The following is a 121,896-nucleotide window of genomic DNA, read 5'->3' on the forward strand; positions in this document are numbered from 1 at the left end:
TTACCAGTACCACTTATTTTCAATCAAACGTCATTTCAACATTCCTTAATTTTACAGTGCTTCTGCAGGTAGTCTTTAAATTTCTCCTCTTCGGATGTTCTTTGAACGTGTGCAGAAATAAAATGCAGAGATGGAGCAGGACTGCGTCTGTTTCCATCAGTGTCTCCATCCTTACTGTTTCCAACTCTGAGTGTGGCATATTGAGCAGAAGATCTGAAGAGGGATCCTTTGCACATTTGGCGTACACACTTAGAATCCTTCCTGGGGTTAAGTGCCTCGTGTAACCAGGGTTCCTGATTGTGGGGGTGATAATGATGATGATGATAATAATAATAATAATAATAATAATAATAATAATAATAATAATAATAATAATAATAATAATGTATTATTTATACCCCGCCCATCTGGCTGGGCTTCCCCAGCCACTCTGGGCGGCTTCCAAAAGAATATTAAAATACTATAATACATCAAACATTAAAAGCTTCCCGAAACAGGGCTGCCTTCAGATGTCTTCTAAAAGCCTGGTAGTTGTTCTCTTTGACATCTGGTGGGAGGGTGTTCCACAGGGAAGGCGCCACTACCGAGAAGGCCCTCTGCCTGGTTCCCTGTAACTTGGCTTCTTGCAGTGAGGGAACTGCCAGAAGGCCCTCGGTGCTGGACCTCAGTGTCCGGGTAGAACGATGGGGGTGGAGACGCTCCTTCAGGTCTACTGGGCTGAGGCCGTTTAGGGCTTTAAAGGTCAGCACCAACACTTTGAATTGTGCTCAGAAACGTACTTATAAGCATGTTTAGCCAAACATGCGAAAACTCTCCTTTCAGCCCTTCCTTCTGCATGAGCAAAGGTGGGATGTGGAGTCTGTGGAGATGGACTTGGTGAATATGTCTGGTGAATATGCTTCTGCTCGCTCTCCATGCATTATTCTCCCACACTTCTGAAGAATGCCTGGAGGCAGGGGTGACCTGAGGGGTTTCAGCACCTTAGGGGAAGCACCTCGTTGCCACCCCCATGATGGGGGGCGGGCAAACGCCACAATAACTTCTGCCCCTGCTGGGCAGAAGGGGAGATTCCCCCCTCCCTGGCTTGGCTGCAAAACTGGGTGGTGGAACAACCCCCTTTTGCCAACTCAGCAGGAGGGGAGGTGTTCCACAGAGCTTTGCCACCAGTCCCTCTCTGCCCCTAGATTCGGGGAAACCAGCTGGGCAACAGAAAGTGGATGATGTCTTGGAGGGGTGCCATCAGACACAGCTGCCTCACCCTGCCTTATGGGTGGGCTGGCTCTGCCTGAATGAGACCAACATGCTCAATTTCCCTGCAGAACTAGGTAAAGGTAAAGGGACCCCTGACCATTAGGTCCAGTCGTGGCCGACTCTGGGGTTGCGCGCTCATCTCACTTTATTGTCCGAGGGAGCCAGCACACGGCTTCTGGGTCATGTGGGCAGCATGACTAAGCCGCTTCTGACGAACCAGAGCAGCGCACGGAAACACCGTTTACCTTCCCGCCAGAGCAGTACCTATTTATCTACTTGCACTTTGACGTGCTTTCGAACTGCTAGGTTGGCAGGAGCAGGGACCGAGCAACGGGAGCTCACCCTGTCGCGGGGATTCGAACCACTGACCTTCTGATCGGCAAGTCCTAGGCTCTGTGGTTTAACCCACAGCGCCACCTGCGTCCCGCAGAACTAGGTAGACATAAGCAATATGGTTGATGATCTTCCTTTCTTAAAATATCCGTTTTTCTTTTTCAAAAAATCATCATCATTTTTAGTGACAACCTGATATTTACCTTATTGTTGAAAATGTTAGGATTTCATTGGTATCTACAGATGAGGAAATCATGTTCCAGTTGTTTAAAATATTTTTGCCAGTTCTCACGGAACTGTTGCATTTTAAAATGTGTAGCTTTTTTATCTATATAATTTTTTTGGTTAGGGGTGTAGTAGTTAAACCCCAGTAGTAAATTACTCTCTGATTCTGGTAGTGCCACCCATATTGATTCTCTGAAGGAATCTGTCCCTTTTTGATTTCTAGTTACCGTAATTTTTGCTCCAAAACACACACTTTTTTGCTCCTAGAAAGTAAGGGGAAATGCTTGTGCGTGTTATGGAGTGAATACCTTTAAAGCAACAGTGCTCTTCCCCTCCCTCCTCCCTGCTCAGCTCCCCAAAAAGCTCCTTCTCCACACCCCCCACGCTGCTCCTTGTCCCTTGAGTGCTTTTCCTTCCCTCCCCACTTAAAACGTGGTTACAAAGCATGGATCCACATGGATCCTCAGGATTTTTGCACTGGGTCACCCCAAATTCACCATCAGATCACATGTCTGTGGCCACAGCATGAACCACAAAAATCATACATCCACTGTTTCATTTAGAATATTTTTTTCTTGTTTTCCTCCTCTAAAAACTACGTGCGTGTTATGGTTGGGAGCGTGTTATAGAGCGAAAAATACGGTAGTTGGACTCTGTGTCCTCTGATGCCACAACTGATGAAGCACTGGTAGTGTGAATCAGTGTGTAATTTTGGGTAGTCTTGGACACCAGGGATAGGATTAAGGAGGCCGTTCAGTGCTTCCAAGGTGAAAGATCTACATGGAGAAACTGTCTGAGAACAATTTTGGTAAACGGCAGTAAATAAAGTTGTCAGCTAAGCACGTTAAACAACAAAAATCATGTCTAAATAAACCTAAATAGGTTTAGCCCTTTTTAAGGGGGTGAAGATAGAGAATTTGGGGGGCAGCAGAGCGGATTTGGTAAGCTAATCTGCTGCTCCCTACATATGACTCCTGCAGTTGCAATTTGAGACAGCAGTAGTGGTAAGGCCAGCCCTGCATTGAAGGCCAGAAAAAATATATAGATCTAGGCAGCCCATTTCTTCAAGAAGCACCACAGTTTGCTTGCACAACATGGCTAAGAATGGCGGATTTGAAATAGACCTCTAGGTTACCAGATCTTGGGGGAAACAAAGGATGGAGTCCATCTGAGAGGAGAAATAGGAGAAGTGCCCGTGCAGGGGTGGAAAGGAGACACAAACTATTAGGTGCACAGGAAATTGATTTATTGTCCAATTTGATAAAGCTATGGGTAATATTCCATGAAGCTGAAACTTCTTTGCTATTATTTTTTTCTTCCATAGATTATGACTCTACTTCTGAATGGCCCTTCCTGTCTGAGTTGCAATGGCTAAGACGGAAAAGAAGGAGGAGAGCTGTGAGTGTTATCAGTAATGCTGTGTCAATCACACAATTTTCAAATAAGTGTATTCACTTCTTCTGTGTTCCTGGCATAAGAGAAAAGAGGCAGAAGCTAAAATTATCTTACATTGGATATATAGCTGCACTCAAATTGATGATTTGCTGTTTCCTACCAGTAAAGATTGAAGAGACCCAGTGTACAGTCTGTATAATTGCATATTTTTGTGGGTTCAGAAAAACCCAGAAACAAGTAAACAAGTTTGAAAGATGCAAAAGAAAAGGAGGTGTGTGTACAGAGATGAAATTGAATTGTTATGCAAATCACTAAAGATATCATGAAATGGTGCACAAAAAGCTGGTGTAAAGAATGTAGAAAATTATAATTTCATCCTGAAATACTGCAAGCACTCCTCTTTAAATAGTAGTTTGCTCAGGATTTGGGATAAATTCAAGGACTGAGTTAGCTAAATCACCATTTGCTGCTGGAATGTATGATTTAGATTTTAATCTTAATATAGAATTAGAGCCTTTTACACCAGGGGTTGCCAATTTTGTGGGGACCAACAGGCACATAGAAGTTTTAAGATTGTGCCACCAGTCTCAAAATAGCCAGAGTGGGGAGCATGGCATAGCACAAAATGGGTGCTATGTCTGTAAGAGCAGAAAAAAGATAGGACCACAAAATGGTGTGGGTGTGCACCCCCCATTGGCCTCTCCCATCAGTGGGTGAAAAGGCACCCACATCAGCCTCTACTGCACATGTTCACAGAAGGAAGCTTTCTGCGCCTCCCACATGATCAGAGCAGAAGGTGGGTGTCTATCCTGACATCCAGTGTAGTGTTGGTATGTTGAAGGGAGGGGTGTTCAGTGTAGGAGAGGCGAGCCAGAGCAAACAGAAACTGAGCAGGAAGAGCAGCCTCTTGTGTAATGTGTATTTTTGAGAAGATACCTTCCACTGGGTGCCACTGAATGTACTGGTGGGCACACTGGCATGTGCGGATGCCACGTTGAAGACCCCTGTTTTGCACTGCCAGGCAGTAATGACTAAACACATGAAACTGCCTTATGCCTTATGAATGTCAGATCAACAGTACTACCCTGACTGGTATCTGATTCCAGGCAGAGCTCTTTCCCAGTTCTTAACAGTGGAAGCTGCTCTGTTAGGGCAATGCCCCATTAACCTGCCCTTCAGCTACCACTTGCCTGCCCTTTTACCTGCAACCAGCCCAGGGCAGGGGGTAGCCCTGGCTATCAGCTTCCTCCCCGATAGCCTTGGTGTTGCTCTTGTAGCAGGGGGAAGGATAGGGACAAAGCTAGAATCGGTTGGCTCTGCCAGTCATTTGCTCTGCCTCCACTAACTGTTGGCCCCTCTGCCTTTCCCCCTTACTAGTCCCAATGAGCACCAGCAACCACTGCCCACTGCCTTAGGTATTATTGACTGAAGATGCCAGGGACTAAGCTTGGGACTTCTTAATAAAGTTTAAGCTCCACTCCAATGGATATAATTTGTAAAATGGCCATGGAACCGATCAGAAGAACAAACATGCCAATGAAACGAATATATTATAGTTATATAGTTATAGTATATACAGTGGTACCTTGGGTTAAGTACTTAATTCATTCCAGACGTCTGTTCTTAACCTGAAACTGTTCTTAACCTGAAGCACCACTTTAGCTAATGGGGCCTCCTGCTGCTGCCGTCCCACCGGAGCATGATTTCTGTTCTTATCCTGAAGCAAAGTTCTTAACCTGAAGCACTATTTCTGGGTTAGTGGAGTGTGTAACCTGAAGCGAATGTAACCTGAAGCATATGTAACCCGAGGTACCACTGTACTGTCATTAAAATATATAATCCTAAACCCTTGAGAGGTTTCAGTTGAGTCAGGTTTAGGTACACAGAACAGCATTGCATGGCAATTGATAAAGCAACCCTAAATTCATTTTTAAAAATCCAACTATAGCTTTTAAAATCCTTCAGGTTTCCCGTGGCATATTTGAAGAAATGAAATACTTGGAGCTCATGATTGTTAATGACTATAAAATGGTAAGCTGGCTGTATTAATTAATTCTATTGTTATCTAATTTAGTTACAATATGCCCTCTTTTTTACACTTATTGTCTGCTGCAAATGTTATTTACTGATACAACTTCCTGTATTTATTACAGTTACTGAAATCCTACCTTTCAGGAGGAGGGGTAGGAAAGAAATGATAAATGATGATAAATCCAATGTTTTGCTGTTGTTATCTTCATTTATTACCCATCCTTCGCCTTAAGGCTCTAGGTGGCTCAGAACAATTTAAAATGCAGCATTAAAAATAGTTTAAAACAAATTACAATCACAAGAATATTGTTGGTTCTAAAAATATACATCTTAGGCCGAGGAAAAGAAGATAAATTGTCACCTTCCTGATTTATGTTCAGATTGCCCTGGCCCTGACCACCCATCAAATTTGGCACCTGAGACTGATCCTGATAAGGATCTGGCCTGTGAAGCCAAAAATGTTCCCTACCCCTTAAGGCCTACATAATTTAGTTATCATGTTCCGTTTTAAACACTTTACTGATTTTATCTGTGTTTTAGTATGTATACTTGTTTTTTCACCGTACTGTGAATAATAGCTGCTTTTATCAATAATTTTATTATGTACACAGGTTATATAGTTTTGTGATTAAGTGGTATATAATTTTTTCCAAGTAATATGTAAATCTGTTTTGATAGTCTGACCCACAGCCTTGCAATAGTATTGTTTCACTTAAAGGCAGAATTGAGAGCAATGCAAAGGAGACATGGGACCACTAGCTCCAGGAATCAAATATATTTTCAACGTGAAACTGATGGGGGAAAGTTGTTGCAGTTAACTATTTTATAGTAGTTCTCCCCCTTTTCTTCATGACACAAATGCTTGTGAATTCCATAAACGTTAGCAGTTCAAGAGGAAAACACTGATTAGCAGAGCCGCTGTTTGTTCTTTGCATTGCCAGGAGGCAAACCTCTTGATCGAATCATGATTTGACATTTTTCTTCTAGTTTAAAAAGCACCGATCATCCCATGCTTACACGAACAACTTCGCGAAATCTGTGGTAAATCTTGTGGACGCTGTAAGTATTGCAATAATTAGTACAATTAATGCCTCATGATTCAACATTTGACTTTGCAGACGTTGGGATGAAAATAGTGGTGATAGAGGATGTAAACTTGCATAACCTTGGGAGCACGAACCAGTATATACCAATGGCAATCCTACTAATCTTATGTAGCCAAAAGGGAGGTATCAGGAGCCCTGGAGGAACCTCTGTAGATCAATATAAAAAATTGGGCTGGGTGGGGCTATTAAATACCCCAAAACAGTGAGGACCAGGTGTGATTAGTGTTCACAGAACACTGACTGACTGGGGGTGTGGTGGTAGGAAAGGAGAATGTAATAAAGTATCCTGGAAAAGGTTTCTGCAGGCCAAACGGAATAATGAGCGGGAGCGCTCCGTCCTGCAGCATTTTGCTGCAGGTTCCACTTGCGACTTTTTAGTTCTCATTTTATTTACATCCTGCTGTATCATTAAACCAAAAAACATCGGTTTACAACAATATACGGTAAAACCAGAACCGAGCAATAAAATTACAAAAAGTTAAAAGCAGAAACAAATTAAAAATGAAGCATCAAAAGACCATTGTGGGGGATGTACCATATTTTTTCGTGTATAACACAACCTCATGTATAAGACGACCCTATTTTTGGAAACCCTCAACAGTTGTTGAACTTCTTTTGTAAGTTCGCTGAGCTGTTGAGCAGCTTTTCGACGATCCCCCGCTCTGGCTGACGGAACTGGTGCTGTAATACACTGCATAATAATAATAATAATAATAATAATAATAATAATAATAATAATAATAATAATAATAATTTTTATTTATACCCAGCCCTCCCCAGCCAAGGCCGGGCTCAGGGCAGCTAACAAGCAATAATAAAAACAAGTTGAATGAATACAACTTAAAAACAAGATTAAAATACAACATTAAAATATTGAAACATTAAAATATTAAAATGCAGCCTCATCACTGGAGGAGAAAGGAAAAAGAAAAAAGAAAAAAGAAAGAGGGGGAGGGAATCAAATTGGCTCCAAGCCAAAGGCCAGGCGGAACAACTCTGTCTTACAGGCTCTGCGGAAAGAAATCAGATCCTGCAGGGACCTCGTCTCCTGAGGCAGAGCGTTCCACCAGGCTGGAGCCAGTGCTGAAAAGGCCCTGGCTCTGGTTGAGGCTTCCTTAGGGCCTGGGACCTCTAGGGTGTTGCTATTTATGGACCTTGAGACTCTACCGGGAGAGGCGGTCCCGTAGGTACGAGGGTCCTAGGCCATGAAGGGCTTTAAAGGTCAAAACCAACACCTTAAATCTGACCCTGTACTCCACCGGGAGCCAGTGCATACTGGCACTCACCAAACACTCTTCCTAAGCTCGGAAGAGCGGGTAAGCAGTCTCCTCTCCATTTCCCTGCTACCTCCGCAGCACCAGCCCTCGCTTACTTAGCATATAAGACAACCCTCAATTTATCACAAAAAAAAATCAGAAAAAAGGTTGTCTTATACGTGGAAAAATACAGTACTCTTAATGGCAGAATAGAAAATTTTTCAGCGGGCATTTAGAAGTTGCCACCCAAGACCAATTCAGTTCAATAAGTAGGTCACCAAAAGTTATATGAGACATCAACACATCATGCCCAGTTAAATCACCCGGGCCAAGACACAATACCTTGATTAACATAATTTTCTAAATATTGTTATGGTCTTCTGTTAAACTTAAGGTTAAATGCTGTGAGACCCCATGACATTAATAACTAGGTAGGCTGGGCCTGCTCCAAAATTCCACCCCGACTAACTGGATAAGTTTATGAAACTAAATGGCACACTAAAGTAAAATCTTATTTTTAAATGTACCCACACACAAAGATAGGATTCCAGGACAAATACTTTACGTCTGCACCCTCAAACATACACAGAACAGTTTCCTCCTTGCCCCTCATCTCTTAACCAGGGGCAGATTTGCAATAGAGTTGGGAAAAGGTGGTGCACAGACTACTATATTGCATTCTACATTATTCCTCTGTAATACACCTCAGGGTTAGGGCAGCTTCCAGATTTGTAAGGCAGGCAATAGTGTTGGACTTGTAGGAAGGAATATTGCTGTGCTCCTGCTCCACTGAACTTTCCAAGCTCTGAACGTCCAATCTCACTGAACTTTCCCTTGTTGTTTGTATCAGAGCTTAGCGAGCATTCTGCTGAGCCAAGGAAGGATTCCGGCTTGAGCAGCATATAGTTGCACTCCTCTTCCTCCGCCTCTTCCCAAAGTGAGCTGTGGGGCTTTACACAGCATTTCCCACATCATACTGTAGGAACTAAATCAGTTAGGGAACCTCCAGCCTGCAGACCTATTTGGGCCAGCCAGCACCCACTCATTGGGCTCACAAGAATGCTTGCGCCAACCCGTGTCTACCTTCCCTGCATCTGATGTCATCTGAGGGGCAAGTAAGGGGTTGTGCCCAAAGGATACTACCAATTGGCAGTGCCTTCAAAGCCTCTTCCCAAGTGCCTTGCAACCAGTGCTTCAGAAGCGCTGCAGAAAGCGCTTTGCAATCCCCACGCTCAGGGATCAGCTAGTTGTCAGGCATTTGAGAAGTGCTGCACAAAGTACCGTATTTTTAAATGAAGGGGAAATGTGTGTGCATCCTGTGGAGCAAATGCAGGCTCCTTGGCTTCAGCGATAGCAACGCAAAGCCTCCGAAGCGCAGAGGGAGAGCTCCCCCCGCACTCCGGAGGCTTCGCGTTGCTTTCTCTGAAGCCCCCGGAGGGCAGGGAACACCCGCTGTGCTCCGGGAGCTTCAGGCAGCTATCTGCAAGCTCTCAGAGCGCAGCAGGAGTTCCCACCGTGCTCCAAAGGCTTGCGGATAGCCGCCTGAAGCCTGGAGAGCGAGAGGGGTCGGTGCACACCGATCACTCTTGCTCTCCAGGCTTCGCTGGAGAGGCGCTGCACAGTTTTCCCTCTCTGCGCAGCGCCCCTTCAGTGAAGCGGGAGGAGAAATGGAAGGGGCTCTGTTTCTCCTGCTGCTTCGCTAAAGGGGCGCTGAGCAGAGAGGGAGAGAATTTTTTCCCCCTTGTTCTCCCCCTCCTATGGTCCGGTGCGTCCTATGGCCCGGTGCATCCTATAGAGTGAAAAATACGGTACTTTGCAAGTCTTATGCTCAGTACTTCCCAAGCTTAGGACAGGTAGGGTTGGTGAAAGATGAAGAACTAGTGCAGTAAATAAGATGACTCTACGTAATCATTTGCAGTGTTGAATTTAGTGCAATGTTGATTCTTTTAAAGGAGACTGGAGGTGTATTGGCTAATTGTATTCCAATATTTCCCTCCTGCTTTACCCCTTTTGTCCTTCCACTGGCTCTGACTGGCTAACTGTGCACGTTTTGACCCAGTGTTCTACTCCTGTCCCTGTCCTGTATCTGCCCACAGATTTACAAGGAGCAGCTGAATACCAGGGTTGTTCTGGTTGCTGTTGAAACCTGGTCGGACAGAGATCGTATAAATGTCCACCCTGACCCAAGACAGATGCTTCATGATTTTTCCAAATATCGACAGAATTTCATCAAGCAGCGTGCTGATGCTGTACACCTACTCTCGTATGTAGCGCAAGCTCTGTTTGGTACATGGTCTCACTTTCCTGAAGGCCTCTTTTTCTAGTTGTTATTCTGTCTGCTTATTTATATCTCATAGGTATATCTTAAATGCTGCTTCTTTTAGGTATTTTATTATATTTTTTTAAAAAATACAGAATGCAGTGGAATCATTTTTATCCTCTCCTTACTGTTGTCTGAAAGAAGAGAAGCCGCTGTAGTTCAACAGTAAAACACATGCTTTGCATGGGGGGGGGGGATCCAGGTTTGGACCTTGACGTTTCTTGCTAGGGCTGTAATGGAAATGAAATTCCTATTAATTTACATGTGACAAATAAGAAGATATTTGTAGGGCATCGTATATATGGGAGATAACGCTTTTTAATATTGCTTCGTTTATCTTGTTCTTCAGGAATGTGACATTTCATTACAAAAGAAGCAGCCTGAGCTATTTTGGAGGAATTTGTTCTGTGTCTAGAGGTGTTGGAGTAAATGAGGTAACATTTCTCTTTTGGAGGTCTTGTGAGGAAGGGAAAATTTATGAAATAGTTCCCGCATCATATACCTTCTTTTTAAACGGTGCTTCTTGTCATATGTTCAAAAATTTCAGATTTTTTCGTAGATATTCCTAAAACTCTGAAGCCTGAAATGCAGTCGACTGAAAATAATTTGACCTTTTATTCTAGAGTCAGTTTAGCATAGAACACTTGAATACAGGCTGAAGGCAGCCATATCTGACTGTAAGGAACACGTGACAAACCCTCTATGAGAGGTGAATTAGTTCTCTTTATAATGCTATTAATTAGAAAAAAAGAAAGGAAATCTTCAAACATTTAAGGGTCCAGTACACTACTGATAAAGTGGCATGCTTTGGGTAAAGTCTGTGTTGTGGATATTTGCAAAACTGTAAGCCTTGATTTCTTGTCAATTAGTTCAATATCAGTTGTTGTGCTTGGAACTTAGGTTTTAAGAAAGATTCCGGAAATAGAATTTCTCTAATGCGTTAGGCCTTTTGGACCATGCTGTCTCCTAGATTCCTCATATTGGAATCAAAATGGCCATTGAGGCATTAGGTAAATACTTCTTCTCATGCAAGGCGTCGTACAGTGGTGCCTCGCAAGATGAAATTAATCCGTTCCGCGAGTCTCTTCGTCTAGCTGTTTTTTCGTCTTGCGAAGCAACCCTATTAGCGGATTAGCGCTATTAGCGGTTTAGCGGCTATGAAAGGCTTAGCGGCTTAGCGGCTAAAAGGCTATTAGCGGCTTAGAAAAAGGGGGGGGGAGCGAAAAAAATCGCAAGACTCGCAAGACGTTTTCGTCTTGCGAAGCAAGCCCATAGGGAAATTCGTCTTGCGAAGCGCATCAAAAAACGGAAAACCCTTTCATCTAGTGGGTTTTTGGTCTTGCGAGGCATTCGTCTTGCGGGGCACCACTGTACCTGTTTTAGCTGTTTCTGCCCTACGTGCTGGAGCCCTCTGTGTCATATCCCATATTGTTCTGGGGGGGGGGGTCCCCCAAACCTAAGAAGCATCTTTTCAGGTAGCTTGGGGGAAGGCCTGCAGTGAATAGGGTGAATCCGTGAAAATGAGGTGTCCATCTTTCCACTTCCTTATTACCTCCATTGAACGGAACCGCACGTTTCTGTTTTGATTTCTTCAAGTCAGGGCACCCAAATGGTTGCATCGAACTGTCGTTTGACTGCAGTTGGAAATCGAAAGATACTTTGGTTGGCCTGCAACTAAGTGTGAAATAACCTTAAAATAGTCCTCTGCACATACAATTTTTTTTGCTGTTTTTTGAAAGCTCTACGCCAAAGGTGGGGGACGTGTAGCACCAGAGATGTTGTTGAGCTACAACTCCCAACACCCCGTCATTGTGCATTCTGGCTAGGGCTGAAGTTGAGAGTTGCCAACTTGTAACCCTTCAGATATTGTAGATGTCAGGAAAATTGTCTAGAGCAAAGCTTTCCAAACTTGTCATGTTGGTGGCATGCATCATTTAGACATGCATCATTTCACAATACAGTACAATGGTGCCCCGCAAGACGAATGCCTCGCAAGACGGAAAACTCGCTAGACGAAAGAGTTTTCCGTTTTGGAGGTGCTTCGGAAAAAAGGAATCTCCTATGGGCTTGCTTCGCAAGACGACAATGTCTTGCGAGTTCCTGCTGGTTTTTCCCCCCCTTCCCCCCCTTTTTCTAAGCCGCTAAGCCGCTTATCAGCTGATCCGATCAGCAGATAAGCCGCTAAAAGCAGCTAAAAGCCGCTAATAGCGCTAAGCCGCTTATCAGCTGATCCAATCAGCAGATAAGCCGCTAAAAGCCTCTAAAAGCCGCTAATAGCGCTAATCCGCTAATCCTTCAATGGGCTTGCTTCGCAAAACGAAAAAAAACGCTAGACGAAGAGAATCACAGAACGGATTCTTTTCGTCTTGCGAGGCACCACTGTAAAGGGTAAAGGGACCCCTGAGCATTAGGTCCAGTCGTGACCGACTCTGGGGTTGCGGTGCTCATCTCGCTTTATTGGCCGAGGGAGCCGGCGTACAGCTTCCGGGTCATATGGCCAGCATGACTAAGCCGCTTCCGGCGAACCAGAGCAGCACACGGAAACGCCGTTTACCTTCCCGCCGGAGCGGTACCTATTTATCTACTTGCACTTTGACGTGCTTTCGAACTGCTAGGTTGGCAGGAGCTGGGACCGAGCAACGGGAGATCACCCCGTTGTGGGGATTCGAACCACGACCTTCTGATCGGCAAGTCCTAGGCTCTGTGGTTTAACCCATAGCGCCACCCGCGTCCTTCACAATACAGTTTCAGTTTTACTAGCAAACCTGAGGAGCATAGGGAACACCTACACACTGCAGCTGACACACTAATGCGTTGCGACACACGGTTTGGAAAGCTGTGGTCTGGAGTTTTATTTATGCATGAATTTGGGGTATTCTCGCACACAATAATGAATCTCCCTATCCTATATGATGTCAGTTTTTGTGGTGAGTTATTGAGGGCTGCATAAATAAAAGTTATTCACAAGATAACTATGTAGCATATGTTATACTGACATTACTGCTTCCAAGTGAAATCTCTGGCCATTAGCTGCCATGGCAACAAATCACCTGCACAGTACTTGACCAACCCTTTAGTTATGCAAAGGGCCATTCTCGGAAAAAAAGAGAATGTACCAGGATATCTATTTTAACAAGTAGAGCGTTATCTACTTCATAAAAGACTGTCTACTTGTAAAAAAAGGAAAAAAAATGTAGAGTGCGATTCTTTAAAGTGTAATGAAGACTCTAAGTGTTAGGAACAGTGCAAAAACAGTTAAATGTATAAATTCACTACATGAGCAAAAGATGGGGAAAATCATATTTTTGCATGCAGAATGGGACAAAAGGGTGCAGAGAGTTGAGGCTTTATGCAAGACAGTGAAGTGGGGATTTACAATGCCTAAACATATGTTTCCACATCCCTTCTCTGCACTATAGCTTTAAGCTATTTTTACTTATATGAATGGACCAGCTCCAAAATATCTTATCATACTGTGTGTCAACATTGCTGTTATTTTTTAGACTCTTGTATTCATTTTGTGAAAATAATTATTTGCTATCTTTTGGAGGTGTCACTAATAAAACTGGACCCAAACATACATTTTTCATTTCCAGAAGTAGGTGTTCCTATTGTTTAAGTGTACATGTAGTGAAGAGTTTGAGGATACAATCCTAAACACACCTGGAAATAATTCGGATTAGTGAGATGTTTCCACTGTTTTAGGGTCTGAATTCCATACAGAATAACTAGTTAAGCAAACACTTTCTCCTAGAAATTGCAATAATTGATAGTACTTTGGTGTGCTCTCTACCTGAATCTCCTTTTCCAACAGTATGGCCTACCCTGGGCAATGGCACAAGAACTATCCCAAAGTCTGGCTCAGAATTTAGGAATACAGTGGGAGCCAGGGGCCAGAAAACCAAGTAGGTATTTGGCATACAATCTCTTTTGTTTTTATGTACAAATTGAATTCGTAAAACTTCTACATATTTTGGACTTTTTATTATGTATAAACAGGGGTCAGCAAACTTTTTCAGGAGGGGGCCGGTCCACTGTCCCTCAGACCTTGTGGGGGGCCGGACCCACCCCCTCCCGAAAGGGCCCCCCTGCTGATGCCACTCACGCTGCAGACGCCGACGCCACCTCGTCTTCGGCAGCATCAGCATCCTCTGTCTCGGCGGGGCGCAGAGCCTCTGCACCGCTGCCTCTTCCTTCCACTTGGCCACCTCAGCAGGAAGGAAGGGGTGGTGCCCAGAGGCGTCCACGGCTTCTGATTGGCTGCAGGAGCTTCCTGCAGCCAATCAGAAGCCATGCTGTGCCGCGGAAGTCAGTCTCCGTGTGGCGAGGCCTCCGCGCCTGTTTAGCGCGGAGACTGACCGAGCGGGCGGCAGGGTTTGCAAGGTTCATGGGCCACATTAACGAGCGTGGTGGGCCATATCCGGCCCACGGGCCTTAGTTTGCCAACCTCTGTGTATAAATAAAGGATTGGGCTGCAACAGCTGTTCTGTCCTTTCCTTGCCATTCCAGTACCAATCCTCTTCTGGGGTTTGTTGGACTCTATGCAAACGCCTGGGATGTAGTGTGCTGAGGTGTGGTGCAGTGGGGAGGGAGATCAACCAAAATCAGATGGAGGCACCTTGCGCAAGCAGACTTTTTACTTGTGCAACTCTGTTCAACACATAAAGTTCATATTAAAGGTTCTGGAATGACCATTCGTGTAGCAAATGAGGCTTCCACCCATTGCGGTGTTGTAAAACAATGCATTTTATAACCAGCTGCTAATTAATTTTTTGTTGTTATGGAGTAAGGAGATGCTATGACTTTATTGACTTTATTATTTTGATGAACTTGTTTGTTTCATATGCTGTTGTGTTTGATGTTGCAGTGATTGCAGGGTTGGTTGTTTTTTAATGGTATCATGATTATTGCAAGCCGCTTTGAGCTAAGCCTTTGTTGTTTGAAAAGTGGAATACAAATATTAAATGAATGTAAATCAACTAACATATGTCCTTGGTTGAGGCTTGCCGTGGCTTACTCTTGCTCATTCATGTTGTGATAAACTACCATTTACTGTGACATGCAAATGTGGGCACTGGCCTTCAACTGACACATAATAACTTGAGCGTACACTCAGAGGATAGAGAGCTCAAACTGCATTCAAGCTGGCAAAGGAACGATAGAGACTAGAAAAGAAATGATCTCTGCTGGATTTTGTTAATGAACCTCTAATGGAAAACAGCAGCTATTTTCTACTAGGGGCACTTTATCCTAAAACATATCTTTATTTGGTCATGCAGTGCTTGCTGTATTCAACACTTCAGACAGATACGGGAGCGGAAATGCTTCTTAACCACCCTCCTCTCTTTTATGCGAAGGGTTTATTTTTTATTACTCATATATATTTTTAACTACTTTCATTCTTGGTTTTGCATTTTTCATTTTGTTTCAGAAGGATGTGAGTGCACAGAATCCTGGGGTGGATGCATCATGGAGGAAACAGGGTGAGTTGTAATAATTGGTACCTGTTACAGATTTTGGTTTTTTCCGGTTCTTCAGAACTAAAATAAGCAGTCTATGTTTAGACTCGTTTCTGGGCTGCATGCAGCATAGCAAGAATTATTTACAGGGCTTGGTAAGACATAAACGGGACCGCCTCTCCCGGTATGCCCCACGGAGAGCCTTGAGGTCCATAAATCGCAACACCCTAGAGGTCCCAGGCCCTAAGGAAGTTAGATTAGCCTCAACCAGAGCCAGGGCCTTTTCAACGCTGGCTCCGGCCTGGTGGAACGCTCTGTCTCATGAGACCAGGGCCCTGCAGGATCTGATTTCTTTCCGCAGGGCCTGTAAGACAGAGTTGTTCCGCCTGGCCTTTGGCTTGGAGCCAATTTGATTCCCTCCCCCTCTTTCTTTTTTCTTTTCCTTTCTCCTTCTGCAACGAGGTTTCAATATTTTAATGTTGTATTTAGTTTTGTTTTTAAGTTGTATTCATTCAATTTGTTTTTATTATTGCTTGTTAGCCGCCCTGAGCCCGGCCTTGGCTGGGGAGGGCGGGGTATAAATAACAATTATTATTATTATTATTATTATTATTATTATTATTATTATTAACCATGACTTAACATCAGTGAACAGCAAATTAGTGCATCCTGCTCAATCATTCCCACTTTGCTGATATCCTAGCATGAGCAGCAGACTAAGAACCTTGGAGTACCATGTCATCCCAACTGAGATTGTGGTTTGTTTCTCCCTAAACACACAACAGTCAGCAAGCAAGCAAAGAATGTGGTTTATCTAGTGTTTGTCCAGTAAATTATTCACTGTGAAGCATTTTCCTCATTGATTTCTCTCTCTCTTTTTTTGGCCTTTCAGTGTCTACCACCCCAGAAAATTCTCAAGGTGCAGCATTGCAGAATACAAAGATTTTTTGCTTCGAGGGGGAGGTTCCTGTCTTTTCAACAAGCCAACAAAGGTACATTGATTTGGGGTGGACTGGATCCCAGCATAATTTATCCCTTGGGGAGAAAAGTGGCTTAGGGATGGGAGCAATTTTACATGGTTAGGAAAGGGTTAAGGAGTGAAAGCTGGCCCATAAAGAAGGCTGATGCTGAAGAATTGATGCTTTTGAATTACTGTGCTGAAGGAGACTCTTGAGAGTCCCATGGACTGCAAGAAGATCAAACCTCTCCATTCTGAAGGAAATCAGCCCTGAGTGCTCACTGGAAGGACAGATCCTGAAGCTGAGGCTCCAATACTTTGGCCACCTCATGAGAAGAGAAGACTCCCTGGAAAAGACCCTGATGTTGGGAAAGATGGAGGGCACAAGGAGAAGGGGACGACAGAGGACAAGATGGTTGGACAGTGTTCTCAAAGCTACCAGCACGAGTTTGACCAAACTGCGGGAGGCAGTGGAAGACAGAAGTGCCTGGCGTGCTCTGCTCCATGGGGTCACGAAGAGTCGGACACGACTAAGCGACTGAACAACAACAAGGAGCTCGCCCTCCACTGGCGTCTTATTTAATTTGAAGACATTTGTCACTGAAATGCTGGAGCTGGGGGGGGTCTGCATCTCCACCAGAGGTCTGGTGGAGCTTTTTCACCATGCTGGTTCATAGTCGGCGTGTGCAGTCATGCAGGTGCAAAAAAAAATATGTTATTATATTGATGGATTGAATTTAGATACTGCCCTATACCCTGAGGTCTCAGAGCAGTTCACAGAATAATTCAGTATGCGCCTGAATCATTTAATGATAAACAGTTGTGATCTTTTAAATAATAGTGCTTTGTGTATTTGTGTTTTTCAGTTGTTTGACACCACTGAATGTGGAAATGGGTATGTGGAACCAGGAGAAGATTGTGATTGTGGTTTCCAAACGGTACCATTTTTTATACACATATACCCAGTTATTTTATCCTTCCTATCCATAAGATGAAGTGTCCCTTAAAATGAAAGCTCAGATAATGCTTGCTTAACCATGAGGCTCATGGTGTATATTTTAACTACAGTAGCAAAGTAATTGAGTCAGTGGACCCTTATAAAAAGGAAATCATTCTTTCAGTGAGAAATTCATAAAATAATTTTTAAGCTCCATATTGTTTAAAGCCTTGAATTGTTCACCTTAATCGGACCATGTGAATCCAGAATCCTAAATAAAACGTATGTGTTAAAGTTAATTATTATAGATATTTTCTTCTTTATTCTTACTTTAGTATATAAGATTCCTTGCACTGGATCGTGGCCTAGTTTTATGGTGCAACCATATATGAACACTGTCAATTTATCATTTTAGTCAATACATGATTGAATTGTTTGTATGATTGTTCGAGGTAGTTAACTTTGATTTTTAGTATTGATTGATCAGAATGTGTTTTCCACAGGATTGCAAAGCAGATCTGTGCTGTAAGAAATGCTCACTTTCTAATGGAGCTCATTGCAGTAACGGTCCATGTTGTAATGAAACCTCCTGTCTTGTGAGTTTGTTTGTTTTTTAACTTTTTTACCTTTGCTAGAAATATGGGCTAAACTTGCAAAACTGTCCTCTCTATGTGCTGCAAATGGCCAAAGCTAATTTAAGAGACTTTCAATGGGGCTCAGTAGCTGATACTATGATAAAACATCAGTATACAGTGAATTGATAACTACATGTCATAAGCAATGATAGTTCGGCATCTGATGAATTATGTTTACAATGTTCTCTCAAAGCTCTTTACATTGGACACCTCTGTTGTATATAATTATACACTCTGATAGAATACTACAAATGCTCTTATTCTGCTTTCCTGTTCTTTGTTATTAGTAACACAAAAAACATTAATTGCTCTTCTCCTGGTTTCATGATACAGAGGGAAGAGAAAGCTGAGTGTGGTCAGATGTGCACTCTGGACTTTAAGAAGTCCAATTTCAAAAAGCTTAAAAGTGAGATTCCATGGTCAGAAATAATCAAAGAGAAGGGAGTCCAAGATGGATGGGAGTTTCTTAAAGGTGGAATTTCAAAGGCCCAAATGCAGACAGTTCCAACAAGAAAGAAAAGTGGGAGGCATCTAAAGAAACCAGTGTGGAGCTTAGAGATACGAACTGAGATTTAAGAAGGGCATTATTAGAAATGGAAGAAAGGGGAAATCACAAAGGAGGAGTATACACAAATAGTCAACAGTTGCAGGCTGTCAGGTGGGCCAAAGCTCATAATGAGCTCAGCCTTGCAAGAGAGGTTAAAAATAATAATAAAGGTTGATTCGGCTATGTTCGGAGCAAGAGGAAGAACAAGTGGTAGGTAGTCTGCGTGGAGAAGGCGAAGAAATGCCATTGGGTGACAGAGAGAAGGCAGAATGAAAAATGACTTCTCTGAGTCCACCCCCTGTCTCTTCCTCCTCTGGGGGATGGCAGAAATCACTCTGGGCACTGTACCCTTCACAGCCACTCAGGCCCAGGATCGGTGTCTGAGATGAGAGCATAGAATCAATTTTTGCAGCTCCAATGACACAGCGCTGCTTCCTGACAGTCCTGTTTCTGTGATTCACAGGGAATGTCTCTTGCAATGGGGCCTCTGTGTGTCTCTTGCGATGGGCGATCCTGTGTTGCTGTTCCAGCACAGTCCACTCAGCTCTATTGAGAAACTCTGCATCTTGTCCAGTGGTTTGAAGTGTGGCTAAGCAGCCCTCAAGCTACTGTACCTTCTCTTCCATCAAGACAGCCAGTTTGCACTTGCTACAAGTGTACTTTTGCACGTTCTCCAGCAGGAAGACAAACATGGCAGCTCTCTCAGCCTCCATGTCTTTTGGTCTTGTGCACACTATGAGACCGCCCGCCCGCCCCCGAAACTCTCTGCTAAATGCCCTCGCAAACACCCCCGTTCACGAGCTCCTGGTCATGAACCCCCAGCAGCTGCAATGAGCTAAGTCTAACTTGCTGGCTGCTAAACTGCCCCTGACTTCTTTACACAGAAACAGCCACGGAGGCTGTCATTGAGAGCAGAGGAGTGATGCCGAGAGGGGCTGCTTAATCCCTTCCTTCCTTGTCACTTTTCCAGTCAAAATCAACACCTCTCTCCCACCCCACCCTGAATCAATTTGCCTTCTCACCAGTGGGGTAAAAAACGCATTCCTGTATTTAATCATTATTCCTACCCATTAAAGAAAAGCTATGCATGCTTGGAGTGATTTTTATTTAAGCCATCTTAGTTATCAATAAAAAAATCTTTTGACTTCCAGTTCTTTCCCCGAGGCTTCGTATGTCGCTCTCCAGTGAATGAGTGTGATATTACAGAGATCTGTCCTGGGGACTCTGGCCAGGTAATTAAGTTAGGTGCTTTCCATACTACCTTGTAAAACAATGAAACCATTATTATTATTACTTTTATGATGACTGTAAGATTCTTTCAGCGAGAGGGAGATGTGGAGAAGATTAATTTATTTTGATCTAATTTATTATTGTGCATTCCTAAAACCTAGCCTGAATTGTGTTTTCCTAAAAGGAAACTCAGGCATCTTTGTACATCTTTGCTCGTGTGTGCGCGCGCGCAGTGGATTATCAAGTGAAGAAATGTCAGGGCAATTAATTGTAAGAGAATTAATCAATTAAAGATGCACAGACATGCTTACCCCATTTTTCTCTGATGTAACAGGTATTATTTTAAAAGAGGCATTCATTTTTGTGCGAAAGAGAGGGCAGATGCTCCAAAAATGATATGTGCAGTTTTATAGTTTGTACTCATTCTAAAGATAATTAAGCATTTTAAAAATCTGCTGCCCAGTTAATCATGGGTGTCTTTTCAATCCATTTAATCTAACCAATTAAGCAACCAAATGTTGCAGCCAACCTCAGTATTCATAACATTTTGTTTAATTGCTCTCTCTTGGTATTCTTTTGTCTGCCTGTATACCAAATGTGTTGTCCTATAATTCAAACCTTTTTAATTAAATGATCCCTTTCATCCTTCAGTGCCCACCAAATCTTCATAAGCAAGATGGGTTTGCTTGTGATGCAAATCAGGTAAGTAAGTCTTTAAAACATATAGTACAGAATATTTATTTTTTGCCAGGCTATATTTTTTATCTCTTGGTCTTTTTATTTGCTATTTGCTTCATTTATTGTTTTTATGTTGTCTTAGTTGTTGTGAGGCTTCTAGCCACTTTATGTTTTTTTTAAAAAAGGGAAGTTTTTAATGTTTTATGTTTTGCTGTGTTTGATGTTTTAATTTATTGCAAGCCAGCCAGAGTGGCAGGGGCAACCCAGTCAGATGGGTGGTATATAAATAAATTATTATTTTCATTATTAAAGAAGAAAACTCAAACTACAAAGTCTTTAGATAAAGAGTACATGTAAAATTCATGCTATTCATTAACTCGACCTGTTCATTTTCTTAATGGTTGCCCCGATGGCTAAGTTGTGAGTTGGAGCTGACTCCCTAAAAATTATTTTGACCCCTCAGTACCCCTAACAGTTGGGCAATTTAAAATAATTGGGTGTTGCTGTTGTGGTGTTGTGACATCTCTGCTGTAGAGCTATTATGAAGGGCCTTCTAAAACTCAGCCACCTCTGCCACCTTGCACCTTTCCCACCTTGTGAAGTCCTCCACTAACCGTCTCCCGCAGTTGTGGTGCCACTGCAAGGTTCTGTGGCTCAGAAAACAGGAAGGAGCACTCCTCTCTGTTTCCTGATCTCCAGCACCATTTTGCCAGGCTCCAAGGCACAGGGAGAAGAGGCTGCTTTGCAAGGTGAGTGGGAGGGCTTTTCTCTGGGATAGAAAGCAGAACGGTAGGGGGGCAGACTGCCTTGAGTGTGTGCATTGCCAATCTCTCTGTGTGTGTCTGCCCCCCTGCCTGTGCGTATGTTTCTGAATGTGTGTGTTCTGTATGAGTGTACAAGGCAGTGTGTGTTGGCCAGTTTTGCAATGCCCACAGCTGACCTATGGGCCTTAAAGAGTTGGACAATTCTGAGCACGTGGCTCTTGGGCTGAAACAGTTTGGCCACCCTTGCAATAGTATTATCCAGCGCTCAGCCTGCATATATACAGTGGTGCCCCGCAAGACGAATGCCTCGCAAGACGGAAAACTTGCTAGACGAAAGAGTTTTCCGTTTTGGAGGTGCTTCGCAAAACGAATCTCCTATGGGCTAGCTTCGCAAGACGACAATGTCTTGCGAGTTCCTGCGGGTTTTTTCCCCTCCCCCCTTTTTTCTAAGCCGCTAATCCGCTTATCAGCTGATCCGATAAGCTGATAAGCCGCTAAAAGCCGCTAATAGCGCTAATCCTCTAATCCGTCAATGGGCTTGCTTCGCAACACAAAAAAACCGCTAGACGAAGAGAATCACAGAACGGATTCTTTTCGTCTTGCGAGGCACCACTGTACTGTATTTTTCGCTCTATAGGACGCACATTTTCCCCTCCAAAAATTGAGGGGGAATGTGTGTGCATCTTATGGAGTGAATGCAGGCTCTTTGACTTCAGCGATAGCAACGCGAAGCCTCCGAAGTGCAGTGGGAGCGCTCCCGCCGCGCTCCAGAGGCTTTGCGTTGCTTTCGCTGAAGCCTGGAGAGCGAGAGGGGTCGGTGCGCACCGACCCCTCTCACTCTCCAGGCCTGAAACCTCCAGAGGCTTCGGGATCCTTTTGCTGAAGGGTAGGTGCCCCTTCAGCTAAGGCGCAGCACCCCTTCAGCTAAGCGGGAGGAGAAATGGAAAGGGCTCTGTTTCTCCTGCTGCTTCGCTGAAGGGGCGCTGCGCAGAGAGGGGGAGAATTTTTTTTCTTGTTCTCCCCCTCTAAAACAAGGTGGGTCCTATGGTCAGGTGCATCCTATAGAGCGAAAAATACGGTAACCCACCCTCAGCATTTAAGGAATCAGATTCTAACCTGCACTCAGTGTCTTCTAGGTGTGCTTCATTACGCCTGGAATGATCTCTCTCGCAACATTCTCTCCCTGCCCTTCGAATCCCTCATAACTTATAAACGTTAGACAATAGCAACATGACCATTCTGAGGTTGTTGGATACTGGTATCTGCGCAGCATCTGTCAATGGGGAAACAATCCAATTTTTCGCATGTTAAGATTTTATAGTGCTGTGGGTTAAACCACAGAGCCTAGGACTTGCCGATCAGAAGGTTGGCGGTTCGAATCCCTGTGACGGGGTGAGCTCCCATTGCTCGGTCCCTGCTCCTGCCAGCCTAGCAGTTCGAAAGCATATGAAAGTTCAAGTAGATAAATAGGTACCGCTCCAGCGGGAAGGTAAAGGGCATTTCTGTGCGCTGCTCTGGTTTGCCAGAAAGCGGCTTAGTCATGCTGGCCACATGACCCGGAAGCTGTCTGCAGACAAACGCCAGCTCCCTCGGCCAATAAAGCAAGATGAGTGCCACAACCCCAGAGTTGGTCACGACTGGACCTAATGGTCAGGGATCCCTTTACCTTTACCTTTACTCTGAAGAAGCGGCTCTCCCACTGGGAACCATCAAATTGTAGGGTTTGGAAGGGGCCCTGGGGGGCATCCCGTCTCAGCCCACTGCAATGCAGGAATCTCCTACATGGAATACAGAGCAGTATTAATTTATGTTTCCTAAAGAGACTGACCCAGGAAACTGCTCCGAGCGTTCCCTTTGGTAACAGAGCAGCGTTGAAAAAGGGGGAGGGGGGAAATATGTCTGTTGCTGATAAAATAGGTCAGCTTTTTCTTGTCCCTGTCTGAAAGACAAAATGTATATTAATTGCGGTTTGTTTCTATTTAGGGTCGTTGCTACAATGGAGAATGCAAGACGAGAGATAATCAGTGCAAATACATCTGGGGAGCGAGTAGGTTGATTTAAGTATGCTGTATTCAGATGCAATTCTTTCTTGTTTGTGCTGCCTGCTTTTCCCTTTGGTATAATTTTTCAATTAAAATTGTGCTTTTCAGTAATAAAAGGTAATGTTCAGAAAAGTAATTTTTGTAGTTTTTAATACACATGCACACACACACACACACTTCTTGTTGTTTAGTCGTGTCCGACTCTTCGTGACCCCGTGCGTGGACCAGAGCACGCCAGGCACTCCTGTCTTCCACTGCCTCCCGCAGTTTCGTCAAACCCATGCTGGTAGCTTCGAGAACACTGTCCCACCATCTCGTCCTCTGTCGTCCTTGTGTCCTCAATCTTTCCCAACACCAGGGCCTTTTCCAGGGAGTCTTCTCTTCTTATGAGGTGGCCAAAGTATTGGAGCCTCAGCTTCAGAATCTGTCCTTCCTTTCCTCTATTTAAGTTTTCTTAGGACAGGAAAGGCCTGTCTCCATCTGCATTCTAGAGCCATCATGGTACTTATGGCCACATTCCATATATATGAGAGACAGGCCTTTCCTGTCCTAAGAAAGGTTAAATAGAGGGAAGTCTGCTGCCTCCTCCTTTCTCTGGAGTCCTCTCAAAAGCCACTCTGTTTGGAGCCAAGAGACCCACCTGAATAATGTTGGGTGCAGTACCCGGGCTGTTAGCAGGAGAAGACAGTAGGAAAAAGTTTCCCTTCATAAACTTCCTCAAATAATCTTAGGCTCTAAACCCAATTTTTTGTGATTCTCCACTTCTGCAGCAGCCCAGTGTCCCATTCTACATTTTTCAGGACGCTCCCTTGACCTTCCTCCGCCCAAGAAGCTTATCTTGGAGTAAGGTAGAGGGGAAGTTTTATTTCTGTAACTTTCTTAACTTAACCTTAGGATCTTTCTTCTTACTCATTTTTCACAATGTAATTTAATAAACTTTCAATGTACCGTCACTATGCATCACATGCTTTCCACTATGTGGTGGTAAAAAAATAACCTCCAAGTTCCTGGTGCATGTATTTATTTATTTTTATCAAGTACGTGATTCAGAAAGCGCTTTTCAGACACACACATTACGTTTGTAACATGCAAAGCATTTAGGACATTCACCTTTAAAAAGTAATGCTAGCAACCTCAGCAGTTCCTATTCTCTTGGCTACTTTTTAACAGAAGAAAATTTTGCTTGCCTGGGTATGTTAGTAGAAATTACTTTCACTTTTTCTTCCATAGAGGCTTCAGGATCTCATAAACACTGTTACGAGAAGCTAAACACAGAAGGCACGAAAAAGGGAAACTGTGGAAAGGATGGAGAGAAATGGATTCCATGCAACAAGCAGTAAGTTTAACCTTTTAGAATGAATATAAACGTCGTGGTTAGAAATTCCAATTAATGTTTTGTTTTTCTGAAATAAGAAACCTGCCTGAGTTCCTTTAGGAGGAAGGGTGAGATATAAGTTCAATAAATATGCAATAAAAGTTTCTGTAGAGAATTTAAACACATTTAGGATACAAGGCACTGTCTGTTGTGCTCAGCAGGGTCCTAAATATCACAGCCCATTTCTCCATCTGATGCAGAGCTCATATTGTCTTTTAGTTATTTTCATTGCTTAGAAACACTTTGACCTGCTGATTTGTAGTGCTTTGTGTCACTACTCTCTACTATGCTGTGATCTCCTTTTAAAATTCTTTTACATTATGTAATCTGAATAGATGCATATTCCATAAAGGGTGGAGAATAGGATCTGGCTGGTGAGTCAGGTACTCAGCTAACCCACTATCTACAGGCCACTTTGGCAGGTAGGCAGGGTAACCCACCTGTCAGTGGTCCAACAACACCATAACATCAGGTGGCCCAGCTTCAAATGAAATATTTTTTTCATTTCTTTGCAGCTTGGCTTAGGCTCAAGGGGTTACTGCAAAGGTATGTTCCTTCAGCCTGTATCAGTGGGGATTACAGTCAGTGTCCATCAGCCGATTTCCCCCTTGCTTTTGGCAGGGATCTGTTGCTCTCAAGTTCCTGACCAAGAACTCTAAATGTGTAGTCTGTCCCACTGACCATTGGCTGATCAGTCCTGATTGCAATCTCAGCTTCAGCAGGATTCAACTGCACTTGGGAACAATTTCCATTTTACAAAATAGGTCGTTAATGTAGTATATTTTTATTTTATTTTACAGTGATGTGTTCTGTGGGTTATTGCTTTGTGCAAATCTTGATGGAGTTCCACGAATTGGTCACCTTCAGGGAGAAATCATCCCAACTTCTTTTTTCCACCAAGGTGTAGTAGTGAATTGCAGGTGAGTAGTGTCATATACAAGGTGTATTAATGCATTTTTAGCACTTTCAGCTGAATAATTAAGGTATATTTTGGAAGTTAACTTCTCAAGAACTAAAACCAAAGTTTTGTTTCATAAGACTTAAGTTTAGTTTACATTTCTGTAGTACATGTCCCAAACATTCTATTTTAAGTATATGTATCATTGCCTTCTAGACACCAATATTTAATATCAATGTTTCTAAAACTTACCTGCTTTTGTTCTTGCTGCCTCATTGAAATAATTCAAAGTTTTACTATTGACTTCAGTGTAGTCAGTATAGTACTTGCTTCTCAGAGTATTTTGAGATCTGTGAGCTATTTACATTTGCTTACTTTATAAACTTTTCAGTCATGCTAAGAGCTTAAAAAAACTTCTTTTTCCAGTTGTGCCCACGTACTTCTAGATGATGATACAGATTTAGGATATGTTGAAGATGGAGCTCCGTGTGGTCCTCAGATGATGTGTATGGACAGAAGGTGTCTGTCTATCCAGTCTCTGAATATAAGCAGCTGCCCTATTGGTGCTAATGGAAAAGTTTGTTCTGGACATGGGGTAAGTCCCAACTAAGTTTTGCCCACTTTCCTAGTCCAGCTAAGATTAGTCCATATTCCTAGTTCAATAAAAAAACCATTTTGTAGTGTTTCTCACCGTTAACCTATATGTGTCTTCACACTGGACACTGAGAAAGAGATATTGCTCTTTCCTCTCAGTACTTACCGTATTTTTTGCACCATAACACTCACTTTTTTCCTCCTAAAAAGTAAGGGGAAATGTCTGTGCGTGTTATGGAGGGAATGCCTACGGGTGGCATGCCTACGGATTTTCCTCCTCTAAAAACTACGTGCGTGTTATGGTCGGGTGCGTGTTATAGAGCGAAAAATACGGTAGTTCTGTTTACCTGGCTGATATTCCAGCAGGTGCGTTCTGTGAACTGGGTTGTTTTTTCCAGTTGTGCCTAGAGCAGAACAACTTGCTGGAGATCTGGAAAATAAAGGCCACAATTTCAATTTCATTTAAGAAATGAGTTCTGCTGGATTAGGCCTTTCTCATTCAGCTGTCTCTTGTCAGTAACTAACCAGCTGCCTACAGGAAGCTTTCAGTCTGCAAATGAGCACAATAGCACACTCTCACTCACGTTCCCCAGCATACGGTATTCAGAAGCAAACAGCCTTTGATACTGGAGGTACAACATAGCCATGATGACTAATAGACAATGATTGGCGTATCATCTATGAATTTGTCTAATCCTCTTTTAAAAGGCTCTCACCACTCTTCCTCATCCAGCCAGTTCCTGACAGGCATTTTGGACTGCTTCAACTGGATCTGTTTGCAACTCCTTCCAACACTCAATTTCTCCAGCTCTTCTCTCATTTCCAGATGAGAGTGGTGAATGCGAGTCCTTGGCCAAGAGTCTCCTTTATGCCTTGATGGGCCATGTTGGCCCTGGTTTTTAGACCTACTCAGGCTCCGAATGGAGCCACCATGACCACTTCCTCTTTGCTTGGATTTGCTGATCCAGCGTCCCATGTGATATCTGGGTCTGAAGTGGGTGAATGTAGAAGAATGGTGTTTGAACAGCAGTGCCTGAAGCACAGGTTATTGATACCTTCATGGCATCCTGCATTCTTCCACAAAACAGATCATTCAAAGTACCTGGAAGGCTTTCATTGCCTTGTGTGCCTCAAAGATGATTTTAGCTTCTTCTGTGTCCATTCAGCAGGTACATTATAGCTTTCAGGACATCATGCTACCATCCTTTCGTCCCAATCCAGTCCACCCTCTTGAGAAAGTTTGGCCTTGGATGTTTGATAGGCACTTGAGAAATGCTTGAATCAGGGGTGTAGCTAGCTGCTCCAGCACCCGCAGCAGCGGGGACAGGGCAATCTGCCCACAGAGGCAGGGTGGCAATCTGCCCAGGGGGGCACCATGGCAAGCTGCCCACTGAGTCTAACTGGCGGACACAAGCCCCACGCTGCTGTTTTGGGCAGCGCGGGTCCCGAGGCACTGCGTCACTCCCAGGAGAGACGCATGGCTCAGGCACGCTGTAGTGCTCCTCCTCATGGTGTGCCATTTTGTCACCCCATTAGGGATGACACCCAGGGCGGTCCACACCCTCCGCACCCCCCTTCCTACACCCCTGGCTTGAGTTGTACAAAGGACTTCCAGCAGTCAGAGAGAGTGTTTGCACCTCTCTATCCATGAACTCCAAGAAATAAGTTTTCATTCTCCACTCTGGCCAGTTGACTGTGGGCCTGCTTTGCCTGCTTTAAGTGACTCACTTAAACTGCTGGTGCAGTCTAATATCACAGCAGTCTCAGGCCACTCTGCTTTCACTGTGGATGCCTTTGCATCTAATGCTTCTGTTTTGGACATTTGCAGAGATGCAGATTGATTTTCTACAAGCTTGACATAGAATCATAGAATCATAGAGTTGGAAGAGACCACAAGGGCCATCGAGTCCAACCCCCTGCCAAGCAGGAAACACCATCAGAGCACTCCTGACATATGGTTGTCAAGGCTCTGCTTAAAGACCTCCAAAGAAGGAGACTCCACCACACTCCTTGGCAGCAAATTCCACTGCCGAACAGCTCTTACTGTCAGGAAGTTCTTCCTAATGTTTAGGTGGAATCTTCTTTCTTGTAGTTTGGATCCATTGCTCCGTGTCCGCTTCTCTGGAGCAGCAGAAAACAACCTTTCTCCCTCCTCTATGTGACATCCTTTTATATATTTGAACATGGCTATCATATCACCCCTTAACCTCCTCTTCTCCAGGCTAAACATGCCCAGCTCCCTTAGCCGTTCCTCATAAGGCATCATTTCCAGGCCTTTGACCATTTTGGTTGCCCTCCTCTGGACACGTTCCAGTTTGTCAGTGTCCTTCTTGAATTGTGGTGCCCAGAACTGGGCACAGTACTCCAGGTGAGGTCTGGCCAGAGCAGAATACAGTGGCACTATTACTTCCCTTGATCTAGATGCTATACTCCTATTGAGGCAGCCCATGTCTGCATCTGCTGGTGCTTCTTTTAGGAGATGTGTGTTGCAACAGGTGGTTCCACAGAGCTGCACGTGCTTTTCTTCACCTATGCTTATCTTGGGACTGCTTGAGTGTATTCCATCTGATGGACAGACACCATAGAAAATGGTCCATTGTATTCACCTGAAAGGTGTCTGCCCCCATGTTGTTCATTCTTTCTTCTCTGTCCTCAACTTTGTTGCATTTCCTGCCTTTGGGCATGAGGTGGCAGCATAGCCGATCTCATGGGCATATGTCAGTGAAAACCACCTTTCAGGTGACTGTTGTATACTGTTCTCTAACAGAGGAAATCCTATACCCAGTAGAGTGTTCCAGAGGTTAAGCACATGGGAGATTGCAAAGATCCCCAAGGTTGGCAAACTTCTGATCCCCTTCTGACCCCCTCTAGCCAAATGGTGAAGCTTTACTTAAGAGTAGAAGGAAGGGAAGTCCCGCGGTAGTCTGGATGTCTTCTGCATCCCACCCAGGGAATGGAACATGGGTCCCTTTCTGTAAAGGCTCCTTCGGCTGGGTGTGCCAGAGGCATCCAGCCTCACCCATTTCCTTTGGGCATCTGAAACACATTTATGTAGAAGTCTGTACGGTCGTTTTCTGCTCATTTTGACGTGACAGGTTTGTGTCATGTGCGCCTTTGTTTCTTTGCCTCCGCTAATGCTCTCTTGCTTGCTCATGAGACTGGAAGTAGGGAGGAGCTGGCTGGTTTGTCAGAGTTTGATCATGTGTCTCTATTTGTTCTGGACAGTGGGGGTTGGGGGGGGAGTTAACCCAATGTAGCCTCCAGCCAAAGGAGCCTTCACAGCAAGTGACCAATGTTTCAGTTTCCGTTTATGCTGAAAGGCAGCAATAGCATGTGAGTGTGAGTGCTTCAAAACACACTGCACACTGCACAAAACTCTTTTTACATTAGTGAGCATTCTTAAAGGAATGTGTATGCAGATCAAGTTCTCCTGCGGTCAGTAGAGCAGCATGCAGATCTGAGAGCATCTTTTTTTTCTAGTTCTAAAGTATAAATGGTAAAGGTAAAGGGACCCCTGACTATTAGGTCCCGTCGTGACCGACTCTGGGGTTGTGGCGCTTATCTCGCTTCTGGGTCATGTGGCCAGCATGACTAAGCCGCTTCTGGTGAACCAGAGCAGCGCATGGAAACGCCATTTACCTTCCTGCCGGAGCGGTACCTATTTATCTACTTGCACTTTGACGTGCTTTTGAACTGCTAGGTGGGCAGGAGCAGGGACCGAGCAACGGGAGCTTACGCCATCACGGGGATTCAAACCGCCAATCTTCTGATTGGCAAGTCCTAGGCTCTGTGATTTAACCCACGTCCCACAAAAATATAAATCTATAAATGGATATATAAATAGATAGTATAAATGGATTTCCCCTTAAATAGGACTACTTACTCTACCTAGGAACTTTAACAGATGAACCAAGCATATGATTATTTTTTATTATGTGGTAACACAATTTTTCTTTCAGGTATGCAGCAATGAAGCCACCTGCATTTGTAACTATACCTGGGCAGGGACAGATTGTAGCATGCATGACCCCAAAAGGAAAGAAGAAGCAGAGAAACCAAATGGACCAAAGGGTTTGTGTAATTTCAGTTTTTCTTCCCTCCCCCAACTCTTCTATAATTACATTTTTGAGCAGGAAAATTTGGAGCAAAGTGCCCATGTACAATGCAGGTGTGTGTGTGTGTGTGTGTGTGTGTGTTTCTAGGTAAATAGCATTTATGCTAGGTATGCTAGGTGAAAAGCCTTTATGCTTTTACCTGTAGCGTTCCAGAGGTGCTCACAGAAAATCATTACCTACTGTGAAAACTTTTTAGCTGTTGCCTTTTCTGTTTAATGACGTAGATCTAGGTAATATATTCTATTTGAAACCCACTGATAATCTTATATCCCAGTATGGCAAGGGGTTTGTTTGTTTGTTTGTTATTTCTATTTTTGATATATTATAACCATGACAAGAATGCTTCAATCCTTTACAAATCTCTATTAGAGTTAAGTTTGGTATGGAGGAGGCTTACATTCTTAGGGGACATCAAATGCCATTTACCACACAATCCTGTGCATGTCTATTGAGAATTAAGTCCTGTTTAGTACTGTGGGGACTTAGCAGGAGTAGCAAACAAAGTTCCAGTTCTGTTTCACGACAGCTTCCACCATCCCTTGCCATTGGTCAAAGTGTCTGGGCTGATGGGAGCTGGGAGGACACCACGTTGGCCACCCCTCTGCCGCCTTAAATGTTTTGCCCAGTTATGCTATGGAGTCCCTTCTTTCATATGACTTCCTGAAAGTTTTTTGTAGACTGTATCGCTGAAGAAAAGTAACAAAAGCATCAAGAAATATTCCAAATGTTAATTATTCTTAAATTTTTTGCATGCTGAAATAGATGTTTGTTTTATTGTTGCGTGCTTAGCAGGCTTTAAAGTTTGGGGTTTTTTTAAAGCCCTTTGAATCTATTAACCATAGCATCCCTAAAACCCAGTACTAAAAAGTGAACCAGCCGTAGCTTGACATTTTTTTGGGGAAATTGGTTTTAAATTTTCTCATTTTCAGTGCACCCTGTTAAATTTCCCATATTTTAACCTCCAGAATTTGGTGGACCGTTTTTTATTTACAATATAGCCCAGAATAGAGAAGATACCGTTTTTCAATGTATGGATATTTTTACTGGGTTGTGTTTGTTCGTTGTTGTGAGTACTTTGAAAATCTGTATAAGTACTTGAAGTTGATTAAAGTATGGTAGATATACCACTGCATGCAGAATTTACAGTGCATGCACTTTATTATAACATTATCAGTTTCTCTTAACAAAAGAAATAAACATTGGATCCTAGTGGTAATTCAGCATATTAAACTTTTAAAAGTTTTGTAAAATACTAAAGCAAAGTTTCCAGAGGAAGAAATTTGGAAATAGTGCTTGGTACCTCATTCAGTTTGGGAAGTTGGCACCCCATGCTTACTGTAAATCTCTACACTGATCTTTTTCAAGGGCTTCCTAATAGTGAGCCACAACATAGGAAGAAGGATAAGTTAAAGCTATCTCTTTGTCCAGTCTTACCACCTTCCTAAATGGATGGTCCAACAATGTAGAATGTGCAATCCCTAGGGATTCTGTTCTCTAGTGGGAGGGGCAGTTGCCATCTTCCAGTTTTATTCCTCCTTAGGATACCGTTGGCAGACTTTCAGTGAGCCATTCCTGCTATGAGGTGAGTCTTTATTTCCTGATTCCTGTTTCTAAACCCTTTTAGAAATAATAATAATAATAAAAGAAATGGCTTGGAAAATGCTTTGGGAATGTGGAAGAAAGAAGGGCATTTGTAACTCGGAACACAAAATGAATCAAGATCCTAGATTCAGGTTAATCGAGACCTGGTGGAGAGAGAGGAGGAGCCAGTCAGATTGAATGGGACCAATATGAGGGAGTGTGCTGTGTTGCGTTAGGAAGAGAATTAAAACCAGGGTCCAAAGAAGAGACATGTGCTGTGTACATGGCAGAGAATTGTGCATACAAGCCAAGACTTTGATTCTCAATTTCACCGTAGCAGTTCTCAATGCTGAAGAGCAGTTTGTTTCCTGCTTGGCAGGGGGTTGGACTCGATGGCCCTTGTGGTCTCTTCCAACTCTATGATTCTATGAAAGGCAGCTTTTATCTTTGGCAGTGTGGTGTGCTAATGCATAATTGGGCAGCAAAACTCTGTTTGCATATCCATACTTGCTTGCATACTTTTCTTGTATCCCAGTGAAAAAAATTCCCAGTGATGGTCCATTATCTAAGGATCAAAATGCCCTAGATCTGAAAAGATAATCTGCTTTTGATTTATATTCTGCAGCATTCCAACATATGCCACTAATTTTTATTTTACTTCTTCATAGGCAACCAGTCACTTATTTAAAAGCATTCATTTTCTGAAAAAAAAATTCTGAAAGAAGTAGGTTAGAAATCATGCTTAAGATTAAGGTGACAGGGATTCTGTTATGAGAACCTTAAACCTGTTTAGCTGAATTTGGGACATATGAATAGGTGAACATATAAAATTATCTTCTGAAATCAGAGTGCATTCGACATTCAGACAAAAATATCAAACTCTTTCATTACATAACATTTTTCTCTGCTCTCCCTATCTTTAAAATTGTGAGCATTCAGCAAAACCTAAACAAGATCTTCAAAGAAGTACTGTATCTGTTAAGTGTTTAACCATGTAAATCAGGAAAAAACCAGATTTGTAGGGTTTTTTTTTAGATTTTTCTTATAGATAGATTGTCTTATCAATTCTAATACCATATATTTATGCATTTTGAATTATTACAGATGTTATATAAACCAGTAAGTTATGTTAAGATAATTGATTAACTTCTGTTCCTGATGCATAATTGCATTTCTGTCAGAACTTAACATCCATCAGTTGCTTTTTCATTTTTCTGTATTTCAGGATCTAAAATCAGTGTCAGTTTCAGATATAGATAAATACACTGAACTCTGAAATATATAATTAGCCAGAATGTCTCTAATGGATTATAATAAAAGTTAAACTATTTTTCCTGAAAAGCTAATTTTCAGTGGGCTATGGTAACAAATTTAACTGTGAAATCAGGATAATTTGCCAACATTTTGTAATCAGATATCCATATTTCCCAAATTCATCTAAGAATAGAGCTTCTATCTAAAACACAATTTAAATTCAAAAAATCTTTACCCTTCTAGTTGTTTCTGTAGTTGTCTGTAACCAAAACTACAAAATTAGGCATTAGTATGGAGGTTCCATGGTTTTTGTTCTAAATTGTAGTTCAAACACACCAAGCCACCCCAATTTGAACTTCAAAATATCAGAGACAATGTTTTATTCTTTCATGGAATGGCTTCCTATCTCTGTGAAGGAAATAATCAGTACAAGTAATGAGTCACAGAGATAAAAACCAAAGCCTGAATAATGATTGCATTTGTTTGTTTTTTTTAAAAGTCATGGTAGGTTTTTTAAAAAACAAAATGTTATGTGTAAACACAATGCATAAATTGAAATATACCTTCTTTCATTTCTAAGCATGATAAAGATAGAAGGAATTTATTCAAAAAAAGAAATAAACTACATTCAATATAATAGTTGGGGCTCTTGAAGAAGAATAAATGTCAAGAAAAATTATAGGGTGGTGTCCAAATAACATCCTTAAGGACTTGTGCGTGGTCAGTGGGAGTTTTGACCTGCACTACATAATAAATGGTTTTTGAGCCTTTGGTCACTACCAAAAGATGATTGCATGCAACACAGGGAATGCTGCTAGAGTTCAAAGCATCGCTGACCCTAAAAACTAGTAATACAGTTCTTTAATCCTGGCCCTACTTTTTCAAGAGTTGTTATCCCCAAACAATTACATATTTAGGTGTTACGTAATAGACCAAGTCATGTCACTAATCTTGGTGTGCTAAAGAAGAATGTTTTCTGGGTAGCTTGTAGGAAAGATAAGAAATGATTTCATTTGTGCTGGATTCTGGAGACAGTAGAGGAAGGTAGAAAGCAGAGCTGAGACCTCCCTTCTCTTTAAGAATGAGCTAAATAGGTAATTAAGTGTCTTCAGATAAGTGCAACATCTATTAATTCCATTGTTTCCACTTGGAAATATATTAAAAGTTAAAAATAAACTAGTGGTCTTTTTATTTGTCTCTAACATTTCCTTGCTGTTCCCTGCAATCATAAGTAGGCCTTATAATGAACTATGACAACATAGAAACATAGCTGTCAACTTACAGATTTGAAAATAAGGGACCAGCAGCCTTGAAAATAAGGGACCAGCAGCCAAAATAAGGGACTTGCAGCCTCACCTGTTCCAGGCACTCCAGTCTTCCTGTCCTCCTGCAGTCTGGTCAAACATGCTGGTAGCTTCGAGAACACTGTCCAACCAACTTTGTAACCAGAGGTTCAACTGAATAGAATCTGAATCACATGCACCACAAGGCCTATGCAGCCTCAACTTAAGATGGCTCCCCGGCCTGGCTTTGCACTGCAAAGTTTGCAGCAGCACGTGCAACAAAATGGCGTCCAGCATTCAAAAAACCCTTCAGCTTGCATTAACTAGCCACACACAAGGCATGCAAGCTCCACCCACCAGTCGTTCTTAGACTTCTTATTGGGTGAGCAACACAGCCAAGCAACACAGTTGGAGCCTCCCTCCTCCCTGGCCGGCAGGGAGGGACGGAGAGGAGCTGCTTCCTTTGAAATTTAAGGGACATCATTTAAGGGACATCCATCAATAAGGGACAGCAGCGGGGCATGGCGCTGGAATAAGGGACTGTCCCTTCAAATAAGGGACACTTGACAGCTGTGCATAGAAACCTTTAGAGAAAGTGGTAGCCGTGAAGTTTATATGATGCACAAGTTTGGTACATCTTCCAGTAACATTGCTACTTGGAATGCTGACTTCCCATAAAATTGGTCAAGATGCTTCGCCTTGCATAACAAAACGTAAGGTGCAGTGAAGAATATACCTGGAATCAAAGGACAAATTCGGCCCATAGTAAGAGAGCGCAAGGAATTTTCAGCCGTGTTTCTAAAACACTCATAAATGTAAACAACGCATTTCTTGTGTGCTTGGCTTTATTGGTCGGTATGCAGTATACCTGTGATGTTACAAAATAGTTTCGTTATTTGTGAAGGTTTAAAAACCGTGCCCCCTCTTAAAATGGAAATGGGTACTGTATTGTGTAGGCTGAGAAAATATTTATAAATTCTGGGAGGCCCAAGCCATGGAGGGCATTGCCATAGAGCTTTAATGGCCTTTGGCGATATGCATATCCGCCGTTCATTCTTTACAACAGGAGACCCATGCACACACCTCCCATTTACAGTCTATCCCCCTCTTCCCCAGAATCCTGACCGCTTGTTCTCAGAGCAAGTAACCCTACATGCCAGACTGTGTTAAGGAAAGGGATAGCTCCTTAAATATATATATAGAAGATGGATGGTTTTCTTTCTTTCTTTTAATGACCAGTGTGTTGCAGTGTATGGAGCTGAACGCCAGCTTGGGTGGGGGGAAGTAAGGAGAATACAGAACTCCAATGAGCCCTATGCCTATTCCAGTCCCCCACATGTGGCTGCACCCATGGGGGTACGGATCACACCTATGACTTACAAAGCACCGCTCAGTTACAAAATAGAGGCAGCTTTTAAATAGGTGACGTGCATCACATTCAGGCAAATATAATCTCTGATAATTCTGATAATGGCTGTAAAAATCAAATGAAAGAAAGTATTTTTTATCATTTTGGGGTGCCATTTAAAATTCTTCTTTTCAGACATCTTCTGTGTACATGATGACTTGCTTTTTAAAAAGTGTTCCCTTTTCCCTCTATACAGTGAGCATGGCCACTAACAGACTTATAGGTGCAGTGGCAGGGACCATTCTGGCCCTGGGGGTGATTTTTGGAGGCACAGGGTGGGGAATAGAGTAAGCATATTTCTTAGTCTAAGAGTTTCATGTTTGGTGCCTAGTGTGTGAGGTAACTGTACGCATCTGAGCCCTCTGTGTACTATCCCATTAGCTTTGTGTTCTGTGGTGACCGTATTTGTCATGTGATTTGGATGTCTGTGTCATGTGATATGCTCATGCAGTGTTTAACCCTCTCCTGTCTGGGACAATGTGGGGCATAAAACAATGTATGTGAATCTTATATAATGCAGTTTGATGTTTACATGTTTTCTACGCTCTAAATTATATAAAAAGATTTTTTAAAAAAATTAGTCATTGCCAAATGCTTTCTAATAGACAGACTATTTGATAAAATTTGGTTTATTGCCATTGGAATTAAGGGTAACAGTACGTAAACAATCCAAGTTGAATAATAAGAAAGTAGAATTGCTTGGGAACAATAGCCAGCTTTTAATAACTGTTGACTCTTCTTTCTCTAGGGCTTTTAGTAGGCCTAGACCAATAGTGTTCCATGTTCCATGTTATGCTCTGATTCAGTAGGGAAGATCTGTACATGACAACAGGCTTCTGCACATAAAGCCAACAGATAAACAGATATTATTGCTGGATGTGCAGCCTCATCTTTACCACAACGCTCATCTGGCCTGGCTAGAGGTGTCTTTTGATGTTTATCCAAAGTCATCTGTTACACGTGTCTAAAGATGGATTGGGGCTTTATATGGATATTTGCTATATTATAGTGAGATAGATCAGTTTCTGTTATGAACACATTGATTGACATTTATGCCATCTATCCATGGGATTAGAAATAGATACGGGATAAAACCATTTGGTATTCTTTGTGGAAATATATCACAGACCAGGTTTAACCTTTCACTGCAGTTATTTCTTTGTGTTTCTTTTCATTTTTAACAGTGAGCAACTCACCTGTATTTTGCTGACTGTTCCCTTAAACACAATCTCTTTTTTTAATAGGGTCAACAAGTTATTTTGCTCCTATAATTTCTATAATAATTTTTAAATGTATTTGCACACTCTGTGTATCAGCCTCAGGTTATATAATGGCAGGAAGTTTCAAGGACACTGGTTTCGTATATCCACGATTTTCTATCATTTGTCTTACATTAATGACAGTAGAGTTTGTATTATTATTATTATTATTATTATTATTATTATTATTATTATTAAAAAATGAGTTAAGGAAGTTCATCGAAGGTAGGTTTCCCATCTGCTCTGCGCTTCCCCCAAGAGGAAGGAGGCTGGTTTGAGGAGAAGGGGAGAGGAAACTCAACATTGCATGAATTTCCTTAACTGTGAATCCTACACATTGTCTACTCATAAGCGAGCCCTGTTAATTTGAGCTGGACTCCGAGGTAGGCGCCTATAAGATTTGCAGCCACTGATTTATCAAAGCCCAGTTTGGGGCGTTTTCCCCATCCTAGAAGTTCCCTCTGCCCTTCGTTCTGGAGAATATTCCGCCCCCCCCAGCCTTGCTGAGTAATGCAGGGAAGGGAGGCAACAGGAACCATTCCTCCTGTGTATGTATTTAAATTAACTTACTTCAATATGCACATAGTTATTTCTGGTAATAATTATTATAACAATCTGAATTTTTCAATTTTTCTTCTTTGATCTGGAAATTAAGCAAAAAGGCAGAGAAAGCAGGTAGAAAGAAACAAATTTTGCATGCTAAAGTAACCCAAGCTCACCTCATTTCCACTGGCAACTCCTAGGAAGGGTGTGGAATTGCCTTTGGAGTGATAATCCAGGCTTAATCCAGACAAGACTGAGGGGCTAGAGGTGGGGAAGCTGGCTGATCTAGGAGGAGTGACGTGACTGGGACTGCACTCCTCCAAAGGACCAGCTTTGGGGGTTGGCTATGGAATTGCCTGTGGAAGTGTAGGTGAGGTCTATGGCTAGGACTGCCCTTTAGCAGCATTACATTAGTTTGTGTGGGCAAAAGGTCCTTCGGATAACTCAGTCCCAAACACATTGAAGGCTTTAAAGATTCAAGACAGCATTTTGAGTCGGGTCTGAAAATGCACGGGTGACCAGTGCAGCTGATACAGATGCTCCATTCATCTTCCTCTCATCAGCAACCAAACAGCAGCATTCAGTACCAGTTGAAGTTCAGACTGTCCTCAAGGCAGTACCATGCACATCACATTTCAGCCTTAACTGGTGACTGCTGCATAGATTACCAAGGCAAGGTCCAATCTCTCCAGAACAGTGTTGCTATGTGATCAGCATTGATTTCCTTATAGGCAAACTCCCATTCTTGGGTGGCAGAAGGCAATCTTCAGTTCTAGAGTCCACCACATGTTTTATGCCTGCAATTTTTGTCTGCTTAATAATTTCTGGAATGTGTGCACAGAGGTGCCCAGTGTATTTGTTTTATACAGTGTTTGCTTTCTTCTCTGTTTATAGCCACATTTGGCAAAGATTTGTTTTTTGGCAACAAACGAGGTCTGCTTTTGTGTCAATAATCCTTGTATAGTTGCAGAATATCTGAAACAACAAACATAACAAAATAAGGATTATAAAAACATAACCTTTGCTCTACTATCTTATTTTATTTATTTATAATGAAGGTTACAAATCCTTCCAAGACGAATTTACAATTAGCATTAAAATAAATTCTTTCAAACCACAATAAGCAACTTATAAAGTCAGCAGCATCCTTTCCCACAGGGCAGTTGGTGACAGGTGGCCTTTTGGGTGATGGAACAGAAGAATCCAGATGGAGTAGGCTTATTGGCCCATTTGTTTGGTTGGGTCCTTCCCACAGGGCAGTTGGTGGGGTGGGAGAGAGTCCATCTAGAGCAGACTCTGAGGCCTCCAGGAATCCTTCCCACGGGGCAACTGATGGTGGACGAGCCTGTGGGAAGGTGAGGAAGATGTTTCACCTGGAGCGTTCTTTGATTCCCCCCCCCCCACCTGCCTTTCTGGAACTCACTCCAATGCAGCAAGGGTGAGTCTGGTGAAGTGACGGGGTTCTACGCAGAGATTGCCTTCGGGCATGGTCTATTTAGCAGGGGGAGGTAACACAGGTAGAAAGTCTCACACTATATTTGCACAGATGGACAACTGGACAGTGTCATTCTTACAGCATTGGTTATATTTTGTGGGGAAACTGGTATCAAGCAGCTCACGCCCACCCACTCCCTGTCCCTCAACAGGTAATAAAATCAGATGTTCCTGTGCTAACCATCTGTATCCAGGAGGGGAAGGGATCTAGGGATAAATTTCCTGCTCCTGGGCATTAGGACCAGGACTAAAGTGAACAGTTGCTTGCTCCACAAAATGATTTCGAGCAGGTGACATTATTCGGCCTACATTTTCTTTCAAATACTGGTGCTTCTGTTTAAATGTGAATTTTTAGCAGCAGCATGCAAACAAAAATATTTTTAGATCACACAGCAATATAAACAGAAAGTCTTAAACCCTATGTAGATGTGCTTTTTCTCCCTTGTTCCCTGGGTGGTGCTCTTTTGTTATTAGGACCAGGTGTATTGAAACTAATCTCACAGCATAATGTTCTTTACAAAATTCATGTACTCCGATAAACAGTGACATTCTCTCATTAATGCAGCTGGAGAGTCAAGAGGTTGAAAAGAATGGGCTCTTGGACCCATTAGTTGCCCCTGCTTGCTCCACTTCTGTGGTTGCTTCTTCTCCGAAAGTAATTCAAACACCGTTAGAGATTGGATATACTGTAAGCTTTTTAAAACAGCTGACTGTCTTCTCAAAGCAAAAAACAGCAAAAACACCCTATGACTTCTAATATTTGAATGTTGCAGCATGGTTAGGTATATGTAATAGTAATAAGTTTGGATACATTTGAACTAGAGTTGGGAGTTTCAGTAACAGCAGATATTCTGGTAAGGAATTAATTTTGAAATGCAAAAGGGTGGTATCCAACTAAAACATACTTGGAATTGGCCCATTAAAATCAGTGGAATGGGTCCATTGATTTCAGTGGGTTTATTCTGTGTATTCATGTTTGAGCAAGAGAGAGATTAAATAAATTTGGCCCTTTTGACAATGTTTGTTTAAAGTAATTGAATAGCACACTTATTTAAAATTGCTTGATTACATTTCCCTTGATGTGAATTAATTAAGTGGTTGGTTCTTATGTCTTTCTTCCCATAATCCTTTGTCACAGGTCCTAGCGCCACCAATCTTATAATAGGCTCCATCGCTGGTGCCATCCTGGTAGCAGCTATTGTCCTTGGGGGGACAGGATGGGGCTTTAAGTAAGCAATGCCGCATGTCTTCTCTTCAGTGGCTATGGCATATCTCTCTTCTGCTTACATCACTAAATTTTGAGTTCCTGCTACAAGATCTCCGGTAATATTTTACTGTAATAAATCTGTGTTTAGTGAAGGGGCTAAAATATGCGTTACAAAATCTCAAAGTTGTCACCAGGATGCAAAGTTGTCAAAATGGCAAAACCAGTAGATTAAGATTAATGGCCTCAATGAATGTGAGCCAGAATGCTGGTTTAAAATGGGGAAAGTACAGTGGTACCTTGGTTTACGAACCTAATCCGTTCTGGAAGTCCGTTCTTAAACCAAAGCGTTCTTAAACCAAGGCGTGCTTCCCCAAAGCAGGGGGGACTCAATTTACAAATGGAACACACTCAACAGGAAGCGGAACATGTTCTGCTTCCAAGGCAAAGTTCACAAACCAAAACACCTACTTCCGGGTTTGCAGCATTCTTAATCCAAGTTGTTCATAAACCAAGCTGTTCTTAAACCAAGGTACCACTGTACTGTTTATCTGCTTGTGCTGTTATAAACACCTTATAGGAAGTTTCCCATTGTGGTAGGAATTCTAGAGTCTAGATGTACCTGCGCCTGAACATGCTCAGATATCCAGGAACTAGAATATAAAAATATACACCAGATTGACAAATTGTATGAATTTGTACCTTCTCAGGGGATCTCTTCCAGTGGTAAAGCAGTGAGCTGCTTTAATCATGCAAAGTACAGCCCTGAAGGTTGGTGCCTCATTACAAGTCTGCTGGCAGCCTGCCCTCTGCGTTCACAGCAGGCATGGAATGATCAGCCTAGCTGTCTGAACTGATTTTTAGAGCAAAATTAGAAAATATGGAGAATGCATGGCTGTTGTCCTGTAAGCAACAGTTGGTATCAGTGCAGCACCTTGACATGACCTTGTCTTTTGAAAGTTTCTTTGTCCTCAGTGCTTCTGCTTAGCTGCTGCTTGCTAGCACAAGGGAATTTTCAGTGAAGCCATGTCGTGCATGTTACCTTGCTAGAAGTAACACAGAGCATTTGAGGGGAGGGAGGGAGATGGTGCTGATGGGTTCTCAATAGGCGTGCATTCTCCATCATGCTAGTTCTGCTGTTGAAGACTGTTGTTATGTACAGATGCATTTAAAAGATGAAAAACCACTTTGGGTAAGGGAAAGGTTGAGACCTAACTCCTTCCCTGCCAGTCTCTACTCAAACTATATATTCCCTTCTCCTCCCCACCCCCAACAGCTTTCCCCACTGTAAGGTTTTGAAATTTGCTAAGGCATTGAGATGACAAAAATTTAAGACATACTAGTCAGTGCCTGGTGAGTAAGTTCGTTTATGGAAACTTGTTTGCAATCTCTGTTACTCTTTTGAGAAATCCTTTTTCTCAGAGAGTTTACTTGGGAACTATCCCTTTCATTTATAAGATAACTGCTAACATTAAGGTGCTGTGAGATGTGAACCGCCCTATGGATGAAGGGCAGTATAATAAGTAAATAAATAAGTATGTTTCACCAGTTGTAATTAGAAGTGAAGATTACTGTGACGCAATAGTCCAACAGCATGATTAATAATAATAATAATAATAATAATAATAATAATAATAATAATTTATTTATATCCCGCCCTCCCCAGCTGAAGCCAGGTTCAGGGCAGCTAACAACAATAAAATAATACAACATTCTGAAATCATTTCATTATAAAATTAATTCAAATCAAATTGATGGCAACCATTGGGCTAGAGTTCTGTGAAGATTGCCAAAGGAGGGAGTCAGGCTGTGCCTCAGCCAAAGGCCTGGTGGAACAGCTCTGTCTTGCAGGCCCTGCGGAAAGATGTCAAGTCCCGCATGGCCCTAGTCTCTTGTGACAGAGCATTCCACCAGATCGGAGCCACAGCCGAAAAAGCCCTGGCTCTGGTTGAGGCCAGCCTAACCTCTCTGTGGCCTGGGACCTCCAAGATGTTTTTATTTGAAGACCATAAGTTCCTCTGTGGGACAAACCAGGAGAGGCAGTCCTGTAGGTACGAGGGTCCTAGGCCGTATAGGGCTTTCTTAAGGACACCAAGATGGCTTCCTCTATTGTAGTATCAGAAGCATCTTCTCTTATCTCTTTGCACTCCCTTCCTACCAGATGGCTCTTGCTGTCAGTATTTGACAGCACAGATCATCTGGGGAGAGAAGGAACACTTGGATTTGTCTAAGTTCTTCCAACTCTTCAATTCTATGATTCCACCTCCTCCTTCCCTCCCTATTCAGTAGGTGATCTGCACTATCTTTCCCTATATATAGCATTGTAGTTTGGGGAAGGTTCTGTGAATGCAGCAGCTACAATTACAGTGGTGCCTCGCAAGACGAAATTAATCCGTTCTGCGAGTTTCTTCGTCTTGCGGTTTTTTCGTCTTGCGAAGCACGGCTATTAGCGGCTTAGCGGCTTTAAGAAAAAGGAAACAAACTCGCAAGAACTCGCAAGACGTTTCATCTTGCGAAGCAAGCCCATAGGGAAATTCGTCTTGCGGAACGACTCAAAAAACGCAAAACCCTTTCGTCTTGCGAGGCATTTGTCTTGCGGGGCACCACAGTACTGTTGCTAGGATTGCCCAAGAGCCACATTCATTGTTGGCCCAACAGATTCCACACATACTCTTGCCTATGCACACACACATGCACACACACCCTGTTGCTGATCTGCACAAAGCAGGTGTTATCACACTCTCCGCTCATCAAATGATCAGCCTGATATTTGTGGAGTGGATGATTTGCATGTCTTTCAAGGTACTGGCTCTGCCCACCCCAGTGCAGTGTCTACATAAAAATAATTATTTTGCCTCTGCCACCAAAATTGTGGAGTCTTGGTGGCAGAGCAGAAATAAATTGTTGAGAGGTTGGATTAGGTCCCCAAACTTTATGCCATTCTTCATGCCGTTCAAAACATTCACTTGAAGGTGTTAGTTTTATTGAGATGAACCCCATTAAATTAATAACACAGCCAAGCAACACAGTTGGAGCCTCCCTCCTCCCTGGCCGGCAGGGAGGGACGGAGAGGAGCTGCTTCCTTTGAAATTTAAGGGACATTTAAGGGACATCCATCAATAAGGGACAGCAGCGGGACATGGCGCTGGAATAAGGGACTGTCCCTTCAAATAAGGGACACTTGACAGCTATGCATAGAAACCTTTAGAGAAAGTGGTAGCCGTAAAGTTTATATGATGCACAAGTTTGGTACATCTTCCAGTAACATTGCTACTTGGAATGCTGACTTCCCATAAAATTGGTCAAGATGCTTCGCCTTGCATAACGAAACGTAAGGTGCAGTGAAGAATATACCTGGAATCAAAGGACAAATTCGGCCCATAGTAAGAGAGCGCAAGAAATTTTCACTTGAAGGTGTTAGTTTTATTGAGATGAACCCCATTAAATTAATAAACCACCCATCATCCGTTCTTAACCACCTGTGATTTATTATCGTTCACAAATGCTCTCAATCTTTCAATGTAAATAGTCATAAATAGCTACGCTAAGATGGTATTGCTTGAGCATTTATTTATCACGTCGTTTTTTTACATACAGAATTATGACATAAATTCAGATGTGATCAATATTGCAGTTTACATACGATCAGGATATATAATGCTTACCTAAAACCAACATTCAGTTTGTGTAACTGATCAGTTATTGGAGCTCAGATCCATGAGGCAAATTACTCGCCTCTTAATGGAGTTCTAAGCTTTCCATGGAAGTTTGTGCATGTTGAGACTCTGTATCACGGGATCACCACAGTAAAATCATAAATCTTTGTTGCATGTGTTAAATATAGAAAATTGACACAAAACCCCTATCAATGAAGTACATATAAAAGATTCAAATTTTGACTTCAGGCACATATATTTCTATTTTAATAAAGAATGTGGAGGGTGTGTGTCAATGTACTTACTGGGTTATTAAACTTCATGACCTTTAATTTTACCACTGATATTCTAAAAGTGAATAAAGCAAAGTATGTGTTTAAATGAAGGCTTGAGCCATACCAGCCCTCCCTCCCAATTTCCTTATAAACTACATAATACTATATTGATCCTTTTGACTTTTGCCCATGCACACTTTAGTCATTCATCTGTAGCATATATTTCTCACTTAGATAATACTTTGCATCCTGTGTGTCATTTTAGTGTACAATATATATACAACGAAATAATTTGGTTCCCCGGTATGGACAGCGGTTCTCTATAAGTATCACAATAGTTCTCTTATTAATTTAAAATGAAAGTATTTTATTCTGTAGCAGAACCTCAAATATGATGGCCTCGCCTAGCTCACAGCTTGAAGTGCATGTTTCTTTGGGGTAAAACTGAAAGAAGTATTCACTGTGTGGAAGAGGCCTAGCCCAGGTAGGCCTTCTTATATTTTGCTGCTTCATTGAGTATGTGTGAGGGTTATTGTGGAGCCTAGAATGCTTATGATAATGTGGTAGGAATGGAAGAAAGAAAATTCACTGCAATGCAGCAGGACACAGCTCTGGTTTCAAAGGTTTTGATGGTGTCGTTCACTGTGTTTCAGAGCTGTATCCAGCACAGCAGGCACAGAACCATACATTTAGTTTATGAATACAAAACTCATTTTTCTGAACTTCATTTGGGTTTGGATCCCGATATGTGCAAGCAGAAGGCCACTCACTCCAGCAGAGCTTTCCTTGCCCCCTTGTCTACATTGCAGCCCAGCATCTTCCGAAAAGCCACTTTTGATTATCTGAACAGGATGGGAGAGGGGGCATGGGGGCATGCAGAGGGAGGAGGAAGGTGAAATTCAAGAGGAGGCAAGGAGTGGCTTTTCAGGCAGCCCAGAGGACCCCATTGAGGACAAAACGGGTAGGAAATGTCTGTTTAAGCAGTCGTCTGCTCATGCAGGTCCAGATACAAACCATTTTGTATCCAGTATTTGGATTTTAAAATAATACTGTTCAGTTGAACAGTACAAATTTAGGTGTTCATATAAGAACTTTTTGATCTGTTTTCTCAACTGTGAAAGGTTTCAATTAAATGACCTTTCTGTTTAACTTTCCTAGACACAACCGATTTTCCTGATAATTTCATTCATGATTTTCCCAAATGTTTTGCCCTAAGCAGCCTTATAATAGAGAAGAACATAATGTTGGTGATATTGTATGGGTCCCCGGAGAACATAAGAAGAGCTTGCAGCCCCAGCCCCAGTTTCTATGTGTGCCCCCAGAAACGACTGAAATAACGTGTGCATGGTTTTTACAATCCTTTTAATTAAAACAAGCAAACGAACTTGAATTCTTTGTAGCATAGATAGTTGGAGAGAATTGTACTGACACTGTACATGACGGAATACGTACATTATTCTTTTTTAGCAGTATCTTCTCTCTTGCGGTGTGATGTGGCAGGTACATGTCAAAGAGCTTTTAGTGTCCGTGTTAAGGCAGGAAAGGAATCAGTCTTGACCTCATGCAGGGTGAAAAAGCAGCACTGTGTTTTTGTAAGACCGGCAGTGTTGCTCGATTTCTGTCTCTGTAATACGTTGTGCAGAAGCTTGCCCTCTCCTTTCCTCTCTTTGTACCAGAGATGGTACAACTTCTTTGTTTGTGGGAGACTATATTCTGTTTTCCTGACTGTTGCCCAGGGGCTGGAAGCATTGACCTCAATAGTGAGGCTAACTCCATCAGTAAGAATATAAGTGTGCAGGGCATGTAGGCAGGCACAGGTGTGGCAACACATTGAAAATCTAAATGAGAGGTGTATCATTGAAGTTGTGTCCCTCAGGAACCACATGAATTTGCTTGAGTAACAAGATCTGCCCTGTGGACTGCTGGCAACCAGCTCTATCATCTCTTTAAATCATGAATGAGCAACCTCTGGCCCATAGGTATAGTTAAGGCCCACCCCAGGTCCCAGTTTGGCCCGTGAGGTTGTTTCCCCAAAGCCACACCCATCCACTCTGAACCTGGCATCACACAGGCAGCTACGATGGAACAGTTGCGAACCTTAACATCTGATCAGCTGACGGATCATGACAGCAAGCTGCTGGCGTCAATGCTGTAGTGCAGCCAATGGAAAGTATAATAAACATTTGAGGGCTGACTGTATACCAGTAGAATAATCCTAGGCGGTTTTAAAAGCTGCTGAATGTGTGAAAACTCAGGTCACTCTAGTTTGCTTGCCATGATCGCACATCATGCAATTAAGCCATACATTTTGCAAATAAGGGGAAGACCACAAGCCGTGTTTCATTGTTGGGCTGATATGCTACGGATACGGCACATCTCTTTTCTTCCAACAGACACAGCAAGTACTGTTTTCTAATGTTAGCCTTGTCAATATACAATAATTAAAGGATTCATTATGAGGGAAGGCAGAGGAGATGCATTCTTTATATTCTTCTCACTCGTTTCATTTTGTATGAAGATCTGCAGATTTTTTTTTTATAACGGAGGGTGAAATGCTTAGTATTACCAATGTACTATTTTACAAACAAAGATAAAGTGATGATGTGCATCCTAGGGGTTTGTTTTTTTAAAAAAAAGAAGAAGAAAGACATTTTTAATATTTTGAAAAGAGGAAAATATTTCCCGGTCGAAAAGACAGTTTCTGAGTCTGCAGGTACATTTATTTCTTGCTTTGCAGTGCAGTAAATAGCTATATCCTTTCCCCACCCTCCTTTGCTTTCAGTTTTTAGAGGGAGATGAGATAAGATGGATTCTACTTAGCATTTTCTCTGGGGGAGGCAAGAATAGTAACTTGGAAAGTATGGAAACCAACCTGAGGCCTGAAGATGTGATCACATGTCTACAGCGTCACAACTTTTTATGATTTCTTAGAGGAAAAATAACATGCCAACTTTTATTACCAAGACGGTAGTTAGCTTATGATGTAGTCTTGCGCACGCTTACTTGGAAGAAAGTCCCATTGGAGTAAATGAGACTTGCTCTTGAGTAGACATGCAAAGGATTGTACTGTAAGTATTAGTACTGAGAGACGGAATCTGTCCTGACAGAGCATTTCTAGCTATGTAGTTTTCACGTCTATTGAGATCTGAGTTTTATAAACTGTCAGTTACATTTTGTATGTTGTAAACCAAAGCAAAAAGCCTTGCCCATAATTGCACTGTTCTGTTGCTCTTGAACCGCATTGTTTTAGTACCTCTAGCAATGCAAGGTTAATTGTGTTATTGTGAAAAACTGACTTTGAATTCATATAATTTAAAATACAGGTTTTGGCATTGCTTTCAAACTCTCTCCATCATGAAAAGCATTGTGAGGTATAAAAACATTGTTAGCAAAGACAGTGTCTTTATTATTCACACTAAATTTCAGAGTTATCCATTACTCTGTTGCGGCTAGAACAGCGAGAGTCCTATGGTACCTTTAAACACAAACAGTGCAAACCCGTACATGTCTGCATGTCTACTCATTGTAAGTCCCATTGAGTGCAATGGAGCTTACTCCAAGGTAAGTGAAAATAGGATTGTAAACTAACTGATTCATTATGGTTTAAGCTTTTGTGGATTAGATGCACAAAATGTTATTCTCAGTTATATATGCACGTAAGTACAGTAAAAGAACATTCAGTGAAGCCAGTAGGCTGTGTGATACGAAATGCAACAGGTCTGCAGAGAATCATGGTCTATCCACAACAGCTGCCATTGGTGATACTTATCTTTTGGGCAATTTATGCTGGTATTCCAAGGTAGAAAGTAAAACGAAAGCAAAAACCTGATCTCACTGTGTTAGAAATGTCAGACCCACCATTGCTGAATGAGCAGTAGCGAGATTACTCCATTCTATGGGAATAGTGCAATCACTGTGGTTAATAGCACATATTTGGGGACATATTTCTGCGTACAAAAGGCAATGAAAACGGGTTCTTATGCAATAATGTACTGATCTGAAAAGTGCATGTTTGAGTTAGTTACGTGGCACAAAAGCGAAGCCTGGAAATAACTGTCTTTTTGCCGTTATCCACAACTTACCACAATAAGCGCAACAACTGATGTTTAAATTCTATTCACTGCAGCCACCGTTGCAGGAGCATGCAGTGGAGGAGACCCAAGGCTTTATGTTCCTTGCCGTTAGGGAATCTGTGAAATCCTGCTCTATGTTTTACTGCATGACAATTTGGTGGCGGTAGCGGCACACATGCCCAGTGTTAAGACTAAATGCATGAGCCCCTTGCTTGATGCCCCACATAAAGCCAGATTATGGGGAGGTTGCATCCAGTTTTTGTGTTGCCTTGTAATGTCTTGCTGTTTATTTATATACAGTACTGGTATAACAGGAGAATGGACGTTTCTACAAAAAGTTTTGTTTGCTAACAACAGCAGCAAAATTGCAGCGGCACAACTAACACGTTCTGGTGTCCATTCTTCTTCACAAGCAGTTTCTTGGCATCTGTTGCTGGAGACTGGAAGTATTTTGTGCCCTACTGTAGTAAAGGCTTGCGCAGGGGATCCACAAATTGTTTTATATTTTGGCTTCGTTGAAGCCTTTCAGAACAGCAACCTTTGGCAGCAATAAATAAATAAATCTATGGCATATCAGTGATATTACAGAAAAGGGGGTGAATACAGCTTCATATTCTGTAGAATCCTTAAGAATTGGTATCAGAATTGAGCTTTAAAGCCCATCCTAATATGAAACGGGTTTATTTCCAGTTTACATCTCTAGCGTCTTAGTGTGAGCCTTTACTACATAGTGTGATGATGAAAACATGACCTTGTTTTCAGTTATGCCTAACTGACATATTTCTTGTTTCCCTGTCTTACTATTTGCCTCCTCTTTAACTGGAAGAAATGTCAAAAAGAGAAGATACGATCCAAGTCAGCAGGGTATCTAAGGAACTCATTGGAAGAGCTTTTCTGTGCATTACTGGATTCCAGATATGGTGGCTTTTTGTAGTAGCTGCACAGAAAGTACGTCACTGCAGAAGAAAATTAAGACGAGCGATTTACTACAAATGGCAAGTGGAGATACTTATGAAAGGGCTGAAGGAAAACTTGTCCTTTTCGGAGATTCAAATTTAAGGACTCCCTCCACTCATTTCTCCTTTTTTTAAGGTGATAAGAAATGGGACAGACGTTATAAATGAACTATTTTGGCCGAACTTTTTTAAATACAAAGAACAGAGCAAACAAATCAAGTGCAATAAGAGAACTGTTTCAAAATAGTCAAATAGGTAAAAAGTTTCATAACTGATAACTTGAGTTCGCATGACCTTTTAATGTTAACGACAGACTCCAGTGGCATGATAAGCTAACTTTTGAAATGGTAAACTGCATGGCATATATACAGCAAATGAGCTAACAAGCTGACCCCAAGCCAAGTCTGCATACCAGGAAAACAAACCAAAACATAGAAATGCTGATTCTGGGTACTTAGGAAATCACGTTCCACCAAGATACACTATTCTCCAAGTTGTACAACCCCTTCCTAATATATATTCCTCATTCATCTCAATTTTATTTTGGGGGCAACCTTATTTATGGTCCTGCAGGTCTTGTATAGTTTTCAATATAAAAATGAGCAATTTTTGCCATGCCATTCTCAGATAATGACACATTTTCCTAAGGGTTTCGTTCTTTGTGTGAGTCTATCTTCTCGGGTTGTAACGCTTTCTTAAAACATTGCTCCCCTTTTAAGTTTTTGTAGCATGTTGTATAGCAGGGGTTCTGGGCTTGCTCTAAAAGGCGTATCGCATGCAGACACAGGGAGTTCTAGCAGAAAACAGGCGTGCTTTTTAAATTTGTATGCTTGAAACCAAAAAACAAAAACACCCACCCATCCAAAACCTATTAATATGTATAAAGTGCATATGTATGCAATGAATCTTTTCAAATGCATTATTTGCTGTCATGCAGATATTTTGTATATAGTGTAAGAAGTCAACACCCTCTCAAATCAATCACAGAAGTGCCAAGCTTATAACTCTTTAATTTTACCATCTGTTTTCCTTTCTCGATCTCACATTATACGAAAGGAAAAGAAGCCTAAAGAAGCCTTAAATACCCATAAAAATACTGAGAGCTTTTAACAGGTTAAGGCTTTCCCATGTATTGTTTTATAGTCCCCAGCACCACCCCACCTCCCAGGTCCACATAAAAGTGATCCCAATAGCCATGTCTCTTTGAGTTTACCTGCGTAGTATGTATCTTTCAAGTCACAGCTTCGAATGTTACTTCCTAGACTATTTGTGGTTACTGTCATAGCTCAGCTCCCTTTGGCCAAATAAGAAAGGTATCATTCTATATGTTCAGGTAGCGCTTTCTCCACGCTTAAGCACAGCGGGGGGCTTAGGTGTGCATAATTCTCCCCCCCCCCCCGGCCCACAAGCCTCTGACCACTGCTATCAGGTGTAATCACAGATGCGAAGAGCAGCAATGGTGGCAACTGCCATTAGCATGCCACAGTGAGTTGCATTGTGGATAAAGCTGGCTGGGGTACAATTCTGCACGGTGCTTGTGAAAAGGCTTTATGCCGAAGTCCAGATCAACGTCCTTCTGCACTGCTGCTGCAAAAACGCTTGCCAATTTCCCACGCCTTTAGTGGCAAGTCATTCTGCATTCAGCCAGCTATGATTTTCAAGATGGCAAGTATCTCGTAACCCGATTTCTACTGCATCAGATGGATATGAATAGAGACTGTTGTACATGCTTAGTCTGGTTCTCATTTATGTCATTGGTGGGCTACTTTCTGATTACAATTGGCCTTTGGTGTAGTGGTTAAGAGTGGTGGACTCGTAATCTGGTGAACCGGGTTCGATTCCCCGCTCCTCCACATGCAGCTGCTGGGTGACCTTGGGCTAGTCATACTTCTGAAGTCTCTCAGCCTCACTCACCTCACAGAGTGTTTTTTTGTGGGGGAGGAAGGGAAAGGAGAATGTTAGCCACTTTGAGACTCCTTAAGGGGAGTGAAAGGCGGGATATCAAATCCAAACTCCTCTTCTTCTCTTCTTTGGTTTGTACTCCAAAAGCTTTCGTTCTGGTTACAATTATTCAGGTATCCTAGTATCATTCAGCTGCTCCGGTAAAAATGACCTCCAGTGTATATTGATGTAAACATTTTACCCTTTTAAAATTATTTCCCCCATTGCATAATTTGGAACGGTCTTTAAAATGAAGCAGGCTGTGATACTTTTAAATTTACATTAAGTTAGATTTTGAATTTAACTGTAGGCATTAAGTTAATGAAGTAATGGGAGGGGAGAGATACTTTTCATTCCTCAAGCTGCAGTAGCCGTTGTAGATTATCACAGTGGCCCTCACCCTATAATCCTATAACGTTTTATGGGCAAGTCACAGCGGTTTAGTGGGTGACAGTTTTCACAGAGTTATATACCTGATTAAAATGTGCTAAAGACGCAGTGGGAAGGCGGTGTTACTGGAATGAATCTTGATATATAGCTTTCACAATGCTCTGATAAAGGCAGTCTTGCAGGCTGTGTATCTTACTTCCCTTCTTAGATCTGAGTCTCTAAAAGCAAACTATTACCTGGGTCACACTTAGTGGTAAGGCAAACCATAGCTTAGTGCAAGTGCGCTCGTTTCTAGAGAGGAGCTGAAGTCTGCATTGCAGTCTTGCTACTGATCTGTTTTGAGCTGTGGTTTGGCTCAGATGACTTGCTAAACCAAACCATGGCTTAACTCACTGCAACAAGGAGGAGCGAGTGGCTGCAGTCTCCGGAAGCCTTCCTGCTTGGGTTCAACCATAGTTTGGATTAGCGTTACACGCAAACTGAGCCAGTGTGTTCCCTTTCAGGTCTTCCCACTTGCTTCACAATATCAATCAGCAGAGCTATTTCACGTCATGTCACTTTGCTTTTGACCATCTCTGGGATAAGGGTATCTAAATTGGTGCTGGGGGTCTCCTTTTGGGTTCTGTTCTGGGAGCGACGTGGTAACCACAGTAGACAACGCCATTCAATATGGTTCTAAAAATCAGATTGTTGTATTTTTAAAAAAATCTTGAAGTGATTCAAAAAAAAAAACATTGTAAATGTGCGATGTGATGTTTTTAATCAGACCACACTGGTCCCCAATTATGTATATATGGTAAGAGTTGGTGTAACTTTTTGTTACACTGGCAGTTTCATAAGAAATATTATTTCTTGTCTAAATTTCTCCTCTGCTGTTCTGTTCTGTGTATGTGTGTTTAAAATACACAAATTTTATGTATAGAATGTAAATGACCACGCAACCACATAGCTCACAGAAGTGGATTGTAATGTTTTCTGTGGTACTAGAGTTATATAATCAAACCTGTTAAGGTAGGTACTTAATTTTTTAGAATTCATTTACCACATTTTTAAGAGAACATATGTTGCCTATGTTGATTGCCTTTTTTTTTACCACAACCAGTGTCATTTTAATGGTGTTTTGACAGAATAAATGTTAAGTTACCATTTCATCCACTATTCTTCTGTTCCATAAAAAGGGTTCATCATGACAGGAAAATGTATGGAAATTTTATATAGCTTATGTTGATATGCTGCATGATCCCACTGAACTGAGCAAATTCTCTACAAGGGGAAAGCTCCACTACGCAAATTGAATATATATATATACATATATAAATATTCTAGGTGCATGTTATAATAAATTACATAGAACTGGAGTTTTACAAAGTTTTCTTTACTATGCAATGATAGGTATTGCACAAACTTAAAATTCAAAGACAAATGTCTGAGGAACTTTACAAAAGAATACTTGAATTTATTTTTGATCTAAGAAGCTTTCAGTCATATTTTATATTCATTGTTGCTTCCACTATTAATCTTCCTTTAAAATTGTTTGTAATTCTTTTTAAAATGCACAATATGACGAACCAGTTTTTGTTTGAAGTTAATACTCATTCATACCTTGTTGGCTGCTGATGAATGGAAATTCAGTTGTCATTGTTCTGCATATTAGTTAAATGAGTATTAAAGACTTCATGAACATGGAAAGTTACAACTTCTATATCTTTCTTCCTCAAATTAAATTTCTATGTTCCACATCCAAAACGTGCCGCAGTTAAAAGATCGGATAGTACTTAACACTGGAGGCAACCGTTAATCAAAACAGTTTATATATTCACTCATGGGAATGCTGTCATAAGTCTCCCCCATTGGTAAAACTGTAATGCTGAGTTGCTTTCTATCAGACATCAAAACTAAGAGTACGACTGCAGCTTCGCATTACTCGTACCTCTGCAGGGTCGTTTCACACATTGCAAAAAAGATGGTCACTGCGTTTCTTGTTCCATATTTCTTGTGACATTTGGAGCACATTCACATGTCTGGAAACACATAGTGCCCATGGAACTGCAAACAGCCAAGGCTCCCAGGAAAAAGTTCGATGTGTGGTTTTTTTGAGAGACAGAAATTCTATTCAAAAATAATAGTGATGATATGCTTGAGCTGCACTGGTAAGAAGCAGCCTTAATGGTCTGACCCTGTTATTCGGTGGATTAGGAGTACAGTGGTGCCCCGCAAGACGAATGCCTCGCAAGATGGAAAACTCGCTAGACGAAAGAGTTTTCCGTTTTGGAGGTGCTTCGCAAAACGAATCTCCTATGGGCTTGCTTCGCAAGACGACAATGTCTTGCGAGTTCCTGCTGGTTTTTTTTTACCTTCCCCCCCTTTTTCTAAGCCGCTAAGCCGCTTATCAGCTGATCCGATCAGCAGATAAGCCGCTAAAAGCCGCTAATAGCGCTAATCCGCTAATCCTTCAATGGCCTTGCTTCGCAAGACGAAAAAAACCGCTAGACGAAGAGAATCACAGAACAGATTCTTTTCGTCTTGCGAGGCACCACTGTATAATGTACACCAAGGAGGGAGGAGGGAAAACCAGAAGCCTGCTGGAGTCCACAAACATCCCAATCACTCCAATCTGATCTGGTGTTTCCTGAGCACTTGGTGATCACCATTAGTACTCTGGAAACAATAGAAAGCTGGAGTCCATGTTGTTTGCAATGATTACCAAGTGCTCAGGAATCATCAGAGTAGAAAACAGGAAAGATCTTGGTGAATGGCATTCCCAGTGGCTTCACTGACTCCATTGGGGAAGGGAAGGGGTCAAGGGAAGCCCGTCATGTTGTATCAGCTGCGGGGGATAGTACACCAGGAGAGGATGCCCCCCCCATAATCCCTTCTGAAGAGTGGGTTCTCTGTGGGTGATGCGGGTGGCACTGTGATCTAAACCACTGAGCCTCTTGGGCTTGCCGATCAGAAGATCGGCGGTGCAAATCCCCGCGACAGGGTGAGCTCCCGTTGCTCTGTCTCAGCTCCTGATAACCTAGCAGTTTGAAAGCACACCAGTGCAAGTAGATAAATAGGTACTGCTCCGGCAGGAAGGTAAATGGCATTTCTGTGCTCTCTGGCTTCCGTCACAGTGTCCTATTGTGCCAGAAGCGGTTTAGTCCTGATGGCCACATGACCCAGAAAGCTGTCTGGGGACAAATGTCAGCTCCCTTGGCCTGAAAGTGAGATGAGTGCTGCAACCCCATAGTTGCCTTTGACTAGACTTAACCGTCTAGGGGTCCTTTGCCTTTACCTTTTACCTTTCACCCGTACAAGAATAAGGGGCATCTACAATCACAACAACTCTGTTGGGATACACAAGAGAGCCTTTAAGCAGAAATGGCTATGCTAGACACAAGCTAGTCCATTACAGTATTACTACTACAGTGGTACCTCGGGTTAAGTACTTAATTCGTTCCAGAGGTCCATACTTAACCTGAAACTGTTCTTAACCTGAAGCACCACTTTAGCTAATGGGGCCTCCTGCTGCTGCCGCGCCGCCAGAGCACGATTTTTGTTCTCATCCTGAAGCAAAGTTCTTAACCTGAAGCACTATTTCTGAGTTAGCGGAGTCTGTAACCTGAAGCGTCTGTAACCTGAAGCGTCTGTAACCCGAGATACCACTGTACTTGGCCACCTATTCAACCAGGGGTAGTCAACCTTTCTATACCTACCGTCCACTAATACATCTTTCTTGATGGTAAAATTTCCTTACTGCCCACCTAGAATCCTGAAATGCCCACTAGTGGGCAGTAGGGACGAAGTTGACAACCCCTGTATTCAACCAAAATAAAACCATTACAGTGGTACCTCTGGTTACATACTTAATTTGTTCCAGAGGTCCGTTCTTAACCTGAAACTGTTCTTAACCTGAAGCACCACTCTAGCTAATGGGGCCTCCTGCTGCTGCCGCCCCACCGGAGCCCGATTTCTGTTCTCATCCTGAAGCAAAGTTCTTAACCCGAGGTACTATTTCTGGGTTAGCGGAGTTTGTAGCCTGAAGCGTATGTAACCTGAAGTGTATGTAAACCGAGGTAGCACTGTACTGTTTTGTAATACACACTGTTAACACAAGGAGAACTATGCCCTATATCCAGGCATCCCGAGCCTGCGGCCTTCCAGATGTTTTGGCCTACAACTCCCGTGATCCCTAGCTAACAGGACCAGTGGTCAGGGGTGATGGGAATTGTAGTCCAAAACATCTGGAGGGCCGAAGGCTGGGGATGTCTGCCCTATCTCTCTCTCACAGACACACACACATCCGTTTTGCTGAACCATTAGAAGAGGTCTATAAAGCTGCAGGTGGCTGTCGAAGTTTAAAAATATGTAAAGTAACTACTATAGATAAAGGAGTCGTGGAGATGAGCATATTGGTATGAGTTAATAGGATACACACAAGGAGACTTCCTGAAAGAAGTAGCCATGAAATGTTGCAGATAATACCAACAGAGAGACTTCTGCTTTGGAGAATAAAAAGGAAGATATGCTGGGAACTGGCTCCCTTTCCTGGAAATCTCCGTGGCCACGTAGAACACAAGATTCTAAAACGTTATCAAGACCACATGCAACAGGCATGTCTTGTATTATCTGATTGCCCCACCCCCATTTGCATACAAAGCCTCCACGCCAAGTTCATCAAATATTTGTTCCCCCAACTCAACATGATTCCTTTCAAGTGGAATTTATATGTCTGCACATATGTCGCCACTTCTCGACCTGATCAGTGATTAAACATGAATAACATGCATATGGCAGAAGTTCAGAAGTGGGCAGGGAGAGCAACTCGGGGGGGGAGCTCCTTATTTTGGGAGGGGGTACTTCCCCCCAAAAAAGGGATGCGGGTGGTGCTGTGGGTTAAACCACAGAGCCTAGGACTTGCTGATCAGATGGTCGGCGGTTCGAATCCCTGCGACAGGGTGAGCTCCCGTTGTTCGGTCCCTGCTCCTGCCCACCTAGCAGTTTGAAAGCACGAAGTGCAAGTAGATAAATAGGTACTGCTCCGGTGGGAAGTTAAATGGTGTTTCCGTGCGCTGCTCTGGCTCGCCAGAAGCGGCTTAGTCAGGCTGGCCACATGACCCGGAAGCTGTACTCCGGCTCCCTCGGCCAATAAAGCGAGATGAGCGCCGCAACCCCAGAGTCGGACACGACTGGACCATAGCTGTCAACTTACAGATTTGAAAATAAAGGACCAGCAGCCTCAAAAATAAGGGATCAGCAGCCAAAATAAGGGATTTTCCGGGCACAGGTATGTTCAACTTCTGAGCCCCTGCAAGCCAAAGACAGAAAGCCCAGCCAAACGAAGCCTCATCAATAAGGGACAGCAGCAGGACATGGTGCTGGGATAAGGGACTGTCCCACCAAATAAGGGACGCTTGACAGCTATGGACTGGACCTAATGGCCAGGGGTCCCTTTCCCTTTCCCTTATCTCCTCCTTTGGCACCGTCCATGGTCCTGGGACCTGCTGTGTGTGTGGGGGGGGGGGAGTTAATACATTTAATACTACTACTGATTATTATTATAATACGAGCCTGCAGGCTCAAGGTTCCCAACCCCTATATCAGACTAAGCCCCATTGCTCACCTCTCTCCCCTGTCCTGTGCTAGGCTTTCATCTTTCCCCCCAGCCTGTGCTAGCTTTTCAAAACTATGCAACATCTTCTGGAAAAGAAACTCCAAATGTGATGCAGAAAGTGGAGGTTGTGGTTCGAGGACCCGAACCCCGCGCAGTGGAATGAAACACAAGGACACGCGATATAAGGTTAATGGGCAGGAAAAGGCCACAACTTTATTGATTACAGCAAGTGAAAAGGTATTAGCTTAGGCATTGGATTACGTCCGCTGACCCCACCCACTCGGAGAGGGGTGAGTCTAAAAAACAAACAAACAAACAAAGGGGGTTTTTCACCAGTAGGTGGAGCCTGTTGATGCTAATCCAACTATAAGCTCTCCCCTGATGTCACCAAGGGTCGTGCCATGGCCTCCCGCCAAACAGGCATCGAACAGAATACACGAAGGCATAGGCAATGGCCACACCTAGCCCTTCGACACACCACAACACATTATTCCAATGCCTAACCTACCCACCAATACCACAAAAGTTGTGACGATTGCTACGAGGTAGGCGAAAAAACCCAAAAGCCTAATGCCAAATGGAAAAATTCCTACCAGGCCCTCCGGACAACCAGGGCGACCAACCTAAGGTCCATAGCAAGGCCAAAAGAAATCTGGAAACCCTGCTCTAAGGGAGTGGAGGGTGGGTGACTCGCGACAGGACGACAAAAGTGAGGGCTGGAGGCTGGCGCCGCAGCAGTTCAGGCTGCTGTACACGCCCCCTTGAAAGCACCTGGTTGGGTGCATGACCGAGGGCATGGGCGCCAGCCAGGTGGGTGGGAGGCAGGGGCCCCCTGCTTGAGGCGGAGTCCGGCTCCCGGCCACAACCACTCCCCTCTCTTGCAGGGAGGAGAGTCTTTGCTGCAGATTCTTCCAGGTGCCATTCTTGGAGTTGTGGAATCTTTTGGGGGAAAAGATCTAAAGTCTACTTGGAGCTAGCAGATGACAAGGAGGCTCTTCGAACACTTCCTAATAGAAGCCACCAACCTTTGAGGAGAAAGGAGGAAACACGAAAAAAATGGTGGTATTGCTGGAGGACCCCAAAAAACTGGCCCAAGGAAGCAACAACCCCAAGGGAAGAGTTGTAGCTGAGGGTGAGCCATCTCCAAAAGCTTCTTGCAGGTGAAGAGATTCCCAGGGCTTTGGTAAATTTGTTAAGGGAGGGGCTGGGGAGTAGTCATGCTTTCTTGTTTAGTTGTGTCCGACTCTTCGTGACCCTGTGGACCAGAGCACGCCAAGCACTCCTGTCCTCCACCGCCTCCCACAGTTTGGTCAAACTCATGCTGGTAGCTTCGAGAACACTATCCAACCATCTCGTCCTCTGTCGTCCCCTTCTTCTTGTGCCCTCCATCTTTCCCAACATCAGGGTCTTTTCCAGGGAGTCTTCTCTTCTCATGAGGTGGCCAAAGTATTGGAGCCTCAGCTTCACGATCTGTCCTTCCAGTGAGCACTCAGGGCTGATTTCCTTAAGAATGGAGAGGTTTGATCTTCTTGCAGTCCATGGGACTCTCAAGAGTCTCCTCCAACATCATAATTCAAAAGCATCAATTCTTCGGCGATCAGCCTTCTTTATGGTCCCGCTCTCAGTTCCATACATCACCACTGGGAAAACCATAGCTTTAACTATACGGACCTTTGTTGACAAGGTGATGAGTCATGCTTATAGATACTAATTCCAGTCTTGTTTAAGTATCCAAAACAGTACCACTCAGGAACCAGAGAAAGAGAGTAGCAGGCCTGGGGACCTGAAAGTTTGCAGGATAGTGAACATCTTCTCCATGTTGATAAGATAAAAAGGCTCTGAGCTGAAATATTGAATCATTGTCTAGAAGGACTAACTAAAAGCTAATTGATGAATGGGCTGAGCATGGCTCTTTGCTAGCACCTTGCTCATTGGAAAAGAGTCTTCAGCTCTTTGATCTACACTGACAATCAGCTGATCAGGACACTGCAGGGGTCTTGAAAGCACCCCATCAGCTGGCATCGTTGTGATTGACACACCCACCAAATTTGGCCCAGGAGAGGTAGGGGAGATCTGGCCCAGCAGCCAGAATAATTTCTCCAGCCCTGATGTATAGGATTCCAGCCTACCAAGTTGGAATATGCACAAAATGAAGCAGAGGGGAGGATTTATGCTTCCTTTACAAAATGTGGATTGCTACCCCCTCCCTTTCAAGTGATAAGAGTGGCTGGTATGGGGGTAAAAAAACCAATTTATCTTCCTCACTTCCTGTGATGGATTTCAACTTGGTTCCACTTACTTTCTCCCACCCGCCCCCAACCAGGGATTTTCTTGAGAATCCATTGAAACAGGGTGACTCACCTCCTTCATGGAGTTGTAATGCGAAATTGGCTCTTTTTATTACCTACGAAGAAAGCTAATGGAGAAAGCAGGAACGGAACAAAGGACCTCTTGCCTTTATTGCCTTGCCAGGAATTCTCAACAAGTGCCCCAGCCATAAGGGCTGACTTCTTCATTTGCAAAGTGGTGCTTTTTGCAAAATGCAAATGATACACTTAAACGCTCCGGATGTCATTACAATTAACTGTAAAGTACCTTGTAGAATTCCTCTGACCAAAATGAGGAAACTGGCCTTCAGGTCACATCCAGTTAATTGCTGGCACCTTCATTACAATGTTATTTTTAGGGTCCTTCGAAAGTTGTGGCGTTGCTACATGCAAACAGAGGAGCCTGTATCCAGAAATGACATGATGGGCTGTGCACCCTGGTTTCATGAATGAGGGCCACAGGCTCCCCATACCTGCTTCAGTACAGTGGTGCCTCGCAAGACGAAATTAATTCGTTCCGCAAGTTTTTTCTTCTTGCGAGTTTTTCGTCTTGCGATGCACGGTTTCCCATAGGAATGCATTGAAAATCAATTAATGCGTTCCTAGGGAAACCGACTTCAGACCAGGTCCGGGGACAGTCTGTCCCCCGACCTCTTCTGAAGGCTGGGGGGGGGACAAGGGCTTTTCTTCCCACCCCCAGCATTTTAAAATCGCTCCGGGACAGCGGAGGACTTCTCCGCTGTTGGGGCGATTTAAAAGCCCCTGGGAAGGCAGGCAGGGGGGACAAAGACTTTTGCCCCCCGCCAGCCTTCAGAAGAGGTCCTGGACCTCTTCTGAAGGCTGGCGGGGGCGAAAGTCTTTGCTCCCCCCGCCTGCCTTCAAAAGCTGTCCGGCCAAGGCTTCGCGGACCTCTCCGCCAGCAGCGGCAGCGCTGCCGCTGCTGGCGGAGACTTGCCGGCATGCCGAAGCCTGCACGCGCTGACATCAGCGCGCCCAGGCTTCGCGGATTTGTCCTGCCTTCAAAAGCCGTCCGGGATAGCGGGAAGCGCTTCCCTGCTATCCCGGACTGCTTTTAAAATGCTGGCGCTGGGGAGCAAAGCCTTTCGGCCCCCGCCAGCCTTCCTGGACCTCTTCTGAAGGCCGGAGGGGGGGGGGAAAGGCTTTGCTCCCCACCGCTAGCATTTAAAAGAGGTCCCCGGAGATTTCCCTATGGGCTTTCGTCTTGCGAAGCAAGCCCATAGGGAAATTCGTTTTGCGAAGCGCCTCCAAAACGGAAAACCCTTTCGTCTAGCGGGTTTTCCGTCCTGCGAGGCGTTCGTCTTGCGGGGTACCACTGTACCACAAATTTGCAGGTATGGCTGCTATGTAATCTATATCTTTACTGTACTGTTGGTAAGATATGAGAGCCTCACCCAGTTTCTTTGAACCACTGTACAGTGGTACCTCGGGTTAATTTGTTCCAGAGGTCCGTACTTAACCTGAAACTGTTCTTAACCTGAAGCACCACTTTAGCTAATGGGGCCTCCTGCTGCTGCCGTGCCGCCGGAGCACGATTTCTGTTCTCATCCTGAAGCAAAGTTCTTAACCTGAAGCACTATTTCTGGGTTAGCGGAGTCTGTAACCTGAAGCGTATGTAACCTGAAGCGTATGTAACCTGAGGTACCACTGTACACTAGAGAAATACACTGCTTGGGTACACAAGGTCAATGCAACTATTATACAAAGTCTATAAACATTGGGATGGCTCTCAAAATTTATGGACGTATTATATATATTATTATATAAGCACAGTATGATTACAACATTTACACTGGCCCCTAGCTCCTCTGTTGCCTTCCACTCCTCTTGTAGGCCAGTAATAATCAAAATCTGGGAATAGGGAGAACAGACTGTTTTGACTCTTCTGGACCTTTCGGTCCTCTTTCTTCATTGCCAGTACTCTCTCTCTCAGAAGATTTCTCCTCCCCAAGCTACAACTCTTCTTCTATAATTTCCTTGTGTTGTTTCCATGTTGGGTTTTCCAGAAATGGTTTTTCCTCTTTCGGGTGACGATATAAAAAAGAATTTCCCTAAGCCCTTTTTTAGAGGTAGATAGTAGACTTCTTGGCTATTTCCATTCCACTTGTTGCCCATGTTTTGCAGGATTTGGGTAGGGGGGTTTTAAATGCAGGAAACCTTCTGCATTATGTCAGCCCTGCTTTTCCTTGAGATGACGTTAAAAGAAAATGACAACAGGTCCCTTTCTGTGTTGTCAGTGACAGCACAGCAGACATCCACATGTGGTTGTTGCAGGAGAGCACAAATGCTGTTCTTGCTGAGATAGTGCAAAGAAAGAAAGAGAAAGAAAGAAAAGAAAGAAAACACGATCCAGTGAAAACTAAGCATTTTTTAGTTCAATTGGTTAAAAGGGAAGAGTTATGTGCCTGTTTAAATCCCCCTCCTTGAAACCAACAGGAGAGAGGGATGCTTAATTTTGGTTTAGTGTTCTGAGTGAATAGTAATTTTTGTTAAAAATTAAAGTCCCCATTAAAATTGACCAAAGAATTCTGAATTTGGTGGTTTACTGCCCCACTCTACTGCTGTCCACTAGCAACAGCTTCTGAGAGTGGAGAAATACCAGGTGGTTGCACGGTTTCAGCCGAGTCTTTGCATTATCTCTTGAGTGAAATCGATGACAAGTTTTCTTTTAAGTGCTTGCAAAATTAACCGTCAACCGTAGGAGGGCCAGGAAAAAGTCTGCTTCAGGGACTGAACCTGAAAGGGGAGGGGGGTTTCTGCACAGAGCTTTGACGCAAGACAAATAAAAGCTATCCACTCCCACTTCTTTATAAAGGGGGGGGGGCATAAGTCTAATACTGCCTTACAATTCTCAGGAGAGACAAAGTTGGAACAGAGGCTTCCCCTGGGTGCAATTTCAGTCTCCAGAAGAGACCCCCCCCACACACACACCATATTCAGGAAGGTAAGTGGATCTTTTGTAAGTCTTTTTTCCCCCTCCAGAGCAGAGATTGAAAGAAAAACACAAGAGCTTGTCTTGGCTTCAGCAGCAAGGAGAGCTCCTAGAAGTCAGGCGTGCAGGTGGCGTTTACACAGTCAGAATCTGATGTTCTTTTTAGCAGCTGTAGAGTCTGCATGCTGCTTCCAAGGTGTGCAAGAGAGCTTAGGAGCGGAGGGCCAGTGGAAATTTAACCCACCTTCAAGCGAAAATCAAAACTAGTTCATGAAAGCCTATGGCATAATACATTTGTTGATCAGTAAAGTACTGGAGGACTGTTTGTTTCCAGAGGGGTAGTGTGTTGCGGCACAATCCACTACATTAGACAGTGATGGAGTCTGGGCTACTCGTGTCTCAAGCAGCCTTCACAGGGTATAAGAACTACTGCTAAGAAGGAACTGCGAGAGAGAGAGAGGAGTGGGGAATGCAGGAAACAGGCAGCAAGAAATGCAAAACATACTTCACTCCTGAGCTTTAAAAGCTAAACGTCCTCTCTTAAGGTAGAGATGTTACGAGTAAGACCAGCAACAACATTTTGTAGTGTCTTCTGCTTCATCAAAGGAGTGTTCCTCTTCATGGTTCCAGACAGCTCTTCCCTCCACGTAGGGCATGCCCCATCTGTTTTTCTTTTCCATAGTTCACCCTATATTCTATGCCTGCTCAGTCAACATTGGGTTGTTTGGGGGCAGGGGGTGGAGGTTGCCCCATTAGCTATTTTTTAAAGATTCTTTACACTTCTATAAACCCTTCGTTTCTCACAGTCCTGTTGATACCTCTTTGTTGTTTCCTCAGTTTTCACTATGATCCTGGTGGCACTCACCCTGAGTTTGATATTAGGAGGAGAGAAAGAGGGAATTCTGTCTCTTTAACTTCCAATTTAGCAAGGACCAAATATATTTGTAAATCTGATTAGCTGAGATAGCAAAGGCAGGGGAAGCAATGGGAAAGAAAGGGATGGCAATGAAGGGTTTCCCTATACCTAAAGTACAGCTCATAAGTCATAAAATATTTGTTCATCATATAGAGATTATGCGTAAAGTTCCTTAAAGACTGGTATGTATATACAAGGAGCATGGGTCAAAGCTGAAGCGTCTCTCTTGCATTTAGAAGCAGGAATATTGTTGTCTTTATAAAAATGAATTGAGGCTTCTTATTGTTCCAGAAGAGGAATTCAAATACACCGTTCTCCCCGGTCAGACTCATGTTAAAATTTAGAAATACAGCAAGCTGTAAACTCATGAATGCATCTATTCTGCATTATAAACATGTCATGATACAGCGTTTGCCAACTATAGATTCCATATTTCTTATTATAAGAGAGAGAGAAAACAAGTTTTGTAAAAAATATTTGAGAAATGCACAGAAATAGCTGCTGTTTATATACTTGAGTTTCAAAAGCAGTTATTACATATATTTTGATTTTATTCTAATAATCAAGGTGCAAAAAACTAATACTAAATTTATTCTGAAGGACTTAGAAGGCATAGATTTGCAAAAAATGAAAGCAAATCAAAAGTGTTAAAATAAAATCATAGGGTGTTATGCCTTATGCTCAGAGATCCCATAGTGAATTACTATACTGATAGGACTGCACTGTGTTAGCAAAACCATTGCAGTTGGCGCTGTGCAGAACACAGAAATTGAAGAGAGGAAAGTGTCTTGAGACAGGAAGAAAGAGTATTCCAGCCACAGAGAGCAGCACGGCTATATAGGAACAGACACGGTGCTGAATAGAGGAGCTAAGAACAGGGGAGTTTGTGCAGGAGACAGATGTTTGGAAGGGACCCAGTGTCTCATCTGATGTGGCTGCTTGCAGGAATACAAGGTAGCTCTAAACCAGGGATGGAGAAAATGGAGCTGTTGCTGAACATCTTCCCTGACAGTTGCCCATCCTGTCTGAAGCTCCATGAGAATTGAAGTCCAACATCTGGGTGTTAGGATATTTCCGTTCCACCTTAAAAGGGAGCAGGATGTTTGAGTCACAGCCTGCGTATTTCCTGTTCACAGGATGTTTATGTTGCTATTGCTTTCGTTTCTCTCTCTGTCGAAGACACTGACGCAGAACGGTCATGTCTTTCTTTGTTCTGATCAACAAGGTAGCTGAATAAAAGCTTGTAAATAATGCTCTCCTGAGTGCAACTTTTGGCTGTGCATTATCTGCTGATAGAGCGTGCATGAGCTCTAGAAGAAACTCATGTCGCTAATTGCTGAATCTGCGTGACTACGGGAGATCGATGGACGTCCGGCACACGGCTTGGGGCCATGATGGACTTTATCTCCCTGGCAGTATCCCAACAGGTCACAGGCTCCCCATCACTCATAGAAATTATTCCTGACAGAATAGCCCCAACAGCAAAACCAGAGGGACGTGTCCCAACTTTTCATGGCAGAGGGGCTTGTCACAACTTCTCATGGCTATGCAACTCTCACCTTGTTTCACGGCTGAACTGCTCTTAGGCGCCACATCCCAACACAGAATTGGGTATACTTAGTTCTGTGTCAGATTGCAGCCCGAAGATTTAACTGAAATGTACTTTGTAATTCAAAACTATTGCTTCTAGAACTGGATAGGTGGAATCACGGTTGCCCTGCTGCACTCTCCAGTCATTTGGATTCACAAGATGAAGTCTTTAGCAGGTAAAGGGACCCCTGCCCATTAGGTCCAGTCGTGACCGACTCTGGGGTTGCGGCGCTCATCTCGCATTATTGGCCAAGGGAGCCAGTGTACAGCTTCCGGGTCATGTGGCCAACATGACTAAGCTGCTTCTGGCGAACCAGAGCAGCCCACGGAAACACCGTTTACCTTCCTGCCGGAGCGGTACCTATTTATCTACTTGCACTTTGATGAGCTTTCGAACTGCTAGGTTGGCAGGAGCAGGGGCCGAGCAACAGGAGCTCACCCCATCACGGGGATTCGAACCGCCGACCTTCTGATCGGCAAGTCCTAGGCTCTGTGGTTTAACCCACAACGCCACCCACGTCCCTAAGTCTTTAGCAACTAGGTGACAAATAGATGTGTTCAGGTGGTACATTTCCTGACTGAGGAATGAGGGACCGAAATCCTAACAGGAACAGGGTGAAGCAAAGCACAGTTGCAAGACTGGTCCCACCACAGCACAGACAAAATCATGGATAAAAATGCAGCTGGGTGAAGAAATAGTATCAGTGCTATTGGCAACAGGAAAAACTTTACTCACAATTTTATGCCATAAGACGGGAAGGGGAAACCTGTGGCCCCCCAAATGTTTTTGGACTCCAACCTCCAGCAGCCCTAAGGAGCATGGCTCTCTAGTCAGGAATCATGGGCAGGGGCGTAGGAGGGGGGTGGGGGGTGCGTCCCAGGTGCGACCATGGAGCGGTGTGTGTGTGACAAATTATCAAGAGACAATTACTGCCCTACTAGGGCGGTTCATAATTTTTTATTTTTTTTTAAGTGCCTGCTCCAAAGGTCTTATCTTACTACACTAGCGATTATATAGCTATACAGTGGTACCTCGGGTTAAGTACTTTATTCGTTCTGGAGGTCCGTTCTTTATCTGAAAGTGTTCTTAACCGAAGCATCACTTTAGCTAATGGGGCCTCCTGCTGCTGCCGCCCCACCGGAGCCCGATTTCTGTTCTCATCCTGAAGCAAAGTTCTTAACCTGAAGCACTATTTCTGGGTTAGCGTAGTATGTAACCTGAAGCGTATGTAACCTGAAGCGTATGTAACCTGAGGTACCACTGTATATGAAATTTCATGCATATCAGTTAATATCTTGACCCTCCTCCATGAAAATAGCTGTTTACTTGGCCGTTTTCCTGTGTCGTGAAGGCTGAAATTTCAATTCAGTGGAGAAGGGTCAAGATATTAACTGATATGTTTTTTGTTTTGGTAAACCACTTTGCAGGTTTTTAAAAATATTTTTTATTAAATAAATAAACAATAAATATAAATAAAATAAGACAAGCCAAAACACAACCCGTCCTGTAGATTTAAGTTTCTGTCCACAGTCGCCTACTTGTTATCAGAGGCCCAGAATCCCCGGTCCTAAGCACACAGGTGTATTAATCAGTCAGGATCAAATAATCAGCCAGGATTAAACAGTCAAGATAAAGGACTGAATAAGGCAATGACCAGGATTCGAAAAGCTTCCTCAGGCATGCTCATGAGGTTTTGGCCTTCTCTCTGCTTTGCTGAACAGCAGCCCCCTGTGCCACACTATCAATTGCTTTTGCAGCTTTCCCCAGCTCCAAAAACCCTTTTGCCATGTGGAGAAAGACAAATCCCAAAGTATCTCGTGGCGCATGGAAGTAGCAGGCAGGCTATTTGGATCCCAGCCAAAAAGGTTCAAGGCTGCTGGTAAAATGTTAATAGAGAATTGGGACGTTTAAATGGTGTTGGCAAGACTGCAGACAGTGTTAGGGAATTAATCAGGAGTAAATGAGCAGCATGGGACACGGGTGGCGCTGTGGGTTAAGAGGACTTGCTGATCAGAAGGTCGGTGTTTCAAATCCCGCGACGGGGTGAGCTCCCGTTGCTCGGTCCCTGCTCCTGCCAACCTAGCAGTTCAAAAGCACGTCAAAGTGCAAGTAGATAAATAGGTACCGCTCTGGCGGGAAGGTAAACAGCGTTTCCGTGCGCTGCTCTGGTTCGCCAGAAGCGGCTTAGTCATGCTGGCCACATGACCCGGAAGCCGTATGCCGGCTCCCTCGGCCAAGAAAGCGAGATGAGCGCCGCAACCCCAGAGTCGGCCACGACTGGACCTAATGGTCAGGGGTCCCTTTACCTTTACCTTTTAAATGAGCAGCATATTTGCATCCTCAGCCCAATTATTATTATTATTATTATTATTATTATTATTATTATTATTATTAGTTTATATACTGCCCTATACCTGTAGGTCTTAGGGCGATTCACAGAAAAGATTACAATTTATATAATCAGAATAAAAACAACAACCCAAAAACACCTCCCCCCGCCCCAGAAAAGAGCCACATTTTAAAAGGGTATAGGATGTCAAACAGATCAACTAAAGGCCTGCTTGAAAAGGAACTTTTTTGCCTGGCGCCTAAAGATGTGTAATGGAAGGTGCCAGGAGTGCATTCCACAGATGGGGAGCCACTGCAGAGAAGGCCCCGTTCTCGTGTTGCCACCCTCCAGACCTCTCAAGGAGGCAGCACACGAAGGAGGCCCTCAGAAGATGATCTCAGCGTCCGGGTAGGTTCATATGGAAAGAGGTAGTCCTTGAGGTATTGTGGTCCTGACCACAATAACAGAGGAAGTGCCTGACAGGGTCAGATCATTGGTTCCTCTGCACTGAATGCCTTTGGATTCTAGGACTTCACATAAGTCTTTCCCAGACCCAGCTAGAGGAGCCAGGCATTGATCCTAGAGCATACGATATAGAAGCAATGCGGCCGCGAGCTGGTAGCTTAAAAGCAAAACATAATGGGAATGTTGGGACTGTTCCGTGGGAAACAGAGGGACAGTCTATTCACAGTGCGAAGCACCGGAATTAGCTCAGAGTGTAATATGAGCTGTACAGGAAGTACAGGAGGAGTTTGTCTCTCGGCTGTTGGAGTTTGAAGAGAGCAGACGTGTTTTCTGTAACGCTGCAAAGACAGAAATAAAGGCATGTAAATACGTTTCTGTCTATCTCTTTCCCCTGCCCGGGGGGTGGGGGCAGGAAAGAGTGGTGTGTTCTTCTCACGCTGAGAAGGATCGCCTATCGCGACCTCTGCCTGGATCTTGCCGGGAAAGCAGACAGGGAGGTCATCAGGAGATCAAGCCGGGTGCCTGGAGAGTGGCGTTTCTCCTGATAAAGGCTTGATTCCCAACAGTTCTAGCACGGAGCTATAGCACTTTCTTAAGACGGGTTAGGGATTGTTATGCTATTTTTGCTCTTGACAGGTTCCAGAAAGTCAATGGATTCTGGCGCCATAAGAAAGCTTTTCCTTGATTTGGCAAGAGATGTTGGGCACAATATAACGATGAAAGATTGCGAAAGGTTGTGGAAGAAAGGGGTCAAGTTTACTGCATGTACTGTATTAAAGGAAAATATTATGAAAATGATGTATAGATGGTACTTAACCCCGGTGAAATTAGCAAAGATTTATCATACAAATGACTATCAATGTTGGAAATGCAAAGAAAAAGAAGGTACTTTTTATCATAGGCGGTGGAGGTGTCTTAAGGTGAAAGACTTCTGGGAAAAGATTTATAATGAGTTGAAAAAAATGTTGAAAAATACATTTATTAAGAAACCAGAAGCCTTTCTACTTGGAATAGGATTGGAATTGCCCCCCCAAAATGTTATACTGTTTTTGTATGCCACTACAGCGGCAAGACTTTTATTAGCCAAAAATTGGAAATCGCAGATGAAGATGTTGGACTTTTTGGAGCTGGTCGACGTGACTGGAAGAATCCAGGACCAGAAAGAAGAGGAGAGAGGATTGGAATAAATTTAAAGAATATTTAGCTAAATATTGTAATATAAGATAAATAGAAAATTCTTGGAAGCAATAAACAGGCTTAGGGGTAGAATAAGAATATGTGGTAGTAAAGATTAAGGATTAGAATATTAATAAAAGGGAAGAGGATAGTAAATGAAAGGAGTTAATTTTACTAGAAATATGATTTTGGAGAACTGCTACACAGGTGATACAGTGAAATTCAGTTAGATACGAGGAATTTGAGGATTAGAGGAAGTCAGTTATCAATGTAACAAGAATTAGATATTGGAAGAAACAATTTTTCTTTGTGTTTAGTTTATTGTTTATTGCATTGTAATGTGTCTCTCCCCCCCTTTTTTTCTTTTCATTATAAATGTGGAAAATCAATTTTAAAAATTGGAAAAAGAAAGAAAGAAAGCTTTTCCGCAACATGAGATTCACCCGCTTCCTTTTCATTGTGGGTTTGCTTCATGTGACGCCTTTCTTCTGCTATAGCCAGATGGACCCCATGGCTCTTGGCCGAGCTGATCCCAAATGCTGGGAATCCTCCTCAGCCGTCTTGCTGGAGATGAGGCAGCCGCGTGTTTCTGACTCTGTCAGCGGCTTTTGGGACTTTATGATCTTCCTGAAGTCGTCTGAGGACTTGAAGCACGGGGCTTTGTTTTGGCACCTGGCCCAGCTCTTCTGGGATATCTACATGGACTGCGTACTCTCCAGAACCCACGGCTTAGGGAAAAGGCAGTTGGCTGAAGCCCAGAGGCAAACTGCAGCTCTTCCATCTTGGATCATATTGAGTAAGCAAGGTTAGTACTGTGCACCCAGGGGGGCAGGAAGGCAGCAGCAATGTCCAGAACTTTTATCAACCCTAGTCAGACAGGTGTGTGAAGGGGGCATTTCATGGGCTTGCTCCCACACGGACCAAATCAGGGTCCTCAATCTTTCTGTACCTGGGGGCACATTTGGAAATCCATGGTTTTCCATGGATCTGAGGGCAATGAAACAATCGTTGAGACGGCTAGAGCGCCGGTGGCGGATAACTCATTCCGAATCTGACCGGACACAGGTTAGAGCTCAATGTTGAGCCTACCAAGTGGTGGTAGCAACGGCAAAGAAGACTTTCTTTGCCGCCTCTATTGCATCTGCAGAAAACAGCAGCAGGAGACTTTTCCAGGTGGTTCACAATTTAGCGGAACCACCTGCTACATCGGGGCCCAGTACGGGCCCCATGATCTCCTGCAATGATTTTGCTAAGTTTTTTGCAGATAAAGTCGCTCAGATTTGGGAAGAGGTAGACTCCACCGTGGGAGCAGGGCCGGGGCGGGAGAGTGCTAGAGTCCTGTCTAGTCAAGTTGAGTGGGATCAATTGCAATCTGTTACCTCCGAGGATGTGGACAGGCTGCTTGGACGAATGAAACCAACCACCTGTCTCCTTGATCCTTGCCTATCCTGGCTTATAAAAGCTTCGCGGGGTGGTGAATGCTTCTCTCTGTGAGGGAGCCTTCCCAGACCCACTAAAAGAGGCGGTTATCAAACCGCTTCTTAAAAAAACATCTTTAGATGCTGCCAATATGGCCAACTATCGCCCAGTCTCAAATCTTCCATTCTTGGGCAAGGTGATTGAGCGAGTGGTAGCTGAACAACTCCAGGCACGCCTGGAAGAAGCGGACCATTTGGATCCCTTCCAGTCGGGATTCAGGCCTCATCATGGGACTGAAACTGCCTTGGTCGCACTGGTCGATGATCTCCGGCGGGCTAGGGACAAAGGTGAGAGCTGTTTCCTAGTTCTGCTGGATCTCTCAATGGCTTTTGACACCATCGACCATAACATGCTTCTGGACCATCTAGAGGGGCTGGGAGCTGGGGGCACTGTTATACAGTGGTTCCGCTCCTTCCTCCTGGGCTGTGTTTAGAAAGTGGGGGGGAGGATGAGTGTTCAGACCCCTGGGCTCTCACCTGTGGGGTGCCTCAGGGTTCTGTCCTCTCCCCCATGCTTTCAACATCTACATGCAGCCGCTGGGAGAGATCATCAGGGGGTTTGGGCTGGGTGTTCATCAGTAGGGTTTGCGGCGTTCAGGAACCAATTTGTTCCAGAGCCAAGCCATTCGGGAACCAAGGTACCACCATTGTAGCATTAAGACAGAAGAAACACTGGGGATGCATAGAACTACTGCCACCCCACAAAATACCCAGGTAAAGCACCTACAAACACTTTAAAACAAATAAAACCCAGGCATGAAAAGCCCCCAAAAACTAACAAACAGGTAACCCCTCCCCAATCTAGCAACTCCCCCCAAAACCCTCAATTTAAAATAATAAAATTGGGAGGGCAAGGAGGCTAGGTAGGTGCCATCAGGGGTGTCTTAGGGTGCAATGGTGCCCACGAGTGTTTTGTAGGTCCCATGCAACTAGTGGCAATGTCAGAAGAGGTCCCGGCCAAAGTGAAATCCATGTGAACCAGAAACATGGCTTAAATTTGTCGTTAAATCTATTACTATCGATGGAGCACAGTTGTCACTGTAATTGAATTGCGCCCTTTGTATGGTGGCACAATTCTAGAAATCCAGGGATTACTTCTGTCATGGTAATACATGCTGAAAACTATGCAACCAAAGCAGGCATCAAAGGGATCTCAGTGGGGATGGATAAATCACTTGGCTGCTCATAAGATACAGTGGTGCCCCACAAGACGAATGCCTCGCAAGACGGAAAACTCACTAGACGAAAGAGTTTTCCGTTTTGGAGGTGCTTCGCAAAACGAATTTCCTATGGGCTTGTTTCGCAAGACGACAATGTCTTGCGAGTTCCTGCTGGTTTTTTTCCTTCCCCCCTTTTTCTAAGCCGCTAAGCCGCTTATCAGCTGATCCGATCAGCAGATAAGCCGCTAAAAGCCGCTAAAAGCCGCTAAAAGCCGCTAAAAGCCGCTAACAGCGCTAATCCGCTAATCCGTCAATGGGCTTGCTTCGCAAGACGAAAAAACCGCTAGACGAAGAGAATCACAGAACGGATTCTTTTCATCTTGCGAGGCACCACTGTACATGAGGTGGGCATTAACATAGCTGAAACTCTTTTCTGAGCAAGTTCCTTCAAAGGGAACGAGAACTGCCTTTGCTGCCCTTTCAGTTGCTTGAACAGAGAATGTGTAGACAAAGATATGTTGCTCATATTTTACTGGACTGATAAGTATTTCCCCCCAAAAAATACCTGCTAGATTTCAGTTCATATAGGATGTGTGATTAGATTGATTAGATATCAGCTTGCAGGTTCAGATTCTGAAACCCTAGCTGGCACAAACCATCGTTCACACTGGCACCAACAATAAATTTAACTGCAATAAGAAGGGTTGAGTTAGCTCCAGGAAGTACAAAAACACATATACACAAAACTGACTCCCAACGTATTAATTATGGTTAGGAGAGAGCCAGAATCACAACAACACTGTTCCTCAGTCTCAGATCTCTGTCAGTAAAATGTGAATAATGGCAGGTGTTTGAGCAAATGGGAACTGTAAAATAATGATGTTATTCAGCCTGAGTGTTAAATCATAGACTCGGTGAACTGAAATATAATCATTATTTTATTTTTAAAAAGCTGCAAACTTAACAAGGGACACGGATCTGCTAGCTCCTAAATGAGAAGGAAATAAATCAGGCTATCTAAATTTCAGCTGGACTTTTGTTTCACTACGTAGTCAGTCGACGTTAATTTAACAGAAACATCCACTTCCATGATTAGCTGATGAAAAAGAAAAATCAATGGACCACACAACACAGAGAAACATATTATCTAGCATCTTATAAAAATGAAGCAAACTGCTGATTCTTAAGCATGGTAACCATTATAGCAGGAGCACCTTTATTTCATCCGAGGTTCACAATGGCTAGAGCTGTGCAAAATGTTCATTTGGATAGGTTAAGGTTGCCATATTTCAAAAAGTAAGAAACCATGACACAACGAAAGTGTTAGGAAGGTCCCAAAATTATTGAGCTCCCCCCCCCCATCTCATGCTTAGTTAGATTTGATATTTTGTCCTGATTCTTTCCTTACTCAACTGATTGATTAATTCACTGTAGCTTTAGTGGTCATCTGAATGTTGTGTGTGTCAAGTTCATCCAACGCCCAAGGAAGTGTACAGGTGAGGGATATTCCAATCCGTGTTCATTAACCATGCAAATCACTTTAACATAGATTAAATACCTGTTAACACTTGTTAATTAACCTAACTTGCAGCCACAGGCATGAAATACTTAATTTAAATTAAGTGCTGTACCTCCCCACTTATCCCTGTTAAATTGCCGACGATTAATGTTAATCACTCGTTTATATATCTCGGTCACTAAATGGGAAGCCCTTGCACACTGTGTAAGTTTGCACGTGAAGAGCAGCAGTTTCATTCACTCTGGTTTATTTTACCACATGCAACATTTGATCTCATGATCAGTGAAATATGCTCAGAGTCAAGAGTGGATTTCATGCTGTTTATTCAGCTCATAGTGGTGAGGAGGAATGGAAGTTCCCCCAGAATGTCTGCCTTATATACATTATTTACACAATGGGCCCCACGTGATTGGCTAATTCCGGAATTCTCCTGTAGGCCAATCAGGTTGTCGATTCACTTCCATCTGGAGCTGGATTGGGTGGCTCCTGCGGACCAATCATGCTGCTGCGTTGTTCTAGGACCAATCAGACTGCTGCATTCTGAATCCTATTGTTCTAGGACCAATCAGACTGCTGCATTTTGGATCCTATTCAACTCAGCACATAACAATCAGGATGTTTTGAAGTATGTCCGTTGGGAGGGATTAAGCATCACACTCCTCTGATTGTCCCATAAGTGCAAGCATTTTGACTTGCCAGACACACTGTCCCCCAGTCCACCCCCTGCACTCTGCTCCAAGATTTCGCCCAACCTTCCCTACCCCCAAGCCAATTTTGGGGGGGACTGAGGGAAGCATCACAGCACAAGTAGAAGTCCTTGTGCACAGTTTCCACTGGCAGAACTCATTCGGCGATTCCCACGGTCTTCTTATAAATTAGCTATCATATCAAATAAGGTATATTTCTAAACCATGGGATGAAATTAAACATGAAACGACATGTTAATGTCAGGAAAAGTACCATTTTCCAGGTGCATCAGAAATACATGTTTATGTTGCTTTCCCTCCCAACATCTAGGCATCTTTTCACAAATTCAGATGACTCCTCTATGGAAAAAGAAAGAACTGAAAGAAAACTTAATAAGAATCCATGTGCACAAGAGCAGGTCCACTTCGCACGGAAGAATTACTGGACTTTTAACAATCAAGGCGAAACTCTTCTAGAGTTGTACAGTTGAGTTCTTCATCCGTCCCTCTTTTCTCCCTTTAAACAAATACTGTTACTGTTTCGGTTTTTGCCTTTAATTGCATTTGAAGTGGTTTCTCGTGGAAAAAGACTGCCTGCACACTATAACTACAATCTAGCAAAAACTCGTTGTAAATTTACATCCCATTAAAATGATTAGGAGTTCTTTGCAACTAACTCCCATTTCATTCCTTTCAATGGTACTTGGTTGAAGCTAACTTTTCCCAAACGATGTTTTCTTTGTTAAACTGGATGTTGGTGCTTGTTTTTATTTTGATTTACCGTATTTTTCGCTCTATGGGACGCACTTTTCCCCCTTCAAAAATTATGGGGAAATGTGTGTGCGTCCTATGGAGCGAATGTAGGCTCCTTCGCTTCAGCGATAGCAATGCGAAGCCTCCGTAGCGCAGAGGGAGAGCTTCCCCCGCGCTCCGGAGGCTTCACGTTGCTTTCGCTGAAGCTGCCTGAAGCCCCCGGAGTGCAGTGGGAACTCCCGCTGCACTCCGGGGGCTTCAGGCAGCTATCCGCAATCCTTCGGAGTGCAGCGGGACTTGCAGATAGCCGTCTGAAGCCTGGAGAGCGAGAGGGGTCGGTGCACACCGATCACTCTTGCTCTCCAGGCTTCGCTGGAGAGGTGCTGCACAGTTTTCTCTCTCTGCGCAGCGCCCCTTCAGCAAAGTGGGAGGAGAAATGGAAGGGGCTGCGTTTCTCCTGCCGCTTCGCTGAAGGGGTGCTGAGCAGAGAGGGGGAGAATTTTTTTTTCCTGTTCTCCCCCTCCGATGGTCCGGTGCGTCCTATAGAGAGAAAAATACGGTAATTATGAAGCCCGGGAATTCTGTTTCTTTAATAAGTTTGTAAGTAGCTAGCTTCCCAGTACAGAAAAGAAGAGAATACAGTGGTGCCTCGCAAGACGAAAAGAATCCGTTCTGTGATTCTCTTCGTCTAGCGGTTTTCTCGTCTTGCGAAGCAAGCCCATTGACGGATTAGCGGATTAGAGCTATTAGCGGCTTTTAGCGGCTTATCTGCTGCTCGGATCAGCTGATAAGCGGCTTAGCGGCTTAGAAAAAGGGGGGAAGGGAAAAAACCAGCAGGAACTCGCAAGACATTGTTGTCTTGCGAAGCAAGCCCATAGGAGATTCGTTTTGCGAAGCACCTCCAAAACGGAAAACTCTTTCGTCTAGTGAGTTTTCCGTCTTGCGAGGCATTCGTCTTGCGGGGCACCACTGTACAGTGCTTTTCATTTTCAGGTGCTGGCTGCTACCCAAGTACCCATTGGGTGCTTCTCCCACATGCATGCTGACAAATGCGTAAACTGCCCAGAAGTAAAAATAAAAATCGCTTGTATCTCAGCATGCGTAAGACAGAGGTCTCTCTAAGGGAGAAGAGCCCCAGTCAGACAAATCATGCACACCTTACAGCCAAAGTCAGGTTCTGCAACAGTAAACTGTAACCCTTCCTGGATGCGTGCATGTATGTGCATAATTAAAAAAAACCCAAACTACTGTGTTCCTTGTGTCACACTTTGTGGTTTCACACTGAATGTATTGATTCAAGCAAAACCCAAGGGAGAGCCACACCCACAGTAATGTAATCTTGAAAGGCCTAAAGACCACAATTATTTGCCACAAATCATTTGGTAATCTTTAAGGAGTCGGCATTTCTGTTAAGCATTGTTGGCAGGGACATCCTGAAGGCCTTTAGGGAGATATTTTTATATGCAAGGGCCGCAGTTCAGACTTTGGTGGCAAAGGGGTGGAAGGAACAAGAAGCCCCGACAATAACGGACTGGCATTACAAGCCATGAGAATTTGCTGAAATGGCGCAGTTAACAAATACCCTGAGAGGCAATTCAAAACAAAAATTTATGGAAAAGTGGGGCAGATATAAAACATATTGTCAGGGGTTCAGGAGCAGAGGCGAGGGCAAGGGAGGAAACAGAGAGCGAGGGGGAGGAGGCCGAAGAAAAGATGAGTGATGACGACGACCCGAGATCTCCGAGTCTTTCCAGTGAATCAGAAGATTCACAGAAAGGAGCGCCAGTGGCCAGAGCAAGGGGGGAGCCTAGGGGGACACCCCAGGAAGACGGGTCCAGAGGGGGCTCAGAGGGCAGCAGTTGGAGATCGGGGCCAGCGTCACCAACAGAGCGCAGTGGAGAGGAAGGGCGCCAGGTATCGAGCTCTGGCAGCTCGCAGCAGGGGGGAGGGCATGAGTCAGGAGTGGCCACACCTCCATCGGGGAGCGAAGAAACGGTTAAGCGGAAAGTGGAAGGTTGGGCGCGCGCGCCAAGTTCAAATGCACAGGAAGGTGGCGCAGTAAGCAGCCTGGAAAGGGAGCCAGGTCCTAAAGCCCGACGCAAGGAGACAGAAGGGTCCGGGGGGTCCGCGTCAGAAGAGTCCAGGAAGGAAGAGACCGCGGGGGGCAGAGGGACCCAGAGAAGAACGGTCAGGCGGAAAAGGTGGAGTAAGGCTAGGGTATTAAGCTGGTGTACAGGGGGCGGAGACTCAGACGGAGCTTCGCCGGTCTAACCCATAAGACGTAGAGCTGCACGCGGCAGCTTGAGAATGGAAACTGTAACTCAATAAAGACTTTTATAAAGTGAACGCTGGCTAGCGTGATCCTCTGTGAGCTAGGATCTGGAAGCAGCTCTGACACATATGTTCAAAAATAAAGTAAAGGTTCGCTATCTATGCTAGCATTTGATTGACGCTGGAGTGAGACTGCGTTTAGAAATAAGACTAAGAGCACATATTGATATAGGAATGTGTCAGGGGCTCAGGAACAGAGGCACAGGGGAGAGAGGAAATGGAGAGCGAAGGGGAAGAATCTGAGGGGAGCGTAGGGGAGTATGGCAGTGACCCGAGAGATTCTATGAGCTTCTCCAGCGAATCAGAAGATTCCCAGAAGGAGGCGCCGATGGCCAGGGCAAGGGGGGTCCCAGGGGGGACGCACCAGAAACAAGGGGCCAGCGGGGACTCCCAAAGCAGCAGCGGGAGATCAGGACCAGCTTCCCCACCAGAGCGTAGTGGGGGGGAAGAGTCCCATGTGTCAGGGCCAGCGTCTCCTCCAGCAGAGAGAGAAGATGAGTCAGGGCTGACCACGCCTCTATCGGAGAGTGGGGGAACGGAGGGGAGGTCAGGTCCAGCTAGCCTCCCCGAAGGGGGAAGCAGTGACAGGAGCAGTGTAACGGTCAGGAGGAAGGTTGCCGGCTGGGCGCGCGCGCCAAGTTCGAATGTACAGGCGCGTGGGACAGCAGAAAACCCGGATTGGGAACCAGGTCCTAAAGCCCGCCGGAGGCAGGGGGAAGACTCAGGGGACTCAGCGTCAGAAGAGTCTAGGAAGGGCAAGACCCCAGCTGACAGGCGGAACCAGAGGAGGAAAGAGCAAAGGAAGAGATGGGGCAAGGCTAGAGTCTTAAACTGGTGTCTGGGGGGAGGAGATTCAGACGGAGCTTCGGCGGTCTAGAGTTTCAGACGTAGAGCTGCACGCTGCGGCTGCGAAAGCGAAACTGAACTTCAATAAAGACTTTTGTACAGTGGTACCCCGCAAGACGAACGCCTCGCGAGACGAAAAACTCGCAAAACGAAAGGTTTTTTCGTTTTCGAGTTGCCTCGCAAGACGAATTTCCCTATGGGCTTGCTTCGCAAGACGAAGCTTGCCCCGGGGACAGCGGGTCTTCTCTTTTGAAGCAAGGGGCTGCAGGGAGATCGCTATCTCCCCGCAGCCCCTTGCTTCAAAAGAGGTCCAGGGGCAGCGGGAAGCTAAGCGCTTCTTCCCTGCTGCCCCCCGACGTCTTTTGCAGCAAGGGGCTGCAGGGAGATCGCTATCTCCCTGCAGCCCCTTGCTGCAAAAGACGTCCGGGGGAAGCGGGGAAGAAGCCGCTTCCCCCGGACGTCTTTTGCAGGGTTGCCGCCATGCCGAAGCCTGCGCGCGCTGACATCAGCGCCGCGAAGCCTGGGAGCGCTGATGTCAGCGTGCGCAGGCTTCGGCATGGCGGCAACCCTCCGCCAGCAGCGGCAGCGCTGCCGCTGCTGGCGGAGAGGTCCGCGAAGCCTGGGAGCGCTGATGTCAGCGCGCGCAGGCTTCAGCATGGCGGCAACCCTCCGCCAGCAGCGGCAGCGCTGCCGCTGCTGGCGGAGAGGTCCGCGAAGCCTGGGAGCGCTGATGTCAGCGCGCGCAGGCTTCGGCATGGCGGCAACCCTCCGCCAGCAGCGGCAGCGCTGCCGCTGCTGGCGGAGAGGTCCGCGAAGCCTGGGAGCGCTGATGTCAGCGCGCGCAGGCTTCGGCATGGCGGCAACCCTCCGCCAGCAGCGGCAGCGCTGCCGCTGCTGGCGGAGAGGTCCGCGAAGCCTGGGAGCGCTGATGTCAGCGCGCGCAGGCTTCGGCATGCCGGCAACCCTCCGCCAGCAGCGGCAGCGCTGCCGCTGCTGGCGGAGAGGTCCGCGAAGCCTTGGCCGGACAGCTTTTGAAGGCAGGCGGGGGGGGGGAGCAAAGACTTTCGCCCCCGCCAGCCTTCAGAAGAGGAAGGCTGGCGGGGGGCAAAAGTCTTTGTCCCCCCTGCCTGCCTTCCCAGGGGCTTTTAAATCGCCCCGGACAGCGGAGAAGTCCTCCGCTGTCCGGGGCGATTTTAAAATGCCGCCCGCCAGCATTTTAAGATCGCCCCGGACAGCGGAGAAGTCCTCCGCTGTCCCGGGGTTTTTTAAAATGCTGGGGGTGGGAAGAAAAGCCCTTGCCCCCCCCAGCCTTCAGAAGAGGTCCGGGGACAGACTGTCCCCAGACCTGGTCTGAAGGCGGTTTCCCTAGGAACGCATTAATTGATTTTCAATGCATTCCTATGGGAAACCGTGCATCGCAAGACGAAAAAACCGCAAGACGAAGAGAATTGCGGAACGAATTAATTTCGTCTTGCGAGGCACCACTGTATATAACAACGAACCGGCGTTGGTCCTTTGTGAGCTGGGACCTCGGGCAGCTCTGACAGAATGTATTAGATAAAATGTAATGAAATATACAATAATAAGAGTACATTCTTTTGTAAAAAAAGGAATATACAACGGGAAAGACAGGAAGTCTAGTGTGTTGGTATGTATATGATTTCTGGAAAAATATGTTTGTTTTTTCTTTGTTTTTTTTTTGTTGTTTCATTTTCTTTCTAAGGTATATAAAAATTGTATATAATTTTTTGTATACATGTTGGAAATTATACTACGTCCTGTAATGTAATATGACAATGTTTACCGATGTAATATAAGAATGTTAATAAATAAATAAAGTGCAAGGTAATCTTTAAGGAGTCAAAGGACTCTATGATGTTTCGAACCCAAAGCTGCTCTCGAGGGAAGGACCCAAAATACAAGGAAGAAGATTCCGAATAAACACCAGGAAGAACTTTCTGGCAGTAAGAGCTGTTTGACAGGGGAAGGAAGGTGAAGGGCTCTCCTTCCTTGGAGGTTCTTAAACAAGAGGTCATGGATTCTTTAGCTCTTATTCCTGCTTTGCAGGGCCTTGGGACTCTTTGGGTCCCTTCCAACTCTAGGATTCTATGAAAATATTCATTTATTCTTTGAAGCCTGAGTTGAGGGAGGTGGAGGCCTCAGGGGTGGTGGCAGGATCGTGATGACACTTTTGCCTCAGGCGGCGAAACAGGATGCACCAACTCTGGTCCCCCCTCCCAGTTTAAGGACTTGTCTTGGGAATGATTTTGTTGTTTAGTCGTTTAGTCGTGTCCGACTCTTCATGACCCCTTGGACCAGAGCACGCCAGGCACTCCTGTCTTCCACTGCCTCCCGCAGTTTGGTCAGACTCATGTTGGTAGCTTCGAGAACACTGTCCAACCATCTCGTCCTCTGTCGTCCCCTTCTCCTTGTGCCCTCCATCTTTCCCAATATCAGGGTCTTTTCCAGGGAGTCTTCTCTTCTCATGAGGTGGCTGAAGTATTGGAGCCTCAGCTTCACGATCTGTCCTTCGAGTGAGCACTCAGGGCTGATTTCCCTAAGAATGGATAGGTTTGATCTTCTTGCAGTCCATGGGACTCTCCAGAGTCTCCTCCAGCACCATAATTCAAGAGCATCAATTCTTTGGCGATCAGCCTTCTTTATGGTCCAGCTCTCACTTCCATACATCACTACTGGGAAAACCATAGCTTTTACTATACGGACCTTTGTTGGCAAGGTGATGTCTCTGCATTTTAACATGCTGTCCAGGTTTGTCCTTGCTTTTCTCCCAAGAAGCAGGTGATGGAGCTTTAGATATGACAGATCTATAGCCTCTCCCAGTCCACCCTGATCTACACCATCCTTTTTTGTCCTTCTTATCCCTGGAAAACTCAGGGCAGTTCAGTAATGGTGGCAGAACTTATCACCACCACACTGGGGGACCTACTGACTAGGGAAAAGGAGGTCTGCAGTATCTAATGAGCTTCCAGACACCCTTCCTGGAAGCTTAGGGGTTCTCCCTTAAAATGGGTTACAGTATGAGTATTTAAAAATAAAAAATTCCTTCCAGTAGCACCTTAAAGACCAACTAAGTTAGTTCTTGGTATGAGCTTTCGTGTGCATGCACACTTCTTCAGATACACTGAAACAGAAGTTGCCAGATCCTTCTATATAGTGAGAAGGTGGGGAGGGGTGTTACTCAGAAGGGTGGTGGGAATGGGAGATAGGCAGATAGCTGAGAGAGCCTCTTGACGACTCTTAACGACTGTAATAGGTCTTACAGGAAAAGGCAAGGGGTGGGAAGGTGAGAAATATTCATTGATGGTGTTTGTACATGCTAGTATTGAGCACATTTTGAGAATCTTAGAACATAAAAAGTAACAACATCAATAATCAACACTCAGACCAATCACTCCTTGTTTGTAAAAATCATCCTTACTATATTACCATATATATATATATATATATATATATGCAGGTTTTGGTGTCTTCGGGTGTCTTCCCGTGTAAGAGTTGGGGTGTCTAGGCGACGTTTCGACGAGGTCTCACTCGTCATCTTCAGGCTGGTGCTTTCGGCTTCTTGTTACTGGAACAGAGCAGGATCTCAGTGTTTGAGTTCCTATAAATACTGTTGAGGGGGTGTGGTGTATAGCTCAACAGTATTTATAGGAACTCAAACACTGAGATCCTGCTCTGTTCCAGTAACAAGAAGCCGAAAGCACCAGCCTGAAGATGACGAGTGAGACCTCGTCGAAACGTCGCCTAGACACCCCAACTCTTACACGGGAAGACACCCGAAGACACCAAAACCTGCATTCCTGTACCCGTGAAAATCTACGAAAGCATATATATATATATATATATATATATCTCAGATAAAGATCTGGCCACTGTTAACCACATTTAGGAAAAGATTGAAGGATGTGCTTTTATTCTGTCACTGAAATCGTTGGGATGATGTAAAAGTGCTCAGTTGATTGGACTTAACCTAAAGATATTGTTTCTTGAAAAGTCATTTGACAGGAGACAGGAACATTGAAAAAATGTTAACATCAATCTATGATGGTTTAATATGCCATTTCAATATTAATATTAAAATTAGAATACAAAACCAGAGGAAAAATCTACTGTACAGAAGTTTTGACTGTAGCATTGCATGAAAATCTTCTGTTCCAGAATATAACCATGCCAGCTAACTCTAAATGAATTTCTGGACACTTTTGGAGAATTAGTATCATGTAGCTGTCTTTTTTACCTTAGGCAATCCAGCAGTGATGGAGGCAGGAGAACCAATATCAGCATAACCATATTTCCTAGTTGGCAAAGTTACTTGGCTGATAAGATCAGAGAAAGACTTGCAAACATTCTTAGCTGTTAAGAGCAATCCTTCCTTAAGAACAGAGAGCTGACCTGGAAAAGAGAGAGAGAGAGAGCAGAAATAATATGTGGCTCCAATGCACATTTTAACAAACAAAACAAATCCTTGGCTTGTCATGTAGAGCAAGGAATTTTCAGTTCCCATGTAAGACTGAGATTTCATAATTGTTGTACTGGTTATAAATTTCATTTATGAATACAATAGCTTCCTATGCAGCACTGTGAAGCAATCACACACATCATAGAATAAAAACATATTCAAACAACTGCATATATAAAATCAAACAGAAGCCGTGATTTAGTGCCAACGAGCAAACAGATCTCAGTGTCTGGGCTGAACGTTGGGGGTGAAGATCTTGGTGTTTTGCAGCTTTGAGCTGTTGCAGGACCTTAGCCAGACCTTAGCAGAGCATACGCAGACTTCCAGAAAGCAACCAGTTGCAGGCAGGATGGATGAAGCAGGAACAAGACGCTGCTACTAGTAATTTGGTTACTTATAAAGGTAAAGGGACCCCTGACCATTAGGTCCAGTCGTGACCGACTCTGGGGTTGCGGCGCTCATCTCGCTTTATTGGCCGAGGGAGCCAGCGTACAGCTTCCGGGTCATGTGGCCAGCATGACTAAGCCGCTTCTGGCGAACCAGAGCAGCGCACGGAAACGCCGTTTACCTTCCCGCCAGAGCGGTACCTATTTATCTACTTGCATTTTGATGTGCTTTCGAACTGCTAGGTAGGCAGGAGCAGGGACCGAGCAACGGAAGCTCACTCCGTTGCGGGGATTCGAACCGCTGACCTTCTGATCGGCAAGCCCTAGGCTCTGTGGTCTAGACCACAGTGCCACCCGCTTTTCTGTTTACATAGATAAGCCAATATAATTACTCAGAGGAAGTAATGGAAGTGTGAGCATATACCCAAAAGAATGCACTAATTGCTATACCTGATCTTGATTTATTCTGATTAACATAAGGGTCACTGAGACTGTAGAACGTTACTCTAAACTCATTAGTACACTGCATACCAACAAAGAGCAGTCTTAGCAAGTTTGAGTATTTAAAAGAAAGATATCCTCTTTTGGCCCTCATTTATAAAATGTCAATATAAGAGGTATCGGTTCAAAGTACCTGCTATGTGCGGACAGAACTGCTGCATCTCTAAAGTGACACAAGACTTAATAACACACTTGATCAGGAAAGCTCATTCAAATATATGATAATGAGCCTATAAAATCAGCAGGTGCCGCAAATCACACTCTTGAAAAAGGGACTTAGAACCCCCCGTGTCATACTCTCTGGATGCCTTCTAAAAAATAATTTTGCCACCAGGGAAATAAATGAAATTTGCATCTTTTAAATTGAATGAGGGGCACAAGTGAATGGGAACCCCTTGGGTATGAAAGAGTATACAGTGCTCCTGAAGCTTATCTAAAAGGTGAAAAATAATGACATCAAAAGACTTAATCTTGTTCCCAGAAAACAGGCATGAATGACATTCAGTAAGTGCTTCAAAAGCTAAAACAACAGGGCACAAGTTGAAAAGCTGACATATTCGCTAGCAGCATCCAAGAATGCAAATGTGGGCATCATTCGAAAGCAGGGCCGTACCACTCAGATCGCCAACTTTTCTGGAGTTACAGCCTGAGCAAACAGGCCCACTAGGAAGTTCTCCTACAGAAGCCGCCTTCGAATGGATGGAAGCTGTGCACAAGCGGGGTTTCCATAGGAGAAGTGGATTGTGCCGACTGGAGAATGGGTTTGGCAACAATTCCCAAGTCAATATACAACGATGGGTGGCCATACGGGCTTCAATACCTTTCTAATCCACTTTTTTAGAGCATCCTAACCTAGGGACACAGGTGGCGCTCTGGATTAAACCACTGAGCCTAGGGCTTGCCGATCAGAAGGTCGGCGGTTCGAATCCCCGCGACGGGGTGAGCTCCCGTTGCTCAGTCCCTGCTCCTGCCAACCTAGCAGTTCGAAAGCACGTCAAAGTGCAAGTAGATAAATAGGTACTGCTCCGGCGGGAAGGTAAACAGCGTTTCTGTGTGCTGCTCTGGTTCGCCAGAAGCGGCTTAGCCATGTTGGCCACATGACCTGGAAGCTGGACGCTGGTTCCCTCGGCCAATAAAGCGAGATGAGCGCCGCAACCCCAGAGTTGGCCACGACTGGACCTAATGGTCAGGGGTCCCTTTACCTTTAACCTAGGCAGGAGGCATTTCCCACACCCAACCGCTGTACCTGCTGCACTGACCACAACAGCAAAATCTGTTCAAGCAGTTCTGCTCTGTTTTGGCTAACACAGATTACTACCGGTAATACCCGCGGCAGCTAGAGAATGGTCTGAGGTAGGAATGGGAAGATCAGCTTATTTCTAGACTGTGTCAGTTTCCCCATATGTGCCGTTTCTGCATTGAGCTCTGATTTTTTTAAAAACCTGCGGGAATATATAGATGTTTCTCACAAAATACCCATTTCCTCTCCATGTTCATACTTCTGAACATTGTTCATCCTAAATATATATTTTGAAATGCATCTTGGTACATTTTTGGGCCCTGAACTATATTGCCAACCTGGTGCCCTCCATCTGGGGCTGATGGGAATTGCAGTCCAAAATTATTGGTTGGCATCAGATTGGTGGAGGCTGGCAGTATTATGGTATGAACTTTTATAGGCAATGTTGGTTTCTTCAGCACGGCTCCCTATGACATTTGAACATCTCTGCTGCATAATGACTTAGATATGATATATTTTGTGCAGTCACAGATCCCTAACTAACAGGTCCACAGTCTGGTTAGGTAGAATGCCTGGATTTAGGACGCATGTTCTACGCTTGATTCAAACTCTACTACATGGGCTAAATCCCAATTACTTCAGATCCACAATGGATTGGATTAGTAATGTACCCATTTATAGCAATGGAAAGTATCACCCACTAGACTAGATTTATATCACCCAGCAGCCCTAATATGTTGGTGTCCAGGGTTGGTTTATTTATTAAGAAACAGATGCTGAAACCGACAGCTATTCTCTGTGACTTGGAGATCGTTCCTCCTCCTCATTCCACAAGGGGCCTCGCTGTGATCAGCCAGGAGAAGGCAGATATCTTCTCCTTCATAATCACTGCATAGCTGTAGCATGGAAAATAGAAAGCGGCAGCTAGACTGGTGACTGGGAGCAGCCGCCAAGACCATATAACACCGGTCCTGAAAGACCTACACGGGCTCCCAGTATGTTTCCGAGCACAATTGAAAGTGTTGGTGCTGAGCTTTAAAGCCCTAAACGGCCTCGGTCCTGTATACCTGAAGGAGCATCTCCATCCCCATCTTTCAGCCCGGACAATGAGATCCAGTGCCGAGGGCCTTCTGGCAGTTTCCTCACTGCAAGAAGTGAAGCTACAGGGAACCAGGCAGAGGGCCTTCTCGGTAGTGCTGTGGAACACCCTCCCACCAGATGTCAAGGAAATAAACAACTGATTTTTAGAAGACATCCGAAGGCAGCCCTGTTTAGAGAAGTTTTTAATTTCTGATGTTTTATTGCTTTTTTATTATTCATATTCTGTTGAGTGGCGCGGGAAACCCAGCCAGATGGGTGGGGTATAAATAATAGAATAAAAATAATAATAACAATAAAATTTAAGACTGAGTTGCAAATCAAATCAAGCCCTTTGATGATCCAGGCAGCATTGAGAATTCTTACCTTGCCATACTTGGACAGACAAGGCATCCTTCAACTTCATCATTAACTGTTGCAGTTCCTCCTCCTCCATCTGCATCTCATTATGAAGAGCTTCCGTTGCCGTGGAATAGTTAGGGCTTATGCTCCTAATCCCGTTACTGAGACGGTCCCTGTTTGCTTCAGAGCAGTCTGTTAGCGGAGCAGTTCTCTCTTGGGGGCTTTCATGATGAGCAACCTCAGGGGCAGCATTCGGGAAGAATTGGGCTCTCAGCTTGTTCTCCGGTGATCCTCCTGCATTTCTGGCGAGATGACCACCCTGTGGTTCCAAAAGCCACTTCCTTTTAATCCAAGAGGAGAGGAGCTCTGGAGACTTATATTTTGAGTATACCCCATGGTTGGGCTTTAACGAACGGCAACCAGATCCAGTCTGGAGATTTCTTTCCTTCAAGGGCTCCTTGCTCCATATAGCGATGTTCTAAGAGTTTGCAAAGGAAAGATGAGATGTGACTTAAAATGTTCATGTATGCGCACAGAGAGGGGAAATCATCATTCGGAAAAAGCTATAGAGAAGGGTTGTACTAAATGGGTGGTTTTGATATGCAATAAGGAATCTGGAAATTCCCTTGGATGGGTAGGACTGAACTGAAGGGTTCAGCCAGTCTGCTTATATAGAGCTCCAGTACAACGTAACTGTAACAACTTTCTGTAACTATCCAATCACTGAACATCACTTTTGATCCCTTATTTGCATATGTGGACCTGAACTATCTACAGTATCCCCCTGCTGGCCCAGGGTGAGAACTTCAGTACATAACACCACACCTCCTCTCTCTACACTACACCCTTTCTCTGCAGGCCACACCCCCTCCTCAGCCCCACTCTCTCCTCATGCCACACCTCCTTTCTCTAGGCCACACCTTTTCTCTACAGGCCACACCTCCTCTCTCTACACCACACCCTTTCTCTGCAGCCTTCGAACACCCTCTAGATGTTGCTGGAATACAACTCCCATCGTCATTGACCATTGGTCCTGCTGGTTGCAGCTGATGGGAGTTGTAGACCAAAACATCTGGGAGGGCATCTGGGGTAAAGAATGGCTGTTACGTAACGCTCCCTTAAAATTTTCTGAAGCTCAAGAAACACTGGCTGTCCCTCTTCATAATAAAAAGGACCAAAAGACTAGTGGTCCTGTTGTCAGGAACTGGCAATGTTTGGAGACTGGTAAGCCAGCGGGCAAAAGGAACAAAATGAGCAAAGCAGTTGCATATTTAGCATTGTGAATACTGCATAAAAACAAAACACGACCTCTGAGTAAAAATGGTGGAATAATGAATATAAAGCACAAGATGACTGGATCTTAAAGGCCCAAGCAAACTACTTTATTCAGAATCCTATTCTGATAGGTGTGATCCTGTGACATCCCCTCCAAGTTGAGGGTCACTTTCCACTTGATCGATTCCTTTTTACTGCCACAGCTGCCCAATGACTGGCCCTGACAGTCCAACATGAATAAGGTGGTGGAATGGCAACTGTGACTCATCAACTTTCCCACTGACCCCTGAGCGATGCTGAGATTTTCTCAAATATTCCTGGACTTTAGCTTTTCACCTGTGAAATAAAGGCATCTGAGTTGAGCTTGTTTCACTGCTGAACATCATCATCATCATAGGGAAAAACTCTCAGACGTGACCTAAATAACATCTTACGATTACTCGAAGGTCATGCTAGCTCAGGGGAGATTTTGATTCTTTTTCTTTTGGACAGTTAATCTCAATGGCACAGCACTGCCTTTGAAGGGCAATGGCACTAACTGCCTTTGAAATTTGCTTTGTTTGGAAAATCATGGCAGACATGAACATATGTATTACTGCTTGAGAAAACAGGTCCATACACATTACACAACTTTTTTCTTCCTGAGTCAAAGAAAAGGTTGATTAGCACCTTCCTGCTTTGCCTCAACTTCAGAGTGAAAACTCCAATTATGTATTATACACCATCGTCTCTCCACATTTCAGAGTCATTTAATCAGTTATCACAATCTGAGCCTCAATAAACAACTCCCGGGATGCGGGTGGTGCTGTGGGTTAAACCAGTGTTCCCCAACCTTGGGCCTCCAGCTGTTTTTGGACTACAACTCCCATCATCCCTCGCTAGCAAGACCAGTGGTCAAGGATGATGGGAATTGTAGTCCAAAAACAGCTGGAGGCCCAAGGTTGGGGAACACTGGGTTAAACCACAGAGCCTAGGACTTGCTGATCAGAAGGTCGGCGGTTTGAATCCCCATGACGGGTGAGCTCCCGTTACTCGGTCCCTGCTCCTGCCAACCTAGCAAAAGTGCAAGTAGATAAATAGGTACCGCTCCGGCGGGAAGGTAAACAGCGTTTCTGTGCGCTGCTCTGGTTTGCCAGAAGCGGCTTAGTCATGCAGGCCACATGACCCAGAAGCTGTACGCCAGCTCCCTCAGCCAATAAAGCAAGATGAGCGCCGCAACCCCAGAGTCGGCCACGACTGGACCTAATGGTCAGGGGTGCTTTTACCTTTACCTAAACCAGTGTTTCCCAACCTTTTTTGGGCAAAGGCACACTTGTTTCATGAAAAAAATCTCGAGGCACACCACCATGCCAGATGGGGAAAGGTCACTTTTTACTTATGTAAAAAAAATAAAAAAATAGTAACAGCATAGAAGGTAATGGTTAGGCTAGCATCCCTCTTCCAAATATGCTAGGTTTTTATTTGCAGGGACTGTTCTACATGGGAAAGCATTCAGCACTGTCATTCTCCCATCTGCCATCTGAATTGGTACTATTCTGGGTCAACTTACTCTGCTGCATGTGTAGAAGGGACTTGGTTAAGTAGATCAAGTATGTGGTATCCAGTGGGGAGGTTGAAAAGCTGGATTAATAATGAGCCTGCATTGAGGATTTGTCTTACCTTTTTTATGGCTTCATAGCAGGGTGTTGCTTATCACAGTGTTGTTTTAATAGGAGACACATTGCCCTGGGATCTTGCCACTGCTATACAGCTAGGAACCTGATATTATTGGTAAGGGCCTCTGTTTGCTTAGGCATTTTAATGCTTTTTAAAAAAATGAGTAAACATTCGTGTTTCAGCAGCAGCTGGTGAGACAGGAGACGAGAAATTTAAACAGCGTGGGTTCTAGGCAGTGCCCCCCCTTTCACCTGGAAAAGGCAGGAAGAACTCTTTTGGGCTGCCTCCAAATTCTAATTTTCTTGAGTGCCACCTATAGGAGAACCATGAGTGGGTTAGGATGGCGGGCCAGACCTCGCCACCCTTTGGTGCCAGCCGTGATCTGGACAACTCAAGCCGTTGCCTCTGACTGAACCCGTTATGATTCTGCTCACAACCCCCCATCCCTTGGCGGGCCAGCGGGGTGGGGGGTGGGAAGGGGAGATAATATAGTGAAAGGGAAGCAATAGGGGCTGGAAACTGTGGTAGCAGCATTTCCGGCTGAAGTGCGAGATAGAAAATGTTATCAATTGCTTCTTCTTGTACAACTGCAGCCAGATCCTACCCGTATTTACTCTGGAGTAAGCCCTAGTTTGTTCACGGGGTTTTGCTCCCGCGTAAGTGTGCACGAGGGATGGCAGCCTTAAATATCGGGGAGACGCAGGAGTCGCCTGCGCTGCTGTAATTCCCCCTCCTTTTGGGGAGGGAGGCGCTGGGCTACTGTGTTTACTTGGAAGTCCCACGGAAGTTAATGCATTATTAGGCTACTACTGGCTTAAGCCGGTGCCCGCCTTCATCCCTAGGCGAGAGGCACAGAGTTCTGTTCCGCCCGGGCGCTGCCTCTTTAAACGAGCGCGTGGTTGAAGAAGGCGCTTGCCCAGCTCCCCTCTGCGCCTCGGAGGGCGGGTTTGAGCACGTGCAATGCGCCGCCCTCCCGCCCTGCGCCGCCGCCGCCTCGCGCTCCTCCCTTTTGCGCGCGCTGCCCCGCCGCCGCCCCATTGGCCGGGTCCTGTCAGCTGATCCTGTGTTATTTCCTGTGTGTGTGTGTGAGGGGAGAATGGAGAGAGAAACCTCGGCACCACCACCGCGGAGCCGCCCCCGGCTCGACGCGGATCCTCGCCGCCGCCGCCCCGCCTCTCGCCGCCCAACTCGCCCGCCTCCCTCCCACGGCACACCAGGCAACGTCACCAGGCACTAGTGTGCCGCGGAACACCGGTTGGGAAACACTGACCTAAACAACTCCCACTATGTTCACAAAAGCTGGAGAGGGTAACAGCCCAAGGGGTAACTGGCTTGGAAATGATTCTCAAAGTATTTAATGGAGGAAATCATATTGTAGATTTTAAAATTGCGTGATGCCCAGAATGGGTGATTCACGCAATCAAATTGTTAGGGTCATCCTGCCAAAAAAGAAATCATGCCTATCCAATTGGAAATAATATTATAACTAAGGACATCATTTAAAAAGCTGAAAAATGAAAGCAGGAGATCTGAAATTCTCCCAAAAGAATATATTATGCAAATCTGTCAATAGGGGTATATTAAATTTATTTATTTCATAAATAGGTGAGAAATATGCAAAAGCCGAGGGACAAAACATGGAAAATAATGGAGGCAGGCTTGTAAAGTCCTTGAAGATAAGGCGCTCCAACTAACCTGCTTTGGTTCTTTATCCTGCGACTGGAAGGATTTGACCAAATCGTACATGGAGCCCAAATGAGGAACAAGCCAAAATTTCCAATGTGACTGTTTTCTAACTGTGTGCCTTTTAATTATGTTCATTATGAACTGAGCAGCATCTAGCCATTTAGGCCTAGTCCTCACTGAAGTGCCTGGACCATGTCACTACAGACTGCAGAAGGAGACTCTCCCCATGATGGGATGTTCCTCCATACAGACTGCAGAAGGAGACTCTCCCCATGGACTCTCTCCATAAGCTCGCTAGATGCATGTTAGGGATGAAGCTAGTTTTAAATCTTTCTCTCCGACATCTTGGATTCTGTGTTGGAGGGATTTATTGGTCATGATGGGGTGGCGATGAGTCATGTGAGACCATGTCTGCAATTTCAAGTGATAAACAGCAGGCCTACCATGCAAGGGTAAAGCCAGGTCTTAGTCACCCCTTGCTGACCCAGAAGGCTCCACTTGTGAGAAGAAAGGGGATACTTCAAGCAATTAAGGGTGAATTGTCCCTAAGCATAGAGCCGTTGACCCCATTCTGTTACCTTAATTTCCTCTCTCATTTCCTGAAGCTCCAGCTTGAGGCTATCCTGGCTTCCTAATAGCTCACGGAACTTTGCTTGTAGTGCACGGTTTCTGTCTTCCTGAGCCGAGTGAAGGAGCTGTATTTTGCCCTTGCATTTCTTCAGTTGCTTCTTCAAGTACCTGCCGGAAAACGCAGTGTTTCAAAAAAAACCCCCAAAATAATTAAATACCGTATTTTGCGCCCCATAGGACGCTCCGGCCCATAGGACACACCTAGTTTTTTTTTGGGGGGGGGGAAATAAAGAAAAAATTTTTTATTTCCCCCCCAAGTGCGGGGCTGGAAGAACCAGGTCGGGGAACAGTGGGAAGGCACGCTCTGCCTCCCCGCTGTCCCCCGAGCTTGTGGGGCTGGCGATGGGGAGAAGTGCGCTGATCCCGGGACTGCAGGCAGCTCTGCGCCACCATCCGGAGCGGGGAGGACTTAGCGCCCCACTCCCAATGGCCGCGCAGAGCTGTGCTGAGCCGGGGACTGCAGGCAGCTCTGCGCAACCCTCGGAGCCGGTCTCCTGAGGGTTGCGCAGAGCTTCCTGAAGCCTGGAGAGCGAGAGGGGTCGGTGCGCACCGACCCCTCTCGCTCTCCAGGCTTCAGTGAAAGCCTGCATTCGCCCCATAGGACGCACCCAGATTTCCCCTTCATTTTTGGAGGGGAAGAAGTGTGTCCTATAGGGCGAAAAATACGGTAAAGCAACAAGGAGCGCTTTCATACACTGTACATTGGCCTGGGTTTCGTGAAGGCAGATCAGGAAACACTGGGAGTCCGATGACTTAAGAATAGTGTACCATATGTACCAAAGACTTGTGTCTTTCTTACTGGTTGTTGTTGCCTTTCAAGCTATCTTACCTCCGAAACTGCACTGCTCAGGTGTGCTTTCTGTGAGGTTATTCCAGAAAACAGCTTTCAGCTGATATGGAAGGTGGGTTCTACTTCTCAACAGGGAACAAACATCCCACCAGTGCACCTTTTTCTGTGCTGCCTCTCCTGTTATATTTTATCGATATCTATGTCGCTGGTTTTTACCTATTAACAGCGTGGGCCACACATAACTTAGAGCAGGTGTGAGGAATTGGTCTTCGTTGGTGGGCTGGATCCAGATCTGACTCATTCTCTGCGAGGCACATAAGACTGCCACCTGAGGCTGCCACCTGACATTATTTTATTCCAGATGGTTCAACTTCAAATGAAGAATCAAGACTGCACTCAGGTTTAAGTTGAGGTTGCGAAGGGAGAATCTTGGTGACTGCAGCTTGGATTTAACCCAGTGCTGCAAAGTTTCCTGCTCAAAATTTGGCTTGCTTTTGGAGTTGAATTTCTGCCCAGTGCCCCACTTTCAGCAGGAATCAGTGCAGTGCAGTGTTGATGTTGTACTACGTGTGTTTGGCCTGTGGTGGCAGCAGAGTTATTTGGCTGCAATGTGACCCTTTCCCCAGTGGTGGCAGTATAGGATTATAATATAGAGTTATTTGGCTGCAATGTGACCCTTTCCCCAGTGGTGGCAGTATAGGATTATAATATAGAGTTATTTGGCTGCAATGTGACCCTTTCACCAGTGGTGGCAGTATAGGATTATAATATAGAGTTATTTGGCTGCAATGTGACCCTTTCACCAGTGGTGGCAGTATAGGATTATAACCCCCATTATGTCTGCTTTTGGTGGCACCTGACCACTGAAAAATGAGCAGTTTGATAAAGTCTGCTCTTCCTGATGCCTGACTGTGAGGCAGATTCTTTGAGGATGCTTCCCTCACTAACAGGTTGAACTGTATGACAACATCAGAGCTTGGGACTTTTGTAGGCTCTTTGTCCTCCTAAGACAGCTGAGCGGTAGAAGAGGAGGAGTTTGGATTTGATATCTCGCTTTATCACTACCCGAAGGAGTCCCAAAGCAGCTACCATTCTCCTTTCCCTTCTTCCCCCACAACAAACATTCTGTGAGGTGAGTGGGGCTGAGAGACTTCAGAGAAGTGTGACTGGCCCAAGGTCACCCAGCAGCTGCATGTGGAGGAGCAGGGAATCGAACCCGGTTCACCAGATTACGAGTCCACCGCTCTTAACTACTACACCACACTGGCTCTCCAGTGAATGCGTGTCCAATTTCCTTGATTTTTTTGCCCAGTTTTTTTTTTTTTTTAGTTTATTTAGGCAGGGTCCTTTCAGCTGCTACTGCTACTCCTGCTTGGTTGCCTGGGCAACCTTCCCGCACCACCATGGCTACCTGGACTGGTTGGATGCAGAGGAATGGTGGGAGGAACTCTGCAGTGGAGAGTTCCCTAATGAAGCCAATGTTAGGATATAGTTCCATTCCACCTTAAAAGGGTACAGGCATGATAGTTCCATTCCACCTTAAAAGGGTACAGGTATAGTTCCATTCCACCTTAAAAGGGTACAGTCTGCTGGGAACTTCCGTTGTATGTTGCTTTTGCTATACTGGCTGTTTTGCTGGACACGAAGGCAAGCAGACATGTTTTCCTTTGCTCCTGAACTACGATGAATACCGTATTTTTTGCTCTATAAGACTCACTTTTTCCCTCCTAAAAAGTAAGAGGAAATGTGTGTGCGTCTTATGGAGCGAATTCAGGCTGCACAGCTATCCCAGAAGCCAGAACAGCAAGAGGGATTGCTGCTTTCGCTGCACAGCGATCCCTCTTGCTGCTCTGGCTTCTGAGATTCAGAATTTTTTTTTTCTTATTTTCCTCCTCCAAAAACTAGGTGCGTTTTGTGGTCTGGTGCATCTTATAGAGCGAAAAATACGGTAAATGCTGTAAATATGCTTGCACATATTTCTCTGTCCGCCTCTTCTGCTGTGAGGTGATTTACACACTCTGCTTGCTGACAGAGCGTGCATGGGTCTCTAAACGTATCTGAGGCTCGTGTTGCTGACTGGCTGATGCTGTTCCACGGGAGACCGGTGATCGTCCGGAGCCAGCTGAGGGCCTGTCTGATGCCCCCGTCTCCCAGGCAATATCCCAACAGCCAACCCTAGCAAGAGTTGCATTGGATACCAAATCTATTTTTTTTTAATAAAATATTTACTGCAGTTTTTAAACAACAAAGATAACATCAAATACATGACAAACAAAAAAGATCAAAGTAAGATTATAAGAAAAAGTAAGAATGAGAAAAGAAAATACAAATAAAGTAAAGATATTCATAAATCATATTTTCATAATCTTTGGACTTCCTCACATCACCCTTCCCTGCGTTCTCAATCAAATAGTTATATGCAGCAATTTGTTACCTTACTTCCATTCTTATTTTATAAATCTCAGGTATTCAATTCCAACTTTAGAATGTTTTGGTCATAAATTAACCTACTAGGTTTGAACATAATGTTTCTTCAGGTTTCGCTATTTCCTCATACATCACCTATTCTCTTATGTCTTACACTAAATTTCCTGCTGCCGTGTTCCTCTCATTTGTGCATACTCCTAACATTCGGGATACCAAATCTAAAAGACGCTGCATGCAACCCCATTGACCAAGGAACAATCAGAAGTGTACTTTAAAGCTCTCAATCACAGCCATGGCTAGACCAGGCCCACATCTGGTGTGACATCAGTTAGGACCCCAGGGGTGCCGACTTTGGCATGCAGGATGGAGGTTATCTATCCCTGCCTTAGATAATGTCTCCTCCCCCTCTTCCTCAGTCTTTAACATGAATTGAGCATGCAAAGAGGCAGCCTTGATGGCTGTGGAAATATTTTCCCTTGGAAACCCAACAACACACATGGAACCTTTCTTCTTTTAAATAATAAAAAAGTGCTATAACTTAGGGTTGCACCAAATGTTCAGTTTCTTTAGCTGAAAGTTATGCATTGGCAGAGGGTGGGTTGTGAATGAAATATTTCTCTGGGCTGCTTTGTTGCCTATTTTCCTTCTTAATTGCTGCTGCTTCTCCTTCTGCTCTTGGTTGCAATCCCAGCAATCGCCTTGGTCAGGGATTTTGCCATCACACAGCCAGATCGGATCAGCTACAGCCAGTGGCGTAGCGTGGATTGTCAGCACCCGGGGCAAGGCAAGTAATTTGCGCCCCCTAACCCGTGGATTTGCGCACCCTAACCCCCAGATGTTGCGCCCGGGCCCCCCTGCACCCCCCACGCTACGCCACTGGCTACAGCGTCAGCATGTCATCCTAGTAATTCCCCAACAGCCTATTCCAACTTCTGGCACAGAAATGAACAGATGTTAGGAAGGAAGCCTGAGGAGCTCTGCTTTGCACTGGTATGTTGTGGGTTTGGTGACCAAGATGGCAAAAACTGGAGAGTGCCCAATGCCTTTACCCTGTCCCGACCTTGGGGCGGCTGCACAGAGCATATGCATGTAGGATTTCCTTCGCTAGTCACTAGCTACCAAGGCAGGATGGATGTGACGGTCACTTTCCCCTGGCTTTCTTTGCTGCCAAGGGACTTTCGTCCCGTTTCCTCTGGCGTCGCAACTTGCCGCTGCCCTTTTGTGATTGCAATCAAGGTGCCACCCCCACACCTGAACGGAAGCGCGAGAGATTATCTGCCTACTCTCTATTCGAGATGGACCACCAGACATACCTATCACCCACTTCTCTGACCTAGCGGCCGAACCTGATTGATGATAAGTGCTTCCCCCTTCGAGCCGGCTCAGCCAATTTGCTGCACTTGCTGCTGAGACAGGGATGCAGAGACAAACACTCCTGAACGCTGAGGATGTAAACCACTGATTGAGAGTGCCCCATTCCTCCCACCCCGGCTACGCTCTCATTTGGCTGCATGGTTCCCACATGCGTTACAGTCCAAGGCTCAAGGATCTTAATCAAGGCTACAGACGTCTGCGTACCCACCTCCTCTCGCTGTGAAGGGCCTTGATGGATTCCTGTGTTTTAGCCAATTCTGCCTTAAGAGAAGCAAGTGTCTGTGGGAAGATGGGAAGATGAAGGGGGGGGGGAGTTCATAGCAGATGCACAAAAGAGGCAAAAAGTCATGTTTTGCTGGGAAGCTGGGCAAGAACTGCTGCCTTTAATTGTCCTAGCTATGTACAGTGGTGCCCCGCAAGACGAATGCCTCGCAAGACGGAAAACTCGCTAGACGAAAGAGTTTTCCGTTTTGGAGGTGCTTCACAAAACGAATCTCCTATGGGCTTGCTTCACAAGACGACAATGTCTTGCAAGTTCCTGCGGGTTTTTTTCCTCCCCCCCCCTTTTTCTAAGCTGCTAAGCCGCTTATCAGCTGATCCGATCAGCAGATAAGCAGCTAAAAGCCGCTAAAAGCTGCTAATAGCGCTAATCCGTCAATGGGCTTGCTTTGCAAGATGAAAAAACCGCTAGACGAAGAGAATCACAGAACGGATTCTTTTCGTCTTGCGAGGCACCACTGTACTTCTGGTTAGAACGGGGAAAACAGAACGAGGTGTGGGGGAATCACAGTCTAACACAGGCATAGGCAAACTCGGCCCTCCAGATGTTTTGGCACTATAGCTCCCATCATCCCTGACCACTGTTCCTGTAGGCTAGGGATGATGGGAGTTGTAGTGCCAAAATATCTGAAGGGCTGAGTTTGCCTATGCCTGGTTTAACATTAGTAGGCTGCTGCTTCTGTCCATGGCCAGCAATGGCTTTTTAGGAGGTTCTGCCACATGCTATGCCAGAGGGTTGATTGCCCTTATATAGGAACACACACACACACACGTCTTGTGGCATGATAAAAGCCAACATAAGCTTTTGTGGAAATTCCACTTTGTCAGTTTGCATGAAGTGTTCATCTCAGGGAGCAGGAATGCATGAGTGTAGCTGGGGAGACGGGGGAAAGCACACTGAAAATGGCAATTAAATACAAAATGCACAGCCTATGGATATTTAATTAAAGTTTAAGTGTATGCACAATAATCACAGTGGCCTTTCACAACAGCAGTCATTAGTGATACTATAAAAGCATTGCTATGTCCATTATTATCTCCCACAGGAAACCATTGGAAAAAAGTATATAAATGGAGAATTTTCTGGATACCAGGTTTGGGGCAAGTGCTCTTCAGTGAGAGAACCTCAGCGGAGATTTAAAATCATAAAATATGTAGCAAGGTAAAGCACGAAAATAAAGTCTGTAAGACCTTTAAAACATGCCGTTGTAAGTTCCAAAACTTCCCTCTTCCCTTAGCATAGAAAAGACCACACATTTAATAAAGATGGCTTACTTACAAACTATCCAAAAGTCAGGTTCATGTGCTTTTCCATACACCAGTCATAAAACACAGGCAGTAAAACTTGGCTTAGTAGTTACAGTGGTGAAAGTTCCTAAATTATTGGTACAGGAACACAAGAATGGCTTCTAAAAGCCATGCAGTCTGAGCAATCAGCTCTGACCTCTCTCTTTACATGCTGAGCTTCTCAGGTAGACTGAAGGGGAATAAAAGCCTTGATTGCCTTCATCGCAAGCCTGGCAGGACAGCTTACTCTATGGCATTAACCCCTTCATGCATTAATTAGACTTAAGTATGTTAGTCATAGGGATGCGGGTGACGCTCTGGGTTAAACCACAGAGCCTAGGACTTGCCGATCAGAAGATCGGCGGTTCGAATCCCCGCAACAGGGTGAGCTCCCGTTGCTCGGTCCCTGCTCCTGCCAACCTAGCAGTTCGAAAGCACGTCAAAGTGCAAGTAGATAAATAGGTACCACTCTGGCGGGAAGGTAAACGGCGTTTCCGTGTGCTGCTCTGGTGCCGGTTCGCCAGAGCAGCTTCATCACACTGGCCACGTGACCCAGAAGTGTCTGCGGACAGCGCTGGCTCCCGGCCTCTAGAGTGAGATGAGCGCGCAACCCTAGAGTCTGTCAAGACTGGCCCGTACGGGCAGGGGTACCTTTACCTTTACTTTATGTTAGTCATAGGGATGCGGGTGGCACTGTGGGTTAAACCACAGAGCCTAGAACTTGCCGATCGGAAGGTCGGCGGTTCGAATCCCCGCGACAGGGTAAGCTTCTATTGCTTGGTCCCTGCTCCTGCCAACCTAGCAGTTCGAAAGCACATCAAAGTGCAAGTAGATAAATAGGTACCACTCTGGCGGGAAGGTAAACGGCGTTTCCGTGCGCTGCTCTGGTTCGCCAGAAGTGGCTTAGTCATGCTGACCACATGACCCAGAAGCTGTCTGCGGACAAACGCCGGCTCCCTCGGCCAATAAAGCGAGATGAGCTCCGCAACCCCAGAGTCGGTCACAACTGGACCTAATGGTCAGGGGTCCCTTTACCTTTACCTTTATGTTAGTCATATGAGGCTGGTTATCCCACAGAATCTTCATTATATTAAGAAAAATATGCTTACGGGAATGAAATCAAATTTACACCATTTGCAGCTTACAAAGTATCAGCACATGCTGAGCTGTTGTTTATTGGAGCCCCGTACCTGACTGGATGTTTTCTCTTGACATAGTAGGCTATTGTTGTTTGCCATCATCTGTCCTTGGGATACTTTGGCATCTAAAGGACTGCTTAACTGTCGGTCCAAAGTACGCACTGAGCAGATAGGATGAGATGGCACATGCTGCCTTGAAGAAGTGGAATGACGAGAGCAGAAGCTGCAAAAATAAGGTAGAAAGGAATTAAATGAGATGCTGAACAGGCAGACGAAGGTGATAGACTACATGGGACTGGCTGAAATGACTGGCAGAATCCGAGACCAAGGGAAAGAGACGGCGGAAGAAGATTGGATGAAATTTAAAATTTATCTTAAGAAATATTGTAAAATTAATGAGTGCTAAAATGTTGCGGTTATAAAAAATAGGGGATTAAGTAAAAGATTAAGTAAAAGAAAAGAATAAGGAAAAATTAGATAAAATCAAGGGGGAGGATTTGCTGAAACAAATTTGGGAATTGGGATGCAGAAAGGGGAGGTACGGGGAAGTCGGTGAAGTAAGTTTTAAGAAAAAAAGGATTCGAAATTATACATGTTTGTTTTTGTGTGTGCATGTTTGTATTGTGTATTGTGTGTGTTTTTATAATTTGTGAAAATCCAATAAACATTTATAAAAAAATAAAATAAAATGAGATGCTGAACAAACTCCCTCCTCCCCTCATCCATATGGCAGCCAGAACATTTCCATATAAATAATGTTCTGGATCCAAATAACTGCACAGTTGTTCTGCATACGCAAGAGATGTTTGGAAGTCTGATCAGAAGCCCCCCGCCCGCCATATTGCATAGCAAATCCTCCCATCAAATTAAGAAGAGTTTTCATTTTTCCATGGAAGCAAGAAGAGTTACCGTCGATTGAAGAATGGAGGCTGAAGTTAATGGACTATGCAGAATTAGATAAATTAACAGGAAGGATTCGAAACCGGCGAGACCAGAAATTCACGGAAGACTGGAGTAAATTTACGGACTATTTGAAAAGTAATTGTGAAGAACAGATGACGTTTGTAGGGTTGCAAGAAGTTTTGTGAGGAGTATTATTAGAAGCATTGTAAAAATGGACAAAGGGGAGGATGATTTGTTAAGAGATGTAAAGGCAATATAAAGTTAAGAAATGCAAAAGAAGTGGTTAAAACGGTGGATCATCAGAGGTGCTGATGGAAGACCAAAAAGATTGTATAAGTGATAAGTTTAGTGGTACATTTTATAATTTATATGTTAAAATTAATTTAAAAATAGTATAAAAAAACAAATTAAGAAGAGTTTGATAATCTGTTTGATTGTGACATGGAATGGCAGGGATGGGCTATCTGCCATTCCAGGAAGAAGTCAGACACTGCAGTGAACAAATGCAAGATTTTGCAGGCACCAAACTTTCCCAGACACAGGCTACATTTGAAGCCGAGCTGAAGACTAGAGCATGGTTTATGGCAACTAGGAGGCAGCTTGAGATACTAAAATATTACAAGGTTCTTCTGTTACTGAAGCAACTGAACTATCGGGAAGGAAACAAAAAGTTCAGAAGACAGTGAAACTGGAGGGCGGCAGAAGATCCATGAATTAGCAAGTACAAAAGCATTCACCATCAACAGAGGTATCCAATTCACAATTGTTATTTGGAGCCAGTAAAGTAAGAGGCCCTGAGTGCTCACTGGAAGGACAGATCCTGAAGCCGAGGCTCCAATACTTTGGCCACCTCATGACAAGAGAAGACTCCCTGGAAAAGACCCTATTGTTGGGAAAGATTGAGGGCACAAGAAGAAGGGGACGACAGAGGACGAGATGGTTGGATAGTGTTCTCGAAGCTACCAGCATGAGTTTGACCAAACTGCGGGAGGCAGTGGAAGACAGGAGTGCCTGGCGTGCTCTGGTCCATGGGGTCACGAAGAGTCAGACATGACTAAACGACTAAACAACAACAACAAAAAGTAAGAGGAGGCTTTCAGATGCAGCCACCCAATGCTGACTCAGGGGCATGTACTGACGATAACCTCTGCCTCCAGCCCTGTGATTCCTTCTTATTGGCATCTGTCTGTCTTGGGAGACAATTAAGGAGGGCACGTTTGGGGGTGAACTGCTTGAATGAGCAAGAATTAAGGGCTCCAGCCAAGGAGGTCTGGCATTTGTGTGCCATTCTGATGAAGTACATCTGATCTATGTTCTCTCCTCCTCATTGTCCCATGCACCAGGTTTAGAGGGCAGCCGGGCAGCCAGTTGGCTTCCTCCTTTGCAATGACTCACCAAGTCAAACACATCCTACCAGCCATACAGGCATGATGATTGCTGCCTGCCTAAGATTACAAAAATGAGGGTTTGTCAGGAAGCTGCCAGACCAGGAGGATACGTGGCTGGCAGAACATGACGCACATTGTGCAAATATGCACACACAATGCCCATGTAGATATATAGAAGCTTATTGAAAGCGCGTAGGCTTGCCTCCTACATAATCTGAAGACATTTCAAGTGGCGTCTGCAAGGGACATTTTTTTCATAAGTAGTGGGATTGCAAAATTGTTAAGAAATATTGGGAAATGATTTATAATGAAATGAAGAAGATGCTTAAAATAACTTTTGTTAAGAAACCAGAAGCTTTTCTATTAGGTATGACAGGAGTGAAAATACCAGGACCACAAAAAGACTTATTTAAGTATGCAACTACAGCTGCACGAATACAGCTAGCACAGCACTGGAAAGAAGAAGGTGTCCCAGCTAAAGAAGATTGGCAAGTTAAATTAATGGAAAATGCTGAAATGGCAAAATTGACATTGAAACTAAGAGGAAGAGATGACAACGAGTTGAAAGAAGTCTGGAAGGACTCTATTGCATATATACAGAAGCAAAGTACACAGGTTAATACATTAGCAAGATTCTAGAAATATCTGTAAGGAAATATGAATGGACAACAAGTAATTTTAATGATTTTTAAAAATTAAAATGGACATGTGGTATGATGATAAACCATGGAACCAGGGAAGGAACTAGGGGTAAGTCAACTTTTCTTTTTTCTTTTTCAATTTCTTGATTTTTTCTCTTTTTTATGTTCAATTATGAATATGTATTATTGATGCTATTGTTGATGTTATTTTTTCTTCTCTTTGTTTTTCTTTTCTTTGTTCTTTTTCTGTTTTATATTTGGAAAATTAATAAAATATTATAATAAAAAAACACACACAAGTGGAGTCTGCAATGGAAACAAAGAGGAACATTTTCCATTTGCGTTGACCCCTCTGCAGACGAGGGAATGACACCCTTAGGGATTCTGGAAATGCTTCTTTTCTTAATGGCCTGCTCAGAGCATAAAGCTGAGCACAGGGAAGTAGCAAAGGAAGGGAAAACATTTTAACATGATAAAGCAACTCATTACGAAGTTATTAGGCTGGAAGTGCAATACTGAAGCCCAGCTGAAGGCTAACCAGAGGAGGCCTTCTTCCCACGCTCAGTGAAACTGCAGGAAAACAAATTTCGGCTGACATTGGTCCAGGGTGGCCGCACTGTTGAGAACGTGCTGCCAAGGGCCAGAGAGAAGCAGCCGAAGAGCTACAAACACACAGCATCGAATGATGCACTCACTGTGCATGGCTGTCAGCAGAGTCGCCTGCATCCCCCATCACCATCAAGGTCTTCCTTCTCAGAGCTTCCTTCCTCTCGCAGCGCCCTTGGAGCAAGTTGTTTCGGATGACGCGGAAAAACAACTTTGTTCTCTCCTTCGTGGACACCTGTCCGGGTGGCAGGGCGATGGAGAAAGAAGATGGATATACAAAAGGACAGCTCAGAATGTTAAGAGTTGGCCCAGGTAAGATAAATGAGGGGCGATATGGGTTGGAGGGAGAAAGCTCCTTGGCTGATTTGGAAATGGGGAGGGGAGATGACGAGAGAGATATGTGTAATAGATGAGGAAGGGCTGTAGGAAAGGCGGGGAAGTAAGATTAAAGTGGAGTTCTTGGAGGGAACTGGGGGAAGGTAAAGATTTGTTTATGTAAATACAATAACCAGCAGAGGGCCTTCTGGCGGTTCCCTCACTGTGAGAAGCGAGGTTACAGGGAACCAGGCAGAGGGCCTTTTCGGTAGTGGCGCCTGCCCTGTGGAATGCCCCCCCCCCAAGAGATGTCAAGGAAATAAACAACTATCTGACTTTTAGAAGACATCTGACTGCAGCCCTGTTTAAGGAAGTTTTTTAATGTTTGATGTTTGATTGTGGTTTTAATATTCTGTTGGGAGTCGCCCAGAGTGGCTGGGGTATAAATAAATTATTATTAGTATTAGTATTATTACAAAATTATTACAAAAACTAAAAACCGCAAAATTATAAATGCAGCCCCAAACAGCAGTATTAACACTACACCCGAAAAGCTTTCATTCAGAAAGAAAACCATATTTGCCTGGTGCCAAAAGGACAATGAACCAGGTGTCAAGAGAATCTCTGTGAGGAGAGGACTCCACAAATGGGGTGCCACCATTGAGAAAGGCCCTCTCTTTCTGCTAGGCACCCACTTCGCCTTAGATCAGGGGTGGGGAAACCTCCAGCCCTGGAACCCCTATTCAGAGATTGGGGTGGCATGCAACAATATATTGTGGCTAAAATATCATCCTTTCATTTCCTAGGAAATAACTCTTTCTTAAGACAAATCAATCTGATGCATGCCAGAATGCACCAACAACCCAGTTAACTCAGCATTCCGTAGACTAAGCAATAGAAGTGAATGGGTCCATGACTAACCGGCACACAGTGCTCTATCACAGGGTGAGATTTCTTGTGAGGTTTGCAGAGTTGTCCGGTAAAGAAACAGACTTGGCAAATGTCAAAGTTCAGGCACTTCAGGCAACGATACCTGGCCAGACAAGAAATGAAAACCTAGTAAAGACCAGTAGAGATGGAGAGAGAAATGTAATTCAGTCTCCATTTACAGCAAATTTATTAAATCTGCCCTGACTGTCCAAATCAATATGAGAACCAGAATGCAGCCATCCTTCCAAATTCACACTTATTTGAATTTGTGGGGCAGTTCTCCAGCCAATGTTTACAAAAACGCACATATTACCGGGGGGCGGAGGGGGGAGGCGGGATGTGCATCAAAATGAAGATACTAGTGAAATTAATATTCAGGAATGTATTACACTAAGAGAAACTGCTTGGGGGAAATGTGCACATTTGTTAACACTATATACAGGAATATGTTTGTTAGGAGAAATCTGCACTAAAATGTTGAATAGTTTTCAGGAGGGATTAAAAAAAACAACCTGCAAATTGCTGCAGAAATGTGGAGAACTGAATTTAAGATTGGAAAAAAATGAGAAATAAAACGAGAAACTGACTTATCCTCCCATCCCTAGTGGGAGATTCACAGAAACGGCTCAATTCACTTGAGAGGAATATCCATGAGTAAATGAAACAAAAAACACCAAACGAGAATTTCCTATACCTCCACGAAACTAGATTCAGCCACCCTCAAAACTAGATTTTTTGTGCAATTAAGCGGCTGAATCTTTGAATAGCACTGGCCTAGTTATTATGATACAACACACCTTAGTCCAGTGATGGGAAAGCTCTTGCAGATGTTACATTTGACCTGGTGTTTGACCATTTCTGTTGCTGACAATCTGTAGCAGGTGGGGAGCCAGAGAAGGATGGCAGGTTCAGACTGCAGCCAAGCTAAGAACCTCTCTTCATCAACTGCAGAACCCAGAACCTGAAAGAGAACACTTAGCTCAAACAAGAACTTTGTCTCAGGCACAACATGTAGCACAAAGTCTGGCTTTTCATTGGAAAAGATCACTCTAAAAACTAACCCACAGGTTTTTTACGAGTCTGTGTTGAAATCTCATCTATAATTGCAAAAGAATCCAAATAAGACATACTTAAAGGTAAAGGGACCATTAGGTCCAGTCGTGACCGACTCTGGGGTTGCGGCGTTCATCTCGCTTTATTGGCTGAGGGAGCCGGCGTACAGCTTCCGGGTCATGTGGCCAGCATGACTAAGCCGCTTCTGGCGAACCAGAGTAGCGCACGGAAATGCCGTTTACCTTCCCGCCGGAGCGGTACCTATTTATCTACTTGCACTTTGACGTGCTTTCGAACTGCTAGGGTGGCAGGAACAGGGACCAAACAACGGGAGCTCACCCCGTTGCGGGGATTTGAATCGCTGACCTTCTGATCAGCAAGTCCTAGGCTCTGTGCTTTAACCCACAGCGCCACCCGCGTCCCTCAAGATATACTTAGAGACCCGTTAAAACCAATGCTCTTAGGTCTACTCTATGACTCAGTTGAATACAACTCTCTGGTTTTGGAGCTAATCTCTATCATGGCCAGGGCTGGCCCACCCATGAGGCAAAGTGAGGCGACTTCCTCAGGCGGCAGGATCCGCAGCAGTGGATCCCAATGTAGATCTTTACCCCAACCCCTCATTTCTGATGTAGATCTTCGCTCAGTACTTCTTCCTGGCCGGGAGGAGGCACCAGTTGTGTGATTCACCTCAGGTGCCAATGGCTGCTAAATCAGGCTGCCATTCTTGAAATGGAGAGGCTGCTCTCACTGAGGGTGGAGAAAGCAACTGAGAAAGAGCTGCAGTTCTTTCTGAAGACACAGCTCTCCTGCTGAACCAACAACTCTGCTCTGCTCTGCTCTAATAATAATAATAATAATAATAATAATAATAATAATAATAATAATAATTTATTATTTATACCCCGCCCATCTGGCTGGGTTTCCCCAGCCACTCTGGGCGGCTTCCAAAAGAATATTAAAATACTGTGATACATCAAACATTAAAAGCTTCCCTGAACAGGTGGCCGCATACACCACAGAATTCCGGCTGCTGGCACAGGACTTGACCTGGAACGACTCGGCTCTCCGGGACCAGTATCTCGAGGGGCTTTCAGATGAGGTACTGGACCAGCTGGCCACGATGGAACGCCCCACCACGCTAGACACCCTTATCCAATGGAGTCTACAGATTGACGATCGGCTAGAGGACCGGCGTCAGGCTCGGGACCGCCGGCACCTCCAGTTCTTGGCCCCAGTGTCTACCAGCAGCCCCACGGGCCCAGCTAAGTCATTGGAGGAACCTATGCAGCTTGGGGCAGTGCGGCCACGCCTCTCCCCCGCAGAGAAGTCGCGGCGTCGGGAGGGGAATCCTTGTCTCTATTGTGGCGGAAGCGGACACTATGCAAGGTCCTGTCCTGAGAAACGCCAGCCGCAGGGAAACCACCAAACCCCAGTAGCTGATGGCCCTGGCTACCTGGGGTCCCAAACAGCACAGAATGGGGCCGCACCAATTGAATTACAACACCTTATGGTTCCGGTACATCTATACCCTCCAGGAGGGCCATGGATTCTTACCCATGCGCTGGTGGATTCGGGCGCAACCCGCTCTTATATGGACGCTGCTTTTGCTGCCCAGCATCGGGTGCCACTGCGGAACAAGCCAGAACCGGTGCAGGTGGAGGCAATCGACGGACGGCCCCTGCGTTCGGGTGCCGTCACTCAGGAGACCCAGCCCCTGGTCCTGTGCCTCCAGCAGCACCGTGAGATGCGAACTCTGGATATTGCCTCCATGCCCCGGTTCCCCCTCGTGCTTGGGATGGACTGGCTGGAGGCTCACAATGTGCGGATTGACTGGGTCAAACGGACTGTACACTTCCCAGACCCCAGTTCTCCTGCTGAGACTGAGATGCTAGCAGCCGCGCCCACTGAGGAGGTTGCTGCAACGCTCCCCGCGGAATACCGGGACTATCACGACGTGTTTGAGGAACGGGGGGCAGACCAGCTGCCGCCGCATCGGTCCTTTGACTGTGGCATAGACCTCCAGCCCGGAGCGCCTCTACCGGTGAGTCGCTTATACTCGTTAACAGAGCCAGAGCGCGAGGCTTTACAGGACTTCTTGCGCAAGAACCTGGAGCGTGGGTTCATTAGGCCTTCTACCTCGCCCACTGCTGCGCCAGTGCTCTTTGTTAAAAAGAAATGTGGGGAGCTCCGCCTTTGCCATGATTACCGGGCCCTGAACAAAATCACCATCCCGGACCGGTACCCTTTGCCCCTTATTTCGGAGTTACTGGAGCGGGTGCAAGGGGCGCAGGTGTTCACCAAGCTAGACCTCCGGGGTGCCTATAATTTGATTCGGATCCGCGCCGGGGATGAGTGGAAGACCGCATTTGGGACCCGGTACGGACAGTTCGAATACCTGGTTATGCCCTTTGGTTTGTGCAACGCGCCTGCTGTGTTCCAACGGTACATCAACCACGTGTTCCAGGACTTGCTAGACAAGTACGTGGTGGTGTACTTGGATGACATTCTGGTTTACTCCCGTGACCCGGCGTGCCACGAAGGCCATGTCCGGACCGTGCTGCAGCGCTTGCGCGAGCATCGTCTGTATGCAAAGCTCAGCAAGTGCGAGTTTCATCAGCGGTCAGTGGACTTCCTGGGTCACCGACTCTCACCAGGTGGGGTGCAGATGGATCCTGGAAAGGTGGCAGCGGTTCGAGAATGGGCGGCACCTCGGAACCGCAAGGACCTACAGCGTTTCCTGGGGTTCGCCAACTATTACCGAACCTTCATTGCGGACTATGCTCACCGCACCACCCCGTTGACCCGACTACTGCGCCCCAAGACGCCGTTTTCCTGGGACAAAGAGGCGGAGGAGGCGTTTCAAGGGTTGAAGGCCTGTTTCCAGAGAGCGCCAATCTTGCAACATCCGGATCCTTCTCGACCCTTTGTGGTAGAGACTGACGCCTCCAGTACGGCTCTCGGTGCCGTCTTGTCTCAGCAGCACGGACCGGAAGCGCCACTTTTACCCTGCGCCTTCTATTCCCGCCAGCTCCTCCCAGCGGAGCGTAACTATACTGTGTGGGAGCGGGAACTACTGGCCATCAAGGTAGCCTTTGAGGTCTGGCGCCACCATCTTGAGGGGGCACGACATCCGGTGGAGGTGAGAACCGACCACCGGAACCTGGAGTACCTCCAGACCACCCGCAAGCTGAACCAAAGACAGATCCGGTGGGCGTTGTTCTTTTCCCGGTTCCAGTTTCGGATCCGCTACATCCCTAGCTCTCAGAATCAGAAGGCGGATGCCCTGTCCCGGAAACCTGAAGACAACGCAGACACGGTACAGCAAGCAGAACCCACCACGATTCTATCTCCGGCTGCATTCCTGGCCACCCAGGAGGCGCAGCCACTGCAGGTTCGGGTGCGGGAACAGCAGCGGGGCGACGCTTGGGCCCAGGATCGTCTCCGGGAGCTGGCTGAAGGGTCCAGTCCACAATATCCGGGGCTGGTCCTGCATCAGGGCCTGCTGCTGCACCACGGTCGTCTGTACGTCCCGCCAGGGCCACTACGACTGGAGGTTCTCCGGATGGCCCATGATGCCCCAGCAGCGGGGCACTTTGGACGGTATCGGACCACCCATTTGGTCAGTCGGGAGTTTTGGTGGCCCCGCCTGAAGGCTGACGTGGCTCGCTACGTTGCTGGTTGTGATGTCTGCCGTCGCGCCAAGGGTCCTACCGGGCGACCCCCCGGCCTACTTCAGCCATTGCCAGTCCCACCGCGCCCTTGGCACACGGTTTCGTTGGACTTTGTAGTGGACTTACCCTCGTCTCGTGGCTGTACCTGCCTTCTGGTTTTCTCCGACCATTTCACCAAGATGGTACACTACGCTCCTTGTCCATCTGTACCCACAGCCAAGGAAACTGCGCAGCTGTACCTTCAGCATGTCTTCCGCCTGCATGGACTACCTGAGCGCGTGGTGTCCAACCGGGGCGTTCAGTTCACATCCCGGTTCTGGCGAGCATTACACCAGACCCTCGGGACAGAGGTCTGCCTCTCGTCAGCCTACCACCCACAGACCGATGGCCAGACGGAACGGGCGAACGCGGTGCTAGAGCAGTACCTCCGGTGTTACTGCAGCTACCAGCAGGATGACTGGGTCGACCACCTGGCATTGGCGGAATTCGCCTATAACAACGCGGTGAATGCGTCCACCCAGCAGACCCCGTTCCAGGCCAGCTATGGTTATCATCCATGGCTGTTTCCAGAGGTGCTGCCGGCATCCGCGGTCCCGGCAGTGACGGAGTGGCTTCAAGAGCTCCAGTCCCAGCAACAGCTTTTGGTGGAGCAACTGCACCAGGCCAAGGAAGCGTACAAAGCCCAGGCCGACCGCCACCGCCAGGTGGGGCCGGAACTTCGCGTCGGTGACCTGGTTTGGCTCTCCACTCGCCATCTCCACCCCTCTCGACCTTCGCGGAAGTTGGACGCCCGCTTCACCGGCCCGTTCCCTATCGTGGACCAAGTCTCTCCTGTGGCATTCCGTCTCCGGTTACCCGCAACCCTGAAGGTTCACCCGGTCTTCCACAGGTCCCTTTTGAGTCCTGTGGCCCCACCCGATGAGTTCCACCCGAACCGTCCCCAACCGCAGCCAGTGTTGGTTCGAGGAGAGCCTGAGTACGAGGTGGAACGCATCCTGGACTCCCGATACCGCAGGGGAAAGCTACAGTATCTCATTGACTGGAAGGGGTACGGACCGGAGGACCGTTCCTGGGAACCAGCGGCCAACGTCCACGCACCTGCCTGCCTCCGAGAGTTCCATGCGACGTACCCCGGCAAGCCGGGTCCGGACCCTCGGTTGAGGGGGGGGCCTGGGAGGGGGGATGGTGTGATGGCCTGGGATTCCGATTCGGAGGATGAAACAGAGGAATCCCAGCCTGCACAGGAGTCCCCGCCTCCAGGGCCAGCTGAACTGGGGCAAGGCCTAGAGGCTGAAGAGCCTGCACCTGTGGCAGTGCAGCAGGAGCTGGCCCCAGGTGAAGTCCTCCTGGCCCCAGAGGGGCCTGATGACTCTGGCCACAGGTGAGCCTCCTCCAGGGCCCAGTAACCCTTCGGCCTCTCCTGATCTGCAGAGGCTTAGGGCAGAGAGGCGAAGGGAACTAGTTGCCCCCAGGAGGAGTGCTCGCCTTAAGGCCAGAGTAGGCGGGGCTCCTGGGGGTCGGGACCGCCCCTGACCTTAGAAGAGGATAAAAGCCCAGTCATCCCGGCCCTAGGTTGCGGGAGCAACGTCGTTGTTGGCTTCGGACCTTCCGGTGATCCTGATCCTTGCTCGGCCTCCTGTTCCTGACTATCCGGTACTCCCGTTCCCTGCTCGGCTTCCTGTTCCTGACTATCCAGTACTCCTGTTCCCTGCTCGGCCTCCTGTTCCCGACCATCCGGTGTTCCTGTTACCTGCTCAGCCTCCTGTTCCAGCGTTCCTGTTCCCCGCCCGTCTCTCTGCATCGGACCTCGCCCCGCTTCGTGTGGACTCTGCTACACTCACGGTACCTTACCCCCGGGACCAGCACAGCAAGCCTGCTTCTCCCCCCCCACCATCCCCACAACCTCCAGATCAGGTCGGGGAATAGCGGGATGGCAGCGCTCCGCCATCCCGCTATTCCACGACCTGATCTGGAGGCTGGGGGTGGGAGAAGCAAGCCTGCTTCTCCCCCCCACCAGCCCCACAACCTCCAGGCTTCAGGAGAGCCCCACCGCCAGCCCCACAAGCTCGGGGGACAGCGGGAGAGGTGCAGCGCGCCCTTCCCGCTGTCCCCCGACTTGGTTAGAAGGCTGGGGGGGGAGCCTGCTCCTCCCCGTCGCCAGCCCCGCAAACTCGGGAGACAGTGGGAGAGGCGCAGCGCGCCATTCCCGCTGTCCCCCGACTTGGTTAGAAGGCTGGCGGGGGGAGAAGCCTGCTCCTCCCCGTCGCCAGCCCCGCAAACTCGGGAGACAGCGGCAGGGGCGCAGCGGGCCCTTCCTGCTGTCCCCCGACTTGGTTAGAAGGCTGGCCCAGCCCCGCAAACTCGGGGGACAGCGGGAGAGGCGCAGCGCGCCATCCCGCTGTCTCCCGACATGGTTTGGAGGCTGGCGGAAGGCTTCCTCCTCCCCCAGCCCCGCAAGCTCCCAGAGTGATGCCAAAGCTGCACGCAGCTTCGGCATGGCTCTGGGTCCCGTTCTGGGGGAGGGGGAAGCTCGGGCTTCCCCGCCCCAGCCCCGCGCCTGGCGGGGGGGGGATAAATTTTTTTTGCCTTTATTTCCCCCCCCCAAAATCTAGGTGCGTCCTATGGACCGGTGCGTCCAATAGTCCGAAAAATACGGTATATATGACCCAAGCTACATTTGATACTGTATTTTAACTTACCCCACTGAAACAACTCTTCACTGCAATTTCCACGTTAGACAGGTTACGGCGTTCTCCCACGACTGCCAGGATCTGCAAAACACATTGTCACCATAAACCCTCAGCAAAAGACCACCGCCATCAAACAGAATGAGAAGAGGCTATATAAAAATAAAGGGAAGTGAAAAGGGCATTTCTGCCCTGACAAAAGATGATGGGTTTTATTTAAGGTGTCACACCTGAAACTTTAACTCTGTGCATGTATGTTGGCATGTCAGTGCGTTGTCATGACCTAGGGCTCTGGCTGCCTGTCATGAGAGGAAGAGGCTAAGGATTGAGAGGGCATATTAGACTGGGATTTAGCTTCAAAACGAGCCTTTAAGAGCCCTTCCTCTTCAGGAGTTTTGGCACCAAGGGAGCCCATGGTGACAGTGCCTCCCTCTTATCCAAGCATCCTTGGAATCTGATGTTTGTCCTTTCTTGACTAGCTGATTCATTCCTCCTTATTGTCTCACCCTCTCTGATCTGCACATCTCATTTTTCCTATCTGATGACACTCAGCTCTATCTGCTGATGGATGGCCACACCGACTCGGCCCCGGACACACGGACCAGATGCTTGGAAACTGTGGCTGGATGGTTTCATGGGAGCCGATTGAAACTAAATCCTTCGAAGACAGAGGTCCTCTGGCTGGGTCGGGATGGTATGGGGATGAGGGACCAACTCCCTTCTCTTGCGGGGGCCCAATTAGTGCCATTGCTTTCCTTTAAGAGTTTGGGTGTAATTCTTGATGCCTCCCTTTCCATGGAGGCGCAGGTTACAGCAACAGCCAAGGTGACATTTTTCCACCTTTGCAGTATCAAGCAGTTGGTCCCTTGCCTTTCCCGCCCCGACCTGGCAACAGTGATCCTTGCGACGGTCACCTCCAGGCTTGACTACTGTAATTCGCTCTACGCGGGGCTGCCCTTGAAGCTGTCCCAGAAACTCCAGCGGGTGTAGAATGCTGCAGCGAGGCTCCTCACGGGGTCTCTGCCATGGGAGCATATTCACCCAGTGCTTTTCAAGCTGCACTGGCTCCCGGTGGAGTACAGAGTCAGATTTAAGGTGCTGGTTTTGACCTTTAAATCCCTTCACGGCCTAGGACCCTCGTACCTACAGGACTGCCTCTCCCGGTATGCCCCACGGAGGACCTTAAGGTCCATAAATAGCAACCCCCTAGAGGTCCCGGGCCCTAAGGAAGTTAGATTAGCCTCAACTAGAGCCAGGGCCTTTTCAACACTGGCTCCAGCCTGATGGAACGCTCTGTCTCATGAGACCAGGACCCTGCAGGATCTGATTTCTTTCCGCAGGGCCTATAAGACAGAGTTGTTCCGCCTGGCCTTTGGCTTGGAGTCAATTTGGTTCCCTTCCCCTTTTTCTTTTTTCCTTTCTCCTCCTGTGATGAGGCTGCATTTTAATGTTTCAGTGTCGTATTTTAATCTTGTTTTTTAAGTTGTATTCATTCAACTTGCTTTTATTATTGGTTGTGAGCCACCCTGAGCCTGGCCTTGGCTGGGGAGGGTGGGGTATAAATAAAATTTATTATTATTATTATTATTATTATTATTATTATTATTATTATTATCTCTCAGTATTCTAGGAGACTCTGAAGTGAACAAACAAGGATGCTCTGGGAATAGCCGTCAATCAGATATCCATGTTAGGGCCATGTAGTTTTTCTCACCGGTCTGCTTCAGGAGATTCACCACTTCTCCATTTCCATGTTGCACAGTAGCTGAATTACCTGGAGTAAGTCTGTTAGCAGATTCCTCACACCGTTTCGAGAAATATGAGTCCGGCTGGCGCTCCTTCCTGCACAGGTTGCGTAAAGCTGAAAGAGACCTGCCAGCACCAGAGAATACCAGTCAGAATTCCTGAAGAGTCAAGAGAGTTATTTCCTAGCCTGCGTTCTTCAGGTCAGGTATTGGGAGCTGAATGCATGAGACACAATCGTGAACCTGGGTCTCCTCAGTCCTAACCCAACACTCTAACCCAGGCATCCCCAAACTTGGCCTTCCAGGTGCTTTGGGACTACAGTTCCCATCATCCCTGACCACTGGTCCTGTTAGCTAGGGTACGTTTCCGAGCACAATTCAAAGTGCTGGTGTTGACCTTTAAAGCCCTAAACGGCCTCGGTCCAGTATACCTGAAGGAGCGTCTCCACCCCCATCGTTATGCCCGGACACTGAGATCCAGCGCCAAGGGCCTTCTGGCGGTTCCCTCATTGCGAGAAGCAAAGCTATGGGGAACCAGGCAGAGGGCCTTCTCGGTAGTGGCGCCCACCCTGTGGAACACCCTCCCTTCAGATGTCAAAACGATAAACATTCAGACATTCAGACATTCAGAAGACATCTTAAGGCAGCCCTGTTCAGGGGGGAAGTTTTTAATGTATGATATTTTAGTGTTTTTTGGTTTCTATGGAAGCTGCCCAAAGTGGCTGGGGAAACCCAGCCAGATGGGCGGGGTACAAATAATAAATTATTATTATTATTATTATTATTATTATTATTATTATTATTATTATTATTATTGGAGTTGTAGTCCCAAAACATCTGGAGGGCCGAGTTTGGGGATGCCTGCTCTAGCCACTATAACACCCTGGTGCAGTGACATGGCATGATTTTGTCTCTCTGCCATTTCCTTACTATACTCAGCCTTTGCCTCCAGGAACAGTAATTTTGGGTAATAATGGCACCCTGAGTAAGGTCAAAACTTGGCACCCCAATGGATCTTCTCAATTATGGATCTTCTCAATTTTGCACCCCCTCAGCTCAGCATCCCATGTGGGGGAACCACTTCCAGCGCCCTAAATCCAGCACTGCTTGCCTCTACTGATGCAAAAAGGGAAACTGAGAGGTGTAAAGGAAAAGAGAAACGGCATTTATTTCTGCTATTCTCTTTGGGCGGGCAGTTCACTTTTCACGTTTTCGTCTGTGCTTAGCAAGACTTGATTGCTTACTGTGCAAAAAAGCGTATATGTTTGTCAGCACTCTGAGCCTGACTTGTTGCGGAGAATAAATACAGAAGAGCAATACTGCTTACCTCTATATTTGGTAAGCAGGCCATCCCCTGAGAGAGCGATTAGAGCAGCTGCAGCTGATCGGGGCTGGATAAAGCCCACCCCATTCCTACAATGTAAGAAAAAGGGGCATGAAGCAAGAGGAACATCAACAGCTGCTACATGAGTGTGAAGTTGTGGGTGAACATATCAGACAACACAGCGATTCTTCAAACAGCTCTTGTTTATTCACAGGCCAGAACAGAACTGAACTGAAGCGTTCAGCCAGCCTGCTTATATAGAGCTCCACCACAACGCAACAGTAACAACTTTCTAAAACTATCCAATCACTGTACGTCACTTCCGATCCCTTATTTGCATAACTATCTACAGTATCCCCCTGCTGGCCCAGGGTGAGAACTTCAGTACATAACAATGAGCTATCTCCCAACTTTGGAATTTGAAGTCCCTTTTCCTGACCAAAAAAGGGAGAAAGCGCCAGGAATCTGAAGCCCTCTAAATGTAGTTTGTTTTATTTAATTGTATGCTGCCTTTCCACAATGAGCTGTACTCAAGATGATTTACGACAAAATACAAGAGGTGTGGGTGTCCTGTAAGTCAATGTACAAAACGAGACAAAATCATGTGGGAGAAAAACCCACAATTAAGGAAACACAGACCCCCCCCCCAGTGCTGCAACTTCTGTGTCTTTATGACGCTGAGCTACCAGTACCTCCTCCTTTAAGTAGGTGATAGTGTTACCTGGCATCAGGAAACCAGGTGTGCAATGTCCCCCCCCCCCCGCCAATCTCTGCTAGGCACAGGTTGCCCACCTTAGGTCTAGAGCAGTGGTTCCCAACCTTTTTTTGGTTATGCCCCACCTAAGCACCTCTAAAATCCTGGTCCCCCCCAGTGACATATACAGTGGTATCTCGGGTTACAGACACTTTAGGTTACAGACACTTCAGGTTACAGACTCCGCTAACCCAGAAATAGTACCTCAGGTTAAGAACTTTGCTTCAGGATGAGAACAGAAATTGCATGGCGGCGGCGCAGTGGCAGCAGGAGGCCCCATTAGCTAAAGTGATGCTTCAGGTTAAGAACGGACCTCCAGAACAAATTAAGTTCTTAACCTGAGGTACCCCTGTAATTCTTATTATTCAAAAAGTGAACTCCCATTCACGTGGAAGAAGCTAAAAGGCCATTAAAAGTAAAGGGACCTCTAACCATTAGGTCCAGTCGCGGACAACTCTGGGGTTCCGGCGCTCATCTCGCTCTACTGGCCAAGGGAGCCGGCATACAGCTTCCAGGTCATGTGGCCAGCATGACTAAGCTGCTTCTGGCAAACCAGAGCAGCACATGGAAACGCCGTTTACCTTCCCGCCGGAGCAGTACCTATTTATCTACTTGCACTTTGACGTGCTTTCAAACTGCTAGGTTGGCAGGAGCAGGGACCGAGCAATGGGAGCTCACCCCATCACGGGGATTCGAACCACTGACCTTCTGATTGGCAAGCCCTAGGCTCTGTGGTTTAAGCCACAGCGCCACCCACGTCCCATTAAGGCCATTAACTTGGTCCAACTCATTCTTGAATTGCCCCCCTTAAAAATCAAATTGCCCCCCTGTGGGGGGGGGTGCCCCACACTGGGAACCACGTGTCTAGAGCCCATTACTGAGGCCATGATACCATAACCTGCAACCTGAAAACAAACCAGTATGTGTAGGCAGAGATACATGCCATGCCAAATCACCTCTAGGGACATTTTCTGCACCTGTCGATCTGAAAATTGGCCCTAGTTTGGAATTTCCATATACAGTGGTACCTCTGGTTACGTACTTAATTCATTCCGGAGGTCTGTTCTTAACCTGAAGCACCACTTTAGCTAATGGGGCCTCCTGCTGCTGCTGCGCCACCGCTGCACAATTTCTGTTCTCATCCTGAAGCAAAGTTCTTAACCTGAGGTAATATTTCTGGGTTAGCAGAGTCTGTAACCTGAAGCGTATGTAACCCAAGGTACACTGTATATTTATATCTAGAACCATGGATTAAAAAAAACAAATGAACCAGGCATTTTTGCATCAAAATGTGAAGCTGCCATAAATCTGCCATGAGACACTGGTTGCCTCTGTGTTGTCACCTGTCATACGCAGAGGTCAGGAGGCTCAGAGTTAATTCAGCTGCCTTTGGCTCCACCTGGCCTGGCTTCTCTAATCTGGTTCTCTTAAACAGCTCCTTTAGCAGTCGCATGAGTTGCTCCACGGAGAGAGGCTTCTGCTTCTCCGCCCGGCATTTGTGGTTTGGCAGGATTTGCTGAATCGAAGAGACGTCAGTCAACTTGACTGAAAAATAAAGCAACAAATTAATTCCGAAGTCCCACCAGCTCCGAACGAAGAAATTGTCATTCATTATTTCAGCTTCTCACGCTGCCTCCTCCAAGACCTCCTCCAAGTTAACTCAGATTTTGTAACTCTTAGTGACTGTGTTCAGACATCACAATAAACCAGGGTTTTCACAATGGCGGGAATGAGTGTAGGCTTTTGCATTTCCGGTCCTCTTCTGGCACAGCTGTGAGGATGAGTCTGGAAGCTTTCATCCTCCTTTTTTCCATTAATTACAGCTTGTCATGTCACCTGAATTCAGACAAACTGTGATTAATGTTAACTGTGGTTTGCTTGAAACAAGCTAACTTCAAGCACTGGTTTATGAAGCTGGTTTGATTATCAAACAATGGTTAAGATTATCCACAGTTTACAATTTGGACAATATGCGAAACTGTGGTTAATCCAAAACCGAAGTGAAAGTTTCTTATCTCCGGTTGGGAGCTTCGATGGTGTTTCATTTCTTTAGGTGTCCTTCCTACCTGTTTATCCAGATGAAAACATAATATGCTGAACCCTGGAGACCCTTAAGTGCCATGCATTGCAGGTTCAACACTGCATTCAACTCAGCTCCTACCATGAGCCAACAGTGTGACGCGGCAGCTAAAAAAGCCAATGCAATTCTGGGCTGCATCAATAGGAGTATGGCGTCTAGATCAAGGGAAGTAATAGTGCCACTGTATTCTGCTCTGGTCAGACCTCACCTGGAGTACTGTGTCCAGTTTTGGGCACCACAGTTCAAGAAGGACACTGACAAACTGGAACGTGTCCAGAGGAGGGCAACCAAAATGGTCAAAGGCCTGGAAACGATGCCTTATGAGGAACGGCTAAGGGAGCTGGGCATGTTTAGCCTGGAGAAGAGGAGGTTAAGGGGTGATATGATAGCCATGTTCAAATATATAAAAGGATGTCACATAGAGGAGGGAGAAAGGTTGTTTTCTGCTGCTCCAGAGAAGCGGACACGGAGCAATGGATCCAAACTACAAGAAAGAAGATTCCACCTAAACATTAGGAAGAACTTCCTGACAGTAAGAGCTGTTCGACAGTGGAATTTGCTGCCGACTTCCGGGTTGGCGTGAACAGCTAATGGCGGATTCCCTCCGAGCTCCGGAGGGAATCGGCTCTGCTGGGGACGGGTCTTGCCGCGACGGCGACGCGGGGACCCTCAAAAACCTCAGGCGCGGATGCCTGAGGACCTGGTGACTCGGTGGGCACCTTAAGCGCCCTCCCTGACCCATGAAGAGCCTTTTTAAAGGCTGCGGAGAGGGTACGGAGAGTGGCATGGTGCTGGGAGTAGACCGCTACCCCAGCGGAGCGGAGCCGTGTGCCATGGCTGAAGAGCGCTGACTTTCTTCCTCAAATTTGGACCCAAAAAAGAAGCAACCCGTGAGTAGATTGGAACCTGGACTTTAAAATATTGATCCGTAAATTTGGCACGACCAGGGGATGCGTTAAAGGGAAGTCCGCACCCCCCTCTCCTGCAGACGATTTAAAGCAACGGCAGGTAAACTAAGTTGGAGAGCCTACCCTTTTGGGGTGAGTTTAAAAAGACAGTAACTTTCACGATTGGATGAAAGAAGTGTGGAGCTGGAGTGTAAGAGTGGTGTTTTAGAACTTTTTCTTTTGCCGTTTGTAATCCCCCCTCCCGGGCCCGGGAGAGTCCTGTTTCTCAGCCTGTTGAAGAAGAAAGGAGTTTGACAGCTGTCAAAAGCTGTCAAACGGGTGACTTAAAGTGAAAGAGTTTGCTACCCAAGATCTCTCTGGACTAAAATCGATATAAATTAACCAAAGTGTTTGGATACAAAGAAATAAATCAAGAGGAAAAGGATTGTTGGGAAAAGATTATTGTAACTAGATTCCCCCTAGGGGGAAGTCTGAGACATTACAATGGCTGTGGATGGAAACTTACTAGCTGAGCTAGAAAAAACATTCTATCTTGTGGGAATTCTACAAGAGCAGAGTCTTGCTATGAATAAACAACTTATGACCTTGACTGCTGGAACAAGCAGCTCTGCTGAAAGTATGGAGGACTTGAGTGAGAAAAAATCTGCAGCCGAGCGGAAAGAGATAAAGCAAGAAGGAAATGAGACTAAACAAGTACAGGAGAAAGTACAGATGGAAGGTACAAATCAGAAGCCCATACAAATGGATTATAAACAAGAAGACCCTTGGATTATGTGGAGTATAAATCTGCAAAAGATCCGTAAGATGAAGGAGAAGGCCCCTGGAATACTGGGAATCCAAGAATTTAAAAGAAAGAAGAAATATGACTGGGGCCTTCATCTTTATTTTCATTCTGACTCTTATCTTCATTTCTATTCTGATTTGGAATATGAAGGATTGGTGGAAATTTTGCAGCAGTTGGTTTCAAGTGCTTTTGTGGGAAGAAAATCTGGCCTGACTGGGATAGAACTCCTTCGAGATCCGAAGACCAACATGAAGGATTACCAACAAAACCGGCGGAGAGGAACTGAAAGAGATTTGAAGGCCTCGGACGTGAGGAACCCAGGCTAAGAACTGTTATTTTGGACCTGTATTTGGGAAGGGACGGAAACCGGGGATGGGAGGAGGGGAAAACAGAATTTTAAAAAAACACTTATGATTTTGGGTTTAGTTAATATGTTTTATGTTTTATAAAAAATGGGAAATCGGTGGAAGAGACTTTCGAGTCCAACTTAGGAAAGAACTTAATTTTTTCACAAAAGATGTAATATTAAAATGGTAAGAAGACAAAATAATAATTTGCTGATATAACTATGGGAAGTGGGATGCAGGAAGTGGGGTGGGGGGAAGTCAACGACCAAGGTTAAGAAAGTAAGATATCTGAAATTGTACGTGTTCTTGTCTTTGTCTTTTATGTGTGTGTTGTGTTGTTATAAAAATTTGAAAAACCAATAAAAATTTTATAAAAAAAAAAAGACAGTGGAATTTGCTGCCAAGGAGTGTGGTGGGGTCTCCTTCTTTGGAGGTCTTTAAGCAGAGGCTTGACAACCATATGTCAGGAGTGCTCTGATGGTGTTTCCTGCTTGGCAGGGGTTGGACTCGATGGCCCTTGTGGTCTCTTCCAACTCTATGATTCTATGATTCTATGATTCTACCAAGTGGCACAGGAGGCCGGACTATTACACTTACGTTGGCATAGGCTTTGCACAGCACGGAGCTTCAGGGCAGTTCTGTAGACAGAATTCTCAATGGTATTCAGAGCCTCTGTGAAGAGAACGCAGAACATCAGGTAATCAGAGGCAGATTCAACCGGATACATTTGGAAATACATGGTTCCCCTTTATTGCATTCACTAACTTCTCTGTAGAAGGTATACGACCTCTGAGCTCTTAGTCATGGCTTCTTCTTGAGAGACTCGCTAGCCTGAAGATGTTTGTTGACCTATTTTGTACCTCATGCTATTATTAGGACTCTCCCCCCCCATGTGCATTCCTACGTAGGTACTGATGTTGACCTGAAATGCCGTTCACTTTCTGTTTATTATGTTCCTTCCTTTTTCTTATGTACTTTCATCACATTGTTGTTATCCTAACTCTATGAATACAGTGGTACCTCAGGTTAAGAACTTAATTCATTCTGGAGGTCTGTTCTTAACCTGAAACTGTTCTTAACCTGAAGCACCACTTTAGCTAATGGGGCCTCCTGCTGCTGCCGCTGCACAATTAGCTAATGGGGCCTCCTGCTGCTGACGCACCGCTGAAGCATGATTTTTGTTCTCATCCTGAAGCAAAGTTCTTAACCTGAAGCACTATTTCTGGGTTAGGGGAGTCTGTAACCTGAAGCGTATGTAACCTGAGGTGTCTGTAACCCAAGGTACTACCGTAGACAGATTTGAAACAAGAAGGGGGTGTGTGTGAACTGTTTGAAGGAAGGAACAGTCAGGGAAATGAAAGGATTCTAAACTTTTCATAGGGACATTGTTGGCATCTGTCTGTCTCAGGAGACAACGGAGAATGCCTCTGGGGGTGAAGTCAAACCGCTGCATTAGTAGCACCAAAGTGACCTCCCTGGGGTGAACACCTGAGCAGTGTGTATGGAGGTTTTGTGACAAGACTCGCTGATGTGGTTCAAAGGAAAGCAGAGCAATACGTTGGGCACCAGCTTGGCTGCAGGAGTTGCCGGAATGAGGTGTACAAGGCTGCACCCAAATAGCTACAACCACAGGACTCCCCAGTTTACTGCCTTTATTTACCGTATTTTTCGCTCTATAACACACAGTTTTTTCCTCCTAGAAAGTAAGGGGAAATGTCTGTGTGTGTTATGGAGCGAATGCCTACGGATGGCAGGGGAATCCGCTGCAGTTGTGAGCAGTCCGTGGCTCTCTTTGAAACTGCAAAGCGGGTGTAAGCGGCTCCTGTCAGCGAGCCTAGCTGGGGAGGAGGGAGAGAAGCAGAGCGGGGTTGGCTGCTTTAAAACAACCCCGTGCTCTCTGTCTCTCTCTCCTCTCCACTGAGCTGCTAAGTAGCAGCAAAGCTTTTCAGCCAGCCTAGCCGAGGAGGGAGAGAAGCAGAGCGGGGTTGGCTGCTTTAAAACAACCCCGTGCTCTCTGTCCCTGCCTGCAGTTTTTTGCTGTCCGATTTTGGATTAGCCACTGTAGGGGCTGTTTGTGTGTGCTTGAGCTATCGTTCTCCTCCTCCTGCTTCCTGTTCACTCTCACAGCGCCCCAGCGCTCTCCTGCGACTTTAGGATTGATACTCTGTGTGTGTGTCTCTCTGTGTGTGAGGCATCGTTCTCCTCTTGCTTCCCGTTCACTCCCCCAGCGCCCCTGCGACTTTAGGGCGACTTTAGCATGGATCCACATGGATCCTCAGGATTTTTGCATTGGGCTACCCCAAACTCACCGTCAGATCACATGTCTGTGGCCACAGCATGAACCACAAAAATCATACATCCACTGTTTTGTTTAGAATATTTTTTTCTTGTTTTCCTCCTCTAAAAACTATGTGCGTGTTATGGTCTGGTGCGTGTTATAGAGCGAAAAATACGGTACTTATTTGGGGCAGCGTGTTGCATCACGTGCTCTTTCCCCAGTGAATACCCACCAGTTGGTATTTGTTGGGGCCCCAGTTGGGCAGAAGCTTCACACTTCACCCTCAAATCTGTGAGCCCCAACTCTTGCCTTCTTCCTCAGTTATCAGGAACTCTGAGGCCTGCCTGTCAATAGCCCTGTCTCCCTCCCCCCCCCACTTCTTTCTCCAGATGTTTTTTGCCCAGTTTACCCAGCAGCTGTAAGCCCTGATATTGCATCCACGCTGCCCACCCAGGGGGCAGCCTCTCAAGTAAGTGCATGTACACACTTGTGCGTGTGTGTGTGTGTGTGTGTGTAACAGAGAAAGAGACAGGCAGACCGAAACAGAGACAGAGGATTCAGCTATACAGCTGCAAATGCATCATTTTAAGTACATTTTAAGGCATTATTCAAATGTGACACTAGATGGCGATGGTGAGCTTATGGCAAATTCAATATATTTTTCATAACGTTTTTGAAAAGGCATTTTCACAGCGTTTTTTTATATGTGTCTGGATTCCACCAGAGACACAAAGTGAGTGAATGGTTGTGTACAGATTATAGCTTGGACATGTGCCACAGGAAATGCGTATCCCAAAGGCAGGAGGGTGTGTGTATGTGTGCGCATGAGGGCACTTTTTTCCGGGTGGGCCCATTGCCCGAATTAGCATAAGAGCCCCTCTGCTTTAAAAGCAAACCAAACGTTCAGACAAAGATCCAGTTCCATTTGTAACAGGAGGCCAACGCATGAGATAACTGAGAACTTGTTGAGGCGCACAAGGAACCTTTTAATATTTACCTTGTTGGTCCAAATCCATCTTATTCAACTTGGAGACAGGAAAACGGTGGTGTCCCTGTAAGTAAATGAGCTATGATAGAAAGTTGCAGCTTTCAAGCAGCCGCAAGAATATACACAAGCAGCACAACACAAGCTAGGGCACAGAATGATCAACCTAGATTGAACTAGATCTCAAACTCGTGTCCTGGAAGACCAAACAGCAAAAGCGAGAACCAGCACAGTGTTAAGTAATGATCAGTAATACCTCTTATTTATTATAGGTCCAATAATAATACTAAGGTATAATGTCTCCACAACAAATTTAAT

General features: G+C 45.2%; 3 protein-coding genes across 10 annotated transcripts in view; 2 read left to right on the plus strand and 1 right to left on the minus strand.

Moving 5' to 3' along the window:
* Positions 1 to 49,985, plus strand: part of ADAM23 (ADAM metallopeptidase domain 23) — a gene marked incomplete at its 3' end in the record, with an annotated part of 74,523 nt that extends 24,538 nt beyond the window's left edge. Inside the window, exons 8-26 of one of the 8 annotated variants that reach the window (XM_081212306.1) lie at positions 3,134 to 3,207; positions 5,170 to 5,235; positions 6,223 to 6,294; positions 9,694 to 9,860; positions 10,267 to 10,351; positions 13,732 to 13,822; positions 15,352 to 15,400; positions 16,269 to 16,368; positions 17,201 to 17,272; positions 17,775 to 17,867; positions 19,605 to 19,685; positions 20,335 to 20,385; positions 23,109 to 23,172; positions 24,398 to 24,503; positions 25,343 to 25,462; positions 25,867 to 26,035; positions 29,994 to 30,105; positions 35,872 to 35,962; positions 49,006 to 49,148. In XM_081212306.1, the coding sequence (XP_081068432.1) occupies positions 3,134 to 3,207; positions 5,170 to 5,235; positions 6,223 to 6,294; positions 9,694 to 9,860; positions 10,267 to 10,351; positions 13,732 to 13,822; positions 15,352 to 15,400; positions 16,269 to 16,368; positions 17,201 to 17,272; positions 17,775 to 17,867; positions 19,605 to 19,685; positions 20,335 to 20,385; positions 23,109 to 23,172; positions 24,398 to 24,503; positions 25,343 to 25,462; positions 25,867 to 26,035; positions 29,994 to 30,105; positions 35,872 to 35,962; positions 49,006 to 49,051 (1,709 nt within the window). Of the gene's footprint in view, positions 1 to 3,133; positions 3,208 to 5,169; positions 5,236 to 6,222; positions 6,295 to 9,693; positions 9,861 to 10,266; positions 10,352 to 13,731; positions 13,823 to 15,348; positions 15,401 to 16,268; positions 16,369 to 17,200; positions 17,273 to 17,774; positions 17,868 to 19,604; positions 19,686 to 20,334; positions 20,386 to 23,108; positions 23,173 to 24,397; positions 24,504 to 25,342; positions 25,463 to 25,866; positions 26,036 to 29,993; positions 30,106 to 31,689; positions 31,732 to 35,871; positions 35,963 to 40,109; positions 40,205 to 49,005 lie in introns of those variants that run through there. The other 7 variants (XM_081212304.1, XM_081212305.1, XM_081212308.1 and 4 more) reach the window with 7 other exon arrangements.
* A 12,244-nt stretch (positions 49,986 to 62,229) lies between these two features.
* Positions 62,230 to 74,136, plus strand: FAM237A (family with sequence similarity 237 member A; the record flags this gene model as incomplete). The annotated part of the gene is made up of 3 exons (XM_081184339.1): positions 62,230 to 62,351; positions 69,233 to 69,621; positions 73,991 to 74,136. The coding sequence occupies exons 2-3, from the start codon at positions 69,249 to 69,251 to the stop codon at positions 74,134 to 74,136; spliced, it is 519 nt and encodes a 172-aa protein (XP_081040465.1). The 5' UTR covers positions 62,230 to 62,351; positions 69,233 to 69,248.
* On the minus strand, positions 74,074 to 121,629 carry DYTN (dystrotelin). The gene is made up of 15 exons (XM_081169243.1): positions 121,591 to 121,629; positions 118,913 to 118,987; positions 115,540 to 115,741; positions 113,446 to 113,531; positions 112,148 to 112,245; positions 110,386 to 110,457; positions 103,757 to 103,920; positions 102,951 to 103,062; positions 101,804 to 101,949; positions 98,228 to 98,399; positions 95,680 to 95,750; positions 90,829 to 90,988; positions 85,658 to 86,111; positions 81,845 to 81,999; positions 74,074 to 74,176 (listed from the first exon to the last, which is right to left on the minus strand). The coding sequence occupies exons 1-15, from the start codon at positions 121,607 to 121,609 to the stop codon at positions 74,156 to 74,158; spliced, it is 2,007 nt and encodes a 668-aa protein (XP_081025369.1). The 5' UTR covers positions 121,610 to 121,629; the 3' UTR covers positions 74,074 to 74,155.
* Between the last annotated feature and the right edge of the window lie 267 nt (positions 121,630 to 121,896).

The sequence above is a fragment of the Podarcis bocagei genome (genome assembly GCF_964188305.1).
Source record: "Podarcis bocagei genome assembly, chromosome: 1".
Taxonomy (NCBI): Eukaryota; Metazoa; Chordata; class Lepidosauria; order Squamata; family Lacertidae; genus Podarcis; species Podarcis bocagei.

Coding starts and splice junctions, on each gene's coding strand:
- DYTN (XM_081169243.1), bottom strand. Junction 112,246..113,445: donor CCTGCTTACCAAATATAGAG/GTAAGCAGTATT, acceptor TGGTGCTGGCAG/GTCTCTTTCAGCTTTACGCA. Junction 98,400..101,803: donor TCTGCTGACAGCCATGCACA/GTGAGTGCATCA, acceptor TTATTTTTGCAG/CTTCTGCTCTCGTCATTCCA.